Here is a 144179-nt window from a genome sequence, read left to right as displayed (position 1 = left end):
GGTCGATTGATGATGTCACATAAGCCCCGCCCCCTCAGGACTTAAAAGGTCAAGTTTTACTGGGAAATTTTCCAAAATTCGCCCTTTCAAATAATCACCCCAAATTTGTAGCAGGTAACTGAAGACAAGTTGGAGTTGCTTGGCGTCACTTTATGGGAGTTTTCTGCAGAAGGCGGGGCTGTGGCGGCGCGGCGAAGTCAGGCGTACCGCTTAGGCCTTACGTTTGCCTCCCATTTCATCATTTCTAAAGATATCGCCACGAAACTTCTTGGGAGTGATCCTAGTCCTGCCCCCCAAAAAATATGATGTGAAAATCCGGTGGGCGTGGCCTATTTTCTGAAATAGCGCCCCCTAGGACCATTAAAACTGTCAGCCCCAAGCCATGCTTTGACTGAGGATTACGAAATTTGGTACACTAATGTGGTGTCTCAGGACCTACAAAAAAGTCTCTTGGAGCCAAGCACCAAGTCGCACAGGAAGTCGGCCATTTTGGTCCAAGTACTCGATTTAGTGGTTTTCGCACACGTTGTTTGGAGAGTGTTGCACCATCGCCCTTTTCACCAATCACCTTCAAACTTCTGCTATAGACTCTTAAGACAAAGGGGAAAAAATTCAACCTACGGATTTTAAATAAGTATAAAGGTGTGGGCGTGGCTAAGCCTCAAACTTTGACTTGTCGCCACGCCACTCTTTTTTTCACAGCTCCCTATTGGACTCCTTTTAACCAATCACCAGCAATCACTGGCAAATAGCAGCAGACAAGTTGAGGTCACTTGGTTTATAGTACTGGCAGATTTCGAATAAAGGCGGGGCTTTGGGAGCATGGCGAAATTCACCATCAAGCCATGGAAATACGTTTGTCTCTCATTTCTTCAATCATTGTGACATCACCACACAATTTCTGATGAGTGATCTTACTCTGACCCCTAATAGAATTGGACAGCTGAAGTTTGTGGGCGTGGCCTATTTTCTGAAATAGCGCCCCCTAGGACCATTAAAACTATCAGCCCCAAGCCATGCTTTGACTGAGGATCACGAAATTTGGCACACTAATGTAGTGTCTCAGGACCTACAAAAAAGTCTCTTGGAGCCAAGTACAATGTCGCACAGGAGGTCGGCCATTTTGGTCCAAGTACTCGATTTAGTGGTTTTCGCACACGTTATTAGGAGAATGATGTCTCGTCGTCCTTTCCACCGATCACCTTCAAACTCCTGCTATATACTCTTAAGACATAGAGGAAAAAATTCAACCGTCGGATTTTAAATAAGTATAAAGGTGTGGGCGTGGCTAAGCCTCAAACTTTGACCAGTCGCCATTACGTTACTTGACTTAATAACTCCCATGTGCATGATCAGATCAATTTCAAACTTTGTCTGTGTGATCACTGACCACATCTGAAGACAGTGACAATGTGGACAGCTGACATCACCTAAGCCCCGCCCCCTGACTACAGGAAGTCTACTGTTTTATGGTGAAATGCCCATATTTGTCCCCTCTAATTTAGTCAACATGACACTAAGGTCATGCACTGTCTTCATGATGTTGTAATGACCATTCCGATCTGATAGCTTTTCAGAAAGGGAGGGGCTTTGATGCCATGGCGATTTCTGGCGTGACGCTGTGACCTTACGTTTGCCTGTAACTTCCACAAACAGCCTCCGATTTGCCCGAGACTGAACATCACATCACCAGTGTGGTAAAGATAGAGTGTATCCTAGTGGTGAGACGTGTAATGGTGGGCTAAGAGGGGATGCTGAGTCAGGGTGAGGTGTGGACGAGAAGGCCGTTCACGGTTTCTGGTGTCGGGGTGGTTGACTTTCTGTTCTGCCAGACGTGCCCTGGTGCCCCCGGCTGCCGGCCAGGATGGAGAAGCGTGGAGCTGGGTTTGGAGAGCGTCGGGGATGGAGTGGAGGGGGTGCGGAAGGAGGGCGAGCAGCTTCGCTGCGAGGGCCGAACGACGCTGCTTGCAGCTTTAATTACGCTTTCTTTCTTTCTTTCTTTCTTTTTTCTTCCGCGTCTTTGAATGGCCTTTAGGGGGTCTTAGCATATCCAAAAAGTCACCAAATTCTGGCCCAATATAGAAAGTTCGTGAAATTTACGTATTTCACTGGCGATGTTAAAGTTCGTAAAAAAGTGGCTGAACAGCGCCCCCTAGAAAGTGAAAAATACCCCTCTCCATAAAGCTTAGTTTATCGTACAGTTATGAAATTTGGTACACTTGTAGTACTCAACAGTCCGCACAGAAAAGTCTCTTGCAGCCATGGTCAATATCAAACAGGAAGTCAGCCATTTTGGGTTGAAATGGCAATTTTTAGCCATTTTGGCCATTTCTAGGGTCTATATTTGGTTGAACAGTTTGGTCATTTTTCGCACCATCGTCTCAAAAATAGTCTGAGATCGAACAGAAGCGATGGACGATTCAAATGAGACAATAAAATTGACTTTTCGTAAATACGGAAGGGGCGGGGCCAGGCCTCAAATTTCGAGCACTCGCCAAAAAAATTCACATTGCTATAATGTCATAAATGAAAGAATTACAGTTAAAGAAAAGTTCTATGGACAATCGTCATCACCCTCCGAAGACAAATGAATGGTCGATTGATGATGTCACGTAAGCCCCGCCCCCTCAGGACTTAAAAGGTCAAGTTTTACTGGGAAATTTTCCAAAATTCGCCCTTTCAAATAATCACCCCAAATTTGTAGCACGTAACTGAAGACAAGTTGGGGTTGCTTGGCATCACTTTATGGGAGTTTTATGCAGAAGGCGGGGCTGTGGCGGCGCGGCGAACTCAGGCGTACCGACGTGGCCTTACGTTTGCCTCCCATTTAGTCATTTCTAGAGATATCGCCAGGAAACTTCTTGTGAGTGATCCTAGTCCGGCTCCCAAAATAATCTGATGTGAAAATCCGGTGGGCGTGGCCTATTTTATGAAATAGCGCCCCCTAGGACCATTAAAACTGTCAGCCCCAAGCCATGCTTCGACTGAGAATTACGAAATTTGGTACACTAATGTGGTGTCTCAGGACCTACAAAAAAGTCTCTTGGAGCCAAGCACCAAGTCGCACAGGAAGTCGGCCATTTTGGTCCAAGTACTCGATTTAGTGGTTTTCGCACACGTTGTTTGGAGAGTGTTGCTCCATCTCCCTTTTCACCAATCGCCTTCAAACTTCTGCTATATACTCTTAAGACATAAAGGAAAAAATTCAGCCGTCGGATTTTAAATAAGTATAAAGGTGTGGGCGTGGCTAAGCCTCAAACTTTGACCTGTTGCCACGCCACTCTTTTTTTCACAGCTCCCTATTGGACTCATTTTACCCAATCACCATCAATCACTGGCAAATAGCAGCAGACAAGTTGAGGTTACTTTGTCTATAGTACTGGCAGGTTTCGAATAAAGGCGGGGCTTTGGGAGCATGGCGAAATTCGCCATCACGCCATGGATATTCGTTTGTCTCTCACTTCTACTATCATTGTGACATCGCCACAAAATTTCTGATGAGTGATCCTAGTCTGACCCCCAATAGAAATGGACAGCTGAAGTTTGTGGGCGTGGCCTATTTTCTGAAATAGCGCCCCCTAGGACCATTAAAACTGTCAGCCCCAAGCCATGCTTTGACTGAGGATCACGAAATTTGGTACACTAATGTGGTGTCTCAGGACCTACAAAAAAGTCTCTTGGAGCCAAGCGCAATTTCGCACAGGAGGTCAGCCATTTTGGTCCAAGTACTCTATTTAGTGGTTATCACACACTTTATTAGGAGAATGATGGCCCGTCGCCCTTTTCACCAATCGCCTTCAAACTTCTGCTATATACTCTTAAGAGAAAGGGGGAAAAATTCAACCGTCGGATTTTAAATAAGTATAAAGGTGTGGGCGTGGCTAAGCCTCAAACTTTGACCTTTCGCCATTACAGTACTTGACTTTACAACTCCCATGTGCATGATCAGATCTATATCAAACTGTGTCTGTGTGATCATTGACCACATCTCAAGACAATGACAATGTGGACAGCTGACATAACCTAAGCCCCGCCCCGTGACAACAGGAAGTCTATATTTTTATGGTGAAATGCCCATATTTGTCCCCTCTAATTTAGTCAACATGACACTAAGGTCATGCACTGTCTTCATGATGTTGTAATGACCATTCAGATCTGATAGCTTTTCAGAAAGGGAGGGGCTTTGATGCCATGGCGATTTCTAGCGTGATGCTGTGACCTTACGTTTGACTGTAACTTCCACAAACAGCCTCCGATTTGCCCGAGACTGAACATCACATCACCAGTGTGGTAAAGATAGAGTATCTCCTAGTGGTGAGACGTGTAATGGTGGGCTCAGAGGGGATGCTGGGTCCGGGTGAGGTGTGGACGAGGAGGCCGTTTACGGTTTCTGGTGTCAGGGTGGTTTACTTCCTGTTCTGCCAGACGTGCCCTGGTGCCCCCGGCTGCCGGCCAGGACGGAGAAGCGCGGAGCTGGGTTTGGAGAGCGTCAGGGATGGAGCGGAGGGGGTGCGGAAGGAGGACGAGCAGCTTCGCTGCGAGGGCCGAACGACGCTGCTTGCAGCTTTAATTCACTTTTATTATTACAAACACTGGACCACATCTCTCTCACCGTCTGCCGCAGTACATCTGAATGTTCTCTTCTGTTTCCACTTCACCCACTACAGCTTTCTTAAAGATTCACTGGAAACCTTTAATCCTACTTTTTGAAGCAATAAGTCAGATTCACAGATATTTGTAATGCACTAAGATAAAACAGACTTGCACATATCTAACAAATGTAAGTATTGGTAGCAGTCTTTTAAAAAGAAACAAGACAGGCAGCGGTTCCCGAACTTATTTAGCCGCGCACCCCCTTCTATGTCCCGACCACGTCGACGCACCCCCCAGCCCCCACATCAGGGCATGGCTATATTTATATATATATATATACCTCTGATGCATGAATTATGAAATCTTCAACCATGATTTTTTACACATCTTTTTTCATTCATCATCAGGTGTGAATGAAACAAATTTCAACAAATATTTTTTGTAACATTTAATAATTTACAAATAATTTATTACATGTCCTTCTCAGTGGACAGCGTACATTCTGAACATGAAATATGTTGGCTTGCCTTACTGAAGTCCAAATGGAGGGGCTCAAATGCAATAAAGTCTTCAACAGCTGTGCTTAATAGCAAAAATAAATAATAATTTTGAGTACCTGTCCACTGTAGTGACCATTATGCATCAAAGCGATATATAAATATATATATATATATATATATATATATATATATATATATATATATATATATACATATATATATCCCTGTCAGGGACTTGCACAAACCAGCCAGAAAAGCACTGCTCATGAGACTGAAAACTCCATTTTATTTTGGAGCAGCTTCAAAGTTAACAGGAACTTTAACCTAATCACAGCACAAGACACTCTATCCAGAAAAACAAAAGACATTTCAGACACACCAGGTTCAACTTAAATAGTGGCTGATCAGACCACTCTACATACAAGAGGGGAACAATTAACATACAATTAACACACACATCCTCACACACACAAACTAACCAATCTAATCAATTCAGGTAACTCAAATAACTAAATCATAATTACAAACTTCCTATCCATAACAGAAAACATCTACTTTAAGGCCTAGTCCACACGTCGCCGGGTTTTTTGAAAACGAATATCCGCCCCTCCAAAAACTTGCATCCACACCACCTCGTTTAAAAAGAAACTCTGTCCACACGTACCCGGATAAATACGTTGTTAAGGACATGCCAGACCTGTAGGCGGCAGTACTTCCCCCGTTCTTAACCTCGTCCTTCGTCTGTGGTCTTCCGCAAGGAGCAGTAATTCCGCTTGCAAAAACAAACAAGCAAAAAGCGCTTGGACAATTGATAAAGCGAGCGCAGCTCTGAGGGCATCCATGCTGTCGGCTAGTGTAAACACAGGTCGCACACGTGATGTCAGCATTTTTTTGTCACGGAAAGTGACGTTGCGGACCTTAAAACTCCGGTTTTGTCTGTCCACACGCAGACACCCAAAACGGAGAAAACATAGATCTTCACTTTGGCCGGAGTTTTTAAAAATATCCGTTTTCGTGTGAAAAAACTCAGTTTTCGTGTGGATGACGGGCCAAAACGTAGAAAAATGTCTACGTTTTGGCAGATCCCCGGCTACGTATGGACAAGGCCTGAATTAAACAGAAGCATAAGCATGAATCTCCCCTCCCTTGGGAGTAGGTAGATTCCAGTAGTGCTGATTAGGCTTCCTGAGGAGATGAGCTGCAGGTGTGAGACTCCATGGGCAACTCCAAGTCACTGGTAACTCAAATAGAAGTACAAAATCAACACATGCATTCATAAACAGAAGACTGTGTGCACATCAACCAGTCATCCTGGACAGAACACACATTACCAGAAGACCATGTCCCTGAGGTGACATACACTGCTGTCACAATCCCTTATATAAATCTATATAGATCTCAGATGTCAAGCTAAACAGTCAGGGGTTAAAACAGACAGGGTTAAAAAAAAAGATCACTCTCGAATTTCATACGTCATCCCAAAATAGAAGCTAATATCTTAATTTGACCTTGAATGAAAAATGTTGTTATAAAACCTCTTAAAAGTTTTTTATCACGGAGGAGGCAGCGCTCATTTCTGCCTTCAGTCTGACGGCGCCGCGCTGGAGTTTGCGCAGCGTGCGTTTGTTGAATTTCTGTGTGTGTGTGTGTGTGTGTGTGTGTGTGTGTGTGTGTGTGTGTGTGTGTGTGTGTGTGTGTGTGTGTGTGTGTGTGTGTGTGTGTGTGTGTGCCGCTCCAGTCACCGCATCTCATTATTGGCGCTATTTAAACCAATGTTGTAAAACGACTTCTGCCCAGCCCAGATGTGCTCACTTGTGCACCCGTGAGCCGTGGTTCCGCTGGAACGCGTCTGACCTCTGACAGACGCACTCTGAACTTCAGATCTTCAGCTCGCTGTTAATAGCCTGACACGTTTAGTCAGTGTGCTAATATAATAATATGATAATGCTAAAATGCTCAGATGGGAATCATGTCTTGATTTATTTAGTTACATCCACAATGTTCTGTGTGTGAGGTTTACAATGTCAGAACACCTGCATGAGACAGGTGTTAATTACAATCTGCCAGAATGACTCACCACCTTCAGATTTCTCCAACACCGTTAAAAATGATCAAATACGGAACATATCTTGCTATTAACAGCGTGTGCAGGCCAGAGTGCTGAAGCTCAGAGCGCATTATTATTATGAAGCTATGGCACATGCAGAGGACACACACACACACACACACACACACACACACACACACACACAAGCAAATTATACTTGTTTTCAATTACATTTATTGGGCCCACTTACGTTTTCTTAGGCCCACCCACAAATGAGTTTCTGGCTACGCTAATGGTGACATATGACAGACTTCTCTGAGCTTCGCAGCCATTACACTTTTCACCTCGCGCACCCCCTAGCGGCAGCTCGCGCACCCCTGCACCACACTTAGGGAATCCCTGGATTAAGGTATTAAAAAGATAAACGCACAGCTGCGAACCACTTTGGCAAAAGATCTGATCTAGAAATCATGATCTGATTAATTCAACAGCACCACATTATCTGTAAAAAACAGAGACCCGATAGCCTTGGAATCCAGAATAAATAAATACATTATTCAGTCTGGCAACTCTCCACTGACAGCTCCTATTGCAGGGTGGGTTCTGCCGTTGTCTTTCAAACAATCTCCACATTCTACTGGACAACAAACAACGTGACTTACTCACCACAACGGATATCAGCAAACGAGGCAGTCTGCTGTTGAAGAAGGTGAAAATACGTCCTTTTTTAAAAATAAAGGACTTAAATACACCTACGGTATTTGCTCCTGATTCTAATAAAGCCCGAGACCAAATTGTCCAAAATTGACGTAAAAGCCTTTTCAAATAAGCTGTCGCCATCCTGTTTCACTCTGTCGCATCATCCCGCCCACCAGACAAATAGAGGGCCCTAATCGAACCCAAAGCCAATAGAGCGCTGTGATTGAACCACCATTGTGGACCAGTCATAGCACTCTTCCAGTTTAAAACCCCAATAGAGCGCTGTGATTAGCCCACCATTGTGGACCAGTCATAGCACTCTTCCAGTTTAAAACCCCAATAGAGAGCTGTGGTTGGCCAGCCAGTATGCTGCTAGGGGCTGTGGAGGTTCCAGTGGAATGTTCCCAGACCAAACTTTGCAAAGCAAGAATTTGGTCTAGTTCATCAGGCTGGAGACCCGATCCTCAGGCCACCAACACAGATCACCTCAACACCTTGGCTGCACCTAGAAATCCTGTCCATAAAAGTTTTCAACAGAATCGGAGACAAAGGGCAGCCTCGGCTTAGTCCAACTCTCATCAGAAATGAACCCGACTTACTGCCGACAATGCAGACCAAGCTCTGATACCATTTGTACATGGACCTAACAGCTCATATCAAAGGGCTTGGTACCCCATAACATGGGCAGCACTAGGCGTTAGCTAGGGGTTCCTAAAGCAACGGCGAGACTGGTCCTAGCAACAGCTTAGCAACACCAACTCTTGAACGCCACCCCACCCCCAAGGGATGTGGTCAAACGCCTTCTCCAAATTCACAAAACACATGTAGATTGGTTGGGCGAACTCCCACGCACCCTCCCCCTGGACTCATCAAACAAAAACAAAAAAAAGGACCGTCAGTAACTCCCTAACTCAACAACTGGTAGAAAATGACAGAGTGCACAGCTGGTGTTGCCAGAAGAAGAGAGCCCCAGAGGAGCAGTCCCCTTGGTCAGCCAGTCGCCTCTGGTAGAACAGAGAATGTAAATATGCGGACATTTATTCACAGCTGCACACAGGAGCAAGTAACAAATAGTTGTCTGAATACCGCGTACGATTATTTAAAGAATAATTAAATCTTTTGGACGTATTTTGTACATTCATACTGTGGGTTGTATCCAGTTGTTTTTTAACACATCAAAAACTTTATTTTGATCTTGTTTTTGTTTCGACCATCACTGTAGCCTTCCTCAGACTTTTGCCGCTGCAGTGAAATACTTTTCCTGTGTTAACAAAAAAGAACCGTAAAGCAGTTAAATAAAGATCTTGTTCTGATTCCATTTCCCTAGATTTGGAGATCACTATGAATGGAACAAGGTTACGTCCTGCATCCACAACATTCTCAGCGGACAGCGCTGGATCGAGCACTACGGGGAGATCACCATCCAAACCTCCAGCAGTGATGTTTGTCAGTGCAAGGTTACTTTTATTAAGGTGAGGTGGACAAAAGGACAACAAAAATAATAGTCATAGTATTATCGTTATCATAGTTATAACAACTCATGAAGTGAATTTAATACCGGTGGTTTATATACCCACGCTGAAAAGCCACCATTTATTATAGCAGCCTTAAACCTGTAACACACTTGATTAATATTATTAGAAATAATAGCATTTATGTCAATTTGACATTTGAGCCCATTCACTATAATGGCAGAGACTGTAATCATGTTCGAAAGTTGTTGTTTTGGGGGGAGTTAATACCATTAAATACAGTTATTTCTAAAATGTTGGTTTAAAGTTGAGATTTTTTTTCCCAATGGCGTTAAAACACAACGCATATAACACTGAACCCGATGAAAATCATTTTAGTGTTTTACAACCTGAACCTTTGTAACATATATTTATTTCTGAATTATTGTGGAACTTTACAAAACTTCACAAATATCCACAGAGTCATCCTTAGTCATACATAAACCAAAACAACATATTTCAATTTAAATGTTTGCTAAATTCACCTCTCAGATAAATGTGTGTATGTAAGTGTAGAAAAAATGTAAATGAATCTTAAAAGTAATGGTACAATTTAGATTTACAATTTAGGCCATTTATCAAAAAAAATGTCAGGATGATCAAACAAAAAGTTTTAACATGTTTGACTCATCACAAATTTACCTTCAACTTTCAACTTAGCTGGATCTGTGTCCACTACACGCTGACTTAGAGAGCACATGAAGAAGTCTCCATATTTTAAGTAACCAATCACCTAGCTGTAAAATAATTTAGCTGTCATGACTCGTGTCAGACATCGGGCAAAAAATATTAGTGCATTCTTGATGCTTCATGCTTGATGCTTGACTTTTTTCAGTCTGTGTTTAGAACATATTACTGCAAAGCTTTAGGGGTATTTAGACTGAATAATTCATGGTGTACATGCTCTCTAGAAGCCTATATAAGCTCCTTGCAGCTTTTACTTTTGACCTAATTATTTATGTTTGATATATGGCAGTGCAGACCGAGAGGGTGAGGTTACTGTCTGGGTGTGTGCCATTTGAAAGGCATCCTAAAGCTGTGCTGGAAGTCATGTGTCATTGTGACTCCCCATTTCACACACACACACACACACACACACACACACACACACACACACACACACACACACACCTTTCCTTCTGGATTCAGGATCGTGTAAACAACAGTAGCGTCTGCTGACTAGGTATGCTTCCTCCTCTAACTTCATTCTGTCTTATTCAGGCCAAATGTTGGAACTCAAATCTGAACGAAGTGGAGGGAACAATTACGGATAGTAAAGGGAAGGTCGTCCACAGACTCTTTGGAAAGTGGCACGAAGCTCTTTTCTGCGGCGATCCATCATCGGCGACATGCATCTGGAGAGCAAGTAAAAGTCTTTAAAGCAGAATCAGCTTTTTGGTGGATTCTCTGTTTATGTGTCTGATCCATTGTATGTTGCTTGTGTTTAGATTCAATGCCAGTAAACTATGAGCAGTACTATGGCTTTACCAAGTTTGCAATTGAGCTAAACGAGCTGGATCCCTCTCTGAAGGTACTGCTGCCCCCTACAGATACCAGACTGCGAGTTGATCAAAGGTAAAATTAAAATTTATGTTCCCATCAGAGTGTTCATGCACCAAAAGTTCCTGATTGTTTACATGTTCTGCATGTTTAAAATGCACTCCCTAAATAGGTGTAAAGTTTCATGCTAGCCACAAGATATTTAAATGTGATATATGTATAAATATATCATCTGTTATCATGACCTGGCTCAGGGTTTCTCAAAGAACCCTACCACTGTCTTGCCTCCTCACCACCCTTACGACCTGGAGATAAAACTCCTGCCCGGTTCTGTTCCACCTCGGGGCCGCTTGTACTCCCTGTCCCCAGCAGAGACTCAGGCCATTTATGCCTATATCACCGACGCCCTTCAACATGGGTTCATCCGCCCTTCCACCTCGCCAGGAGCCGCGGGTTTCTTCTTTGTGAAAAAGAAGGAGGGGGGTCTTCGTCCATGCCTATTGTTTTTTTTTATAAAACACTAGGCAATTTTTCCAGGATAAGTAAGACTCCCGGTGTGTAGAGTACCATGCTCTCTCCAAATTTCCAGAGTTCTGTTTTAATGTATGCATTTCAGACTTTAACCAGGGAGCCAACTTCCTGTGCTTAATTACCTTCTTTTTTTAAAGGGGTAATATTGTCTAATGCCACCTGAAAAGAAGTAACACTATGAACTAGACCATCAATTTATGAAGGGCTAGAAATGAAAATATTGCCCTCTGCTAAGTTCATCCGAGACACTGAAGACAGTAACGATGGAACAGTTGATTTAAAAGATGCAACAGTGTTGTCAGATAGAGATCGACTATAGCAAAATTTACTTTCATGTCTTGAAAACTCAGTCAGAATAAATATATTAAACTCAAAAGTTATCAAAGAGTGGTCCAGGAGGACTGGATTGTGGGGAAATACTGTCATTTCCTCACACTCTATGCCACATGTCAGCACAAGGTCTATTGTATGATGGCGGGAGTGGGTGGAATTGTGTGTTCTTTGAGTAAAACCAATCGAGTCTAAGATATTATTAAAGGCTACACTGAAGCTATCACTTTCAATGTCAACATGCAATGACCTTATCAGTATTTAGCACCAAATCAGATAAAAAAATCAGAGATGTGATCTAAAAACTGAGGGCCTGGTGGACAATACAAAACTACAAACGAGTGGTTTAAGAGATTTTTTGCAATCTGAATTAGGAAAACTAAGAATTAGATGTTCAAAAGAGCTGTAAAATTGGTAAGGGATTAATTAATAGACATAACACAACTGCTCTCCAGGACCACAGTCTGTACTATGACTCACTTTGTCTTTAAACCATGAAGCACTAGATAACTTGATTAGACAGCTACAATCATCCAACTGCTGTCTGGATCCTATTCCAACAATTTTTTTTCCAAAAACCATTTTCCACTGTGTTAAATCTGGTGTGTAGGCAATTATAAATGTGTATCTTCTATCAGGAATTCTTCCTAGTGCACTTCTTCTTAGCAACAGTTGTCATCATACTCCTGTTAAAAAAGAGCGGCCTTGATCCAACTACATGTTCCAATTATTGCCCGATTTCAAATTTACTGTTAATTAGTAAACTACATACTCGAAAAAGCAGTTTTCACTCAGATCAACCTTTCATCAAACAACATTTTTGATACTTACCAGTCTGGTTTTTGCTGCAACCACAGCACAGAGACAGGTTTATTATAAGGTTGTTAAAGACCTGCGACACACATGTACTCCAGAAAAGTAACTGTCATTCTGGACCTTCTTGACTTGCTAATGCCTTAAATACCAGTCAGACCACTCCGGTCTGCAGGTCATGGCAACCTGGTTATATCACATACATATTCTAAGCTGCTTTTAGTGTATATGCACCAAAAATCTGGAATACTCTGCCTTTAGACCTGAGGGAAGCAGCTAAACTAAATGTTTTTAAGAAAAAGTAAAAAAACTCATTTATTTGACCAAACCTGTGGTTAGGTTGTCTTGTTATTTTTATTTTTATATCCTTCACTCTTTTATTGTTCTATTGTTTAATTTTTGTAGCATTTTTAAATAAGGGCTTGTAATTATGTTTTTACTGCTTTTATTACTTTCACCTCAGTCTCTGTTTTATGTGTGTGTGTGGATGTGTGTAAATCAGTGTATGTGTACGTTTGTGTGTATGGTTTATAACTGTTTTAGGTGTGTATTTTAACTATGTATATACTTTGTTGATGAGTGTATACATATTCTTTCATTGATTATTTTATGTGTTATCTACTACAGAGCACATTGTGTTGCTATGCAGGAAATATGCTCTATAAATAAAGTAATTTATCTCAGACTGGCTTCTTCACCATGACAATGAGTTCACTGTACCCAGATGGCCTCCACAGTCACCAGATCTCAGTCCAATAGAGCACCTTTGGGATGCGGTAGAAGGGGAGATTCACATCATGGATGTGAAGATGTAAAATCTGCAGCAACTGCTGATGCTATCATGTCAATATGGACCAAAATCTCTGAGGAATGTTTCCAGTTGAGTCTACTCCACGAAGGATTAAGTTCTGAGGGTAAAAGGGGATCCAACCTGGTACTAGCAAGGTGTACTTATAAAGTTGTGAGAGAGTTTAATTTATTTATATATATATATATATATATATATATATATATATATATATATATATATATACATATAAATATATATATATATATATAGATAGATGTGTATATATTATATATATATATATATATATATATATGATGTAAAATCTGCATTTACATTTAATATTTCATTCTTTCCAATCATATTTTCTTGACAGTGGAAAACACTCCATGTCACAATCTGCTCCGACCCCTCTGACTCTTGGTCCCCTAATTAGTGGTTTATTGGACTCACCTGCCCCTTGTTATCCTGCCCGTGTGTTTCTGATGATCCTTGTGTATTTGTACCCCCTGTTTTGCACTTGTCCTTTGTCGGATCGTTGTTGTGTTTTTCACCCTGTTACGTTGCTCCTGCTGTGTCATTGACTGAATGTCGAGTACCTGCCGCCGATCCTGGTTTCCTCGTTCGGTTCCTCTACAGAACATCAACTCTCCAGCTATGTCCAGATCTCCGTTGGATCTACATCTTGTGGTCCAGCCCGTCCAGGAGGCTCCGGTCAGCGTGTCAGAGGCTCCACCTCCTGGGTCTACGCCTGCAGGGTCTACACCTGCAGGGTCTATGCCAGCAGGGTCCAAGCCTGCAGGGCCTATGCCTGCAGGGTCTACTCCTGCAGGTTCTACCCCTGCAGGGTCTGCACCTGCAGGTTCTCCAATGTCTTCGTCTCCAGAGTTCCCGTCTCCAGAGTTACCTTCTCCAGAGATCCCATTCTCTTGAGTTCCCTCGTCCTCTCATCTGCTTCCCAAGTCTTCGTCCCCTCTGCCTCCTGAGTCCCCTGGTCCCGGCTCCTGGTTCCCCACCGCCACCCTCCCAGATTCCCCTGAGCCCTGGTCCCCTGGTTTTTCGTTTGGTGTGCGTCTTGTGGGCGTCTGGTATCCGCCCCTTGGGGGGGGGGGGGGGGGGGTATGGGGGGGGGGGGGGGGGGTACTGTCAGGATCTGCTTCGACCCCTCTGACTCTTGGTCCCGTCCACCCCTAATTAGTGGTTTATTGGACTCACCTGCCCCTTGTTATCCTGCCCGTGTGTTTCTGATTATCCTTGTGTATTTGTACCCCCTGTTTTGCACTTGTGCTTCGTCAGATCATTGTTGTGTTTTTCACCATTTTACGTTGCTCCTGCTGTGTCATCCTACGTGCCATGATTCATTAAATCCGTTTTATTTTACCTGAGCTGCATTTCTGCCTCCTGGTCCAGCTCCAACACACATGGGTCCACCACCACCGACACCGCATCGTGACACTCCATGGAAATGAACAAAAATAACAACATAAGTAGCTTTGCTTAAAATGTAGAGCATGAATGCTTTCATGTTCACAGAATAATTTTAGCTCAAGCTTCAATATCTTAAAATAAAACACAGCTGCTCTGAGGCATCAGAGACTGGAAAAGTTGTCACGATTTATCAAAGTACAAACGATGCTGATCTATTTCGCCCACTGTATAATGAGGTGTCTGCTTCCATATCAGACCTCAGTTATGAGTCACAACCAAAATACATGAGTGAAGACTACATTTGAACCTTTAATATTAATGTTTGACCGTGTGCGTGTGCGTGTGTGTGTGTGTGTGTGTGTGTGTGTGTGTGTGTGTGTGTGTGTCAGGCTTCTTGAGGAGGGGGACTTGGAGGCTGCAGATGAACAGAAACAGAGGATTGAAGAGCTGCAGAGAGACAGACGGAGAATCCTGGAGGAGAACAACACATCACATCAGCCCAAATTCTTTAGGTGGCCTAAATCTGTTAGAGAATTTATTTTGCCAGAATTCCTTTCTTTACTTTTACAGGTGAAGTTAGGTCAACCTGCTCATCTGAATTTAACTTAAATGTTTCAAATAAAAATAGTCTTATGTCCATTAAAGTCATAAAGTTGATGGTGTATTTTAGAGTTTGAAACAAGTCATGAGGTTGATGAACTTTATTGCAAGACTAGAGTTTATAAAAAATTAGCCTGGTATTTTAAATTACAGCAGCATCTATAATTTAAAAACAGATGTATTTAAATTCAAACTACCTAAATCTGTATTTCCACGTTTAGGATAGACGTGCAGCAAGCCAGACAACGATAAAATACACTGCCTGGCCAAGATAAGCTGCCATCTGAATTTAACTAAATGAATTGGCATGAGCCTCCTATTGAACAATCAGTGCATGGGTGATTATCTTTCAGGTGCCAGCAAGTTACTTTACCCCAACTGGTGGACTCGTCCTGTTTTATTCTACACAGAGAACTAGTCTGGATACTCACAGACACAGAAGCACGTGAGGGGTGGGACTAGCCACCTCAAAAATAACCAATCACAAAAAAGGCGGAAATGTCAACTTTAGCTGTTGTCAAAAATTGCATCTGGCAAAAGCGTAAATGTCTTTCTATAGAAGAAAGGCTTTTAGCGCTTCTACTTGTTGTGGTTTTAAAGACATGTTCAAGTTTAGAGCCTTAGCGAAGTCCGCTTCAGACGCCACCTTCATTGTTTATGAGAAACTGAGCGTCACAGTGTGTGATGTCAGCTCAGTGCTGATTGGCTCAGTTAGATATCCCAAGGGGTGGTCTGATGAATCCAGATGGACCCTGTTCCACAGTGATGGTGCATCAGGGTAAGAAGAGAGGCAGATGAAGTGATGCACCCATCATGCCTAGTGCCTACTGTACACTCCTGTGGGGGCAGTGTTATGATCTGGGGTTGATGCAGTTGGTCAGCAGTTCAGCAACAGGATGTGCTCCAAGAATGAGGTCAGCTGACTACCTGAATATTCTGAATGAGCAGGTTCTTCTATCTGCCCTGATGGCACGGACATATTTCAAGATGACAATGCCAGGATTCACGGGGCTCAAATAGTGACAGGGTGGTTCAGGGAGCATGAGATCATTTTCACACATGAGTTGACCACCAAGGTCTTGGTGATCTTGCTAGTGCAACACCGGATGGAGACAAATCTTGTGACATTGCAGAAGCTTATCTGCTTACCAGGCCGTGTATAATAATTCACAGTGACGAAACCCTCAACTGCCCTGAAGATGTCCCACAATACAAATACAACAAATAGTCAAACAACCATAAAAAATACATTCATCCTCATAACTTGAGTTTGTGTTTAAAATTAGCTGGGCAAATTCATTATACAGTATTTGTAATTGCAACGATTATAGAATAACAATGAACTAATTATTGAATGCACTTCAGATAGTTTATTATTTATTTGTAACAAATCAGAGTGTATTTGTGGTTTTGTTCCTATAGGATGTCAAAGGAAGGCGATTGGGTGAGCAACCACACGTACTGGGAGCTGAGGAAGGACCCCGGCTTTGCTCACGTGGATTTCCCTACGCTGTGGTAACTGCAGAACTGCAGTTCACACATATGTCAATACACACAGCCTCAACTGTGATCCAGGCTGGTTCTGGTGATGCCTGTAGCTCACGTCATCCACATTCATTCATCCACTTTAATCAAAGTTATATTGCCTTAAGAACAAGTGCTTATCCGTGTTGGGTAAACATGTTAATTCTAGCATGTTTTAGGAACGGTCTGATTTTTCCACATGTCCACTCATGTAATGTTATGTTTACTCTGGACAGGAGAATAGCTCGATTGATAAATAATTTTTAGCGGAAATCTACATTAGCTTGAAACAACTGTTGTCTTAACGTGGACCTTCTCTACCTCGGAGATAACCTGGCCTTCATTTGCCTGTGGCTGATTGTATACCTATTCTGCATTGTCTGATGCCTTACTATCACACTTCCATTGTGTAATTCCACAGCATTGCCTTAAAATCACTTCTGTAAGAAACTGATCAGACAATCTTGAGAACATCATTGTGCATAGATTATGTTGATTAAAGGGTTTTTCCACCCACAGCTGTAAGTCTCTGCTGAAAGGTACAAGGCAGCCCCAAAGACACTTGCTTCCATAAACACAGATGCACACGTTAGCGAACTGGCTTAAAACACACACAATGACAGCTGCCTTGCACCTTCCAGCGGAGGCCTACAACTGTGCTTTGTCATTAAGGAGTCCCAACGCTAAAAAGGCACCTGTGATTCCTTTATGTTACTAATTAGTTTCACTTGCAGTCAGATTATTTAGCTCACCAAGCAGAACTGGGATCACTACTGAGTGATTTTAAGGACGTTTTTACTCACAGTGCTACTTGGATCCACTCACTTACTGTGTTTTATGCTAAGCTAAAGCGAAAGGAGTACAACTGTGACAGGAGAATACTGGGCTGGTTAACAATGTTTTTTTTTCACCAATCTTAACTCTGGGAAACATATCAACAGACAAAATTTCTATTTTGGGTGGATTATCCCTTTAAAAATATTTCAGCTTTTTTGCTTTGACTGTATAAACACTTGTGCAACAACAGCTGTAGCAATTTCTTATTCCAGTACCTTTTTCACTTTATTCAAATGTGTCCAAGACTATGCTTAAAGAAAATAAAATATTGTGATGTTCTTTGGTCCTGTTGAGTCATTTGTGAGTCATTTCAGCAACATCTCAGATATTTCATCGTGTTCTACCTGTCCCTTTTCCACAATGTCATAGGTTCAGCTGTGAACATTAACCTTCACACTAAACATACACATGATATGTTCACGTGACTGTGTCACAAAAACTTGTTTCTGCAAACACAGTGAAACATCAGCTGTGATAGCTGTCTGCTTCACTGTTGCCTTTGTGGGCAATATTTCCAGGACAGCTGTGTAAAGTGAAGCCTTTACTAGAAGGTTAAAAGAAAGGGACAAATAATACCTTTTTTTATCCAGTTTATGTAAAAAAAAATAGACAAAACTGAAATGCTAATGTGATGCACTTTGTGAAAAATATTTTAACCTATAGGCACGTTAAATCTGCAGATGGATAACTAGAAACTTCCTTGAAATATTATCAGTCTTCTGGCATCGTATGCTGAACATCCCTTACTTTGGACTCTGATCCTGCGATGGCCATGATGACCTTTGTGAAGGCAGCCTTACTTTAGTGTGAGGAGTATTAGAACCATCCAGCATATGGACAGGGTTGTTATAAAGAAACATTTTAATAATAATGATCTTCACTTGTGTAGTGCCTTTCAGCGTCACAGAACTCCAAAGCACTTTACACTACATTGACCCTTACTGACAAAAGGGGCAATGGTGGCAGAGGAGTTAGTGTCCACCCCGTAACTGGAGGGTTGCAGGTTTGTGTCCTGCTCAGTCTGTTGCAGACAGTGGTTGTGTCCTTGGGCAAGACACTTCACCCTCCTTGTCTGCTGGTGGTGATCGGAGTGACCTGTGGCATCTATAGCAGCCTCGCCTCTTTCAGTGAGCGTCGGGGCAACTGTGGCTAAAGTGTAGCTCTTCACCATCAGTATGTGTGTGTGTGTGTGTGTGCGTGTGTGTGTGTGTGTGTGTGTGTGTGTGTGTGTGTGTGTATGTGTGTCTCCAGGCAGCCTTCTAGCCCCCCGAACTGTGATGTCGTAAAATAGTTATGTGCCTTCACTCTGCTGATATGGTTAGACGATTCATGTTGTGGATATAACCTGTCTTGACATAAACAGATGTTGGGAGTAAGCATGTATGTTATCCTTTATCCTCTGTGGAGTTGGTCAAGAAGCTATAAACATATAAATAAGACATATTGTCCACCTAATGCTGGAGATGACCATTTGATCCTGGGCAGAAGAAAAGGGAGGGGTAACCACATGTCTCCCTCTGCTGACCAGCTGGAGATGACCATCAAGACTGGGAGAAGAAAATGTGACATCATGACATCCAAGATTAATGGTCTCATCGGGGCCAATGGAGAAGTAACAAGAAGAAGAGGAACACGTGACCAGGAAGTCTGAAGTCTGAAGTAGCAAGCAAGGAACTGACTGTGAGGGAGGGGACAGAGTGAATAAAAGAAAGATATTGGGTCTGTTCAAGAGATGAGCTTGATGGGATGAGTGAGAGTCAGTCAGTCATGGACTGAGCTTTTTGGAGAAAGGCTTTTGAGAGTTTTTAGGAGAGAGGGCCTTTGATGGGAAGAGTTTGTGAGGTACAGAGATGGAAAGAAGGAAGCTTTTGCTTTGAGCTTTTTGTCTGTGATAATCTGACCTAATGTCATTTTTGGAGAGCTTATTCAGCTCAACTTTGCTATAACTCGGTGTATTGGCAAAGAGTTGTTTTACTTTTTAACCCACCTTGTCGGGGTTTCGTTTGGATTATTATTATTTTTTATTCTGTGTGAAATAAAACCTAGTTCCTCGGATTCGTGGAACGAAAAAAGGATTTACGAGTGGGGTCTCCTCCTGTCGATAACCGAGCAAAGGTGAGATGCTGGTAGTAAATGCCATACCGAGGTATTGCTATAAGTTGTTTCCTCCATCCTGGGCTACAGGTAAAGTCAGTTGTCTCCTCAGTATAAAAGGAACAGCTGGAAAGGGTCTTACCCTGAAGTGTACATAAGCTTCATGGACTGGGGGTGTGTGTAGGTGTGTTTGCGCCTCCTCTTTGTCTGCTTAAACAAATTTTGGTCAGAATTAGAAGCTCTGGGTTTGTGGTACTTTCAGATCAACTCCTACAGAGTAAGAGTGTTTGTTGGCAGCTGGCATTGTCACACTCACTACATCGATTACAAGTCAAACACTGAGATATTAGTAACATCTAGCAGAGTGGAGCTAGCCTGCAAAATTGGCTTGTAACAGATGTGTAGGAGACGGAGGGAGCTCCAAGTCCCAGAGATCCAGGCGCTGCCCCAGAACACAGGAACCCCAAGGAGACTACAACCAGAAAGGCCCCCGCCCCCCTCGAGAGGCACAGAGGATCGCCCCGGGGGGCCACAACCAGCAGCCGGCAGAGTCCCGGGAGACATCAGCGGCAAGCCCACAGGCCCGCCTGCAGCCTCCCACCCCCTAGCCGGCTGAGCCCAGGATCCAGCGACCCAGGACCCAGCAGAGCCCAGGGACCCAGACCCCTCCAGGCTGCCATCGGGATCGGTCAGGCAGACGCCAAAAAATCTTAAACTCCCTGACCCGGGAGCCACGACCCAGGCAGACCAAGGCACCGCACTCCACACCAGGTGTGGCAGGGGGAGGGGGTGACGAAGATCTATATCATCAAAAGAAGTCCCAGGAGAGGGGAGGAGTCAAAGGCCCCACCTGACATATACAGTCATACACAAACACAGTCATACACTCCCTCCCTCATGCTCACACATACACATATAACCAAAGACTTACAAAAATGCACGCCGGACACCCACTCATGCTCCCCATACACACCCTATTCACTCTGGTCCCGGTACTGCTGCACGTGGGGTACAACCATTACCAGTTCCCAGAGTTCGACCCTTTCTGCTGGGGTGTTGATGAGCAGACTCCCTCGCCCAACGCTGAGCACAGCAACCCACCACCCCAGACCCCAACCAGACAGCCAGATCTCCCTCCTAGCCTCCAGCCCCAGGAAGCCTAGCAACAACAGAGGTGTGCCCTAGTCTCCCTCCGCCTGCTCCAATATGGTGTTAGTGTGCGGACAGTGCGGGCATCGTCTGGCCTGGCAGAATTTCTAAAAAAGAGATTTGGCTTTGAAGTAGAACAATGCTCTTTCTGTACTAACGAAGATGAAACCCTTGAACATCTGTTTTTTTATGTCCTATTACTCAATGCTTCTGTGGGACTTAAAAAACTGGATTTCCTTAAAAATTAACAATATGCCCTCATTTCAACTAAATGACATTCTTATACTGGGATTATCCTGCATTGTTTGTCACAGACATTATCAACATATTAATTCTGTTGGGTAAATATTATATTCATTGTGCTAAATGGAGGAGTGCTAAGCCATCTTTCTCAGGCTTCTTAAATGAATTTAAGATGTTTTCTCATCACTTACAAAGATGAAGAACAGAAGTGCCAAAAAAGTCTCTCAAGATATCGCCCGTCTCTTACTTTTCTAAATTCTAAGTACTCATAATTCCACAGCTCCACAAATGTCAACCTTTAAATATTTGCCTCACTCCATTTCAGTTACCTGCTCCCCGACTGCTGTATTGTTACTTATGTATTGTTGTTGATTGCCTTTGTACACATGTTCATGATGCTACTATCCTCTCTGAGGCTTTGTACATTTCTATTACTCAAATAAAAATAAAAATAAAAAATGACGCTTCGGGGGACCCATGAGCCAGAGCTGTAGAAAGAGAGAAGAATGGAATGCGGGAGTCACTTTTTACATTATTAGTTTTATTTGGGATTTTTTGTACAATACTTGTCTGGTTGCTGTATCATCACGAACATGCATCAGAAATGGAAGCACAAATGGAGAGACCAATAATAAAGAAAATGTGATTGAGAAGACAAGTAATTATTTAATATTTTTCAGTTAATAACACTGACTGCAACGAACTGCTGAAGCATGAGACAAACAGGATTACAAACGTAAGAAGATATGTTGTTATGTTTTGTGGACTCAAGTAATAAGAGAGAGGATTATAAGATACCTTTCGTCAAACTTTTTGACAGGTCTATTGTTCTTTGACCTTTTAGACCTTTCAGTCCTATTGTTCATTTTGACCCTTGACCTTGCCCCCCTTTCCTATCATTAATCAAATGGACAGGTGTATTGTTCAATCTTTGCCCCCCCCCCTTCCGTATCATTAATCAAATGGACATGTGTATTGTTGATCGTCCAGATGGCCTAGACCCCCCACGCCGCATCATCAATGGCGTATTGTTGAGCGTCCAGATGTCCATGATCCCCCACGTCATAGGCTAATGTGTGTAATGGTGCATGAAGTTTCTTATTGTGTTACCCAGCGGTTCCCACAGCCCCCCTCCCTTCTGAGTGTAATCCTATTGTGTATTACTCTTTAAAAGCTCAGATCTGTCCGAATGGTGAAAAGCCGAGCTCTAAGAAAAAATGATGAACCACGAGGAGATGCATGAAGCACCAAGCCACGAGGAAGAGAAATGTCTTACCTCTCAGATATGTTCATCACCTAAATTCAACACACAGAAAGTTTTGACATCTAAATTGTACTGCAAATGCAGAGAAGCAAGAAAAAGAAGGCCAGCCTCACCAGTGAACAGAACCACATCAGTCTGACGCTGCAGCCCTTATAATGCATTTACCAGCCCTTACTGGCACACTATATCAGTCTAACCTCGTGGGACTTTTTATATCTAACATGACATGGCTCACTGACAGTGGATGAGTGCGGCCTAACTGCTGTGAATGACAGCCCCACACGCTGGTCAAGTACTTATGAAATGGTTGTACGTCTCCTCAAAGTTAAAGAATCTGTTTGTGAAGTAGCAAACAAGATGGGATGGTCTGCTTGCTCTCGAGTGAGTGGCAGAAGCTGAAGTCAATGCAAGAACTTTTGCAGCCTTTTGCTGAACACACACAAACTCTTCAGAGTGACACATTGTCTATGTCATTAATACTCTCTTTGATTTACTCAGCCATCTGGCAGATGTTCACGTTGGATTTCGTATGTTCAGTCTTAAACTTTGTGTTTAAATGTGTTATTTACATGCAGCTCACTGACACTTTTTGACCAGAACTAAAACTATTGTGTAAAACTTTCTGTCCAGCAGCACCTCAAATAATGGATGAATCATCAGAGGCTGTAAACACACACACACACACACAAACTCTTCAGAGTGACACATTGTCTATGTCATTAATACTCTCTTTGATTTACTCAGCCATCTGGCAGATGTTCACGTTGGATTTCGTATGTTCAGTCTTAAACTTTGTGTTTAAATGTGTAAATATTTACATGCAGCTCACTGACACTTTTTGACCAGAACTAAAACTATTGTGTAAAACTCTCTGTCCAGCAGCACATCAAATTAATGGCTGTAAGCACACACACACACACACACACACACACACACACACACACACACACACACACACACACACACACACACACCTTTCAGAAAATGTCTGACTCTCTGTGTTACCAACTCTAAACATCCATTCAGACATTTCTCTCACTTCACAAAAGCAATGGTTTACCATCCTAAACCATTTATGGTTCTGTTGTAAACCACCCTGCATACTCAAGCCTATAAGAACAAAAGTTGATCCTTACCTCAGCGTGACGCTTTTAAGATCTGTTGAGCTTTCTTAAAGTTCATTCTAAACAATTTTGCACGGCCAGCGACTTCTGACAAAGCAATTGACTTCCTTTTTTTTTTTGCAGGTGGCGGGAAAGTTTTAAAACAAAGATCTGGTTCATTCTAACCAAGTCGGCATGGAAACAATTCACAAAAGCAAATGACTTGCTATTGTTTCAAAGAGCTATTTAGGTGAACAGCATCTTTGGTTCGTCATCATCAGCAGTGAAAGCTTAACCATCGCCTCCTGCCTTTAGTGTCACATTTTGTTTTCACTGTCACACACACACACACACGCACACACACACACACACACACACACACACACACACACACACACACACATTGCTTCCTGCCTCAGAGAAAAGATTTGATCCTTTTTGTAGGACCTACAACAGCTGAAATAAATAAAAAGCTGTTTATGAGGTTTGTTTTTTGGGAGGGGTGGATTAGTAAAGTCTCAGAGCAGACGTACCTCTGGTCAAACCTTTAATGTCATACCTCTCAGAATAGTTAAACTAAGGCACATGCATGTCGTAAACGGATTTACACACGAGCGAAGAAGAAGAAGAAGAACCGATGGATACGTGTTTTGAATATAGCCTTCCTCTGCTAAAAACAACGTTCGAATTGAGACATGATGAGATTGGCTTGACAATGCAACAGATTTTTCATAAGCAATTTCAGGAAGAAATGTCCGGTACAAAACCGGTCCGGTATTATTTTTTTGGATCTGCACGCACGCACGCACGCACGCACGCACGCACACACACACACACACACACACACACACACACACACACACACACACAACTCTAAACACCCATTCAGACATTTGTCTACCTATACAACAAAGCAAATGACTATGTATTGTTTATAAAAAAAAATTTTCGACCAATCGCAACCGTTTTCTATTCAAGATTTTTTTAAACAGCTTTATAAAATGTAAAACCGCATTTTCGGAGTCGTGATTTGAGGTGTAACAAGCTAAGATGACGGGTAAGTTTTTAACTTAAGACGCAAATCTTTTTTTCTCTTTCTGGTTTAACATCTTTATTTTCAGACGCTATTGTCATATCGGACGGCGAGTGGGAAGAAATTCCTATTGAGGAATTAACTTGTAAAACTCCGGTCCCTCTCGATGATTTGTCTAAAATTAATCGTGCGGTCGAGAATCTGAGTGAGTGGATTTTATAAATATATACGTAACGTTCTTTTCTTCAGCTGAGAAATATCTCATTTTACAGAAAAGGAGGGGGTTCAACCTTACCCCGGAAGTGATAACTTTTACCCAACCACGCCTCCATCCACCAGCCGAACCGTCTTACATTCGTATCAGCCCAGCCATACCGTCAGATCACACGCGAATGCGAACGTGAAAGCTGTTCGTTACAGGACCATCACGCCACAGACGATCCTCGAAGCTGGTAAGTGATTACAAAATAGCGATTAATAAGTCAGAGATGTGTCGTTCATATTTATCGTTTTTATTCTCCAGAGCAAAGGCCGACGGCCTACGCACCCCCAATATCTCAGCCCCCACCACCTCCAACCCCTTCTCATGCGCAGACGGATGGTAACGATAAAAAAACAACTGATTAATAAGTCAAAGATGACTCGTTCACATTTACCGTTGTTTTTTATCCTTTCAGAACAACATCCGACAGCCGCTTCAATATCTCCGCCCACACCTCCTCCTCCTCCTCCTCCTCCTCCTCCCCCTTCTCCTGCACAGGGTAAGAGATATATAAAAAGGTGGTTATTTACTTCAAAGATGATTCGTTCATATTTTTCATTATTTTTATTCTTTCAGAACAATCCGACAACGACTCTGAAACCGCTGAACGTGGTCCTGAGCAGCCAGCCGGTAAGCTGTTTCACAAAAAGCTCCGCAGAGTATATTAAATTTTGAAGTAAAAAAGATGATGTTTTTTATCCTTTCAGAACAACCCACGACCGACGAAGAGAACGCACCACCTCCTGCACCTGTACAGAGTAAGTTAAATTTATATATATAATTTATTAAAAGCTCGTTCATTTTATTTATTTTTATTTATTTTTTCATCAGAAAAACGGTTGAAGAAGAAGAAAAACATCCGTCTTTCACCGATTCAACGGCTAAACAGAATGAAGATGGCGTACTTGCTTCTGCAAGTCAACTCAGGCCTGGTCGAAGTGGTCCAACAAGTGCTGGCTCTGTAAAAGGACGACGCAGATTTTTTTCTTCATTTTTAGTAGGTTTTTAATGTCTTTTGTATCATGAGTGAAAATTGGTTTGATGACCTTTCAGATTTGTTTGAAGTAGATGATGAATTAAACGTAGATTTGTTAGATCGAATTTTAGATAATGAAACCCCCCCCTTCATCCATCCTGCGAAAATCTGTTAACTGACTGGTTTGATTTAAGCGGACTGAGTGAAGTAGATGAATTAGCTTCAGATAGTGAGATCTTAGACGATATTTTAGCTTCCCAAGCCGTTTCAAACGAGGTCGATCAAATTCTAGCAAATTCAGATCCGCCTTCATCAGAAGCTGTAGATGAAATTTTGAGGCAAATAGAACACCAGCAGCGCGTAAACGAGATCGATCAAATACTGGCAAATTCAGATGACCCATCTCCACAAGCTGTAGATGAAATTTTGAGACAAATAGAACACCGGCAGATCGGAGGGAGCGTAAACGCAGCTTTTAACCAGCGTGAAATTAGAGAGAGAGTGTCTTTTCAAGCAATCAACGACCCAGCCGAGTTTTATATTAATCTGATGGAAATATTAAACAGGTTTGCTGAAAGAGGAAGCCAGATCGCGCGTCCCAACGATAGAGTCCAGTTTGAAATTAATACTTTGCACACGACGCACCACGTTAATTTTAATTATGACGGATCAAATATGTTAAATCAGCTTCAGTATTTACTGGATCTGTTAGTCCAATCAAATGAAGCATTAGAGGCCGACAACAAATTTAATTTCAGAATGCAGGTAATAAATAACCCTTCCGGCGGCGGGAAACGAAAAATCGAAACCATTCTGGATCACGAATTAGTCAATAAAAAACGAAACCATCTCATTTGCCCTCCAGAGGCCAATCAGCCGTTGTGTTTTGCGCTAAGCATAGCCGGACTGTTAAATCCCTCAGCGAGAGATACAGAATTATTGAATGTGGCTAAAAATATTCATCAACAGGCAGGGCTTCAGGAGCAATCAACCGTTTCATTTAGCGACGTGATTCGATTTGAAAATATTGTTCAAAGAAAAATAATGATTTTTTACAGATCCGACAGAATCATTTCTAAATTTGAAACAGATTTTAGCGATCGATCAAATCCGTTGTTCATTTTGCTACTGAATCAACATTATTACGGCATAAAAAATATTAAAGGTTTCTTAGGAGCCAAATATTTTTTTCATGGTGCTTTTCCGCTTATAATAACATGAACGGGCATCATTGTAAATGGTTCTGTCGCGTGTGTAATACCGATTTATGCAAACGGACAGAAACGTCTCTCATCACATGTTCTGATTGTAATCGAATATGCCAAAATGTAATATGTTTTCAAACTCACAAAACACCTGTTTTAAGGCCTCAAGCAAACAGGTTAGTTTCTCCTTGCGAAATGTTTAAAAAATGCACCATTTGTAAACAAACTTATTACATCGCCATGGGTGGAAATGGTTCACAGCACGTTTGCTCAGCGACCAAATGCATCGTTTGCAAACAGTCGGTGGTCACGGATGATCATCGCTGTTTTATTCAGCTTGAAAAAAAAGATGACGGTTTAACGGAAAAGGTTATTTATTACGACACTGAAACGTTTACGGATCAGAACGGTGTGCATACACCTTTTTTAATCTGTGCAAAATCCGATTCAGGCGACGTTTGGGAGAAATTTGGTTTAGATTGTATTAAAGATTTTATTATGCAGATGCGTCGTCCTAAATTCAGCAATTATACATTTGTTGCACACAATGCGCGCGGATTTGATGCTTATATAATTTTGAGAGATATGTGTCAATTAAAAATTGTTCCCAAAAATATACTCATGCAAGGCTGTAAAATCCTGAGTTTTCACGATCCAGATTTCGGGTTGAGATTCATAGACTCCTTAAGTTTCCTCATGATGAAATTAGCCAACCTTCCAGCTGCTTTGGGCTTTACAGATAAAACTGAAGGTTATTTTCCTCACAGATTTTCATCGCTTGAACATCTGAATTATAAAGGACCTTATCCAGATGTCAGCCATTATGGGTTTGAACAAATGTCTCCGGAGCATAAAAAAATATTTTTAGAATGGTACACCGATGTGTCTAAACAGCAGCTGTTTGATTTCAGAAAGGAGGCCGTGTTTTATTGTAGAAACGATGTGGAAATTCTGCGTAAAGCATGCGGTATTTTCAGAGAGGAGTTTTTTAATGAAACAGGTATCGACCCGCTGAAATCTGTCACGATCGCTTCAGCTTGCATGCGCGTGTTTAGATCAAAATTCCTAAAACCAGACACATTGGCCATTCCTTGTCCGCTCGGCTATCGACCGCAACAAAAACCATTTTCAAGTTCAAGCATCGTGTGGTTGGAATGGGTTTCACGCAGTCAAAATGTAGACATTCAACACGCTTTAACGCCTTTGGGGGAGTATAAAGTGGGAGATTTTTATCTCGACGGATATGCTGTGATTTCAGGCGTCGAACAAGGGTTTGAGTATATGGGTTGTTTTTTCCACGGCTGTCCAAAATGTTTCTTACAGTCATCCATATGTCCTCTGAGAAAAATCACTTTTGGTGAAATTTATGACAAAACCGTCGAAAAGCTTCAGTCGTTGGAAACTGTGCATCGATTAAAAATGAATGTCATTTGGGAACATGATTGGCAGGAGATGGTAAAAACTGATCCGGACGTGAAACAGTTTGTCTCAAGATTTGACCCCCCGCCAGCTCCTCTTTTACCTCGTGAAGCCCTGTATGGAGGCAGAACTTGTCCGGTTCGGCTGAGGCATTCGGCTCAGAGCGGTGAAAAAATCCACTATGTGGATTTTACGAGCCTGTACCCTTATGTAAACGCCACACAGACTTATCCCATAGGCCATCCCAAAATTCATGTTAAAAATTTCAGAGATCCAAGTCACTATTTTGGCTTGATTAAAGCTGTCGTTTTGCCACCCAGAAAACTGTTTTTCCCTGTTCTGCCTTTTAAAACATCCAAAGGTAAACTTGTTTTTACACTATGTCGCACATGCGCTGAAATGAATAATCAATCTGATTCTTGTTCACACAGCGCGTCTCAACGTGCTTTGACGGGCGTTTGGGTGAGTGTAGAGTTCAATTACGCTTTGGAGTCAGGTTACCGTCTGGTGAAAATGATTGAAGTCTGGGATTTTGAGAAAAGCAGTAAAGATGTGTTCGCAGGTTACATTAACACGTTTTTGAAGCAGAAACAACAAGCGTCTGGTTTTCCTGAAGGATTGATTGACGATGAGTCGAAAAGAAAATACATTCAGGACTACGAACTTCATCAGGGAATACAATTAGATGTGTCTAAGATTCAGCACAATCCTGCTAAGCGTGCCATTTCAAAATTATGTCTCAATTCACTCTGGGGAAAGTTTGGCCAAAGAGATGATCTTGTACAAACCACATTTGTTCAAAAACCTGATGAATTTTTTGACATTCTGTTTTCAGGGAAATACAAAGTTAAATTCTTCAGCTTTGTCACTTCAGGAGCCGTTCTGGTGCAGCACAGTTTGACAGAAAAATGCCTAACGACTCCTGGCAGAAGCAACAACATATTTATAGCCGCTTTCACCACAACTTATGCCAGATTGAAATTATTAAATGCGTTGAACAAACTGGGAAATCGCGTCATTTATTACGATACAGATTCTATAATTTATTCTGTCAAAGAGAATGAGTGTGTTTTACCAACAGGACCGCTGCTGGGGGATTTAACCGATGAACTGCACGGCAATTCCATCACGGAATTTACTTCATCCGGTCCAAAAACGTATGCTTACAAAACCCGGGACCGCCAGCAGGTGGTGCTAAAGGCTAAGGGTATCACACAGTCATTCATTTCATCTGATCACATCAATTTTGACAGCTTAGTGCTGCTGGTTGAGGGGTACGTGGCTGGAGAAAGGGGAAGATTTTTGCAAACTCGGCAGGAGATTGTCAAGAGGGATAAAAAAGGTCTCACTCTCTCGAATGTTTCATTTGTGAAAAGGTTTCGTGTGATTTTTGATAAGCGGAGGTTATTTGCTGACGGCAGTACAGAACCATTTGGGTATTAAAAATGGAAACTGATTTTGACGCTAGACTAAAATCTCCATTCAGTGCACAAATTGCTGGTCCGTCAGGCTGTGGAAAAACCTTTTTTGTAAAAAGTATTTTGGAAAATTGTATGCAATGTTTAACTGAAATGCCAAAAAACATTGTGTGGTTTTTTACATCTTATCAACCTATGTATGATGATCTTTGTAATAAAAGTATTAGATTCGTTCAAGGTCTCCCGCTTTCATTCGAGGATGATGATTTATTTCCATCGGGTCAAAACCACTTGGTGATCTTGGATGACATGATGTCTCAAACGTCCAGCCATCCTGGAGTGCTAAAATTATTTACCCAGCTCAGACATCACAGAAATATGAGCGTCATTTTAATCACTCAAAATGTTTTTCATCAAGGAAAACATAGTCGTTCCATCAGCTTAAACACCAATTATTTGATTTTGTTTAAAAACCCTCGAGACAAATTGCAAATCAATGTTTTAGCAAATCAAATATATCCTACCCAGAAAAGATATTTCATGGAGAGTTTTCAAGACGCTACGTCAGAACCGTACGGTTATTTAATTGTGGATTTAAAAGCGGAAACGCCAGAATCTTTACGTCTCCGTACGGGTTTACTTCCGGATCAGCTCACTGCGGTGTATTTGTCTAAAACAGAGCCATGTCAGCCCGGATAAAACGCAACGCCAAGATTCTACGTGCTTTGTCACGTATGAAGCCTCGCCAACGTCGGGAGTTTTTAAAAGGGTGCTCCGAGGACGTTCTGAAGGCTTTGTGCGAGATAGCTTTAAACGTGATCAAAGGAAATATACGTCTGTCGCCGCGTCATTTTCAAAAGTTGTCTAAAAGCAAAGAATTGCTCAGACAGTTGACTCATAACAAAACTAGCCTTTTAAAAAAAAGAAGCTTTTAGTCGGCCAGAAAGGCGGATTTCTACCCATACTCTTAGCAGCCGCTGCGCCTCTGATCGGCGAACTGATAGGTGGCTTAATAAGGAAATAAACGATGGCTTCTCAAAAAATGTTTATGGTGACCCCCCAACAATTACGTCAGCTTGTTAAACCTACGATACGGGACGTGGCTGAAGAGAATCTTGACTCTGAAATGAAATTAATTATGCAGGAGACGGGATTAACGCCGTATGAGAAAATTAAAAAATACAATGCGCTGCTACAGCGTTATTTAAAGTTGTTGAGAAGCGGATTACACGAAAGCGCACCTCCCACTGAACCGCCCACGGTGACGGCTGAGCCTACGTCAGCTGTAGAAACAGCAGCTGACACACTCATTAATGAAACGCTACAGAATCTTCCTGTACGCGGAAGAAAAAACGCCGAGTACCTACTGAAAATGACACGATTAAACTGGACTCTGACGGGGGAATTTAAATATAAAGGCGATGTGCAGAAAGGATCGCACATCCTTGACTCTATTAAAAGCATCAGCAACCCGTTAAAAAAACATCCACAATCAGAACCGACGGGTTGGACTCCTTTCCTAAAAACTCTAGTAGAAAAAAATGTGCCCTTATCTATCGTGTCCAATCCGCTAGCGAAACGTCAGATTACGCAACTCAGGAACGGAGGGGTTGTGCTTCCGGATTCTGAAGACGGTGTTTTGAAGAAAAAAAAGAAAAAACCGAGGAGAAATAGCATTTTATCACCAAGCTGGAGCGATGTCCCCACTTTGAAGAAATGGATCAGCTTTACACCTTAACTCTCTTGTTTGTTCAATAAAACTTTATTCAAAACAAATTTCACAGTCCGTGACATTCTTTAAACATTTCAAGAGTACAATTCACCTGTGTGAAGTATACATCATGACGTTTGATGCAATTTGAAAATTTTTTAACAAAATGATAAACCATAGCATCATTTTTATCTACATTTTTATGATATTTAGACAGAATTTGTTTCAGAGAAAGTCCACAAGCCTTATGACACAGGAAAAAAACACAATGCTGGCCACAACGGTCGGATGCAAAACTCTGTAGCTGACAATCCTGATATTGTATTCGTGAACAACGTTCTGTTAGAAAATTCAGGATGTTTTCAGGGTAATATTTAAATTCAGGCGATAGACCGTAAGAGTCAAAAAATGTCCCGAGGCCATTTTGTTCCACAGCTAGCGCCAACCAGTGTTCACCGGGTAAATGGACAGGATGAGTGTTTACCACAAAGTAGGCCGGTAGTCGAATGTTTTTTGGGACGGTAGACAGCTGATCAGACGCGTACACGCCACCAAAATAATCTCCCAGCAGGCTCGATAATATGCCGTCCAATTCGTGATTATCCATTAATAATAATCCACCAATACCTCTCTCTTTGAGTTTATCTCCAGAATGGAGTCGTAACACGCATACACAATGAGTGTAGCCGTGGCTCTCAGAGGTTCTCCAAAGCGCATCTCCATCCTCAGGTTGCCGGTGGAAACGGTTGAAAGCGCCTCCGAGTCATCCGCTGTGTTCAGATTAAAGGCAAAGAGTGTATACCCCTGTTGATATTCCAACCTATTAATCGATAGAGGCAAATCTTTCAATTGTCTTGAAGTGGCTGTAAACAGATTATAAAATTCTCTGACCGATGTTCCCTGGTAAAAAGTAGGTTGGAAGGCTTTTGATGGAATCTGTTTTCCGTCTCTGGACAACGCCAGATATTCCACATTCATGTGGCGAAAATTAAAAGGTGAAAGATCTCGACGTCCTGTGTAAGCTTCATGATCCACTAATCCTAAGACGATATATTTAGGAATGGCGCCGAGAAAGAGGTTCTCCAGATTACATATCCTCGAATTTTGTGGAATGGAATAAGTTTTGACGGTCACGCGTGAGAGCGGGTACATGGCGTTTGCTTTTAGTAAAGCAGACTCGTGACCCAAACGTACGGCGGGTGAAATATTAACTTTCTTCACAAAAAGCGATGCACCCAGCAGTTTCAGCTTGTAGGTGGAATCACGCGCCCCCATAAGGCAAAAAGCATCACATGCGCGTGTCAGTTTAATTCTGAGATCGACAGAATTTAAAAGAAGTCTTTCACAGAAAAATATATCAGAATGCAGGGGTCCTATCAGATCCACTTCTCTGGAGTTTTCTGTAAAAGTCGCTCGTTGATTAAGGCCTAAATTGCGTCCGTTAATTACAACGGTGGAATCGTGCGCGCCTGCGGTGTCTTTGAAGAACAATCCTGCGCTGAATTGAGAATTCAAACTCGCTTCAGAAAAGTTCAGCAGGGTTTCGATGATCGCTCTGTAGGGGTGCGTGGCGCTGGACTGTGAAATCAGACGATCGTCGAGAACCACGTCACATTGTGAGAAAATCGTGTTTATCGGGTAATTAATCAGACCGGTGGCAGCACCATCATCTAGCGGGCTGCCGTCATCGTTTGTAATTTTCACCCGCAAAAATAGAAGAGTGTCGTTTAAATCCAAATATTTTTCTCCATCTCCGGGGACAAAAAATTCTACAGGCCCGCCGTCCGTCAGGGCCGCTATGGGTAAAATTTCGCTGTAGATCTTATCTTCGATAGACAACTGCGTCATGGGTACGGTGAAGAGATCCAGTTCACTCAGCGTACATTCTGACGATTTGCTGTGGAGCAGTGACATGATTAAAAAATATCAGAGCCCGTCTGGCGAGACTTCTTCCTCTTTTGCTTGCGTTTTGTAACTGGAGCTTTGATGCACCGGTCGCTTCGTGATGTAGATGTCTTTAAACGCCTGCCGGGGGGTCTTTTGCGAACACGCCTCGACAGAACCATGAGGCCTGACCCCTCTTGGGCATTAGGGTCATTGATTTTACCGACGGCTCTCGTCAACACATCTGACACGATTCCTGTAGCGGCCTTTTTGAGATGCGGTTTAGCCAGAGCAAATCCTTTTTTAACAAAAGGTGATATGAATCGAAACATTCTTGAAAATATCGATCCAAAGCCACGTCCGTACATATAAGGAACACCGCTAAAACCTGGTAAACCATGACCGGCCTGAGTGACGTAATAATTGATAAAACGGTTGGGATCGTTTCTCTGCAGGTGATAAATCATGTCTGCAAGACGTACGAGCGTAACTGACTCTCTCACCCTGTTTCACGAGCGTTATATTATTGTATTTCTCTGATGTGCGGGCCTGAAATGAAGCCTCACCGTTGTTTTTCCGTATAAGAAGTGAATCGGCTCATTCTGATCAGATTTTATTTCGATATGAATGCTTTCTATATGATTCGTAGAAACGCTGATGTAATCCACAGGATTAAACACATGAGTGACCGTGTGACCGAAGGTCCCTTCAACTTTCACCGTACGTAATAAAGGCGCAAAGACGTCCCCGACCAACTGCTCGGTCACGACATCCGTGTAGCAGTAAAACTGATATAGACCGCCTGTTAAATCGGGTGGGTGAGGCGCCGATTTGATCGGTTCATCGAGGCCTGAAGTACCTTCAGGCGTCAACCACTCACCCGCGTTGAAACCTAACAGATAGGCCAGAGGCGCTAAAAATCTAAATTCTATTTCATCACCGATCTGATATTTGAGAATGGGGTCGGGGAATCTGTGAATGAGATAGAAATCAGGATCAATCTTTCTCATAGCAGTCTCACATTCCATTCTAAGTGTTTGGATAGCTTTATAATATCCGGGAGTAATCGGAGCTCTGTTGATTTTCTTAGGTTCTATTTCGTCTAGTCTTAGCCCTTAAGCGAGCTGCTATTGGAAGGATGATCTCCGCATCAGCCAATCATGAAGAGCTTAAATGTACGCCCACCAATAGTGGGCCCCCTCGTGGTATATAACCGCAGTGACCCCACTGCTCGCCTCCTTTTTCTCTTCATGCCAAGCTGAGAGCTTCTTAAAGAGCAAATTTATCCAGAAAGAGCAAGATTATCCGCGAAGACTTACCAGCCATGTCCAGCGGCGCCAGACCCTGCCCGACCTGCCAGTCGGGCTCCATTTCCAGCGGAGACCTGCACGCTAAGTGTGAGGTCTGTCTCGGGGCTCACCACGCTGGCCTGGCCTTGACCCCGCAGGCCTCGTGCCCGTTCTGTGCCGCTCTGCCCGTGGCAGAGAAGATTCGCCGGGTCGAGTACTTCACTCCCGCCGCCGACGAAGAATTTCCGGTGGCTGACTCGTACCCGCTGGACAAGGCGTTGGATTTCTTCGACGCCGGTCAGGAGCCGGCTGGCTTCAACCGGCTGGATGACGTCACCGACAGCGAGAACTACGACGAGGCGGCATCCCTCCTAGACATAACGGAGGTCGATGAGCTCCGCCCAGCGGGTCCTTCTGCCCCAGTGGCTTCTCGCTCCTCCCTGCCAGCAGTAAGAGCACTGCTCCAGGAGCTGCCCGCCATCATTTCTGTGGCAGCAGCCCACAAGGGGCTAGCTGTGCCAGAACCAGCCCCGCCTGAAGCGGATGATTTGGCGGGAATCTTCGGGGCAACTCAGACACGCTGTCTAGACCCTATTTGGCCTCGCTTCCCTGCTGCTATGAGCTGCTGGTCTGCCGCCTTCTCCGAGCCTGCCAAGCTCAAGGCACCAGTCTCCACCTTTGCGCCCATCACCAAGGTCGAGGGGTTTTCCGACCAAGGCTGGCCGTCCGTTCCTCCGCTAGAGCCGGACTTGGCCTCGCTGTTTGGCGCCAAGAACCACCTCGCTGGCCCGCGAGCTGTTCCCGCTTCAAAACATGACCAGCTGCTGACGCGGCTCACCGACCGCGCACATCAGTGTGCCTTTCAGACCGGCGCTGCAGGGAATAACATCGCCCTCCTTGCCTTCGGCGTCTCGAGGATGATGGAGGAGCTGGAAGCCCCCGAGGAGTCGAAGGCCGTCATTACTAAGACTGCTGATGCTATCCTCAATTTGTGTGCTGCTGTGCTCACCGGTTCTGCTCGCATCGCTGCCTGGCAGACCCTCATCCAGCGAGCGATCTGGCTCAAGGCCCTGCCCTCCATTCCGGAGCATCTGCAAAGGGAGATGCTGGACGGCCCCATCACCACCGATGTTCTGTTTGGTCCCCATCTTAGGGGCGTCATTGAGAGGGCTCAGAAGACGGCCGAACTATCGGCTACGGTACGAGACCTGGTTCACCCTCGGTCAGCCTCGCACTCCGGCCGTTCTGCCAGAGGATGGGACGAACGGCGCGGAAGCTTCAAACGCCCAGCTGCACCGTCCGCTCCACGGAGCCGGCCTCCCGCTTCGGCTCCACATCAGCGGGACCAGCGAGATGGCGGGCAACGGTTCCGGCGGGGCCAGCAGACGCCGTCTTGGCAGTCCCAGGTGCACGAGCCTCGCCGAAAGCAGCCACGGAAGTGACTCTTTGGGGGGAATGTGTGTGTACATGATTGTAATGTTGATGTTGGTTTTGAAATAAAACCCAAAACATGTCACTCAAAGAGCACAATCCTACAGTCCTCCGCAGAATCTCCTGCCGAGTTCTCACACATGTTCCCCACACCAAGCACTGCTGCACGCACACATGTTCCTGCAGGCAGTCATAATATACGGCCAACCGTAAGGGTGCGCTCCATTGGCGCTCCGGCCCCAGCATCCGGCCGGGCCCAACTCTCACCACATCGTCGGGTGGGGCGAGATGTCAGGTCGCTGTCTCGACCACGCGCGGCGGCACAGTGCGCGGCTTCGTCCGCTGGCACTTTGTCGCCCCCGTGCACAGGCTGGGCTCCCACTCGTCCTTCACTTTCGGACTCCACGCTCCGCGGTGCGGACCAGCCTGTTCCAGCTGTTTCGCACCCGCCCTTTCGAGCGCAGCCCTCCATGGGTCGCCCCCAGTTCTCTGGTACGGGCGACGGCGGTAAGGGCGCATGCACAACCCTCAGTCAGTGCTCACGTGACCGCGCACACGCGTCCTCTGTCGGAACGCGCGCACGAGTGGCGCCGCCTTTGTATCATGAGCAAATGGATTTCGGACACCATTCATTGCGGTCACACACTTCATTTTCAGGTCACTCCACCTCCCTTCAACGGGATCGTGGAGATGACGTTCACATCGCAAGTACAGTCTCAGGCTCTAGAGCTGGAGTTGCGGGAACTTCTGTCCAAGGACGCTATTTCACGAGTCCCTCGCGGACAAGAGCTCTCGGGCTTCTACTCCCGCTACTTCATAGTACCGAAGAAGTCGGGAGGAATGAGACCGATTCTCGACCTGTCCCTGTTCAACTGCTCCATAGCAGTAATGCATTTCCGCATGTTAACGATGAGACAAGTCCTGGAATATGTGCGCCCCGGGGATTGGTTCACGTCAATCGACCTGAAAGACGCATACTTCCACATACCAGTAATTCCGAATCACCGGAAGTTTCTGCGTTTTTTGTTCAAGGGAGTTCAATATCAGTTCAATCGCCTCCCTTTCGGCTACTCGCTAGCCCCGCGCACCTTCTCCAAATGTCTGGAGACCGCGCTGCAGCCACTGCGCACGGAGGGAATGAGGGTTTTATTTTACTTGGACGATCTTCTCCTGTGCGCTCGGTCCAAGGACGAGGCGTCACAGCATACCAGGAGGTTGACAGAGCATCTGTCGACCCTGGGGTTTTCTATAAACTGGGAAAAGAGCTCCGTTCTTCCATCCCAGTCGATTGTGTATCTCGGGGTGGAGTTGGACGCCTCCCTGATGAGAGCACGTTTGTCGCCTGCAAGAGCGGCAGATCTCTCCACGGTGATCTCCCGTGTACAACCCCGCAAGATCGTGAGAGCCCTGTTAGTCATGAAACTCCTGGGCATGATGTCCGCAGCCCACGCTGTGGTACCGCTAGGCTTGCTGCACACGAGGCGCTTGCAACGTTGGTTCACCCGCCTCCGGGTGCACCCGATACGTCAGAAGAGACGTATGTTGAGGATTCCCCCTTCAGTGGGCGGGGACCTCGCTCACTGGGGGAACCCCTGCATCCTCTCACGCGGGGTTCCCATCGGACGTCCTGCGTCACACGTATCTGTGTTTACGGATGCGTCACTGTCGGGGTGGGGGGGCACGTGCTTGTCCCATACGGTGGCGGATCGTTGGCCCTCCCACACGCACGAGCACATAAATGTGTTGGAGCTTATGACAGTGAGGAATGTGATCAGACACTTTGCTGCCCTTCTCGAGGGCCGTCATGTCGAAGTTCACACAGACAACCAGGTGGCGGCAGCCTACATAAATCGCCAAGGGGGAGTTTGATCCCTCCCTCTGTTGCGTGTCGCCACAGATTTACTGTGTTGGACACATGTCCACCTGCTGTCCATCAGGGCCATCTACATTCCGGGGGTCCTGAATGTAGCGGCAGACATCCTGTCGAGAGGGGGACCCCGCGACTCCGACTGGCGTCTGCATCCCGCACTGATATCACAGATCTGGATCAGGTTCGGGGAACCGTCTGTGGATCTGTTTGCGGCTCGCGAAAACGCTCAGTGTCGCCTGTGGTTTTCCCTGAGTCCCCGGGACGGACCTCCGCTCGGGGCGGACGCCTTCTCACACCAGCCCTGGCCTCGAGCGCTCCTTTATGCATTTCCACCAGTCCCTCTGATTCCCCGTCTCTTAGACCGAATTCGGTCGGAACGGCTCTCGGTGATTCTGGTGGCTCCCAGGCGCTTGTCCGTGTCATGGTTTCCGGACCTGCAAGCGCTAGTGTCCGGCTCCCCGTGGAGGCTCCCGTGGAGGGCGGACGCCCTTCTCCAGGCGGATGGGATAATCAAACATCCTCCGGAAATAGGCCAACGGCTGTGGGTCTGGCCGCTGAGCGGTCACGCTTAGAGGCTTCTGGGCTGCCGCATGATGTGGTCGCCACGATTCAGAGTGCGCGGGCGCCCTCTACCATTGCGTCTTACGCTGCTAAATGGGCAGCTTTCCAGAAATGGTGCACAGAGCGGAATGTTCAAGCGCTCTCCTGCCAGCTGGCGGATGTCCTGTCGTTTTTGCAGATACTGATGGACAGGGGCCTCGCCTTCAGCACTATTAAAACATATGCTGCAGCCATCTCATCCTGTCATCAAGGGTTTGGAGATAGATCTGTTTTCAATCATCCCCTCACAAAACGTTTTCTAAAAGGTGTCAGGAGGAACAGACCTGTGTCCCGCCCGCTTTTTCCCCAGTGGGATCTAACGGTGGTTCTGCACGGCTTATCCAAAGCCCCATTTGAACCCTTGGACCAGGTCTCACTCAAGTTCCTGTCACTTAAAACTGCATTGCTGCTAGCGCTAGCATCAGTTAAGAGAGTGAGTGACCTGACCGCCCTTTCAGTGGCTCCCGCATGCCTCAGGATCCGGGAAGATGGCGGGTCTGCTGTTTTATGCCCCAATCCAGCCTTTGTGCCCAAAAGCATTAATGCTTCCTTCAAGTCCAGGTCAATTTCATTGGCTGGACTTTTTCCTCCTCCCCATAATTCTGAGGAGGAGGCGGCTTCTCACCTTCTCTGCCCGGTGCGCGCGCTTGTACGGTATGTGTCACGCACTTCAGGGATTCGTCGTTCACAAAACCTGTTTGTGCACTACAGGGAGTCTTCCCTTGGTCAGGCGCTGACGGCCCAGCGTCTTTCACACTGGCTGTGTGACGCCATTTCCCTCGCTTACACGTCATCGGGGCAGGTTTCCCCTGAGGCACTCAGGGCTCACTCAGCCAGGGGGATTTCCTCTTCGATGGCGCTCCACAGTGGTGTGTCGATGGAAGACATTTGTCAGGCTGCTTCATGGGCTTCACCCTGTTCCTTTACTCGTTATTATTTACGGGATGTGTCTTCAGGTTCCATCACTCGTTCAGTGCTTGGACCCCAGCAGGCTGAATGAATGCTTATGACGCCTCATTGGCCTTGCTGAGATGGATTTCATCCTCTCGTGGATGATGTTTTTTTAGTGGGGGCCCTTCTTTTATCGTGGCTGCCTCAGTCTTTAAGCCTGGTCTGAGGCTGAACCTCCCTCACTAAAGGAGATTGATTGGGTGTGTCCATTGGTTGTGTTAACCAGTGTGGCGTAAACCCATCCAGCTGCGCTTTATTCCAATAGCAGCTCGCTTAAGGGCTAAGACTAGACGAAATAGAACGTTGGTTACGTATTGTAACCCCAGATTCTATGAGTCTAGTCGCAGCCCTTAAGCCACTTGGCCCCACTGGTTATGATGGAATAAGAGCCATTGGAGGCGAGCAGTGGGGTCACTGCGGTTATATACCACGAGGGGGCCCACTATTGGTGGGCGTACATTTAAGCTCTTCATTATTGGCTGATGCGGAGATCATCCTTCCAATAGCAGCTCGCTTAAGGGCTGCGACTAGACTCATAGAATCTGGGGTTACAATACGTAACCAACGTTCTTTCACTCGTCGCCATTCAACAAACGCACGATCGTTCGGTAAATTAAACCACGAGTGCACGTAAGTGATTTCAGACAGTCCCACTTGCCACCTGCCATTGAGATTGATGTGACGGGCTAGATCGGTTCTGTAACTGGCAATCGTGTTATTTTTAAACACTTCGTTACTGGCGTTAGAGGGCAATGTGATATAAAAACCCTCCTCTTGTCTCAGATCCATTTTTTTTATTGTATCTGTTTTTTAAACGTCGTGCAGGTCTGAGGCTTTAATCCAACTGGATAATTTTTGAGGCCAGCCAAGCCATTTAACAAAAACTTGCTTCTGGCCTCTGTAAGTTCTGCGCTTTAAAATTTTTTCAACGTGGAAGGATCGTTCGGTCGATAAGTTTACTTTCTGCAATTCGGGTTCATAAAATGACCCTTCAATTTTTTCCCCATCAAAATCTTTGAGTTTATAAAACGGCGGTGCTCGATGAAGACACTGGTCCACTGTGAACAGCTCGTGCGTGAAACTCTGCTCATATTTTTTATCAAAAACACCTCTGAGTTTGGAAATTCTCACAACGTCACCCCTGTTAAACTTCATTTTCTTTGCAGGCTTCGGTGCGGTGGTCCCGTAAAGGTTGCGAAACACTTGCCATTGATTTTCCGTGTTAACTTCAAAGGGGGCCATTTTGATAGAAGTGTGGTAGCTATGATTATAACCTTTCACCAAATCTTGAATCACATCTATGTAGCGATGGGTGTTTTTGGCTGTGAAATATCTCCACATTCTACCTTTTAGAGTCCTGTTAAATCTCTCCACAACGCTGGCCTTTACACTGCTGGCTGTGGCAAAATGCACAATTTCGTGTTTCTTCATGAGGGCTTCAAATTTCTTATTAAAAGATTCTTTACCGGAATCCGTTTGCAATTTTTTAGGGACACCGATGTCTTTCAAAACTGAAGCAAAAGCTTCTGTAACATCTTTCCCCGATTTGTTTTTCAGGGCTCGTACATAGGCTTTCTTTGAAAATACATCTATGACGGTTAATAGGTAATTAAAGCCGTCGTTTGATTTTGACAAGGCCTCCATGTCGCATAAGTCAGCTTGAAACTGTTTTAGCGGCCCTGAGACAAAAACCTTATTTCTCGGAAAATGAACTCTTGCAGGTTTGTGAAGTGTATAGGCGTCTTGTTCTGAGAGAAAATCGCGAGCCTTATCCGATGAAACTTTCTCCCCAATATCTTGTTGTAAACCGGTTCTAAACCTTTCCACACCACCGTAACTACCCTGATGTTCTGGTGTAAAATAAACCTTTTTCATTACCTCCTCCATCTCTGATGAATGGTTGGCAAAAATGATGCATATTTGTTTTCATTAGTTCTTTTTATTTCATAAATTGTACACACAATCTAATCAGAACTAAAATCACACAATCTAATCATACTGTAAAAAACAGCAGTCATCAAATATAATCACACAGTCTAATCATACTGTAAAAAACAGCCGTCAAATATAATCTAAACACTAGTCAGAACTAAAAACAGTCGTCAAATATAATGAATAAAATCACACAGTCTAATCATACTGTCGTCAAATATAATCTAAACACTAGTCAGAACTAAAAACTAATCATACTGTCGTCAAATATAATAATAAAGTTGTAGAAGAGACCCTCCGCAGCTCGCTCACTCCATCACCACCCCGGACAGCGCGTCCAGGTCAGCTTTGGACAGGCGATCGTACACCGGAAAAATGTCTTTGTGAATGGGCATCACAGCCCTGAATCCGTGCAGCTGCGTCACAGCCATGGTGAACAGAATCTCAGTGTCCAGAGGCTGGAAGCCGTGCAGACTGAGAAAACTTTGAAGAGCCGGAATCAGTTTAGGTGTTAAAACCCTGCGAATAATGTCCGTAAAGTGAAAATCGTAAAATAATTCATTTTCAGCTACGTAAAGACATTCGTGTTGCCGTTGACTGGGGTGATCGATCTTGCATCCGTGGCAGATGGTTGGTAAGTGAGCTTTGATCGCCATGTTGACCAAGTGAAGAAGACCCATTTTCACACGGTCTACTTTGTCTTCTGAAAACACCCAGTCAGGCAGACGGTGAGGCTCCTCATCGGTGCTCTGGATGTCGAGGGGTTGCACATCCTCCTCCTCCTCATGACCTGGCGGCGGCTCAGGGTTTGATGTCACCAAAGGTGGATCAGCCCCGTCGACCCAGGGCCTGAATGGTACGTTCTCCGGAACCTCCATGATGGTGGGGAGTCGTGGTAGGTTATCCTCTGGAAAACACGATGGTGCCGATGCGGGCCTCGGACTGCCGTTGTATCTCGGCGGTGGTGGTGATGGTAGCGATCTGGACCTCGGACTGGTGTTGTATCTCGGTGGTGATGAATCCGTTAGTACCCAGCTCGGTGGTGGGCTCCAAAGGTCTTTAAGGGTCGTCTGATTGTAGAACCCCGTCATGCTGATGCCTAGATTGTCTGGATGAAATGGTTTCTAACTGTAAGCTCTTTATAACTAGTGCTGGGTGGGGGGTGTGGTATGATGATGCAACCTCCTCCTAAGGCAGGTCTTAGAACTCCAGCTTTTTTCGCACTGTCAGAATGTCGTTCCAACAGCGGCTGGTACGAAAAAGTGAAGTAATACGATCCTCCACTTCATTTATTTTTTCACACCAGGCTTCGAAAGGTACAACCTGTAGAAGGCGGTAAATTCCGCATACAGAATGCACATTCTCCAGCACAAAAAAGAGCTCAAATCCTCTCACACGGACCGAGGCCTTGAACATCCACTCTCCATCAGCATCCTCTTCCCCCTCCCATGAAGCGCTGAATGCTGTCACAGCGTTCTGGATTTCATCCAACGTTGGAAGAGCTTGCGGCCCGCTGCGATTGACAGGCGGACGAGGTCTCTCTTCATCATCTCTGTGCACCTTGCGTGGAACAGCCAGCCTGAGCACAGCCCAATCGTTGTAGGAGAGAACCGCTGGTGAGTTTGATAAATAGGATTTAAGAGGTTCGCCCTCAGCCACATCTTGGATTAAACACAGTTCCTTAGTGTCGTAGCTGAACCGGTACCCAAAACTACCGGAATAGCCGTAAGGTTCCAACTGCCATATTTGCTCCAAGATCTCTTTACCGCCGAAAGGAGGAACCTGCACTCTGCAGATGTAAAATGTAGATTTGCGGGGAGCACCAATTCCAGCCGGCATCTGATGTATAGCGATGGATTTTTCACAAAGCATGGTTTTTGACAGCGGCGTATCCACGCTCTCTTCTTTCACTTTTTGAGTTGAAGTTGAAGCGTCGGATGTAGTAGGCACCTCTTCCTCGTGGCTTGGTGCTTCATGCATCTCCTCGTGGTTCATCATTTTTTCTTAGAGCTCGGCTTTTCACCATTCGGACAGATCTGAGCTTTTAAAGAATTATACACAATAGGATTACACTCAGAAGGGAGGGGGGGCTGTGGGAACCGCTGGGTAACACAATAAGAAACTTCATGCGCCATTACACACATTAGCCTATGACGTGGGGGATCATGGACATCTGGACGCTCAACAATACGCCATTGATGATGCGGCGTGGGGGGTCTAGGCCATCTGGACGATCAACAATACACATGTCCATTTGATTAATGATACGGAAGGGGGGGCAAAGATTGAACAATACACCTGTCCATTTGATTAATGATAGGAAAGGGGGGCAAGGTCAAGGGTCAAAATGAACAATAGGACTGAAAGGTCTAAAAGGTCAAAGAACAATAGACCTGTCAAAAAGTTTGACGAAAGGTATCTTATAATCCTCTCTAATAAGAATAGAATTAAGATAATTCAAGAATAGTAGTCCAACAATAACTTTTAAAAATGAGACATTTTCCATAAAACTGCTCATTTCCACTTGCTTTATAATTTTAGCATTTGCAATTTTGTTATTAAGGAATGACAAGAAATAAGAATTAACAATAACACAATTATCAATAAATAAATGTCAAAGGGTAACTAAAACAAAGATCTTATGTAACCATTAAAGGTTAAACTGTGTTGTTTGTCCATCTTCATGTTTTCATAGTGGCTGAGCGGAGAGCTGACCAGAAACAACGGTGGTGGCAAAACCCAGTTGGGTCTGTGATGGAGTGATGCATGCCTGGAGTGATTGCCATTGCATCCACAGTAATGTCATGATTTAAATTACATGTTATTTAATAAGCCATAAGATGCAGGATTCCCTAAAAAATATAAAATCAACCTTATGGATCTGTTGGATTATTTTAATCAGAAAATTGGAACTTTTTATTGCAGAGATTTGATAACAGCTTCGTTATCACTCACTTCACTAGACTAACTTTAACACTAAATGTATGGTGTAACTAAGGTGAATGAGATGGAGAATGGTGTGATGTGGAATGTTGCTCAGAACCAGCAAATCCGAAGAAGCGATTAGTTCTGATGGGAAATGAAGGTGATGTCTTCATTCTAAGCTTTGATTAGGAGATTCATAAACACATTCGACGCCAATTCGCCAGCCTACATACCCTTGTGGAAGTCCCCGTTAGATCAGGAATGTCGAGGTCCAGCTGGACCCTCTCTGGAACCGAAGCCGGTAGGAACAGCAGCGGTTGCCGACCAGACCAGTCTTTGAGATACTTCCGGGTCACGATGGTTTTGTTGGCATCCAGGGGCGTCAGACTGGGGGGGGAAAGGGTATCGTTTACCCAGGGCCCACTGCAGGGAGGGGCCCTGAGACAGCTTTGAATAAAAATGTTTTATTGTTGTTGTTTTTTTCCCCCCAACTTACTTAATGTCTTAATAAACTTCCCTTTACCTGGATAAAGAGGTTAAGAAACAGAATTTCGCCTTAAAAATAATAACTGAATAATCTCTGAGGCATCTATCACCCCTTAAAATGTGCAAAGTGGTTTAGTCCACACCAGCGGCCAGGGGCTGCACTGCTGCATGTACAGCTAGACATCGCAGATGCCGACAGCCAGAGCTGGAGGCAGGAGAGTCAGTCATGTCTTTTCCCAAGAAAGGGAAATCTGGCTTCCAGAAAAGAAAAGAAAAGAAAAGAAAAGAAGGAGAAGGAGGAAAAGTTAATTGAACAGAAGCAAGTAGAAGGACGGTGAGCAGCAGCAGCAGAACACAGTTTTAGCTGATATTAGCTAGCTCTCAGAAGCTGCATTCATGTTAGGTGTTCAGTGTTAAACGCCTTTAGTTTCACCCTCAAGATCAAATGTAAATTAATTAGTGTTATCAGTGAAAACACTAATTAATATATATATATATATTAATCAGAATTATTATCGCGGGCGGCCGCCGCCAATTATTTCGCGGACCTCGCAGTAAAAACAGTTCATTCTGTGTGGATATTTCAGCTCCTTCCCAGTCATGGACCAGGACAAACTTGGTATCGATGGATTCGTGGTAATCTCAGGAATGTGAAGCTGCCACTGTTTTTCGTATAGCATGATGACACTGGTGTAAGGTTATGAAGTTCATGGTTTTCAACTCCATACAGCTGGCCCCTGGGCACAATAACACCGTGTAGAAAAACCAAGGTCGGGTTGTTCCTCAGACTGTTTACATTCCAGGAGAAGAGTCCGAAGGAGAAGAAGAAGCTTTACCTAATCAAAGTACTTTATTTGTGATTAAAATTATTAAGCAAAACAGATGTTGATCAACAATAATCAAGTGACTGATCTGTGAAATAAATATGTCATGAATTATGTTTAATGAAACCAGGACTACGGTGCAGACATACTGATCCTCATCTCCATAGAAATGCATGACACATTGTTCCAACCAATCAGAGCTTTCGGCTGCCGCAGGAGAATCTGGTGTTGACTTCAAGTGTCCAATCTACTTTACTGAAACTTATCAACAATTCAGAGATATAAAACAAGGCAACGCCATTTTAAGTCAGTTCCATCTTGACTTCAGTTCTGTTCACCATCATCCTAAAGACAAGCGCAGCCTGGCCGGATGCGTTTTCTTTAAACTAAGAACTGTGAAACGGGAGATTTTCGTCGTTTAACAACCAGACGACGTCCTTTCAAAATAAGAGTACCTGCTGACGCCGCTGAACGGTACCGGGGTCAACCCTCCAGACGGGCTTTGAAACGTTGTGATCGCTGCACCGACAGCTCCACCGTACATCCGAGGTTTCCAGACCTGGCAATTCCTGATCTACTTGGGAGACCCCACTGGGTACGTACACGGCAAAATAGCGGCTCATGTCATCACTTTATAAGCCTCGTGATACCTAGTCATAACAAAGACGACCAGATTCGATTACGTCATCCTAGAGAATCTGAACCAGACACACGCACTCACACACACGCACCAACACAACATCCGAATTCATTCTCATCCATCACAGAGTAGTCCTGGTAGATTGTTTAGAATTTATAATTCAGAAATTAAAGATTCTCAAACGATACCATCTCTCTCTCTTTTATTGTCTCAAAGTCATTACAGAGTGTTTAATTAAACTCCCTGATGATAAAAACAGCCTATTCTTCTGTTTATAAAAAGTGAACTACTAACACTGTATTAAAATACAACTTTGGTTAGTTACATCACTTTGATTCCGTTACATATGGCGAGCCTAGCTTGATATCTGCACAGTTTGTTGCATTTTGTGCCGACTTTGAGACATTTTGGGATTATCTGTGTCTGTGTGTTAGAGAATAAGAAAAAGGCGAGCGCTTCCTCAGTCAGCTCTTAGAAAGGGGGGTGCACATTCATCACCCTCCAACGGGAGGCGCTGTTTCATCAAAACACCTTAAGTGCTGACGTGTGCTGGTGGCCATTTTGAGGCCTACATCTAAGGGTAAACATTTCTCCTGTTTTATTGCATTGGAACCGTCTGTTTATTGTTTGTCGTGGTGTTTGTGACACTGTGTGCGTCCATTTGTGTAATCGGAGACAGAAGACTCCGTCGGAAATTTATTTCCGTTCGATGAGCGCAGGATTCGCGCTGTTCTTAGTCGGAATTCTCGTTAGCACCTGCCGTTGCTTGACTGCTCGGTAAACGCTGTCAGCCGAGAACACCCGCAGAGCGGTACTGAATCCAGATTGCGTACACTATTAAGACCCTTTCAATCACGGAGCGAGAGGCACGTTGGTTGATCGAGGCAATTTTGAGACCCTGATCGCTACAGGGCGTTCGCTAGCATTAGCCGACGAGCTAACTAGCCACTCTCGGTGTGAAGGCTCGGGAACGCGTCCCGCGGAGCTTTCTAGCCGTTCCGACGCAGCGGAACTGCGTCCTTTAATCCGCTAAACCTTCCGGTACGGAGTACTTTAAGGTAACCTTAGCGGCGGTTCTGAAACACGCTCCAGTGTTCAGAATCGTGTGATTGCTACGGGGATCCAGGCCGGGTGTCGGACGACGCATGCGCGGCGGTCCGCCATCTTAGGTGCCCGACACGTAGCTCGACCTGCCATCTTGGGCAGGTCAAATGACAATGATATTTTTTGGCATTATTGAACAATTTTGCCCAAAATATTCATTCACCAGCCAAGCTTCCCTGTAACTAATTCTTTAAAAAATCTACAGGTAAGGTTTTTTTTTTTTTTTTCTAAGTAAACATCTAATTAGAAGGGTAAATTAGTAAATAAAACAGGAAAAGACTATTTACTATTTTGGAAAATGGACTCAGAGGTAGCGATGCAATTTCAAGCCCAACTTCAGGCGGCGATTCAAAACACTTTCCTTCCCATGATGACTAACATGATGAACATGATTTGCGCTCTTCAGAAAGACGGCGAGGACGTCAAACAATTCATGCGTGATTCTCAGGCGACACGGGCTGCAGGTCCGGGTTTGCCTGAGAAGCCACAAAATGAGACTGAAATGCTGCAGGTTGATGTTTTCACAGGTTCTGATTCACAGGAAAACAACAACACCTCTAAGGAAAGCGACGACACCTCACCGGTCGTTCCATCCGTGGCGATGTTAGGCGATGAACCCGCGGATGCCGACCGCAGTACCACTACTGCCACCGCCGTCACTGAGAAAATTTTGCTTGCACCTCTGGTCGTGAGAAAGGGATCTAATAGGCCCGCAGTGGAGGTCACTGTTAATCAGAGACATCGCTGTGTCGCATTATTAGACACAGGAGCGGACATCTCGCTCATCAGCGGAGCTCTTTACAGCAGCATGTGCGAACAAAGGGGGGAGGACAGCTCACCCCCCACACTCATTTCGGGCCCAAAAGATTTTGACGAGTTCTATGGCGCTCCCTCACCCGCGGCTGCGACGACTGAGGTCAACATCTCGATAGGAGGCATGTCCTTTAAACACCTCGTGTACATCACCGAGGGGATGCCGATTCCCATGCTCTTAGGGTTGGACTGTCTCCAACGCCTTGACGCTAGAATCAGCGGTGCGTCCGGACAACTGTTTGCACGTGTGCGGAAGCCAAAGCCGTACAAACCGTGGCCTGACACAGGCGGACGCCCTTCGGTGGCATATCTTTCGCGGGGGGACGCGATTTCGACCTCACCACCACTCTCGAAGCCACCGGGTAGACCCCCGGAACTTCTGTTACAGATTGAGAAGGTCATAGACCAAGCAGATGCTCTCACCAACGATGTCGAGCGAGACCAGCTAAGACAACTTTTGCTAAAGTACCAGGATTTTCTTTCACTTGACTCATTGGACTGTGGTCTGACCACTATCCATGAAGTCCGGATTCCTACCAGGCCAGATGCACCGCCGTCCTTTGTGCGGCAATACAAGATTCCCCTGGCGTCCATAGAACCGGTCCAGGAAATCATTGACAGCCTCTTGGCTAACGGGGTCATTCGACCCTGCAACAGCACCTACTCGGCTCCGTTGTGGCCGGTACTGAAGCCTAATGGTAAGTGGCGACTTACCATTGACTACCGGCAACTCAACAAACAGGTCCCCTTGTCTAGGTGGCCTATGGCACGCCTGGAGCAGGAGCTTCCGAGAGTGAAAGATGCTAAGTACTTTTCCACCCTTGACATTGCGTCTGGATTCTGGACGATTCCCGTCCACGAATCGGACCAACACAAACTTGCTTTCTCCTTTGCCAACCGGCAGTACACCTTCACCCGGTGTCCTTTTGGTTATTCCAACTCGCCGGCTGAGTTCAACATCTTCTTGAACAAGGCCTGCCCCGATGCTCGAGAGCGTGGGACGCTCATCTATGTCGACGACATTCTTGTTCGTCGACGTACATTGGATGACCACCTGGCCGAGCTGGACCATGTTATGGGTCAGCTCGCGGCGGCGGGTGCTAAGATCTCTCTCGCCAAGGGACAGTGGTGCAGGTCGCAAGTTCAGTACGTTGGCCTCCTTGTGGGACCACAGGGAGTGCAGCCTCAGCTTGGCAGGATTCAGGGTGTTGCCACCATCACACCTCCGACGAACGTCTCCGAACTTCGCAGCTTCTTGGGGGTCTGCAACTACTCGCGTCAGTTCGTGGAACATTACGCTGAGTTGGCACGACCTCTGACTGATCTGTTGAAGAAGGATGTGGCGTTCGAGTGGGCGGAGCGGCACCAGCAGGCCATGGATGACCTGAAGGCCGCCATGTGCTCGGCTCCGTGCTTGGCGCTCCCCGACTGTGACAAGGAGTTCCATCTTGAGGTTGGTTTCTCAGCTCACTGTTTGAGTGCTGGTCTCTACCAGATTCATGACTGCGACAGGCGTGTCGTGGCCTATGCTAGTAAGCTCTTGACTGGACCTGAGTTGAAATACTCGGACTGTGAAAAGGCTTTGCTTTCCACCATGTGGGCAGTTAAGTACTTTGCGAACTACATTGGCGGACAGAAAATCATCATTGAGACACAGCACCAGCCGGTGACCTTCCTTAACAGTCAGCGCATCAGGGATGGTGTGGTGACCAATTCACGAATCGCTTCGTGGCTGCTGGCTCTTCAAAGTTTCGACATCGAGGTGCGCTACGCCCAGAACCGACGTAGCCCTCTTGGCATGGGTTTGGCTGCGTGCCAACATTGCTCGGACGACGCCATCGCGTCAGTCCCGCCAGCCAGGCCCCCTCGGGCTCTTCTAAACCGCAACCACCACTACTACGACCAGTCGTACTGTGCGGGTTTACCGACCGTATACGTGGATGGCAGTGCTTTTCGGCACGGTTCCGCGCCTTGTGCGGGCGTGGGTGTCGTCTGGGTAGACGGTGACCGCAGGGAGTCCCGTTGTTACTCTCTGGGTGGAAAGACTTCACAGTATGCTGAAGTAGCGGGGATCGTGATAGCGCTACGTAGCGCTAGGGACCATGGCTTCCGTGAACTGGTGGTTTGCACTGACTCGGACTACGCGCGTCTCAGTTTCTTGTGTCACCTACCAACATGGAAGAGTAACGGGTTCCAGACCGCTAGCCGGAAGCCCGTCAAAAATCAGGCCCTCTTCAGGGCGTGTGACATTCTGGTGTCTGCACTCGACATGCACATTTACTGGCGTAAAGTCAAAGGTCACTCTCGCGCACCCGGTCCTGAAAAGGAGTTGAACGACCTTGCAGACTCTTTGGCCAAACAGGGCGCGACCGATGGTCCCCTGTGGGTTTTCGAACCCGGGTGGCTTGATGGACATGTGTGGTCTTTCCCTGATGAAAACCAGGTGTGTGTTGTTACTCGAGCTCGGGCTGCTAAAACGTCCAACTCGGGACAACCCAAAGGTGCGGTGGCCGTTCAACCTGCCTACTCGGATACCGATCTTGTCAGTCTTCAATCCCGGGACCCTGCTATCAGCAGGATGATCAAGTACATTTCTGATCCTAAAACCCAACTACCGACTTCCGTCGAGCTTGATTCCGTTCCAGAGCTTCGCTCTCTCTTTCGTGTGCGGTCCACGCTGAGGGTCGTCGAAGGGCTGCTGATGCACGCCGCCAAGCCTCCTTCGCCGCCTGTCCTTGTTACTCCAAAACCGCTGAGGAGGGACATGATCTTGCAGGCTCATGACTCTCCATCCGCCGGTCACAAAGGCGTCAAGGCCACGTTCGGTGCCCTGTGCCAGGTTGCTTATTGGCCGGGGATGCGTCGTGATATCTCGGACCACGTCGAGCGTTGCTTGGTTTGTTGTCAGTTTCAGCCGTCCAACCCTACGCACAGAGCACCCCTACAGGGAAAGGGTGAGACCACTCCGTGGTCGGACTTGCAATTCGATTGGGTGGGGCCTCTGACCAAATCCACCAGGGGGAGTAAGTACATACTGACTGTCACCTGCGCATTCACCAAATGGGTTGAATGTTTGCCGGCTCCGGATGACACGGCTAAGACTACAGCGGTCCTCTTGCTGAATCACGTTTTTGCCCGCTTCGGTCTGCCCGCGAAGGTCGACTCGGACAGGGGTACCCATTTCACCGCTGACGTGATGAAACATCTTTGGGAACTGTTGGGTGTCAAGGCTAAGTTCCACATTAGCCACCGGCCCCAGGCCTCTGGACAGGTCGAAAGGGTGAACCGCACGGTTATCAGCATGTTAAAAAAGTACGTAAAAGCTAACCACCGAGATTGGGATGTGAAACTTCCATTGGTCCTCATGGCCATACGCGCTACCCCTCACGAGTCTACAGGTGTCTCCCCGTTTGAAATGATGACGGGTAGGCGGATGACCCTTCCGCTTCACCTGCTGTATCAACGACGGGTTCCGTCCGACACAGCCCCGGCGTGTACAAGCGACCAGTACTTGCAGGACCTGAGAGATCACCTGCTTGCAGCATTCTCGTTCGCACAGGCGTCTCTGGAAAAGTCGGCTGAAGGCAGAAAAACTTATTACGATAAGAAAGCCTCACATTCCGAACTCGATGTAGGTGACCAGGCGTGGTACTACATTTTCGCTCCCAAAACGGGTAACAACAATGCAACCTCGGGGAAGCTGGCTAAGAAACTTCTGCCCAGATGGTCGGGTCCATACCTGATTACAGATAAGATCTCACCGGTCGTGTATCAGATCAAGATCGCCGACAAAAACAAGGCGCCCGTCCACAAATGGGTACACAGGGACCATATCAAACTGCACAAGGGTCCCACAGATTTGGCCGACACCAACAACAACAATCCACCGACTTCAAAAGGGGGGTGATAAACGCGTCCCGTTGGTTCCACAGATTTCTATCTCTGATTACACAAATTTGTTTGTTTGTGAGTGTACATGGTTGTCTTTCCTGTTATACGTCACGGGCAGACTTAAGGTGTGTTGAGACGGACGTGCTGTGGGCTCCTGGAGTCAGGTAAAAGGCCAGGTAACAGTGAGTGGGTTAGGCCACATAGTACTGTTGTCCAAAATTTTGTTTTTTTTAATCTTTACTAATCACCATTCCTTAGAGGTACATTAACATGAACATGATTACTAACCACTGATTTACATTTTTGTGCTGATTTACATTTCCGTTTTTTTATAGTACCTTTGACCAGTTGATTTTAACAGTGAAAATTATGTTTGTGATTATCAATTCTTTGATTTATCCTACTGGGCTGTAACCAATTTTGCCCCTGTCCTGACACGAGTATTTACAGTGAGGATTCACTGGTACCAGTTAGGGTTTCTTTCATTTTTCTGCTTCTCGCATCATCCCTTTTTGCATCTTACACAGTCAGGGCTGCATCCATTTCTTCACTTAATGGGTAATTACACTTAAAACTAACACATAGTACAAAAGGCACTCATAGAGTTAGGTTTTTATTATTTTTATTTCTTTGATGACATGAAATGCACTTTTGTCGTGTCTACATTGAAGTGCCTACACTGTGCTCTCTCTCCTCTGTTGAGCTTGTGAGGATCCTGCGTCCTGGGGGTGGATCCGTGACTCGTCATCTGCATCGACTACTCCTGAGGGTGCTCCGGCTCGTTGGCCTTGGACGACTGTGGTTCCGGCGTGGCTGCTGGGACACCTCATTCGTTGGGTTTACTGTCACCCGCTCTTCCCTTTTTGTGGATTACGATAAGTACTCTTACATAATTCAATTTTTATTTGGAATATTGCCCTGCCTGCGGATACAACAATCGATTTTTAATTGGAATACTGTTCGTGGATACGTCCAAGATTTGCTCCTGCTTTGCTTTATTGCCCGTGAGGATATGACGTTGCTGTTGCTTCGTTTATGACTTCCATGGGGAATAATTAATAACCTACTGACTTGTGTTCTTCCTGAGGAGTGTGCGAGACTGTTCTCCGGCGTGGGGTTCGTGCCTCACCGCAGACGGCTGTTCCCTTGGGATCGCATCCGGTTCTGTTGTCGAGATTCTTCATAACTTGGGTTTGTTCAACGACCAAGTGGTCTCTTGAAGGACCACATTGACCTTGAAAAGGGGGGATATGTAAGGTTATGAAGTTCATGGTTTTCAACTCCATACAGCTGGCCCCTGGGCACAATAACACCGTGTAGAAAAACCAAGGTCGGGTTGTTCCTCAGACTGTTTACATTCCAGGAGAAGAGTCCGAAGGAGAAGAAGAAGCTTTACCTAATCAAAGTACTTTATTTGTGATTAAAATTATTAAGCAAAACAGATGTTGATCAACAATAATCAAGTGACTGATCTGTGAAATAAATATGTCATGAATTATGTTTAATGAAACCAGGACTACGGTGCAGACATACTGATCCTCATCTCCATAGAAATGCATGACACATTGTTCCAACCAATCAGAGCTTTCGGCTGCCGCAGGAGAATCTGGTGTTGACTTCAAGTGTCCAATCTACTTTACTGAAACTTATCAACAATTCAGAGATATAAAACAAGGCAACGCCATTTTAAGTCAGTTCCATCTTGACTTCAGTTCTGTTCACCATCATCCTAAAGACAAGCGCAGCCTGGCCGGATGCGTTTTCTTTAAACTAAGAACTGTGAAACGGGAGATTTTCGTCGTTTAACAACCAGACGACGTCCTTTCAAAATAAGAGCACCTGCTGACGCCGCTGAACGGTACCGGGGTCAACCCTCCAGACGGGCTTTGAAACGTTGTGATCGCTGCACCGACAGCTCCACCGTACATCCGAGGTTTCCAGACCTGGCAATTCCTGATCTACTTGGGAGACCCCACTGGGTACGTACACGGCAAAATAGCGGCTCATGTCATCACTTTATAAGCCTCGTGATACCTAGTCATAACAAAGACGACCAGATTCGATTACGTCATCCTAGAGAATCTGAACCAGACACACGCACTCACACACACGCACCAACACAACATCCGAATTCATTCTCATCCATCACAGAGTAGTCCTGGTAGATTGTTTAGAATTTATAATTCAGAAATTAAAGATTCTCAAACGATACCATCTCTCTCTCTTTTATTGTCTCAAAGTCATTACAGAGTGTTTAATTAAACTCCCTGATGATAAAAACAGCCTATTCTTCTGTTTATAAAAAGTGAACTACTAACACTGTATTAAAATACAACTTTGGTTAGTTACATCACTTTGATTCCGTTACACTGGTGTTAGAGGATTGTTATTGACTTGGTTAGATATTTTAAGCCTATTTTAATTTTTTTTATATTTGATCTTGAAAACGGACAATCTTATAATTTGGCTGATAATGCAGGGATTATAAAATTTAGAGTACATTACATTCACAGAGAGAACCTGGTTTATTTCATGTCATATGTATTTAATATATCAATATGTCATGACAGACATGACTGAAGAGACAGACATGACTGAAGAGCAGATGAAGATATCATGCCAGGCACTGATGAGAAAATATTACAAGGATCTCACAGCTGAATTTGAGAATGAGATGCTACACCTGAGAACATCATATGGTGCCACATTTCCACACATTCGGTCTCCTCTTGAGCTGCTCAATGCCATCTACAGGATGCAATTACAGAGCATTTTTGGAGAAGTTTGTATTGGACTGAGGATATTTTGCACTCTACCTGTGACTGTTGCTGGGGGTGAACGGGCTTTTAACAAACTGAAACTGGTGAAAAATGATTTGAGATCAACAATGTCCCAGGATAGACTGAACAGCCTAGCTCTTCTTTCTATTGAAAGCCAATTAGCCAAAGGATTGGACTTTAAAGATCTCATAAGTGATTTTGCTAACATGAAGACCCGTCAGTGGGCATTTACTGGAAAATAAATTCCAGGATTTTTGTTTGAACACATTGTTGGCAAATAAAAATAATTATATGTGAAGTCTGGGCATTTCACTTTTATTATGCTGGCATTTGTATTTGCTCAATATAGAGGTTAAACTAAGATCATATTTATTATCTTGTCTTATAGCATGACAAAAAAATGTGTAAGAGAGATAGTAAATAATTGAGCATGGGGGCCCAACTAGAAGACTTGTACCTAGGGCCCAGAATTCGGTGCTACGCCCCTGTTGGCATCTAGCGAGACCCAAACCTGGGTCGTGATGGTTCAGCTTTTATTCTGAAAGGAACCGTTGCAGCAGTTGGAACAACAACAGATTTTATCCAGCTTGTCGTTGGTTCTTTCGGCTGAAGAGGAAAGTTACGGATTTGCCACTCCGACAACTTCTCTAGAACGCTTTGAACTGGCGTTAAAGATGGCGTGGGCATAGTTTTATACTTTGGATGTTTTGGTTTATGGTCGAATAAAAAGATGACAGATTTACCAAACACCACCAAAACCACGCCTCCGTCAGATCTGGCAGATTCTGATTGGATCAGTGAAAGTAATGTGTCATGTCTTTTAACGCTACGTGAGATCAGTCCTAGTGGAAACGTTTAAAGTCATATTACTTATTATATTCTATAGAATTATAATAAAGTAATTAATATTTTGATTTCACAGATCAGTCACATCTTATTATTGACTAACACTTTGTTTGATTAGCTTTATTAAAATAGAGTTCTTTGATTTATTAAAAGGAGAGAGTTATTTTCTTCATTCTTCTCTTGAGCTGGAAAGAAGCAGTTTTATAACGAATGCATGAGACCTTGAGGCAATATCTCATGCAGACTAGTTCTGTGTCAGAGGAGAGGGGGAAAATGACTTTTGGTGGAAAACAGTCATTTCATTCCGTTACAGTAAGCACACACTCTCTTTCCATCTCTGTCAGATTTTTAACCTTCACTGAGCATGTCACACACCTCTCCTAACACACCTGGTTAATGGTTAGCTTAACGGGCTGCATTTGTCTTTGCAGGGTTCTAACATCAGGCAGAGGGATACTCATGTCCTGAAGAAACCTGTAGCCTGTTGAACCCACTGAAAAACAGAGCTGTACGGCCTTTTTGATTGTCTGTTTACTCCATTTAATGCCTCTTGTGTTTTTCATGCCTTTTAGATTTTCTGTTTCCTCCCTTAGGTTTTCCAGCTGGGTTCCCTGGTTGCGTAGCCTGTTCCTTTCTCCTCCTGGCCCTGACGCCGGCTCCTCATGGCTTCCTGGGATGTCCCTCTCTCCTGATACCATCTCATGTCCCCCCTCACTTTCCATCATCTCATTTGCCTCACTGCTGCTGCTGCTTTCCTCATTCTCTGAAATTATAATGGCACTGTTAGAATAAAGAATCATATTAAAATAAAATAAATAAAAATGTCTAATATTTAAAAAGATTTGTACCACAGTTTACTTGAGTACAATATGTGTGGTCGCTGGTCAGTGGATCAACATGCAGTGGTTCTGCTGTACTTCTCACTGCGGGGTCCTTCCTCCTCCTTGGTTCAGGGTGATGAACAAACACAGCATCAGCCCTGAGTCTCACCTTGCCTTGCCTAAGCTTAGTAAACTGTCCCTCCTCAAAATGTGCCTGTAGAGTGGTGTATTAGTTTATTTCCTGCCACATTTAACAGTTTAATTGCAGCCTTGTGCAGCTGAGAGCAGAACATGTAGAGCCTTGATAGAAAACATTATAGGGTGCACATTAAACTCACTGCACACAGCTTTTTGTTATTGTGATCACTGGTCATGGTGAGGTTGCTCCTGCTGACTTGAGCCAACCATTTTCTTCTCTCTGCGTCTTTGGGGAAGCCATTATTCCGATTCCTCCCTCAGACCAATTGCTATATGCAGCGCAGCCAACCATGTAAGATATTCAACCTATAAAGGTATTATTAAAATACTATTTTTGTACATATAGAAATATTGATCTGAACCAACAATATAGAGATGTAAAATTACATTTAAAATTTTATCCAACCCTTAAATTTGTTATTTCAAATTTTAACCCACGGACACATTTAATTTTAATAGTTATTCAAAAGAGTTTCATTAGGTCTTGAATATATTGCTCAAAATTTATGATTCAGCTTATTTGTGCATATGTAATGACTAAACATAAAGTTGGTAAAATGCTTTATTAAAATGCTATTATACATGTTGTACAAGTTTGTATTCTTTTTTTCACAAATAACACTTTTTTATCTACTATGTTTGACCATACAGTTTTATTAAAGTTTTCTTTTTCATTAGTTGCTGTTAGTCAGGCTATAGAAGCCAGATAAACTGGGTTATAGATGCATGTACTGGTTTCTTGTAGGACTTGAAGTTATTAAGTATGCTTATATTAGAGCAGTGTGTTGCATTACTACATCAAATTTATTTCTATATTATAGTAATGTATGTGGTCTAAATGTGTTCTACAGTGTGTTAGGACTGTCGTGTTCCTGTAATGTAGAACAGTCACGGGTGTCTGTCTTCCTACAAATGCTCGGAAATAAATAAATAGGCTACTTTGTGAAGGAGTTACGACATAATATATAATATAATATTATTCAATAATTACCAAAAATAGCCAGGGAAAATGTGACAATATTCAGTTTTTGTGATTTGTCCCACCATACGCCGTTCAAACCGACTCACGGCGCTCCCAAATTCCACTACCTCCGCTCCGCCCCTGCTCGCTTCCGAACTCAATTTTTACTGGTACCCGCTCTACAACGGCTCCGCTCCGGTGCGGAGACCTGAGGTGGGCAAACAAGCATGCGCGGGATTTTCGAGATCTTGCGATACAGTCCGAGCAATAAACACGGAAGTTAGATCCAAACACCCGTTGTGTGGGAGAAGCATCGGCATGAACTGTTTAACCTGCCCATCATTTGTGTTGAGAGATCAGCAGTGTTTGGATCAACAAAGTGTGACTACTTTGATAGTGGAAACTGTATTTATGGCTTACTTTTGTGCATTTAAACTTCAGCCGCCATTGATAGTTGTTAAAAGTTGTTAAATCTGTGCATATGAAACAAAAAACGCCTTTTGTTTATCGATTTATTGTGAAAAACGGAAGTTGTGCTTGCCATAAATACAGTTTCTACTATCAAAGTAGTCACACTTTGTTGATCCAAACACTGCTGATCTCTCAACACAAATGAAGGGCAGATTAAACAGTTCATGCCGATGCTTCTCCCACACAACGGGTGTTTGGAACTAACTTCCGTGTTTATTGCTCGGACTGTATCGCAAGATCTCGAAAATCCCGCACATGCTTGTTTGCCCACCTCAGGTCTCCGCACCTGGGGGGGTCGACCAAGATGGCGCTCTGAGTGGACGTGCGTCGCTGAGCTCCGCAAACCGAACTGTTTTCCATATAGTTAGAGAGTGAACAAACTGAACTTTCGCCTTTAGTTATCTGTCGCGTCTGTTTGGCTGCACTATGGCTACGTCTGCTGGTAAGATGAAACCCCAGGAGAAGGGGAAGAGTGATGTAAAGAAGGTGCTGATCAGCACGTGCTCTACTAACAAGGCTGCTATGCTAGCTCCCGCTGAGCTGCCGGAGACCAACAACATGCTAATTGACAATATGCATGACTATCTCGAGTCAGATGCGGATCCACCGAAGGTCTCGTTACTGGAAGATAGTTTTCCGCCTCTCCCTGTCACCCCGGTCAACTCGCCTGCGCCTAAATGGAGACGAGTGGAAGACTCGACAACGGATGCAATCCTCTCCCAGCTTTTCTCCCTCACACAGCTGATAAACAACAGGTCAGATGCATTGGAAAAGTTGGTGAGTGACAACTCCGCAGTGATTGCAGAAGTGAAGCTGGCAGTCACAGAAAACACCAAGCAAATTGCGGATGTTAAAGAATCCTTTAATACTCTTTGTGTTGAAGTAAAAGAACTAAAAGGGAGAGTTGACCGCTGCGAAATTTTATTTAAAGATTGCAAAGTTAATTCTGATAAGACAGAGCAGCGTGTCTCTCAGCTCGAGGCTTACTCCCGACGCTGGAATCTCAAGCTCCATGGCTTAGAAGAGAAGGATCAGCAGGATCTACGACGAGAGATTATTCACATATGCCAGGGTCTGCTCCCTGAGGCCAAAACCAAGCTTCCGGATGCCATCGATGTCGTTCACCGCCTTGGCCCTAGGAAGCCCGGTGCTAATCAACCAAGAGGAGTCGTCATACGTTTTATCTCCAGGTACTACCGTGATGCTGTGTGGCGCTCTGCCAAAAACTCCACTTTCCTGAAGAGCAAGAGCTTGAAACTGGCGGAGGACTTGTCAGAAGAGGACAGAGAGAAAAGGAGGAAGCTGTGGCCCCTTGTTGACCAGGCGCGGAAAGATGGCAAGCTGGCTTTCTATGTAGGTGGTCGCGCCTTTGTGGGCGGAAAGGAAATTCTTCCTCCCTGAGACGCTGAATAGACTTTCCTAGCTAAGCGACATTTTTGTAATGTTTACAGCCTGTTTGAATTTGGTAGCACATGTTCACAATTTTTTATAAGGTTTGCTGTTCTCAGACTCAGGTTGGTGCTTTGTTGAGACCTTTATCTATTTTCGCATACGTGCTAGTTTTTCTGGTCTTGTTATTGTACTTTGTTTATTTTCCTTATGTCTTTGTCTATTATCTCTTTAAACACAAGAGGTTTGAGAAACCATCTAAAACGAAAGGCTATATTCTTATACTGCAAACAACTTAATACTGACTTTTGTTTTGTACAGGAAACACATTCAATTGAACAGGACACCAACTTCTGGAAATCACAGTGGGGGGGCGACATGTGGCTGTCTCATGGGTCGGAGCGTTCAGCCGGTGTTTGTATTTTGAAAAACCGCTTTAGTGGAAAAGTTTTAAATTCTGAACGTGACAAAACCGGTCGTTACATATTGCTAGTCCTAGAGGTTGCCGGTGTAAGTTATATTACAGTTAATGCTTATGGCTTCAATTCGCAAGCAGAGAACATGGTTTTTTTTGATAATTTGAAAGAACGTCTCCTTTACTGGTTATCTAAATACCCGAAAGCTTCTATAGTTTTAGGCGGGGATTTTAATACTGTGTTAAGTAATCGCCTGGATAGGCTGCCTTCAAGGAATGAAGGCTCCCCTAATATTTATGTGAAGACATTCTTACAAAGCTTTGATTTAACTGATACATGGAGAGATACTCACCCGCTACAGAGATCATATACATGGAGCAACAAAACTTTATCAAAGCAGTCTCGCATTGATCTCTGGCTTATATCCAAGGATTTGAAAAATGTGATTACAAATATTTTACCAGCACCCCTATCTGATCATAAGACTATTCAAATTATCATTCCTTCTCTTTCTCTTGGTCCTCCTAAAACCTCTTATTGGAAATTAAACAGTACAGTCCTTAAACACAAGGAAGTGACCTCTAAGATTGAGCGTTTCATTCGACTATATTGGGACAAAGCTCAAAATGAAAATCTCTTTAGCATTAACTGGGAGTTATTGAAGTACGAAATTGCAAAATTCCTTAGAAAATATAGTAGTGATTTAGCTAAAAAAAAGGAGATTAGAGGAAAACGACACTATACTTAAAATTGCATTCCTAACTTCTAAGTCATTAGATGCACTCACTGAGTCAGAACAGTTGGAGCTTACCAATCAGCAGCTCAAGTTAGATGAGATATATAAACGCAAAGCGCAAGGTGCCTTTGTTAGATCTCGCCGCAAGTGGCTCGAAGAGGGCGAGCAGAACTCTGCATATTTCTTTAGCCTAGAAAAGCAGCAATCTAGAATTAACTCCATTCAGCAATTAAAAATTGATGGAACAATCATTGATGACCCAAAAAAAATTTCTCAGTATTGCGCCAAGTTTTATAGTGATCTTTACAGCTCAAGATATTGCTCTCAGGAAGCTTCTACCTTTTTTAATTCTGTCCCTAATATTAATCAGATTTCTGAAGCTGACTCCGATTTTTGTGATGCCTCTATTTCACTGAAGGAAATTACTAATGCTATTAACCAGCTAAAAATAAACAAATCACCTGGAACGGATGGCTTTACTGCAGAATTTTACAATCAATTTTCTCAGAGCCTAGCTCCATTTTTAAAGGAAGTTTTTGCTGAGAGTGTTTTCAAAGGCTCCTTACCTCCTACATTAACTCAAGGATTAATTGCTCTCATTCCTAAACCAAAGAAAGACTGCCTCCTACTGGACAACTGGCGACCTATTTCTTTACTGAACAATGACTATAAGATCTTTGCGATGGTACTTGCTAAGAGGCTGAAATCAGTGCTTGACTCTATTATTGATGAAAGTCAGTCGGGGTTTATGCGTAATAGACATATTTCAAATAATGTTAGATTGATATTAGATTTATTAGATTATTCTGAGTTAGTTCATGACGATAGCTTCGTCCTTTTCTTGGACTTCTATAAGGCTTTTGACTCCCTGGAGCATGATTTTATAATGGAAGCCCTAAAAAAGTTTGGTTTTGGTCAGTTCTTTTGTAAATCTGTCCAAACTTTGTACAATAATGGAAATAGTTCTATCAAATTAAGCAATGGCACATCCCCAAGGTTTGATTTAAAGCGGGGAGTACGGCAAGGGTGCCCCCTCTCTGTTTATCTGTTTCTTCTTGCTGCCCAACTTCTTAATCTGCACATTAAACACAGTAACATTAAAGGCATTAGTATCGCTAATAATCATATTTTAATTAGTCAGTTGGCAGATGACACAGCTCTGTTTCTGGCAGATGCCTCACAGGTTTCAGTTGCACTTAACTTTATTAGTAGTTTTTCCAAAGCTTCTGGCCTCATCCTTAATCTGAACAAATGTGAACTGCTTCCAGTTCATAATTGCTCTGCTCCTGTAATCTGTAATATTCCTGTAAAACTCTCAGTCACTTATCTCGGCTTTCATATCACTAAAGATAGAGAAGCCAGAGGGAAGTTAAACTTTCTTCCCCTCATTGAAAAAACTCAGAAGGTTTTCAACCGATGGACGCAAAGAGATCTTTCTCTAAAAGGCAGAGTTCTGATCACCAAAGCGGAAGGCATTTCTCGTTTAACTTATGCTGCTCAATCGTTACACGTGGATAACTCCTTCTGTAAATCTGTAGACAAGATGTTATTTAATTTTCTCTGGAAAGGAAAAACTCATTACATCCGTAAGTCTGTAGTTTTAAATTCATACAACAAAGGGGGCTTACATTTTATAGACTTTAGCTCCCTCAATAATACATTTAAAATAAATTGGATCAAGCAATATCTCAAAAACCCTACTTCCATATGGAATTTCATTCCTCATCATGTCTTTTCACAATTAGGTGGCCTAAAATTTATTCTGCTCTGTAATTACAAAATACAGAAAATTCCAATTAAACTCTCCAACTTTCACCAACAGGTTTTTTTAGCATGGGCAATGCTTTACAAGCACAACTTCTCTCCACAGAGATGTTATAGCTGGAACAACTATAATATTGTCTATAAGAACAAGTCTCTTTTTTATGAAAAATGGTTCAACAAAGGTATTATACTAGTCAGTCAGCTCTGTAATGAGAATGGACTGCTATATAGTTATTCAGAATTTCTTTCCAAATATAAAATTCCAATAAGCCCAAAGAAATTTTCTATAGTATTTGATGCTGTGCCCTCAGGTCTTCGTATGTTATTTAAGACGGCTTGTGTCTGTCCTCCGTTATCAGCATCACCTTTGGATCTAACTCTGCTTCCACTAGGCAAAGTCTGTTTTTCTACCTATAAAACATCGAACTCCAAAATTAGATCTTTATTTCAGGCTGACTTGGTCTCTATTTCACCTGCAACTGTCTATTGGGACAAGTTTGGACATAACGTAGACTGGGGAAAAGTCTGGTCCCTGCCACAGAAGTTTCTTTTGACCAACAAAATTAAAGAAATCTCTTTTAAAATTCTACACAGGTTTTACCCCACGAAGGTATGTTTGAGTAGGTTCAAGAAGGATATTGATGTAAAGTGTTCATTTTGCAACGTACACCCTGAAACTACTTCACATTTATTCTGGTCGTGTGAGTTTACTTACAAGTTTTGGAAAGATGTCAATTCATTCTTAACTCACAACATTCTTCCTGATTTCTCCCTGTTCTATAAAAATGTCATTTTTGGTTGTTTTGGAGGCAGTGGTAAAGATAACGATGCACTCTTTCTGATAAACTTGATTCTATTTGTTGCTAAGTTCCATATCCATAAATCTAAACTCTGTAATAAAAAGCCATTTTTTCCTGTGCTAAGAGCAGAACTGGAACAGTATATATCCACCATTTCTTGTGTACAGAACAAAAAAGCAGTTAAAACTCTGAATACTTGTACGCTGTTTAATGTATTTGTTTAATTACTCTTGTGTTTACTTCATTTCTGTTTATTTATTTTGTGTATTTGCCTTTTACTCTCTTGTGTATGTATTACATCTTTTTTTATATTATTATTTACCATATTTGTATGTCTGACTGTTTGATTGAAGGATTTAAATTTAAAAAAAAAAAAAAAAAAAAAAAGGTCTCCGCACCTTCGGAAGCGAGCGGCTGTGGAAGGCGGGGGCGGACCGGAGCGGAGCGGAGGTAGTGGAATTTCCATATTCGAATTTGTGGGTGAGACGTCAGCTCCGTTAACCACGTGACCGCGAGCTCTGCCCATGAGCCGTCCGGAAGCCAGTGGGCGGGGCCTCAACTAGTCGCTTGTTCAAAACAAAAGAAGAAAATGAGAATTAGCTTGTTAGTATTGTCCGTTAACAAAAAAAAGTTTCAGCTTCTGTGCGTATTTGGCGGTACAGTAGACTCACGTCCAGGTACGTGTTTGCTTTTGGTTTCTTTGAACTGCTTTAAGCTGCATTAGTGAGCAGAAAGCAGAAGTGTGAGCTGGAGCTGCTGGTGTTCAGCCTCAGGAGAGAGTGGCTGGTTTGTAAGTAAGCTGCTTGTTTTCATGTGTATCTTCTAACCGGTTTACTTTCTCCCAGATTTGGGAAATGTTCGCCGTAGCTACTAAAAACTTTGTGGCGGAGGTGGATAAGGGAGGTTTTCTGATCCCAGCATCCAGCTTGAACGACGCTGTTGGACTTTTAACGGTGGTAGTGAAACGTAAACGCTTCTGGTTCTGGCAGAAACCCAAATATCATCCTACTGATTTTGTCCTCGGGGACTTACTGAAAGGAGACGCACCTGTAAAGCCAGGTAGGTGCACTCCTGATCCTAATCACGTGGTCTCCTCTCCTTTAATATGTTTAAAATGTAAAGAATCCAGATAAGATCACAGAAGAACTATCTGACTAACTTTTTACTCAGTTGTGGTGGAAAGTGACTTCATCAAATACAGTGGGACGTATGGCGACAACATCCAGGGGACTGTGGACGCCAGCTTTGCAAAGGTCACCATCAGTGTGGAGGGGAAAGACTCCTCCAAACTCCAGTCGTCTTTTGGGAGTTTGAAGAAAGAGGAAGTGGAAGTGCAAAAGTTACTGCTAGACTGCAAAGACAGGTTGGTGTCCCCACCTGAGTCACCTGTGATCGCCCACAGATAGGACACTAAACGTCATCTACTGCAGGAGCGATCTTTGTTCAACCATAAAGTTTCACACCAACACAAGGCCTAGTTGATTATTAACAACAAAAGGTTGCAGCCAGTCTCTAAATGTGTTTTCTATCATTTTACGGCTTTATGTAAAACTGAATATTCAGCAGAATTCACAGACTGGTAGATTAGACGTATGTTTATTTCAAATTAAGGGTTTTTACGAATATTCTTACCGATGTTTTGGAAATTTTTGCTCCAGTGTCCTGGACATGTCCCACTGGCTGATCCAGCAGACAAAGGAGAAGCACAGACAGGTGTTTGGGATCGTGAAGGAGCGCATTGTGGTCACTCAGCCATGTTCAGTCATAGAGGAGGTACAGCAGGGTGGACAGTGTGGAGGGGGGCTGACCTCCTGCGGCCCCAAGAGCCATAAATTGGTACAGCTGCACAAAACCATCACTTTACATTGATATTCAAAATGTTGTTATTTTAACAACGCAAGAATGTTATTTTCTGCTTTAGGTGTGTTTTTTTGCACCGACTATAAACTGGAACATTTATGGATTCGTTTTTGTTTACCACCTGTTCTACAACTGTTGCTAAAGCTAGCTTCACTTCTGCATGATGTCTGAACCAACCATCACTAAGAAGTGGGAATAGGACATATTTTCATCTAAAAAAATACAATTTATTACTTGCACAAAAAACAATTTACTGCCAACTACAAAACATTTCAGTCTCCTTTATGTTATTTTTTTGGTTTTGTGTCGACATGTTGCTGCACTGTTGTTGTTTTTTAAAGGCTTCACTGAAGGAAAATGGGAATTTGAACAAAGACAGCAACGTTACCATGGAGATTCCTACCCACACTACAATAGCCTATGGCCTTATAGAGTTAGCGATCAAACAGGATGGACACTTTGGTGAGACAGTCCTCTCTCACAATGCTAAATAGGTAGAATAAATGTTGCTAACTTTTTAAGATGTTGTGTTTTCTTTACAGAGCTGTGTCTGATGTCAGACACCAATGGAGGTTTTGAAGTGGACGGCATGGCAAAAGACCTGGTGGGTGTGGCAGGAGCTGCTGTCAAGACTTCAGGGAACCACGTTCTTCAACAACGTAAATGATGCTACCTTTTAGGATATGCTCCCATCTCCTTTAACTTAGCTGTAAAAGTCTGGTCCATTTCTTTTATTCAAGGTGCATTTTTGTAGCCTGGCCTGCCAGACGACTCCTCTGTTTAGGGTCTGGGAACTCTCCTATTCAATAACCCCGCCCCCTGAGAATTCTAACAGAGCCAATCAGCGCTGAGTAGCGTACGTCACACACAACGCCGAGTTAGTCATAAACATGGCGACTGAAGCAGAGGTCGCTGCGGCTCTTTCCTCTGTTCTAAGTGACTTGGACACGTCTTTAAAACAACAAGTAGAAGCGCTCTGTAAGTGTTTTTCTCCCCAGAAGAAGCTACAACGACGTTCTGCTGAGCTGTGGTGGCCTCATGGAGGGGGCCATCGACCAGCACACTGCTGCTAACCACTTAAACATTCTCCCTCTCCTGATAACTTTTTCCTCTCTTTGACGTTGGATGTGCTACTACTAGTTTACCCGTTTAATTATAGATTCACTAGGATGAATACAATAAAGTTTATCTCTCACCAAATACAATATTTACTAAGACATCACAATATAACTATAGACACATTATTGTGTGTGTGTGTGTTTGTGTGTGTGTGCGTGTGCGTGTGTGTGTCTGCTGTCTTCTCGATCCCCAGTGAGTCGTGGAGGATGGCTGCTTATACTGAGCCAGGATCCTCTGGAGGTTCCTTCCTGTTAAAAGGGAGTTTTCCTCTCCACTGTCGCTGCATGCTTGCTTAGTATGAAGATTGCGGTATAGTCACTGACACTAGTCAGTGACTCGATGTAATTTGCTGGGTTCCTTATATAGGAAACATTATTTCTGATTGGCTTAATGAACTGACCTGTATTGGAATGTTTATTATGTGAAGTGCCTTGAGACGACTCTTGTCGTGATTTGGCGCTATATAAATAAACATGAATTGAAAGCCTTTCTTCTACAGGAAGATGTGTGCACCGTCGCCAGACTCCTTTTTTTTCTACAGCTAAACAACTACAACGTTTGCGCAGTACAGTCGGCATGTCCGTCTTTCTTCTGATTGGTTATTTCTGAGCTGGCTAATCCCGCCCCTCATGTGCCTCTGCCTGTGAGAACCAGACTCTTTCTCTGTGCAGAATTAATCAGAGGACGAGTCTGGCAGGCCAAGCTAGCATTTTTGTTCCAATCAGCTATCCCGAGTATTTTAAGCCTTTGTCATTTTTACATTTCTGTGTGAGCTTGAGTTTTCATAATGTGTTAATTTTGTGTCACACTTTTCAAACCCTAGAGCTGGAGGACCTAAGAGGTCATTTCCAGCTGCTTTCAGCTCTCCCACCGTCCACCAGGTCCTCTCTGCTACAGCAGATCTCAGAGCTCATGGAGCAGCCTGGGGCCATCGGTGGGTTTCAGACCGTTGTAAGTGGGACACAGAGGGTCTCGTCATTGAAAAAGTGGAGTCAAACAAGGAGTATAAATACCTTTTTCTATTTTAGCTGGACCAGATGTTTGTGGATAAGAAGCCTGGGCTGGCTGATTTTGACTTGACAGAATCTCATCGTGGGAAAATCCAAAATGTTCTTGACCTGTTGGAGCTTTCTAGTGAAGTGGAGTCGAGTCGGATGAAATCAGCCCTCACAGCGCTGCATCTCATGATCAGTGCTTTGGATGGTGATTTTTTCTCTTTAAATGTTTTGTCTGGGAAGATTTTTAAAGTTTGAAGCAGAAATGCAATGAGTTGTATAATTTCTAACAGATCCAAAAACCCAATTCCCTTTGGATTGTCTTTCAGAGATGACAGAGGATCATCTGGCTGCCCTGAGGAAATGCAGCATCCCCATGGATTTACGGACTCTGGAGCCGCTGGTCAGTGATTTTATTTTTTACCTAATTTAACAGAGCAGCCTGTTGAACGGCTATTTTTAAACGTAAGCACTTAAACTCAGCTGCCTGCCTCTCGTCTTTCATAGGTGCAGTGTGTATCAGGAGGTAGAGAGATGACTCTGAGCAGCTCTGATCTGACAGATCTTTATGAGACAATCGAACATCTGTTTGCATCATTCCACGTGTCCCTGAAGAGAGAAAGCAACGTGGTGCGGGCAGAAATCCATCAACAAAGTAACCTTCCTCTGGTTCTGTGCATCACCATTCGGTGTCTTGCTTCGCTGACCCAAGGTTGTCCGGAAGCCTCCGTATGCACGGGTGCTGATCAGGCACATTTGAGAACAGTCTAAAACTGAATACATACGTTTTGTTCTCGTCATTGTTTAGTCTGAAATACTCCAAATATAATTCTCAGAGGGAACGCCCACTTACAGTGAGGAACGTAAGAATTTGAACGATTTTGCAAGTTCTCCCACAGGGTCTGAAATGTACATTATAGGTGTCAGAAACAGCATTTTAAAAATCAGGTAATCACATTGAAAGAGTTTGTATGTGTTGGATTTTCTGAATTTAAAATCAAAAGCTTTGCTGGCTGAAAATGTAAACTTTTGTCCAAATTTTCCATTCCACATTTTAGAGAGCACTTTATTTCATGCTTCTTAATGTTTAGTTTTTTTTAAATTCTCTACTTTGTGTTAATTTCATGTTTTAAGACCAATATAAATTGGAGAAACATTGAGTTTTGTCTCAAATTAATTTCTGTTCAAAAGTCTAATTGTAAATATAAAGAACCCTGGATTTTCTTAAAAATCTAAAAAGTTTGTGTTCAATTGACTTTAGAATGGATTGCCTTGGAAAGCTGCTTAATAAAGTGCTATTAATAGTTTGAGCATTGATTATTTCTCTGCATTAATAGCAGTAAATACCCCTGAAGGCACAATAAGGAAGAATTTTACAGTAAAATAATCACTAAACAGATGTGTCAATCATGTTGAAAGGAAGGTTACAATGCAACGAATGAAATTCTAATTAGGTGTGTAAACTGCAGGTGTGACGACTGGGCTGATTTCAGATGCACTATCCACTTATCACCACCAGGGAACGCCAAATCACCATTCTTATGCATCAAGCAAACTCGGTATAAAAAACAAAGCAAGCTAATTACATGAAGTTAAAAGCATTAACTCGGTCTTACCTTTGCCAGTTTAAGGTTGTAATAATCTGTGTTATAGTAAAAAAAATTACCTTTTTTACATGCAGGAGTGTTCAAAAGTCTCTGATGCCACATTCCATCATTTTCCAGTTCTTCATAACAAACCTCCACGAGGTGTACTCAGCTGCACTGCAACAGCAACACAGGACGGTGAACTGTGGAGAATATCTGGTTCTGTCCAGAACTGAACTGAGACTCTGCCCTGCCGGTCTTCTGCACGCAAGGGCGTCAGTTTGTTTTCAGAATTGATGGGGACAATAACCATACACTTGAGTGGGGTTTAAAAATTGCTGGGGACAATAAAGTAGGCTAGCACAGGGGTCGGCAATCCGCGGCTCTGGAGCCGCATGCGGCTCTTCCATCCATCTGATGCAACTCTCTGTGTTTGTAAAATAATGAATGGATATTTAAATAAAATGCTTTATATTTTACTGCATTAATTTTACATCTGTATGCCAATTCTAAATGTAAAGATTGTCTGCGTAAACCTGAACAGGTCCAACCCGGTCTGCGGTGGTTGACCGGTCACGCTTGTGCGTAATCATAGGCACTTTATGAGCTGAAGAGGATGTGAGATTCTGGGATCTCCTCAGACGGCTCCTGGATGTGTCGCCACATTGGAGCCAGGAACAAGCGCTATTCAGCCAAAGTTTCATAATCAGGGAACATTTTCTAAGTGACAAGTCTCTCTGAGAGACGGGGTTTGGAAAACACTCGCTTCAGTGGGAGGAATCTTCCCGCATGCGCTCTGCATGGTTCTCTGCGTGGCTCTAGGGTTAATCAAGTTTAATTGTTTCTCTTTGCAACAATCTTCACAGGAAGGCAAAACAGTTAAACGGCAGGTTACATATATTTCCATTTGACTGTTTATTTTGACAGATGAACTCAAGGATGTTGCTTGGTTTGAAAAAATTACCCCGACGCACACGGATGCTCATGGATGAGCTGACATTTTAATCGTTAACGCACACGCGGAGGTAAAATATTCCCATCAGAACATCAGAGCTCTTTATACTGGAACTGTGTTCAGCGCGGCTCGGAGCGCCCACGGTGGACAGTGAGCTGAAGATCTGGGGTTCGCAGTGCAGAACCACGCGCATGCGATGATTTCCTCCCACTGAAGCGTTCTGGAAACCCGGTCTCTCTGAGGGATGTGTCACTTGGAAAATGTTCTTTTTATGAAATTATGAAACTTTGGCTGAACAGCGCTTGTTCCCGTCTAGTTCCGCATGAAGCGTAGAGACATTTGATCACGCACAAAGTTCATGTGGAGCAGAAGCGGTCGGGCCACGGCAGATGAAACGTTCCTAGCCTACATGAAGTGAAACTGTTTAATTGTAACATTAATATGTTACTGGACACGCTGGTCTGGTTGGTTAGACCAGTGTTTGAAGTGGAAAACACACACACACACACACACACTCACTCACTCACTCACTCACTCACACACACACACACACACACACACACACACCAATTAAAATTTAAATAATGCTGATAGCGTGGACTAGTAGACAGGTGATGGTTTACGTATTTAAATGATGATCAGGCTGCTGTAAAATGTAATCTCCATCCACATCCAGACACAATTATCCTCTATTCTTTCTCTAGTTGCTCTGCTCTTGTCTGGGCCGATCAGCTGATGGTGCGCACACGCCTAACTAGCGGCTGATGCACATTTTACGCATTTGGAGAGGTGGACTGGATGCTTTGCTTTTACTGGAAGATGGTCCACTTAACGCACAGGTGTAGACTACATATTAATGACAAATGAATGAAAATTAAATTGTGAGTTTTTACTTCATATTTTAGTAATAAAAATGACGGGGGAACACATTTATGACGTCTTTTAAACGAAATTTTCTAGTGCGACCTGCCTGCTTCACTTAAGTCACTGCTTATTAAGGTCCGTCCAAAATTACCGTGGGAAATGGGTAATAATGGCTCTTTGATGGGAACAGGTTGCCGACCCCTGGATAAGATCTGAGCTGGTAAAACAAAAATCCTCATCAGCAGGCGTTTTTGAAAGTGGGGGGACACAGCTGCCAATCACAAATTTTGCCGGGGACATGTCCCCGGCGTCCCCGGTTAAAATGACGCCTATGTCTGCACGGGCGCTGGGATTCCTATGCTCTTCTTTTTCTTCCTATGAGACTGGTGGGGTGCACCCTAGTGCCCCCTATGGACGAGCCTCCACTGGTAGGCCGATGCTACTGGAAGTTTACAGGCTTCGCTGGTCCACCGCGGTCAAAGAGCCACGAGATTGCTGCTGCAGAAGGGAGAATTACAGAGTATTTGTTTCTCTCCATTCAGCAGCGGCAGCCGTGCAAATGAGAGATCTGCAAATTTGCCACTTCAGCCGAGGGGAGCAGGTGCACAGCTTCTCAAGGCTCCTGACTGGAAAGAGCCACTAGGCACAGTAGGCTGGCTCCTCCCATCTCCCATCAGCCAAGTCGCGCGGCTACCAGATTCGCCCAACTCTTATGCAAGGTTTTAGTTGTCCTAGCTGCCTATTAGAGCTCTTTGAGGGAGACCAAAGAAACACCGGAGCTCTTTGAATTGATGCATGCTTCCCTTTTGAGTCGCTCAACCAAGTTTTTCTGGCTAAAAGGGCCTTAGAACCTCTTTTAGCTTTGGGTTAGTTCAAGTAGTTGGTAGCTACCCCCGCTGGCTCCAAGCTCCGTATAACTTCAGGTTCGTAGCTGCATTGATTCAGTTTATACGTGTCAATCATTTGCTCCCACCTTCACAGCTCCACCTCTTTTCCCATTTTTGGACTATCTGGGCATAACAAGACCTGTGACACGGCCAAGGTGGCAGCGATCGGAACCACCCATTTTACTTTAGAAGAGCCACACAGAAAAGCAATGACTGGGGTTTGTCCATCTTTTTTACAGTCATTGGTTTTTCTTTTAAAAGGCCAAAGAGGGATGCAGTCCTTGTTTACAATCTGCCCCAACTCCATACTTCCTAATTCCAGAGAAAATGATTTGTGATCGCTCTAACATACTGATCATCACTTCATACACCTTTAATATGGAAAACTTTTTTTTGTCTCAACCAAAAACTCATTTAACATTTTTACAAATGAGATAAATATAAAATACAAAGCAGCATCTTATAAGAAAACACTAGTTATTTATTAAACATCTGAAAACACATTTAATCTGAAGTCTTCCAAAAAATACCTTTTATTAAGTAAATATGAACTTCATTCAAAACATTTACGTTTTAGTAATATCACATCAAAAGGGATCGTTTGCTGAGATGAAGTACCCTGTTCAGGAATCACAGGAATTAATTTTCTTTCTTGTTAACACAAACACAGCACCAAATCCACGGGTCTAACTGTCAAACATGTACATGTTGCATATGTCAAAAAGCAGGAATATTTTTTGGTGCTCCTGTGAGCACTGGTAATACATTACAGTATAGCTCCCCTTGTGCAAAAACCATGTTATTCATTATGTTGAAATCAAAAGAAGGGGAGAATTAGATCAGGATTTAGCAATAGGGAGCCTAATGCCAACTGCACACTGGAAACAAAAGCAGCGTGGAACGGCAGCGGAACTGTTTACTGGCGACAATCACAGCACTTAAGTGCACACCGGGAGAATCTCAGCAGCAAAGCGGCTCCTCAGCCATGACCCTCGCTCGACTCACAATATAACAAAAGGCCTCGAGACATCCGCCAAACTCCTCGCAAGATCACATGATCCCTCAAGACTTCAAAGGGTACAGTTTGTTTATGCAATCCACCATTAAACAAAAAGGAAATTATGTTTTAGATTGCTGTTGTTCCTCTCCACTGCCAGGACTAAAGCCATGAAACACACACCGCTGCACTTATGGAACGATGGTGTGAGTAAATAAGCCATTAGGTGACACGTAAGCTTCATATATATGAAATAGCATCGCTGCAATACTTTTACATTGAAATTTTCCAGGGATTTTACACTGAAACCATGTGCGATTTCCTGTCTAGCCCTGCGGCAATTAACAAATCAAAGAAGCGGCTCAAGGAAAAAAACAGAACCTGATCCTATCTTTAGCGGCGTGCCACTTCTGGGACGCGTGCGAAAATTGCTGCGTCACGGCTGCTTTGTTACTCTCCATATACTATAATGGATTCTATTTGAAGCTGTGCCGTTCCGCGCCGCTTTTGCTTCCAGTTTGCACTGGGGTTAGGCTCCTCCCTTTCCAGTCAGCTCATTGGTCCCCGGATGAACAAAAAATAAATAAATGTAAGTCAATGGGGCTAAAAAGAGTTATTTTCCAATCCGTGTAGCCTTACGCCCTGGATTGCACATTTGTTATATTTCCATTTAAATGAAAATTAATCAAGCGTGTTTCGACCACACAAGTCACGTACTTTGAGATTTATCAACTTGCAAAAGTTTGTTACTAACTTAACTACAAATCAGACATCAGCACTTTGCACAGACACGCTACGCTAGGCACCTCTTCCCTAGCGTAGCTGCTACTTACCAAATGGCCATATTTTGGGTTGTTCTTTCCTTCTCAAGGTAGGATTTGAAGTTTGCTGAATTTACAGCCATTTTCCCTCTGCTCTTCTCCGTGTCTGGTTTGATGACGTCCCTTTGGTGATGCGCATTTGTAGTCCTAGACAGATTTTCACATTAAACCTAAAATAAAGTTTCCCCTCGTTCAAAGATAAGCACTTTCTTGGTATCAAAATGCATATTTAAAATTCACGGACATCATATGTGAAATCCATGGTACATAACGCGCGGCATCAGAAAATAACGTTTTTAGCCCCACCAATTTTGCATTCATTATTTCGTTCTTTTGGGGACCCGTGGTCCGGAAGAAGATGTGCATGACTTAGGCTCCCTATAAAGGACTTAAAGCAGTGGACACTTGCACACTGTAAACTTTACACTGAGGTATCGCATTGTATCCTTTAGTTTTATTTATTATTTCTTTTTAGATAGCCCTCATTCTGCAAAAAAAATACAACCTAGCATACAGATGTGAAAGTTAATGCGGCTAAAAATCACCTACAACCAGACACAAGGGTCAGTATTATTCCTCCTAATATAATAAAATAAAAATATTCTTTAAAAATATTTTGGCAATAAATAAGTACACTTCCTGTGTGTTGAGATTTGCATAGTGTGCTTGAAAGAAAAATGGCAATGCAGATTAAGGTGACCGATGCAGCTTTGTCTGTACGAAACAGGGACAACTTAGGGATGCTGTCTGAAACCGTGCCACGGTGTTAAAGCACATCTGTCCCGTAGAGCTTCAGTAGACCCAGCTGACTGGAACCCACTGAGGCTCTACTAATAATTGCTCTACGGTGTCCTGTAGCACGTCAAAAGCTTTGTCCAGATTGTCGTTGACAATAGTCAGGTCAAAGTAGTGGCTGTACGCCCGGCGGATCCTGGCACTCTCATCTACGGTCTTCTTTAAATCAGTCTCCTAGAACAGAGCAGAGCCCACACATCAGCATGACCAATCAACGACCGTAAAGAAGTCACTGGGGGACTTTTCATTTCCTTACCGTGAGTAGTTTGGTAGTAAGGCCAGCGTCAACCACAGCTTTGTGCATATCTCTTAGTGTGTCCAATTCAGGAGCAGCGATAAACACCACAAATGGCATGAACTCAGCAGTCTTTAACACTTTCAGGGCCTGAGGACCAACTATAATGTCGTCATCAAAGCTTCAGGAAAAAAAAATCAGCTCTGCACATTGACGGAGCTCCTTGGACTGACCTGAGGGTTGATGTCTAGGATGCACATACGACCAGCTTCCACCACTTCGTGGATAGAGTTGATCTTGGTGCCATAGAGGTTTCCGTCGTACTCGCCATGCTCCAGGTATCGACTCTCTTTTATGTCCTTTTCCATTTCTTCTCGTGTCACAAAACAGTAGTTTTGTCCATCTTTCTCCTCTTCTCGAGGATGGCGGGACGTAACTACAAGAAGAAAATCACTCAAGACTTAAACTCATCAGAAAAAATGTTTTTTTTCCCACCAAAAAGGTTTCAGTGATAAACCAGAACTGTTTCTATTTTCAACACCAAAAGCTCTCACCTCTACCAACAAAAACAGGTTATCTCAGCTGGGCCAGAGGAAAAGATGTTTTCATCAAGGACAGGTGGACTCAGAGACTTAAAACTGTTCTATAATGGTTTCCCTTTACCCATCTGAATGTGTTCATGTTTGAAAAAAACATTAAGGACATGCTTTAGCACCAGCCCTGGTCTAGCAGTGAAATCCCTTTGGTCGAAAAACCTTACAAGTGTGAAGCATTCCCTCGGTCCAGTCTGAAACACTCACAGGGGACAGTGGTTCCATATCTGAAAGGATTCAGAACAATAAGTCTGTTTTTCAGGCTCCTCCTCCCGACTCCCTGAGCTCCTATCAGAACCAGTGTTTTCCTTTGGAATGGAGGCATTCTGGCTACTTCCTCGTAGATCTGCAGCTCATAACGATCAAACTCTGGTCAAGGCAACACAGGCTGGATTAGAAACATAAAGTCACTGATCCCTAAGTAATCAAAGAGCAGTCACACACACACACACACACACACACACACACACACACACACACACACACACATACACACACACACACACACACACACACACACACACACCTGCATTTTTGGCAGTGAGGTACATCATTTTTTTCTTTTTTTTCTTTCCTGTCAGACGTCCACAGAGTATCCCTGAGACACAGACATGGTGTGAGAACGCTACAAGTTAGTAGGGGTGCAACGGATCATCGTTGATCCGTGATCCGTACGGATCTCTCGCTACGGTTCAGCACACACGCGGTTTGCGGATCAGTCACGTGGAAGGCGGAGGTTTCAATCCAAAGGAGAAACGCGCAGCGGTGGTGATGGCGGAGGAGGAGAGGAGCTTGAAAAACCACCTGCATTGTTTAGGTTGCATGTATGGGAGCATTTAGGCGTCCCTGTAAAATACAGTGATTAACACACGCACACGTCTGAAGTCTGACGGCGCGGCGTGGTGCGTGAAACATGCCTTGGACATAAACATGGTGGGACCTGTAAATATTGTTGAGGACACATCTGTAAAAGAGAACAAAAGAAAAATAGATAGAGCATCAGAAAGGTGAGGAGATGAGTGAAAGCTGGACACGAAGCGAGAGTGTTTTATAGGGCCAACCGTTGTAACATTTAATCAGCAATCGGACCTCTCTGTAACTTCTGCTTTTATAGCAGAAAAAATTGCACTGAGTGTTTTAGAAAATAAACAGAGAAAGCAAAGCTATTTGTTTTTCCTTTTCTTTCTGCTGATCCAAAAAACGATCCGATCCGTGACTGAAAACCGCGGTATGATCCGATCCGTGAGATTTTTGGTCCGTCACACCCATGCACGTTAGTGTTGAGAGGCGGTTGTCCCTGATGAAAGTTAGCCTCAACAATACCGGCTGTTGTTTAGAGAAACAAAGACTATGATAGGATGGAGCTGACCTGTACCAGCAGCGTCCCGGTCTCTTCTCACAAAAGCTTTTCTCTTCTCCTCCAAGAACTGACTGGGAATGAGGCCAGTGGCTCCACCAACGACTTTGCATGCCTTAATGGGAATCAGTTGGGCGAAATGAGAGAAAACAGCAGGACTTGTTAAGTCTGTGGCAGCATCCAATTGACCGAGTGAGCCAGCTGTGAGTGTGTTCACATTTGACCTCCTCAAATCAAATTTAGAAGATATTTGTGCACATTTCTTTAGCAGTCTGAACACTAATTCTTCTTCTTAGAAACCACAAAAAACTAAGAACACAAAAACCACACCAACAACCAGGATTGCTCATACGGATTAATTCTGCCAGAATAAATCCGATCTATTAATTCATTTAAAATGATGAAAAAGAATATTTACTTCTGAGCCCCTTTTATTCAAAAAATAAAGTAAAAAAATTATATATATAAACTAAACAAATGATGGATTTATAAGTGAAAGGTTGTTATGGAAGTTTTATATTTCATTACTTTAGTCCTATTAACAGATCTATTAACTGAATGTCCTGAAAACATTCTCACACACACACACACACACACACACACACACACACACACACACACACACACACACACACACACACACACACTCTTGTCTTCCCATACACACACACTCTCTCACACATGATCCACTTCCATTGCTTTCTTATCTTTTCCTTTAAATAAAGTCTGTGACCAGATGTTCTGGGCATCATGATTTGTTGTTTGTCTGCCTCATTGTTTCTTGTCCCTTTTCTCTTCGACTCCAGGAAATTGTTTATTGATAAACATATTGATAAAATCCATGACATAATTTGGTCCTTCAAGAGCTGGGGTCCCGTCACCTCGCGGCGTCAAGAACAGACGCCGGAGGACTGTCGACAACCTAAATCTCCTCCAGCGCTGAGTTTTGCTGGGGGGGTTCGGTGGGGGTCTTGATGTCGCTAGGAGGAATGCGCATCCACAAACTCAAGCCCTGAAGTGGAGAGATTTGGGGAGACAAGTTTGTTGTTCATTTGTTTTGTCTTTGTGGTACAGAGAGAAAATCCTAGGTGACCAGAGATAAAAACTTGGTGTCGTCCGCCGTGAATAAAATGGTTTTGACGGGTTCTTTTGAATGCTGTCTGTATTTGGCTTGGTTTTCTGCATTTTAGCCGAAATTAGAAATGCAACTCTGGTGTAAGAAATGAAGTAGACCGGTGTGGTAACTATGAGATTAAGTGGTGACGTCCGCCTTGAATAGGATGGTTCTTGACAGATTCTCTGAATGCTGTCTGTATTTGGCCTGGTTTTAAGCGTTTTGCCGGAGAAATAGAAACATGCTCTAGTTATCTGTGTTGTTGTTTGTCTTAGATGTTATCTGCTTTAACTGTTGTTCGAATGACTGAGAGTGTGTCTGGACTTGCTTATTCTTGTAGAAAGAAGGATATTTCAACTCATTTGCACACGTCTCAAGTTGGTGGTCAGACATTTAAACTGGTTGGCTGATAAGTTTAGACACACAGTTGGAGGGCGGATTCGTAAGCCTAAATCTGACCTCATGCCGAAGAAGAGTATCTATATGGGGGAATAAGAACTCACAAAATACCTTTTGAGTGAACATTGTACATTGAAAGAAATGTAAATCCAGGAAATGCGGAAGTGATCTGAAAATTATCAGAGGAATGATGGAAAACATGATTTTGATAACCGCTGACGTGTCACAAATGTATTATGCTTACGAGGAAGCACAGAGCGGTGGAGAGAAAAAGGGCTGAAGATGTGAAACAGAGAGAGAGCACAGCCAGGCTCAAAAAAACCAAACAACAGCTGCTGTACTCTGAGCTAATAAGGTCCTATCAACTGAGGCCTGAAAGTAACTTAAACTAGAACATAAAGATGAAAAAATTAACTCCTTGATGCAAAATGGTCAATACAGTGGACAGGTTCTCAAAATCATAGTTTATGTATTCGTTTTTTTGCTATTAAGCACACCTGTTGAAGACTTTATTGCATTTGAGCCCCTCTATGTGGACTTCAGTAAGTCCAGCCAACATATTTCATGTTCAGAAAACCACTGTGGTGGACAGGTAGTAAAATTATATGAAATTATAGTTGAAATGTGTTTCATTCACACCTGAAGATGAATGAAAAACACTGTTAAATAATCATGGTTGAAGATTTCATAATTCATGCATCAAAGGGTGAAACACTGGCCAAATATTTAATTCCTGGTATTCTGGTGACAAATATAATTTGAACTATAAACTGTGTAACTTTTGGTGGCTGAAAGGAAAAGGGTTTTAGTGGAACCCCTCAATTTGAGAAATCGACTGTCTATCAGTACTTGGTAGTAAAAGAGAGCCCAATAAAGCTAAGTATGTAGGTTTTTAGTCAAACCTCTGGACTGGGAGATTGACCGTGTGGTTAACAGTAATCCCAGACCAACAAAACCAGTGACTATAGTCAAATTGCATTTTATCTCATTTATTTATTTATTTATTTATTTATTTATTTATTATCTTTGTCTCTGACATTTTAAATAAGACAAGGGAGTTTTCAGCAGATGACGATCGCACCCGGGTGACAGACTTGGTATGCAGTGCCTGTTTAAGTCGAAAACTGCATTTTGAACACTAAAAAATATCAGTTGTCATGAACTGAATCTCCTGATGTCTGTCAAATGTAGGAACTTGTTCAGATCTCCGATTAGCGGACACCATGATCAGAACAAGTGGAGAAACTGTATGGAAGTAAAATTAAAATGAGATAGCAGATTAAAGCGGTTGTAGGGAATTTGCATTTAAAAAGTTTCAATTGTTTTAATTCTTCATGTATTCCCAGATTGGGAACTTTGAAATACTTTGACACAGAATTTCATGCTCCTCCGTGTCTGGGTTAAACAGCAAGGTCGTATCAGAAAAATGTACACATCCTAACAGACCTTGGTCTAAAGTAAGACAAATTTCTATCAGCCAACAGGCTGAAGCAGAAATCAGAAAGGCTTCGAGAAATAACTGCTGAAAGAAAATATAAAAACAAAGATAAGTTAATGCTTTAATTTAAAAATGGGGTTTGCACACTTTGAAATTTAGTATGAAGCTGCTGAACAGTTGATTTGTGTTCATCCGTCCTCTTTGGAATGTAAACATCAGCCCATGTTTCGGGACCGGTTGAGATTAGGCTAATGTTGACACAGCTGATCAACAATTTAGAATCTGGAGAAATAAAGTTATGTAGCTTCTGACTGAAACATTTAATATTGGTCAAATTTAAATCAATTAATGAATAGACTTATTGTTGAACACATCAAATAGTAAATTTTTGTCAATGACCAAATATTTGATTTATTGATGGGGCATACAGTATGATCTTGACTACATTTCATAACTCGGACTCCAGAAAACATGATAAAGTCAAAAAAATATTTGTTACACACCTAAATTTATTTTATAAATGGGATTTAGATGATGAATGTTCATTTGGCTTTACTGAGTGGTTCGGCCATTTCTTAGTATCTATATGGAATCTAAATGTGGAAGATTCAGTTGTTTTTTTCCCCATGACTGAGTGAGATTAATTTGGAATTTGATGCCATGGCGAATTCTGGGGTGACGCCGTGACCTTCCGTTTGATTGTAACTTCCACAAACGGCCTCCGATTTGCCCGAGACTGAACACGGCAATGAACAATCATGTCCTTTAGCCAACAAGGCACAAACGGTTGGCGAACGTTATATAATATCACCACAGCGCCCCCTACATACCTTTAAAATTGGAATAACTCCTACAGACGAGGTCGTAACTGCACCAAACTTGCTATGTGTCATCACACAAAGGCACCCAACAATCCTGTGGTAATTGGTTGATAACGCTTTAGCTCCGTCCCCTGACAGATATTAGGCCCTGAATAACAGATGCATGATGCAATTCACACCAAACTGGACACAAATGACTGTTATCAACCTACAAACTTTCTTCATGGAATATTTCGTAAATTATGGGCAGTGCCCCCTAGATACAATAAAACCTTTGTAACTTCTGCAAAAACGCTCCAAACTATATCAAACTTAGTCATCATGTAACTGCTATCAACACATATATGTGCTCACTTGTTAAAATCACTTTAACTCCGCCCACTTACAGCATTTTGTCTCTAGATGTAACGTTTGATTGATGCCAAATTAACTGAAAACCATCTTTGATGAGCAAAGATTACCTCTATGGGATTTAGTTGTAAATGGTCACAGCGCCCCCTAGATGGGTTCAAACTTTATTAACTTCTAAAGACAAGGTCAGAATGGCATTATACTTGGCTTGTGACATCACGTGACTGCACCAAACACATTGATGTGGTTGTTGGTTCAAATCCCTGTAGCTCCGCCCCTTTCAGCTCAATGGCTCTAGATAACACACACAATGTCCGATTGATGCCAAAATAAAACTGTCTTTGTCAACCAAGGCTGACCTCAATGGGATTTTTCTGTAGTTGGTCACAGCGCCCCCTAGATAACTTTAACTTTTGATAACTTTAAAAAACATGGTCAGAAAAGCATTACAGTTGGTCTGTGTCATTACACCACCAGTGTGGTCAAGATAAGAGTATGCCCTAGTGGTGAGACGTGTAATATAATGGTGGGCTCAGAGGGGATGCTGAGTCAGGGTGAGGTACGGACGAGGTGACCGTTAGCGGTTTCTGGTGTCGGGGTGGTCGATGTTTCTTTTCCGCGGACGTGCCCCGGGCTGCCGGCCAGGCCGGAGCGGCGCGGAGCTGCGAGGGCCGAACGACGCTGCTTGCAGCTTTAATTTATTATTCTTAGCCTGCTTTGAATGGCTTTTTGGGGACCTTATCATACCCCGAAACTTGTCAGGCCTGGTGAAAAATTTGATATTTTAAAGGTCCCAAAAAATTGCAAAGAAAATGGCTGAACAGCGCCCCCTACAAAGTGAAAAATACCCCTCTCCATTAAGCTTAGTTTATCGTACAGTTATGAAATTTGGTACACTTGTAGTAGAATAGAATAGAATAGACTTTATTGTAATTGCTCATGGCAATTAAATTACAGATGGTCCACCATCAACAGTGCACAAGACAATGAATGACAATAAATGTGAAAACCATAAAGGACTAGAAACAATTTAAAAACATTTAGCAACAACAAGAAAGTACAACCAGTGATTCGGATCTGCTAAAACAATAATTTAAAATGATTTAAAACAGATTAGTCCACATTACTGATGGGGATGTGGGGGGTTGAATGGTGCCGTTGTGTTGAATGTTCTGATGGCCCAAGGGAAGAAGCTGTTGGAAAGTCTGGTGGTATGTGATTTAACTGACCTGAAGCGGCGCCCTGAGGGCAACAGTTCAAACAGGCAGTGGGCAGGGTGGGTGGGGTCACGGAGGATAGCAGTGGTTCTCTTCAGGCAGCGGGTTCTGGAGATGGCCTCAAGGGATGGCAGGGTGCAGCCAATAATCCTCTGGGCGGTGTTTATTGTCCTCTGAACAGCCTTCCTGTCCTCAGCAGTGGAGCCTGCATACCACACACTCAGGGAGTAGGTGAAGGTGCTCTCCACTGAGCAGTGGTAGAAAGCCAGCAGAAGTTTCTGATCCAGGCCACACCTTCTCAAGACCCAGAGAAAGTGCAGCCGCTGCTGAGCCTTTTTAACCAGAGCTCTGGTGTTGGCAGATCAGGACAGGTCAGCAGAGATGATGGTGCCGAGCAGTGTTGCCAGATGTACGATAATTATCGTATTTGTACCATAATTTTGGGCTCTGTACGATGTACGATCAATAGTTTCAAAAATCCTCAAATGTACGATAATTTCACATTGCATCTAGTAACACCGTCTTTTGCTGTGGCTTTCCCAAGTCAATTACATAATTTTAAACTGTTCTGAAGTCAGATTTCACCTCAGTGCTTACAGGTTTATGCTATTGTGTCTATTACAAAAACTGACTCTGGATCTGTACAATCAATAGCCCAATCACATCGATAGGGCCTTCTCTCGCGAGAAACTGTAAGGTTATATAATGTGGCAGTGGCCTGCCGGTTTTTGCTGTTCGCCTGCGAGCGTGCCGAGTTAAGTCTAATCTAGGAGGACTGAGCGACGAGACAATGGCTTCTAACCAGAGAAGGGACGGATGAAGGTAAAGCAAAGCAACACCGGACACAAGTTTATCGTCCTGCGTGGGAGTTGGAACCTATTTTCAAAGGATGGCTTGCACCTGTTACGGGGAACGAAACCAAGGCTTTCTGTCGTTGCTGCAACATCCAGATGGTATCAGAAATCACCGTTCTTTAGAATCATGCAAAGGGAGCTAAACAAAAAGAAAGGGTAAAATGCATTGCGCCAAACCAGACATCTATTCTTAAATGTCGCCAGCAAACTAATGAAAAAGAGAAGTTTGAAAATGATGTGAAAAATGCTGAAATCAAGCTATGTGGCTTTTTAGCCGAGCACAACATTGCAATGAGAAGCACAGACCACTTAGTACAGGTGATTAAAGGCATTCTGCTGCGACAGACAGTGAATCACATGAGGAGATCGAGATCAGCAATTAGGTGAGTAGGCTGCTTTGTCATTTATTGGGTCAGTTTTTCCACTGCTGTGATGTTTTGTCGCGTGCTTTTAACCTATGTAGAAATGAAATAAATAGGACTGCGCAAATGTGCATATTGTGTCAATGCGTGGAGGTCGGAGTGGTGCCAACACACTCTCCACGTTTATAGGCATTATATTACTGGTTTTAAAGATGTTTATTTAAACAGGGCAATATAAAACACCTTCTTTGTTATATTATATTGGAGTGAGAAGTCGTTTATGGAACGTTACTATCAAATTTATAATGTACGATAATTTGTACTGAAAAACGATAATTTAGGCCTCTCTGTACGATATAGTGGGATTTTGGATCTGGCAACACTGGTGCCGAGGAACCTGGTGGAGGGGACACAGTCCACATGCTCTCCATTTATGAGGAGAGGGGCGTGTGTGTGACTGTGTCTTCTGAAATCCAGAATAAGCTCTTTTGTTTTTTTATATTCAGAGTGAGGTTGTTATCTGAGCACCACCTTGACAGATTATTGACCTCTGCCCGGTATGCTGCCTCATCTCCGTCTGTGATGAGGCCGACCACATTGGTGTCATCTGCAAACTTGAAGATGGCAGTGGATGGGTGGGATGCGGTACAGTCCGATGTGTACAGTGTACAGTAGGGGGCTCAGCACACAGCCCTGAGGAGAGCCAGTACTGAGCAGGATGGAGTACTCAACAATTCGCACAGAAAAGTCTCTTGCAACCACGGTCAATATCAAACAGGAAGTCGGCCATTTTGGGTTGAAATAGCAATTTTTAGCCGTTTTGGCCGTTTTTAGGGTCCGTTTCTGATTGGATTGCTCGATCATTTCTCGCACGATCGTCTCATAAATTACGTAAAATTGCTAAGAAGGGATGGGCGAACAAAATGAGACAAGGATTCTGAGTTTTCGTATATGTTGAAGGGGCGGGGCCAGGCCTCAAAATTTTACTACTCGTCAAAAAAATATAAATTGCTATAACTTCATAACTGAATGGAACAGTTACAAAAATTTCTGTGGTCATTTGTCATCCACCCACAAACTAAACTGAATGGCCGGATGATGACATCACACAAGCCCCGCCCCTTCAGTACCAAAAAGGTCAAGTTTTACTGTGAAAGGTCCCAAATCGCCCCATTTCCCTTAATCACCACAAATTTGTAGCTGGTTAGAGCCCTGCACTGAAGCCCTAGGCCCTCGGGCCAGGCTTCGGGCCAACGACTGTGCAATTACCTCGGACACGGGCCGGGCGCCTTTATTTTTAATCGAATTCATAAAAAAAATTGAAACACAAACGTAGCAGTAGAGCCCTGCGCGGGACTGTTTTCTTCATCCCGCTCCTGCCCGCTCCCGCCGAATTTCTGACAATTACCGCCTGCAACGTGTGTTACACTCCCGCTCGCACCTGCAGCGTGCATGTCTACTCCCGCCCGCAACCGCAAAACTCGGAGAAATTATTACCTCACAATAAAAGAGATGTATTGAGTTTGCGTCCTCTCTGGTCCTGGAGAAAACATGTCACAACCCGCGGCTCTTCCATCCATCTGATGCGGCTCTCTGTGCTTGTAAAAAATGAATGGATATTTAAATAAAATGCTTTATATTTTACTGAATTAATTTTATATCTGTAAGTCAATTCTATGTAAAGATTGTCTGCGTAAACCTGAACAGTTCCGACCCAGTCTCACTGTGAGACCGGGTTGATGGGTCACGCTTGTGCGTAATCATATGCGCTGTCTGAGCTGAAGAGATTCTGGGATTCTCCTCAGACGGCTCATGGATGTGTCGCCACATTGGAGACAGGAAAAAGCACAATTCAGCCAAAGTTTCATAATCAGGGAACATTTTCTAAGTGACAAGTCTCTCTGAGCGACAGGGTTTGGAAAACACTCGCTTCAGTGGGAGGAACCTTCCCGCATGCGCTCTGGTTCTGCGATGCGCTCCAAACAAATCTCCACAACTTCAGCTCGCTGTGCACATATGCGCTGACAGTGAGCTGCGCTGAGCAGCTCAGATGTTCAGATGGGAATCTTTTCTTGGGTGATTTAGCTACATCTGCGATGTGTGTAACGAATAAAATGTCAGTTCGTCTGCATGCCTCGGGGTAATTCTTTCTATTCTTTCTACGTCAAAATAAGCCGTCAAATACGGGAACTATCCGGTCAACACAAGCCCTGCTTTTGACGGTTTTGTTTTCTTGTGAAAATTGTTGGAAAGAGATAAAATTTAACTTGATTACCACCAGAGCCAGTGCGCCGTTATCTCCATGACAGTAAACGAGGGAAAAACAAATTGATCGGATCCTGCACGTCTTTTAACACATTGGTCAGGATTGACGCACTTTGTTTTCATTTAGATGGTTACAAAAAGTCGGGGTCAGGCTCGGGCCGGGCCAGAGAATCCTGAAAACCTTTTCGGGCCAGGTCGAGCTGGGGCTCCACCCCCTCGGGCCGGACATGGGCTCAGATTTTAGGCCCGTGCAGGGCTCTATAGCTGGTAACACAAGACAAGTGGGGGTTGCTTGGTGTCACTTTATGGGAGTTTTCGGCAGAGGGCGGGGCTGTGGCGGAGTGGCGAAGTCAGGCGTACCTCCGTGGCCTTACGTTTGCCTCCCATTTCGTCACTTCTAAAGATATCGTCACGAAACTTCTTGTGAGTGATCCTAGTATGGCCCCACAAAAAATCTGATGTGAACATCCGGTGGGCGTGGCCTATTTTCTGAAATAGAGCCCCCTAGGACCATTAAAACTGTCAGCCGCAAGCCATGCTTTGACTGAGGATTACGAAATTTGGTACACTAATGCCTCAAACTTTGACCTGTCGCCACGCCACTCTTTATTTCACAGCTCCCTACTGGACTCCTTTTACCCAATCACCAGGAATCTCTGCCAAATAGCAGTAGACAACTTGAGGTCACTTGGTCTCGAGTACTGGCTGGTTTCGAAAAAAGGCGGGGCTTTGGGAGCATGGCGAAAATCACCATCACGCCATGGAAATACGTTTGCCTCATTTCTTCACTTATCGTGATATCGCTAAGAAACTTCTGGTGAGTGATCCTAGTCTGACCCCCAATAGAAATAGACAGCTGAAGTTTGTGGGCGTGGCCTATTTTCTTAAATAGCACCCCCTAGGACCATTAAAACTGTCAGCCCCAAGCCATGCTTTGACTGAGGATTACAATAGCACCCCCTAGGACCATTAAAACTGTCAGCCCCAAGCCATGCTTTGACTGAGGATAACGAAGTTTGGTACACTAATGTAGTGTCTCAGGACATACAAAAAAGTCTCTTGGAGCGAAGTGCAAAGTCGCACGGGAGGTCGGCCATTTTGGTCCAAGTACGCGATTTAGTGGTTTTCACACATTGTTTGGAGAGTGATGCTCCGTCGCCCTTTTCACCAATCGCCTTCAAACTTTTGCTATATACTCTTAAGTCATAGGGGAAAAAATTCAACTGTCGGATTTTTCAAAAGTTGAAAGGTGTGGGCATGGCTAAGCCTCAAACTTTGACCTTTCGCCATTACATTACTTGACTTAATAACTCCCATGTGCATGATCAGATCTATATCAAACTTTGTGTGATCACTGACCACATCTCAAGACAATGACAATGTGGACAGCTGACATCACCTAAGCCCCGCCCCCTGACTACAGGAAGCCTATTGTTAACTGCCCATATTTGTCCCCTCTAATTTAGTCAACATGACACTAAGGTCATGCACTGTCTTCATGATGCTGTAATGACCATTCAGATCAGATAGTTTTCCATAAAGGGAGAGGCTTTGATGCCATGGCGAATTCTGGCGTGACACCGTGACCTTACGTTTGACTGTAACTTCCACAAACGGCCTCTGATTTGCCCGAGACTGTAAATGGCAATCAACAATCATGCCCTTTAGCCAACGAGGCACAGTTTGGTGAACGTTGTGTGATATCACCACAGCACCCCCTACATACCGTTAACACTGTAATAACTCGTACAGACGAGGTCGTGACTGTACCAAACTTGCTATGTGTCATCACACAAAGGCACCCAACACAATCCTGTGGTAATTGGTTGATAACGCTTTAGCTCCGCCCCCTGACGGATATAAGGCCCTGAATAACACATGCATGTTGCAATTCACACCAAACTGCACACAGATGACTGTTATCAACCTACAAACTTCTTCATGGAATATTTCCTAAATTTGGGACAGCACCCCCTAGATACAATAAAACCTTTGTAACTTCTGCAAAAAAGCTCCAAAGTATATCAAACGTGGTGGGAGTCATCACACAACTGCAATCAACACATGTAGGTGCTCACTTGTTTAAATCACTTTAACTCCGCCCACTTACATACTTTTGTCTCTAGATGACCCATGCAACGTTTGTTTGATGCTAAATTAACAGAAAACCATCTTTGATGAGCAAAGATTACCTCTATGGGATTTAGTTGTAAATGGTCACAGCGCCCCCTAGATGGGTTCAAACTTTATTAACTTCTAAAGACAAGGTCAGAATGGCATTATACTTGGCTTGTGACATCACGTGACTGCACCAAACACATTGATGTGGTTGTTGGTTCAAATCCCTGTAGCTCCGCCCCTTTCAGCTCACTGGCTCTAGATAACACACACAACGTCTGATTGATGCCAAAATAACAGAAAACCATCTTTGTCAACCAAAGCTGACCTCAATGGGATTTTTCTGTGGTTGGTCACAACGCCCCCTAGATTGATTTAACCTTCGATAACTTCAAAAAACGTGGTCAGATTAGCATTAAAGTTGGTCTTTGTCATCACATCACCAGTGTGGTAAAGATAGAGTATCCCCTAGTGGTGAGATGTGTAATTTAATGGTAAGCTCAGAGGGGATGCTGAGTCAGGGTGAGGTGCGGACGAGGAGACCGTTCGCGGTTTTTGGTGTCGGGGTGGTCGACGTTTCTGTTCTGCCAGACGTGCCCTTGTGCCCCCGGCTGCCGGCCAGGCCGGAGCGGCGCGGAGCTGCGAGGGCCGAACGACGCTGCTTGCAGCTTTACTTAATTGAATTAATTGAACTCCTTCCCAGCTGGTTAATGAATATTTTCTGTAGTTTTGCCCAATCTTTATTCTGCCCCTGCTGTCAGCTCTCAGTCCTCATCTCCTTTTTCAACAAGAGAGCAGCTCTTGCCCTTGGCTATTGTTTTATTTTTATTGTTTATTAGACGAGCTTTATAAGTTGGCACTTGTCCTACATGACCCTTAGATGTGATCAGAAGCATTGATGATCTAAAAAATATTCTTTGATATTCACGTTATTTTGAGAATGACCTGATTACATATGAATCTAGTAGTTTTAAGCCTGTCAGTATTTTATTTTGTTTATTTCTTGTTGTTTTGTGAATATAAATACTTTCGTTGTTCATTATCACACGTAAGCTTGGTTTATGCTTGACGCGTCCGCGAGGTTGGCACGGCTCCGCGCGGCAAAATTGCGTCATTTTAACAACCATGCCCCTCCACCGTGCCTCCACACGGCCCAAACTTTCCGCACCGCGCACCTAGGAAATTTTCTAACCACGCGGACGGTCGGACGCAGAAAAACATGGCGGACTGGCAAGAACTAGTATGGCACAGGTTCATAAATACAGACATCTGTATGATTCAGCTCTCAGAGATCACCGTGATCAACATGTTGTTAATAATTCTTGGAGAGAAATAGCTCGCACTGTCGGAAAAGACGAGGAAGCTGTTAAAAAATGCTGGAATGCCATGTTGTAAACAACAGTCATTTTTACTTCTACTATGGTGTAGTGTTGGATGCATGCCGTAGAGCTCCATGCTGCCCTGTTCAGTTTGGGAGAATATTGGCTCACCGCAGAGACAAGCCGCATGAACCATAAACGCTGCAAGTTGTGAAGCGCGTTCCATCCACGAGCCGCATCACCAAGCAGAAAGTAAATGCGTCAAGCATAAACCAAGCTTAAGGTTATATTCGTCTGCTTGACCTTTAAACCAATTAGGGCTCTTCCTCATGCATTTCCTTGTTTCCCGTAGTATGATCGTTTTAGACTAATTACATTTTTACAAATTACAAATTAGATCGTCTTTCCCTTTCCTGAAACAATTTTCATCTTTTCAAATACACTTAGGGTTGTGTGACCCCAAGATCACCTACAGATGTTTTTCGAAAGTTCACGGTCTATGTGACAAATGAGTTTTATTTTCCTTAAATATTTCTGCTATCCAGTTTAACTTACTGAGTTTAATTTAGCAGTTTTTATCTCCTGTTGACAAATTTTACACATTATTTGAGTGACATTATTGAGTGATATTGTACATTGTTGATGTTCTCTGAAGCAACCTTACCTTACTGAATATATATATGAAGTTGGAATATTATTTTTATAACTAGGACTGGTTTCGTTATTAGTTAACTCCAGTGTTAGAAGCAAGAGATAAAATGAAAAAGTCACTTGGTCTTGGACATATTCCCTGATTTAGCTCTGATGATGTGAATATAGGTAAAGTTTCTGGCATAATGAGAGCACATGCATAGCGTCTATGACATTATTATTTTGTGATATGAGCTTGTGGATGCTGGCAAGCTCACCCTTTTTTTCCCAGATGGGTTGATTCTTTTTGATTTAGTTAGATAACAATCTTCTGCAACAGCTCTTCTACTGCAATTTCTCCTGTTACTTCTATGTGATGTAAATCACTGTGTGTTTATTTTCAATTTTCTTTACACTGATTATGGCCTTTTTGTTTGTTTGTTTTGTTGTGTTTAGTTGTTTTATGCACACTTTGCTGCACAACTATGCCCCCTGCTGATGTAAACTGGTAATTGCAAGTTCCTTGGGATGGGTATTTTTAGCTTTTAGAGGATACAGGTGCTGGCCAGTAAATTAGAATATCATCAAAAGGTTGAAAATATTTCAGTAATTCCATTCAAAACGTGAAACTTGTACATTATATTCATGCAATGCACACAGACCAATGTATTTCCAATGTTCATTACATTTAAATTTGATATTCATAAGTGACAGCTAATGAAAACTCCAAATTTGGTATCTCAAAAAATTAGAATATTCTAAAGGCCAATGAAAAAATGTTTGTTTCTCTAATGTTGGCCAACTGAAAAGAATGAACATGAAAAGAATGTGCATGTATAGCACTCAATACTTAGTCGGGGCTCCTTTTGCCTCAATAACTGCAGTAATGCGGCGTGGCATGGACTCGATCAGTCTGTGGCACTGCTCAGGTGTTATGAGAGCCCAGGTTGCTCTGATAGTCGTCTTCAGCTCCTCTGCATTGTTGGGTCTAGCGTATTGCATCCTCCGCTTCACAATACCCCATAGATTTTCTATGGGGTTAAGGTCAGGCGAGTTTGCTGGCCAATCAAGGACAGGGATACCATGGTCCTTGAACCAGGTGCTGGTGGTTTTGGCACTGTGTGCAGGTGCCAAGTCCTGTTGAAAGGTGAAGTCTGCATCCCCATAAAGTTGGTCAGCAGCAGGAAGCATGAAGTGCTCTAAAACTTCCTGGTAGACGGCTGCATTGACCCTGGACCTCAGGAAACAGAGTGGGCCAACACCGGCAGATGACATGGCACCCCACACCATCACTGACGGTGGAAACTTTACACTGGACCTCATGCAACGTGGATTCTGTGCTTCTCCGCTCTTCCTCCAGACTCTGGGTCCTTGATTTCCAAAGGAAATGCAGAACTTGCTTTCATCAGAAAACATAACTTTGGACCACTCAGCATCAGTCCAGTCCTTTTTGTCCTTGGCCCAGGCGAGACGCTTCTTGCGCTGTTTCTTGTTCAAGAGTGGCTTGACACACGGAATGCGACACCTGAATCCCATGTCTTTCATGAGTCTCCTCGTGGTGGTTCTTGAAGCGCTGACTCCAGCTGCAGTCCACTCTTTGTGGATCTCCCCCACATTTTTGAATGGGTTTGTCGTCACAATTCTCTGCAGGGTGCGGTTATCCCTAGAGCTTGTACACTTTTTTCTACCACATTTTTCCCGTCCCTTCGCCTGTCTGTTAATGTGCTTGGACACAGAGCTCTGCGAACAGCCAGCTTCTTTAGCAATCACCTTTTGTGTCTTGCCCTCCTTGTGCAAGGTGTCAATGATTGTCTTTTGGACAGCTGTTAAGTCAGAAGTCTTCCCCATGATTGTGGTGCCTTCAAAACAAGACTGAGGGACCTTTTAAAGGCCTTTGCAGGTGTTTTGAGTAAATCAGCTGATTAGAGTGGCAGCAGGTGTCTTCTATATTCAGCCTTTTCAGAATATTCTAATTTTTTGAGATACCAAATTTGGAGTTTTCATTAGTTGTCACTTATGAATATCAAATTTAAATGTAATGAACATTGGAAATACATTGGTCTGTGTGCATTGCATGAATATAATGTACAAGTTTCACGTTTTGAATGGAATTACTGAAATATTTTCAACCTTTTGATGATATTCTAATTTACTGGCCAGCACCTGTACATGTTATGTGAGGTCCAACTCTTGCATTGGGTTGGCGCAATGCTTGCCGGTATCAGACCTGTTTTGTGTGTGCTTTGTTTCTGGTTAGTCGTCTCATGCCTCAAGAGGGATGGCTGATAACGATTTCCTCACATTATTACACTGCCTGGATGAAAATACTTTAAATATTGGATGATAAGGATTTTTGCTGAAAACAATTCACAATCAACAGTGATCTCCCAGAATTTTCTTGTGCTTTTTCGCCACAGGTCGTGAAACCAGGAAATTGGGTTCTGACGAAGGTGCTGAAGCAAGACAATTGGGGAAGCCAGAGAAGGTCCATTCAAAGTACTTCTCATCACTCCCACTGCTGTGAAGATTGCTGAGAGTCCATCTTGGATTCATCGACCCCACTGCAGGCTCATCAACGTCAACTGACTGCCTTTAGGGCACAACGAAGTCCGGCTTCAAAGGCGTGTTGGCAACAATAGGTGTTCATGTCTCAACCCCCGGTGAAGATAAGATCAAGATAAAGATTAGATCTGCTTCAAGCTTGCTGGTTTCACCACATTGCTGATGTTGGTGAACGTTCATGACCCTGCATTTGGACCGCCTCTCAGCACCTGATGGAACAACTGAGACAGCAGCAGCATTTGAGGGGGTACTAGAACCGGAGCTGAAATGGCAGATTGGGGCTCCTTCCTCACCGCACACCTACATGACAACGTGACCTGCATCCACCTCAGCTGAAGACCCCCTGGACGCGACTACGACAGGACACAGCGACGAGGAGATGCTGGAAAAGGATAACTGCCTCAATCACCTGCACCCAATCTCCAACATGGTTTCACGGTCAAAGGATCAGAAGGACTTTTCTGGGACAAGATCAGCTCCCTGACAATTGGACAACCACCTCATGGAAGGACCCTGACGTCTTCCTATTGAGAAGTTGAACAGTATGCTCACATCTCGAACTCCATTATTGCACTCCGGATCCGGACTTCAAGGTACTCATCAAGTGAGACTGAAACCATCCTGATCAACTGAAGAGGACTCTGACCTTCCAAACGAATCTCCAACCGAGACTCCCAGCCCACGGACAAGCCCTTGATGAAGAACGATGGATTTGCCTCAGCTCTGCCATAGTTAGAGCTACATAAATTAATATTACATGTTCATTTTCCCTCATTCACAGGAAGAGTCGTCTGCAACTTGAAGCTTTAAGTTAAATTCACAATAAACTCAACTGATGTTTTCTGTGTATCATTCGGTTTTGCTAACCCTTCCCAACCTCTTTACAGGGACTGCTATAAATTGTAGAACTGTTGCATTGCAGTAAATTCACTTAAATATGTATGAAATAGCTTTTCTTAAGTTTATGATGGTGTTGATTTAACTGATTTCCATTATCTCACTTGTATTTCTGTAAAATGCTGTTTGATGCCATCTTGTTTTATTATTTTATTCGTTCTTTGTTACTTATTTGTTCTTTGTGTGTTGCTTACTTTACGTTTGGTTATCCTATTCGGATCAACAGGAGGGATTATGTTATGGAAATTTTATATTTCATTACTTTAGTCTTATTAACAGATCTATTAACTGAATGTCCTGAAAGCATTCACACACACGCACACACACATTCTTGTCCTCCCATACAAGCGTACATTCACTCTCACACATGATCCACTCCCATTCCTTTCTTATCTCCTTTGTATAAATAAAGTCTGTGACCAGATGTTCGGGGCATTTACCCCGCGCACTTGCCACTAAATCATGATTTGGTTGTATGTCTGCCTCATTGTTTCTTGTCCGCTTTCTCTTCTACTCCAGGAAATGGTTTATTGATAAACATATTGATAAAATCCATGACAAAGGTCTTTTTCTTGGGTTGTTTATGTCACCGAAAAATCTTTAGACATACATTTTTAGTTGATATTTGAAATCATTGTTTGACAAAATGAAAATGTAATAACATTAATTTAAATAAAGAAACATCTCACATTTGCATAAGTTTCTACATTATTTACTGTAAGGTCATTTACCTATGCACAACTCTTAGAAACAGCAGAAGTGTGTTTAAAATGCTGCTCCTGATTCTGTGGGTTGTGTGATCACAACACATATTTTAAACTCTCTTACATTTCACACAACACATCCGTCATAATGCTTCTGGGTAATCCATCACCCAGGACACATGATAACCTCAAACATGTAATGAGCTTCTATTTCAGGTCCTCCCAACTCACCTGCCACCAGTTGGGGTCTTCTCTGTTGACAACATGAAGTATGTCTCCTTTGGAAAAGGCCAGTCCTGCCTCTTTACAGGGGGTCAGGTTGTCTGTGGCAGGGTTGTAGCTAAAGTATGGCTTCAAAAACACCTGCAAAGAGAGCTAAATTAACTATACTATGCACACGTAACATTAAAATAGTATACTTGGTTCTGATTTTAAAGGGGCCAGATCATGGATAATTCACTTTTTGGAGCTTTTTAGCGTGCAATATTGCGGTTTCCTCATGAAAAATACCCTCAAACCAAATTTAGGCTGCATTCATGCATTTTCATGTTTCAGCTGCAAATTTTCAGTTTACTGTGAAATTTATGAAAACAGACAATGTAACCTCAGTACATTTCCCAACACCAGGCCCTGCTCTACCCTTGAACTTGGGTCATATCAAAGACTTAAAAAAATGAGACCCAATGACTCCCTGCTTGACACTCAGCTTTACGGGGTTGGATTGGGGGTTAAACCACCAAATAGTTCCCAAGCTTAGTCACAGCTGCAGCTCACCCCTCCCCATGGGGACGGGTCAGATGTGGAGATGAGTTTCACCAGTGTGTGATGATGACTAACTTTAATCTGGTTTGGGTTTTGAAACCTGCCTCCCATGACCAGCACAGCTTAGGTGACAGCTGACTTGGTGGTGCAGCAGGAGCGCCCTGGGCTGGGATCGCTGGGATGCAGCTCTGTGCAGGTTCATGTCCTGATCACAGCAGTAAATTAGTTTTCTTATTTTTTTTGCTATACTTGCCAGTATGATGTTTTCAATCATTTAATGGTAAACCATTTAAAATATAAGGATGAATAAGTATTTTTTTCCACTTTATTTATTTAGCCAGTGTGAGTCCATGGTCCATGTGAAGTGAGCAAAATAAATAAACTAAAATGCTGCTTGGAAATGTCCAATTCAAAGAAGTTTAGAGACACAAAATATTTTGCAGATAATAATCAATAAAAGTAAAATACAAAATTATGAAATCTGCTTCAGCTGGCTAAATAATTTTTGTTAACAAGACTGTGAGTCAAACCCAAGCCTAGGGTTGTCCCGGTGTGAAAATGTAACCTCACGGTTATTGTGACCAAAACTATAAAGTTTTTTGGTATTATCACAGTATCTTTTTTAAACGCGTTACATTTTTAGACAACTAAATAAACCCTCTATATCAAGATAAATATTGTCCTCAGTTAGTCTTTTCAAAATTTGCCTAAAATAAGTTATTTTATAATTATGTTATTTGTTTACATTTTCCTCTATTGTTTAAAATATCAAAATTTGCCCATAACCTTTAACTTTTTTTAATCTGTTTGATATCATCATTTAAACTATGAGATCAGATGGTATACCTTAACATACCCCAAAACTCACAATATTTTGCAAACATGTCAGGCCTGGTGAAAAATTTGATATTTTAAAGGTCCCAAAAAAATCGCAAAGAAAATGGCTGAACAGCGCCCCCTAGAAAGTGAAAAAAAAACCTCTCCATAAAGCTTAGTTTATCGTACAGTTATGAAATTTGGTACACTTGTAGTACTCCACAGTCCGCACAGAAAAGTCTCTTGCAAGCATGGTCAATATCAAACAGGAAGTCGGCCATTTTGGGTTGAAATGGTGATTTTTAGCCGTTTTTGCCGTTTTTAGGGTCCGTTTCTGATTGGATTGCTAAATCATTTTTCGCAGGATCGTCTCAAAAATTGTGTAAAATTGCTCAGAAGGGATGGGTGAACAAAATGAGACAAGGATTCTGAGTTTTCGTATATGTTGAAGGGGCGGGGCCAGGCCTCGAAGTTTGACTACTCGCCAAAAAATTTTAAATTGCTATAACTTCATATCTGTATGGAATAGAGTTACCAAACTTTCTGTGGTCATTTGTCATCCACCCACAAAGTAAAATGAATGGTCGGATGATGACTTCACAGAAGCCCCGCCCCCTCAGGACCAAAAAGGTCAAGTTTTACTGTGAAAGGTCCCAAATGGCCCCATTTCACTCAATCACCACAAATTTGTAGCTGTTAACTCAAGACAAGTGGGGGTTGCTTGGCAAAACTTTATGGGAGTTTTCGGCAGAGGGCGGGGCTGTGGCGGGGCGGCGAAGTCAGGCGTACCGCCGTGGCCTTACGTTTGCCTCCCATTTCGCCATTTCTAAAGATATCGTCACAAAACTTCTTGTGAGTGATCCTAGTCCGGCCCCCCAAAAGATCTGATGTGAACAACCGGTGGGCGTGGCCTATTTTCTGAAATAGCGCCCCCTAGGACCATTAAAACTGTCAGCCCCAAGCCATGCTTTGACTGAGGATTACGAAATTTGGTACACTAATGTGGTGTCTCAGGACCTACAAAAAAGTCTCTTGGAGCTAAGTGCAAAGTCGCACAGGAAGTCGGCCATTTTGGTCCAAGTGCGCGATTTAGTGGTTTTCACACACGTTGTTTGGAGAGTGATGCTCCGTCGCCCTTTTCACCAATCGCCTTCAGACGTCTGCTATATGCTCTTAAGACATAGAGGAAAAAATTCAACCGTCTGATTTTAAATAAGTATAAAGGTGTGGGCGTGGCTAAGCCTCAAACTTTGACCTTTCGCCACACTACTCTTTTTTCACAGCTCCCTATTGGACTCCTTTTACCCAATCACCAGGAATCTCTGGTAAATAGCAGCAGACAAGTTGAGGTCACTTGGTCTCCAGCACTGGAAGGTTTTGAAAAAAGGCGGGGCTTTGGGAGCATGGCGAAATTCGCCATCACGCCATGGAAATACGTTTGCCTCTCATTTCTTCATTTATCGTGATATCACCTCGAAATTTGTTGTGAGTGATCCTAGTCTGACCCCCAATAGAAATGGTCAGCTTAAGTTTGTGGGCGTGGCCTATATTCTGAATTAGCGCCCCCTAGGACCATTAAAACTGTCAGCCCCAAGCCATGCTTTGACTGAGGATTACGAAATTTGGTACTCTAATGTGGTGTCTCAGGACCTACAAAAAAGTCTCTTGGAGCCAAGTGCAAAGTCGCACAGGATGTCGGCCATTTTGGTCCAAGTGCACGATTTAGTTGTTTTCGCACACGTTGTTTGGAGAGTGATGCTCCGTTGCCCTTTTCACCAATCGCCTTCAGACGTCTGCTATATACTCTTAAGACATAGAGGAAAAAATTCAACCGTCGGATTTTAAATAAGTATAAAGGTGTGGGCGTGGCTAAGCCTCAAACTTTGACCTTTCGCCACACCATCTTTTTTTCACAGCTCCCTGTTGGACTCCTTTTACCCAATCACCAGGAATCTCTGGTAAATAGCAGCAGACAAGTTGAGGTCACTTGGTCTCCAGTACTGGAAGGTTTTGAAAAAAGGCGGGGCTTTGGGAGCATGGCGAAATTCGCCATCACGCCATGGAAATACGTTTGCCTCTCATTTCTTCATTTATCGTGATATCACCTCGAAATTTGTTGTGAGTGATCCTAGTCTGACCCCCAATAGAAATGGTCAGCTTAAGTTTGTGGGCGTGGCCTATTTTCTGAATTAGCGCCCCCTAGGACCATTAAAACTGTCAGCCCCAAGCCATGCTTTGACTGAGGATTACGAAATTTGGTACTCTAATGTGGTGTCTCAGGACCTACAAAAAATTCTCTTGGAGCCAAGTGCAAAGTCGCACAGGAAGTCGGCCATTTTGGTCCAAGTGCACAATTTAGTGGTTTTCGCACACGTTGTTTGGAGAGTGATGCTCCGTTGCCCTTTTCACCAATCGCCTTCAGACGTCTGCTATATACTCTTAAGACATAGAGGAAAAAATTCAACCGTCGGATTTTAAATAAGTATAAAGGTGTGGGCGTGGCTAAGCCTCAAACTTTGACCTTTCGCCACACCATCTTTTTTTCACAGCTCCCTATTGGACTCCTTTTACCCAATCACCAGGAATCTCTGGTAAATAGCAGCAGACAAGTTGAGGTCACTTGGTCTCCAGTACTGGAAGGTTTTGAAAAAAGGCGGGGCTTTGGGAGCATGGCGAAATTCGCCATCACGCCATGGAAATACGTTTGCCTCTCATTTCTTCATTTATCGTGATATCACCTCGAAATTTGTTGTGAGTGATCCTAGTCTGACCCCCAATAGAAATGGTCAGCTTAAGTTTGTGGGCGTGGCCTATTTTCTGAATTAGCGCCCCCTAGGACCATTAAAACTGTCAGCCCCAAGCCATGCTTTGACTGAGGATTACGAAATTTGGTACTCTAATGTGGTGTCTCAGGACCTACAAAAAAGTCTCTTGGAGCCAAGTGCAAAGTCGCACAGGAAGTCGGCCATTTTGGTCCAAGTGCGCGATTTAGTGGTTTTCGCACACGTTGTTTGGAGAGTGATGCTCCGTCGCCCTTTTCACCGATCGCCTTCAGACGTCTGCTATATACTCTTAAGACATAGAGGAAAAAATTCAACCGTCGGATTTTAAATAAGTATAAAGGTGTGGGCGTGGCTAAGCCTCAAACTTTGACCTTTCGCCATTACATTCCTTGACTTAATAACTCCCATGTGCATGATCAGATCTATATCAAACTTTGTCTGTGTGATCACTGACCACATCTCAAGACAACGTCATTGTGGACAGGTGACATCACCTAAGCCCCGCCCCTGACAACAGGAAGTCTATTGTTTTATGGTGAAATGCCCATAGTTGTCCCCTCGAATTTAGTCAACATGACACTAAGGTCATGCACTGTCTTCATGATATTGCAATGACCATTCAGATCTGATAGCTTTCCAGATAGGGAGGGGCTTTAATGCCATGGCGAATTCTGGCATGACGCCGTGACTTTACGTTTGATCGTAACTTCCACAAACAGCCTCCCATCTGCACGAGACTGAACATGGCAATCAACAATCATGCCCTTTAGCCAATGAGACACAAACGGTTGGTGAAATTTGTATAATGTCACCACAGCGTCCCCTATACACCATTAAAACTGTAATAACTCCTACAGACAAGGTCGTAACTGCACCAAACTTGGTGGGCTCAGAGGGGATGCTGAGTCAGGGTGAGGTGCGGATGAGGTGACCGTTAGCGGTTTCTGGTGTCGGGGTGGTCAACGTTTCTGTTCCGCGGACGTGCCCTGGTGCCCTGGGCTGCCGGCCAGGCCAGAGCGGCGCGGAGCTGCGAGGGCCGAACGACGCTGCTTGCAGCTTTAATTTTCTTTTGTTCTTCATCATACACAGTGATGAGGGTTTGTTGCTACCTTTGCTGACATGTTTCGACGTTCACTGCCACCTTCATCAGAGCAACTTTCATTTCTAACTTAAATGATGATGTTGAGGAACAGTGAGTTAAAAAGATCGAATGAACTTTTGATGTTTCTGGTGTTTCAGCAAGTTGCTGTTGTGCTTTCAGCATTACTGATTCTTAAATCATTATATTATACATTTATTCAGTAGAATGTCTTTCTATTCTAAAGCTGCATTTATTTTTACCTACATGTAAATGTACATTCCTGAAAAACATCTGCTCAGTAAATGCTGACATTTCATTTTAGCCTATTTTGTATATTTATTACTTCGTCAGTTTATTGGTAGTTTATTAAGCTTGTTAAAATGTTTGATTTTAACACCGAGCAGTGCAAAAAGAATTAAGATTCAACAGTTGGTTGTATTCAGTGTTTTAAAACTGATTTAGGCTCAGAAATGTTGTGTATCCACTGTTGTTAGTGTCATTTTAGCATTCAGATAAGGTGCCAAACATCAAGATATCGGCCATGAAATCGGCCCAAAAAATCAACAGCACTTATTGGCCATTGGCTGACCATGCCCTCCTCATATCGGCAATAGAAAAACTATCAGTCAAACTCTACAATCAAGCCTAGCAACAAACGATGTTAAGCTGTCAAAAAGGATCCTCCAAAACCACATGTCAGGGTTTCACCATTGCAGCTATTGCATAACTAGTTAAATTATCTTATAACAAAAGAAATATTTCAACAGGTTTAATGCCAAATAATGAGTCATTTGTCCTTAGTTATTGAGATGCTCTACCACAAGGCCTGAACAAGGTGGACCAGATCCAAAAGTAATAATATGAAGAGCTCTTGAGATCAAAACGAGCACGCAATGATCTTTACTCCCATAATAAGAGAAAACCAGCCAGTGCAAACCCCAACAGATGGATTACTGTGTGACACAACCTTTCACACCCTGGTGTCAGCTGCTGTTGAGTGCCTGTTACAGTGAGGATGAGAACAGAGCCAGGTGTGTCCTAGTTAGTGTGTGGAGTGTTATTAATAGGTCATCGAGGACCCGGTTTTCAAAAGTCAGGCTTCTGTAACCTAGAGAATGACAGGTTCAGTACATTGAAGTTATATTATCCTGCGAGTAGGAATTCTACACACTCATCATCTGATTGCAAAGGTTAGCAGCATCAAGGGCTATGCCATTTGTGTATATTTGTATGCATGTTTTACATTTGAATTAGAGATTTTTTTTCCTCTAAAAATAGCATCAAAAAGACTGTTGAGGTTTGTGCTAACAAACTTGGTCGGTAACAAGATGGCGCCTGTGCTTGGCTTACCCACAGTCACCGGCCACTTTTTCAAACTTTTCTCCACTAACCTCCTCTTTTTCACCTTGCTCCTGTCTGCGATCCTATTCAGTAGTGTCCCTGCTACCATCTCCTATGATCGCCAGGCTCTTTTGTCCTTCCGTTCGTGCACGATCGCCCAAGATGCACAGAGGACGTACCATCCTGTTTGTTTACTTGAGTGGCGCACTGGCCCGGAGCCAAACGACGATCCCAACCAGGGCGCCTCCAGCGATGTTTATCCGGTCCCAGGAAAACGTCGGAGGAAAATAGGTAAACGAGCAGGAATCTAGGTGAGAATAAGACTTCTCTTAAAGCGTGGTTTATCTAGTAAACATCAGCACGATCTTCTGGCTTCTTGTCCTTTGTTTGGCGACCTGAGCGCCACTTCCGCATTCCCGCCAGGCTGCGTTGAGACGCGGTTTTTCCGTCCAAGTTTTTTAAGGTCGGTTTATCCTCATTCCTCAGTGGTTTCTCCTCCTGTTCCCTCCATAAGTGGTTTTTATAAACACCGTGGATCTAACACTGCTAATTTACGTCCACTTACTCCAACTGTTTCTGTAGTTTCTGATTCCTCCACCTCACTCAGCATGGCTCTATTAAATACCTGCTATGTTAACAATAAGTCCTTCCTGCTCAATGGTCTAATTCTCTCTAAAAACCTGGATTTTCTGTTTCTGACTGAAGTTTGGCAGCAAACATCTGATTATCCTGCTCTGATTGAACTCTGCCCGAGTGGTTATTCTTTTCTTAGCTAGCCCCGGGGTTCTAGTCGTGGTGGAGGTCTAGCTGTTGTTTTCAGACCATCATCCATGTAGCTCTACAACCTCTGGTCACTTTGCTTCCATTGAACTGCAGCTGATTAAAGTCGGGCGTAAGGACCCGTTCTGCTGTGCTGTGGTTTATCGTCCACCTGGTCCAAACGGTTCTTTCCTTCAGGAGTTTAGTGACTTTCTATCCTCCACTGTGAAGCTGTCCAGACTGGTGATTGTTGGTAACTTTAACATCCACATTGATGATCCCTCTGATCACTGCCATGAATTTCTCCAGCCTTATGGACTCCTTCAGCTTTACCCAGCATGTTTCTGGCCCCACACACACCAGGGGGCACACTCTAGACCTTGTTTTTACCCCAAGTCTAAATGCTGGCAGTTTTTGTCCTGAGGACGTTTATATTTCAGATCACCATTGCATTTTCTTTAACTTATCAGTTTCTGCGTCCCCACCTCCTGCTCGCCGTATGGTTAGTTCTCGTTTTCTTAATGAGAGCACAGCTAGAAATTTTTCTGATGCTTTTGATCCACCCTGTTCTTCTGATAACGACCCAGATTTCTTAACTTCTCAGTTTAATGAGCACCGCCTCTCCATTCTGGACAACATCTGTCCTGTCAGAACCAGATCAGTTCCTGCAGTGAACCCTACTCCCTGGTTTAATGACAGCCTTCGCAGCCTGAAGCACCAATGCAGAAAAATTGAGCGCTTGTGGAAGAAAACCCATCTCCACGTCCATCTGCTGCACCTAAAGGATCTTCTGACATCCTTTAGCTCTGCAGTCAGAGATGAGGGTTTCCTATTTTTCCAACCTGGTGTCCCAGAGCAAAGGGAGTCCCAAGGTGCTGTTTACCACCATCAGCAGCATCGTCTCTCCTGCCTCTCCTACAGCCTCCATCTACTCTGTTGCAGACTGTGAGAACTTTCTGTCTTTCTTTGTGGACAAAGTCAATAAGGTTAGATCTAGCATCTCTCCTTCAGCCTTATCGCTGCCTCTCCCGACTTCAATCAGGCCCATCATCCTAGATAGCTTTACTCCTGTTTCTTTGCCCGAGTTAACCAAACTAGTTAACTCTATGAAGACCTCTGGATGCCCCCTCGACATCTTACCCTCATCTTTGTTTAAAAGTGCTTTTTAGTCCATCGGTCCCAGCGTGCTCTCTATAATTAATGCTTCTCTGGTTTCTGGTCAGGTCCCTGTTTACTTTAAGAACGCTGTAATCCACCCGCTTCTTAAAAAACCAAGTCTTGACACCTCTCTTCATAGCAGCTTCAGACCCATCTCTAAACTTCCATTCATCTCCAAGATCTTGGAAAAGGTTGTGGCTAAACAACTCACAGCTGCTCTTAATGAACAAAACATCTATGATAGCTTCCAGTCAGGTTTTCGTAGAGCTCATTCTACTGAAACAGCTCTTCTTAGGGTCTCTAATGACCTTCTGACCCACAGTGATGCAGGGGACTGTTCTGTTCTGGTCCTGCTGGACCTGACTGCAGTCTTTGACACTGTTGACCATCACCTGCTACTGGAGAGGCTGAGAGACTGGGTAGGCCTATCCGGAACTGCTCTGGAGTGGTTCTCCTTGTATCTTTCTGAGCGTTCCTTTTCTGTGGCCATCTCAAAGTTTAGGTCCTCCACCACCTCTCTCACCCATGGTGTCCCACAAGGTTATGTGCCGGGGCCTCTGCTCTTCCTCCTCCATCTGCTTCCTCTTCATCACATCCTGAGCTCCTTCAAATGAATCTCCTACCATCTTTATGCAGATGACATCCAACTGTACAGCTCCTTTAAGCACCATGAGATGTCTAAGCTGCAACTGTTACACACCTGCTTAAGACTATCAAAACTTGGATGGCTGGGAGCTTTCTACAGCTGAATGAAGGTAAGACTGAGATCCTCTTGGTTAGCTTGCTTCTCACACCAAACCTTCCGTCAGGAATTTTGGTGTGACCTTTGACCCAGCTCTCACACTGGATTCTCATGTCATTTATCTTGTTCCCTCTTCCTTCTTCCATCTCAGGAACATTGCTGAGTCCCATTCTGTCCCGCTCTGAACTTGAGACTGTTCTCCACACCTTCATCTCCTCACGCTTAGACTACTGCAACTCTCTTTTCACGTGTCTGAGCAGAACCTCCCTGAACCGTCTACAGGTGGTTCAGAATTTAATTCAATTCAATTCAAATTCAAAAACACTTTATTAATCCCAGAGGGAAATTGATTACTGTAGTAGCTCAGAATAATAATAATAATAATAATAAAGTCATCAAAGAGTTATTGTATATTACAATGGCTGTTGGCAGGAAGGATCTCCAGTAGCGGTCAGTGTTGCAGCGAAACTGAAGAAGACTGACTGAAACACTCTTCCGTTGTCGGACAGTCTTGTGAAGAGAATGCTCAGGGTTGTCCATCATTTTCTTGATTATCTGGAGAATCCTTCTTTACATTATCTCCTCCAGTGTTTCCACACTCATCCCCAGAACAGAACCAGCCTTTTTTATTAGGCTGTTGAGCCTTTTCAGGCCCTGCTTCTGATGCTACTACCCCAACAGACGACGGATGATGAGATTACACTCTCAACAACAGACTTGTAGAAGATCTACAGCATCTTGCTACAGACATTGAAGGACCTAAACGTCCTCAAGAAGTGCAGTCTGCTGTGTCCCTTCTTGTAAACGGCTTCGCTGTTCTTTCTCCAGTCCAGTCTGTTGTCCAGGTGAACTCCAAGGTATTTGTATTCCTCAACCACCTCCACTTCTCCCATGATGGAAACAGTGTTTGACTCCACCCTGTTTCTTCAGAAGTCTAAAATCATCTCCTTTGTTTTGTTCACCTTCACGGTCAGATGATTGTTTCCACACCATGCCACAAAGCGCTCCACCAGCTCTCTATACTCAGCTTCCTGTCCATCTCTGATACACCCGACAACTGCAGAGTCATCTGAGTATTTTTGTAGATGACAGGTCTCTGATTTGTACTGGAAGTCTGAGGTGTACAGGGTGAAAAGGAATGGTGACAGTACAGTCCCCTGTGGTGCTCCAATGGTACTGATCACCTGGTTTGATGTGCAGTTCTTCAGCCTCACAAACTGTGGTCTGTTTGTCAGGTAGTCTTTAATCCAGGCGATAGTTGAGGCCCCCACTTGTGTCTTCTGGAGTTTCTGGCAAAGTACATCAGGCTGGATTGCGTTAAATGCACTGGAGAAATCAAAGAACATGACCCTCACAGTGCTGCCTGCTTTGTCCAGATGACAGAGGATTGGTTGAAGCAGCTGGATGATGGCATCTTCAACTCCAACTCCATGGCGATAAGCAAACTGCAGCAGGTCCTGATATGTTCTAGTTTGCTTATTCAGGTGGACCAACAGGAGTCTCTCCAGGACCTTCATCATGTGGGATGTCAGGGCAACCGGTCTGTAGTCGTCAGTGACTGATGGGCGAGTTTTCTTTGGAACTGGAACAAGGCAGGATGTCTTCCACAGGACTGGAACCTTCTCCTGGGCCAGGCTGAGGTTGAAGAGGTGCTGCAGAATCCCACAGAGCTGCTCTGCACAGGCCTTCAGTACCCTGGGGCTGACACCATCTGGACCTGCAGCCTTGTTCCTGTTCAGTCTCTCCAGCTGCCTCTTCACCTGACTTCTAGAGACAGATCAGTGGGAGGGGGAGGTAAATGGGGCAGCAGCATCTCCTGACTTGGTTGAAGACAGATTTCTAGAACCAGAAGAGTCCATGACTGTGTTAGAGGACAAAAGAGCTGGCGTGTCACAGGAAAATGTTGGATCAGAGGAGGATGGGATGTCTGATTGGCTGGGGACAGGCAAGGATAATGCTGGGTTTGTTCCTGAACTGAACCTATTGAAGAACTTGTGCAGTTCATTGGCTGTGTCCAGGCTGCCATCTGTGCAATCCTTCCTCTGCTTGAAGCCTGTGATCTTCTTCATCCCTGACCAGACATCTCTGATATTGTTCCTCTGTAGTTTGTTCTCCAGCTTATTCCTGTATGCCTCCTTGCTGTCTCTTATCTTGACCTTCAGTTGCTTCTGTATACTCCTCAATAATTCCCTGTCTCCCTTCTTGAAGGCTCCTTTTTCTCATTTAGCAAATTCTTCAGTTCACTGGTGATCCAGGGTTTATTAGCGAAGTGGGTATGATGTTGTCCACACAGAAGTTTATATAGTCAGTGACACATCCAGTCATGGCATTGATGTCCTCTTCATATCCTTGGCAGAGAGTCATCCAATCTGTGGTCTCAAAACAACTCTGCAGGGCTTCTTCAGCGTCCTGTGACCATTTTCTCACAGTTCTTCTCGTCAAAGGTTGCCTCTGAGCAAGTGGTTTGTATTCTGAGCAGAGAAAAACAAGATTGTGATCTGATTGTCCCAGAGGAGGTCTTGTTTTGGACAAGTGTGCATTCTTTACATTTGCATAACACAAATCCAATGTCTTGTTTCCTCTGGTGGAGCAGCTGACAAACTGTTGAAATGTTGGAAGTGTAGCAAGAGTGCGAGGCATGATTAAAATCACCAGATATAGCCACAAATGCATTGGGGTGCTGGGTTTGTAGCTTAGCGACAACGAAACTGATGGCATCACATGCACTTTCAGCAATGGCTGAAGGTGGAATATAAATGGTTGCCAAGACAACACTGGTGAACTCTTTTGGCAAATAATATGGCCTGTGCTCTTCTTCTGACCAAGTCCTCCAAACACACCCACATCACCACACTTTTCTTCCAGCTTCACTGGCTGCCAGTCAACTTCAGGGTTCATTTCAAGATCCTGGTTCTGGTCTATAGGGCCTTACATGGACAAGCACCATCTTACATTGGTAATCTTCTTAGTCCTTACACCCCCTGAGGTCCAGTGATCAAAGCCTACTGGTTGTGCAGCGCACCAGGCTAAAGACCAAAGGTGATGGATCATTTGCTGCTGTGGCCCCTTGACTCTGGAACTCTCTCCCCCTGAGCCTGAGATCAGTGGACTCACTTAAAAAGCAGCTGAAAACTCACCTGTTCAAGCTGGCTTTTGTATGACCGTCTTCACCATGCTCTCTTTATTCTGCTCTCCTCACCTATTCCACCTTCCTCAGGATCCACTAATTTCCCTCTTTCCTATTCACTCTCTCTCTTTCTTAACATTTTCTTAATCACAATTGTCTATTTTGTGCTCATTTTAAATATATTTTAACCATTTTCTAAATTATTTTTTATATTTTTACATTTTTTGTTTTTGTGAAGCGCCTCGTGATTTTTATCTTGAGAGGCGCTATAGAAATGATACTTTTTTCTTCTTCTTCTAAAGTGTAAAACTGCTGGGTTTATGAAAGTCATACATATTTATTTATTGTTGTTTCACAGGTAGATTCCAATGAAACCACCCATCCCATCACCTGTGGGGGTGCTGGTGAGTCTTTGTAGCTTGGGAGGACCTTTAGTGTGACGCTCCCGCTGCAGTCCCTTAACAGCTCCTGGAGTTCACGGGGGTTGCTCCCAACTTCATGACCGTTGACCTCAAGGATGATGTCCCCTGTGTGCAGCATGCCCTGCTTGTCGATGGGTCTACCGTGCAGGATCCGCGCGATCACCATCTCCCCCTGAACCACACGGAACGTCACTCCCTGAAAGAGAGTATGAGTTGGTCGGCACTCCACATCCGCAGATAACAAATTAACAAAAAGCAAACTAATTCAGTTATATTGTGATTTGTAATGTGTCGTTATGAAAAAGCTCGAGTTGCTGCTTCCTTCCAGATGGCAAAAGTAGCAAAAGGTAAAAGAGGTTACTGCCAAAAGAGGCATTTCCTCTGGAGACCTGTAGGCCGGACAAACTCACCAGAGGCTCCCCGGCTCTCTTCTGGATGCCAATCATCCGGACAGCATCAGCTGGCATGAGTGAACTTGTCAAAATGGAGTTGCAGCTTTCAGCAGTGTGGGATGGCTTGTAGGCCTTTGCAGCCACTTCGTCATGAGCCTCTATTAAAGACTGGAAGAGAGCGAGAGATAGAAGTCAAGCTGCAGAGCCTGCCTTGTTAAGATCAGCTGATCTAACCCCCCACCTATGCACCCTCGTACCCTGCACACACACACACACACACACACACACACACACACACACACACACACACACACACACACACACACACACACACACACACACACACACACACACACACACACACACACACACACACACACACACACACACACACAGAGGGAATGAGGGAATATAAAGCTCTGATATTCACTTTCAGAAAATTGAATAAAAGCTCATCCCTATACTGATCTTTAGTCTAAAGCCGGGCGTACACTGTGCAAATTTTTCACATTTTTGAGACGATTTTCCAGTCGTGCGAGAATCCACGAGATCGGGGCGAGTTTTGCGCCGAGCGTCGTGTAGTGTACAGGGGGTTACGAGAGGCGATTAACACCACGTGACCAGCTGCCGATCAGCAATCGTGAGGTCGCACGGACTTCTGGCGTGTTTAATATTTTGTTCGTCCCTCGTGAGGGTATCGCACTGTTGAAGCGGCGCTGCGAGCGGCTGCGACCCAAAAAGTATCAGAACCGCTCACGGCACATGCTCAATCATGCATCAACACCGCTCGCCCGCTATTTCCCTAATAACACACGTTGTTCGTTTTTATTTCTACACGTTTTTTTTTACTCACAAATATTGTCAAGAAAGCGTGTTTGTCGTGTTCATGTCAAATTAAACTGATCACAAAACACAGATTTACTTTCTTTATGTCGTTTTCCTCATCCAACCCCCATAAATCCCTGTGTGTCCTCCTGCAGCACTCCCGAAGGACAACAGGCAAGACAAGACAAAAAAGTCTGACGTGTTGAGTAAAAACTACTATTTTTAGCATATTTTTTAGGGCCGACATGTTGCTACCAGACGTACAGTGTGAGCGCATGACTCGTGAGATCTGCCCTGCGAGGAAGTCGTACAGTTTGAGCTGAAGCTGAGAGCTACGAGTGAAAAAGTCGCACAGTGTATGCCCGGCTTAACCCCACTGCCCACCCCGTCTATTTAACATTATAACATCATCAGAAAGGGATTACAGGCTTAAATACCTGAAAATGAGGCTCCTGGAGGATTCTGGCCAGCTCAGCCGCAGCAAGATTTTTTCCTGGCAGCATGTTGAGAGAATCTAAGATCTCTGCGACCAGTTGAACATTATCATCTCGCACAGCTTCTAGCTTAATGTCCTCAAGACATTCATGAGCCTAAATCCACATAAGAACAATGACAGAAGAGTGTAAAGGGATGGGCCAAGTGGAAAAACTATATTTCTAAGCTTTTGGAGCATGCATAAACAGGGACACTCATTTTAAAATAATGATTACTTATTAGGGAACCAGATATCGAACTATTATTAATATTGGCCGATTTCGGCATTAAAATGTAACATAGGAAAGTATCTGTATCCTCAATCAATCAATCAATCAAAGCTTTATTTATAAAGCGCCTTCCGCAACCCTGTCAGGAAGCCCAAGGCGCTGAACATGGTACAGTAGAAGTACAAATATAGTGAATAAATCAAAAATAAAAGCAATTCAGAAATAAAAGCAATTCAAATTACAAAAAAAAAGGTGAAACATTCTAGTACAGGACAGATGGGTAAAACAAGGCATAGAGTGAACCAATGAAAACTGTGAAAGAAATTCAACGTAAAAGAGGGCCGAATCAAACATGTTCAGGAAACGCCAAGCGGAGAAGGTGTGTTTTTAGGCGACTCTTAAAGACTGGCAGAGATGGGGACAGCCTAACTGAGGGTGGCAACTGGTTCCAGAGAGACGGCGCTAGGACTGAGAAAGCCCGGTCCCCGCGAGTACGACACCTCGAACGAGAGACAGCGAGCAGGCCTTGTTCAGAGGAGCGCAGAGCGCGTGATGGAGAATGTTTGTTCAGGAGTGTGGCTAGATAGGGGGGAGCACCACCCTGGAAGAAATTGTAAACAAAGACGAGGATTTTGAATTGTGCACAATAGCAAACAGGAAGTCCTAAAATGTTTTAGTTTTCATGAGGGGGACATAGTATGTATCAGTCGTGGTTTACAGTGGGGCAAAAAAGTATTTAGTCGGCCACCGATTGTGCAAGTTTTCCCACTTAAAATGATGACAGAGGTCAGTAATTTTCATCATAGGTACACTTCAACTGTGAGAGACAGAATGTGAAAAAAAAATCCATGAATTCACATGGCAGGATTTTTAAAGAATTTATTTGTAAATCAGGGTGGAAAATTTTCAACTTGAGTAAAGAACACTTTAACTACACCGACTTGAAACTAAATAAGTAAAATTCACATCCCACTCTGGATCAATAAAACTCTATATTTAGGCCCGAGCAGCGAAGGGCTATTGTAATTGCTCTGTTTATTATTAGGCCAGAGCAGCGAAGCTATAATTTCATAAATGAAAGAATTACAGTTACAAAATTTTCTATGGCCATTCCTCATCGATCCCCAAAGAAAAATGAATGGTCGATTGATGATTTCACACAAGTCCCGCCCCCTCAGGACAAAAAAGATCAAGTTTAACTGTGAAATTCTCCAAAATTTGCCATTTCATATAATCACCACAAACTTGTAGCAGGTAAATGAAGACAAGTTGGGGTTGCTTGGCAACACTTTATGGGAACGTTCAAAAATCAGCGGGGATGTGATGGCGTGGCTAAGTCAGGCATAACGTCATGGCCATTTGTTTGCCTCCCATTTTGTCAATTCTGTTATCGCCATGAAATTTCTAGTGAGTGATCCTAGTACAATCCTCAATAAAACTTGACATCAAAAGTTGGTAGACGTGGCTAATGTTTAGAAATAGCGCTCCCTAGCACCCTTAAAGTGCCAGCCCTAAGCCAATGCTTTGACTAAGGATTGTGAAATTTTGTACACTTATGTAGTGTCTCAGGACCTACAAAAAAACTCTCCTGAAGCCATGCTCCATATCGCACAGGAAGTCGGCCATTTTGGTCCAAGTACACCATTTTGTGTTTTTTTTTTTTCACACTTTAAAGGTACGCCAATCCCCAAGTGCCCTTTTCCCCATCGCCTTTAAACTTCTGCTGAATAATCTTAAGACATAGAGGGGAAAACTGAACCTACGGATTTTCCAAAAGTCTAACGGTGTGGGCGTGGCTAGGCCTCAAACATTGACTTGTCACCACACATGCTTTACTCTCAAAGCTCACAAATTGACTCCTTTAACTTAATCAACATGAATCTCTGGCAGATAGCAGTAGACATGTTGGGGTCACTTGGTGTCCAGTACTGGCAGGTTTCTAAAAAGGGCGAGGCTATGGGGGGCATGGCCAATTTTGACATCACGCCATGGAATTACATTTGCCTCTCATTTCCTCAATTCTGATGTTATCAGTACAACAATTCAGGTGATTGATACAAATCCAAACCTCAATAGATATTAACCAAAAAATCTGGTGGGCATGGCTTAGTTTTGCACTAGCGCCCCCTAGGTCCATTAAAAATGTCAGACCCAAGCCATGCTTTGACAGAGGATTATGAAATTTTGTAAACTTATGTAATGTCTTAGGACCTACAAAAAACTGTCTTGGAGCCATTCTCCCTAACCCACAGGAAGTTGGCCATTTTGGTCCAAGTACGCCATTTTGTCATTTTTGCACATGTTAAAGGTCAACTCCACAGCGCCCTTTGACCTATCGCCTATATATTTCTGCTAAAAACTCTTAAGATATAGCGGGAGAAACTGAACCTACGGATTTTCCAAAAGTTTAACAGTGTGGGCGTGGCTAACCCCTTCTTTCCACCGGAGCCGTCAGCAGCACGTTACTGCAGCAGCACGTCTTGCTCGCGTAAGCTGCTGCTTGGCCCTTCCCACTAGACGCGAAGCAGCAGGGGAGCAGCTGTCACCGACAGAGCACGAAGTCACACGAGTGACTTTGTCAGTAAACACAACAACAAGCAGGAGAAAACTGCAAAATGGCTCCAAAAGGTTTGTGTTTTATGTTCTGTCCGTTTTATAATCGCCAATACGGACCTGAAAAACAAAGGAGACCGCTAGCTAGGTGATAACTTCTCACGGGGCCACAAAGTTAGTAACTTTTTAAAGTAAAGCAACCAGAAGGCAGTACGTTTCTTTATTCTGAAAATCTCGGGAGCTTCGCTCCGTTTCCGCGTCCAATTTCCTGTCTTTCCTTCCCCAAAAATGTCGAACTTGACCCGTTTCAGAGGCATCGCACGTAGAAAATAGAACCGGCGTGTAAGGGCCGCGACATGCTGCTCCTGAGACGCGGCCGACTCGCGCTGCTGACGGCTCCGGTGGGAAAAAGTTCTGTTGACCACAGCGGTTCCTATCAGCAGCTATGACGTGCTGCTGCAGTAACGTGCTGCTGACGGCTCCGGTGGAAAGAAGGGATTAGGCTGAAAACATTGACCTGTCACCACACCATTATTTACTTTCAGAGCTCCCTATTGGACTCCTAATCAACAGCAATCTCTGCCAATTAGCAATACAAGAGTTGGGGTCGCTTGGGGTTTAGTACTGGCAGGTTTCAAAAAGGGCGGGGCTCTGGGAGCATGGCGAAATTTGCCATCACGCCATGGAAATAGGTTTGCCTCTCATTTCGACAGTTATGATATTGCCACGAAACTTCTGGTGAGTCATCCTAGTCTGAACCCCAATAGAAATTGACATCATAAGTTGATGGGTGTGGCATATTTTCTGAAATAGCGCCCTCTAGGACCAGTTTCACATTCGCTTTGGTCTGCTCATTTTTCTTTTTTTGCAGTATTAGACGTTTTTACACTAGGTTAACTACAGCATTTCACACTGTGGTTAATAGTCAAACCAGTTAATCCTTGCAACCCTAATGCTAATAGCATTTAATTTCTACTGGTATGGCTACTGGGATGACAATAATCCAATCTAAAATATATTCAATGATAAAACTGTTTGTAAATTATATACTACAATGGACTGCCACAGAATGCAGTGGTATGAAGCAGGTACCTTCTATGGCTCTGCCCCATATCTCCTCTGGCTGCAGACATCTAAAAATAAATGGGATGGTGTGGATTTTTATTCCACTTGTAGAATTTAGTCATTCTTAGTTTCATGACCAAAGTGTTTGTTTTTTTCGGAATCCCACTTGATCGTGAGCGTGCTACCCACTAGCGTTAGCATTAGCCAATCTGCCCTTATTGTCACTTTTGATCCTAAACTTTGGACCGTTTCTCCCTTTCACAATGGTTTGTGTCTTTGCTCATCATCTTTTTTCTTATTTAACTAACTCTTTTTCAAAAGAGTTGTGTCTTTGCTGTTTTTCTTTAATTTTCCACCCTATATTACCACATTGTGGGCCAGACTGTGGTGTGGTGCGCACATTTAACAAAGCCTCAAATCAGTAAAATATGATTCAAGGAATTAAACTAATTGAACCGTTTGAGGATTTGTTTCAAGCCTAAAAAGCAGCAGAGCCCATGAATGTATTTGCTCTTTTAAATGTAAAATAAGGCTCCTTATGGAATACAAATACATTTTGTAATTTTTTTTGCCATATTGTGCAACTAAAATGAAGAAGTGTAACAGATTTTAGAGAAATGAAAGATGAGGTCAGAGTAAACTGGTTCTGATTTAGTGACCTAGGAATACACAGGAGTAATATATGTATGTGTGTGTGCTTCACCTGGGCGAGGGAGCGGACAATGGGGCTCTCCATGATGCCTCTGAGGAAGATGAGGTCAATATCTTTAGCTCCTGTGCTTGAAGGCAGGTCTTTAAGGTTGTCCAGCACCTGCTGCATGGCTGTAAAAGAAGTAACACATCTCAGGCCTTTCTCAGAGATTGGTTATTTTCTGCATTATAAAAAATTTTAGTTTACAACCAAACAAACATCTTGAGAAATGTTACAAGTGGACAATGACTGAAATAAAGAGCATGTTCTTGAACCAAAAAACGTGCAGGTTCATCAGTTCTATATTAGCTATAATATGCAGTGGCTCACTTCATCGGCTACTGCCCCCCAGGCCCAACCCAACCCCAGACAAACAGAAGAAAATGGACGGATGGGTAAGAAATGGAATAAATAATTTATTCTTAAATAGGTTCAGGGAAGTTAATTAAATCACACAAAATCAATTCCTAGTTCTGTTACTAAACTGATGAGACACAGCAAATGATATTTCATAGATTTGGATATTCCTAGAGGCTTGGTAACAGTTTTTAGCCTGGGGTCTTAAGACACGCAAAAAAACTGATCCATCCAACGCCAAATAACCGCGCTTTACAACACTGCATGTAACCTCGCACCATCTGCGAATGATATAGAATATAATAGCAACACCACAGGGAGTCCCACTGTTGTGGGCTCTAACTTTTAACACACAGAGATATAAAACAATTATTGAGGAGAAAAACAGAAAAATATTTTATTTTTACTTTGTTATAACACAACACAAAATCTGTTGCGTTTTAGCAGTTGCGTTGTTTTGTATTGCTTCACAACAGTACACAAAAACTTCACAGTGGCCAAAAGCATTTTTGGTTTGCTTCCCGACAACACAAAGCATGCTTCACATCACAGTTTGTTAATTTAGCAGCACTAAAATCATTTAGGTTTGGTATGACTGGAAAAGAAAATAAGTATTTTTTGTAACACAAAACAGGATTAAACAGAACTCCCTCGGCTATTTGGCTCACTCGCGAGAAGATGGTCTCTACGTCTTTCCCTTTGCTTTGCATGGCCTTCTCCATCTCCCCTCTATTGATCACAGGCAAGAACGCCATTTGTTTTCTGGGTCTTTTCGCTCTTAAGGTTCAACAGAATTCAGTTCCGACATTAGCGGCTGTGTCAAAAGAGGAAAAGCTAAGGCTGGTCCCACTTTCTCCTTATGTAATTCGACAGCTGTAAAGCAGAAGGTGTGTTCCAAGAATAGGGGGATCACAATCCTCAGCCTCCCTCCCTCCAGGGTACTGGAGTAGACCTTTGGGTCCAGTCGATAGTTGAATTCCGGAATGAGGAGGAGCAATGTGGTTTTCGTCCTGGCCGTGTAACTGTGGACAAGCTCTTTACACTTCTTGCTAGAGTGATGAGGGTTGGGATTTTGCCCAACCAATCCACATGTGTTTTGTGGATTTGGAAATGGTCTATGACCGTGTCCCCAGGGGCAGCCTATGAGGGGCGCTCCAGAAGTATGGAGTGGATGGTCTTTGTTAAGGACTATTCAGTCCCTATACAAGAGGAGCCTGAGTTTTATCCGTATAGCCGGACCTGTTCCCGGTGAGGGTTGGACTCTGCCAGGGCTGCCCTTTGTCACTAGTCCTGTTTATAATCTTTATGGAAAGGATTTCCAGACGCAGCCGCAGTGTGGAGGGTGTCGAGTTTGGTGGCAGGAGAATCTCGTCTCTGCTTTTTGTGGATGATGTGGTCCTCCTAGCTTCAGCAAGTTCGGACTTTAAGCTCTTGCTGTGGAGGTTTGTGAAGTGGCTGGGATGAAGATCAGAACCTCCAAATCTGAGGCCATGGTTCTCGAGTGAACACGACTGAGGGAAAGAGGGAGTGGGAGATCGGCAGGTGGATTGGGGCACACCACCTAGACATTTGGGGGAGGAGAGGTTTGCTTGAGGTCAAAGATTTGAGTTGCAATGGCCCGCAGCTGTGTTGCTGAGCACCTGACCTGACAGAAAACAACACTCATTTATCAAGTTTAGTAAAATCATTGAGAAATGCTTATTCAGGTGGAATTCAGGTGGAGAGCAATTAACTTGGGAGCAATTGAAAAAAGTCACTTAAATTTTGGTAAAATTCCTAATAAAAAGTATCCAATCTATTGAAAAGTGATTAAAACATAATGTGTCTCATTAGTCTAGCTCAGTAACATAATTGAGAAAAGGTTTTGGGTATTAAAATCAATTAAAGGCACAGTCTGCAACATTTAAATGTAGAATAACTTTAAAAATGTTTGATTTTGACCATCTGACCCAATTTTATCAAAAAAAGTAAATAATCTTTAATATTTCAATTTTCTCCTAAGTCCCTCCCCTGCCCTGTAGAGCTCAGCCAATATTTCTGCAAGCCTAACGCGTTGACCAATAGCGCTGCGTTTCCACCAGGGGGCAGCTGTCAATCATCGAGCACGAGCAGGTCTCAGCGCACAACAGTGTCAAGCGCCTCACTCAGCTTACTGCAGAAACATGGAGCAACAAAACCCCAAATTACCAATTCCTCGACTGCCTTCCACATCTCAAAAAACATTTAAAAAGTTTAAAAGCCCTTCTTCAAAAGTGGCTGTAAGAAGTTTGAGACAGTCGAGTAGAATTTACATTGGAGATTGTTTTACACACGATGGAGAGATTTTCGTGATCTACACGGCCTGAAAACGGATGAAGAGTTGGCAAAGTATCTTTTAGACAGGTAAGTTATTTATTGTTTTTCGGATAAATTTACTTATAATCTTTCTTTCACTGAAAGAAGTAATAGAGCAAACAAGCTTTGTATGCTTGGTGTCCTATTGGCTAATGTAGCATTAGCTTGAATGCTAAGTCGACATGAATCGATGCTAGTCAAACTATTTATGCTATATTTGGAAGAAGTTTGAGTAACGAAAGGGGATTTTAGTTTTTTGTTTATATGGGAGCTAATGATTAGTGTGGCGTTTAACTATAGGCCACATCAGTATATTGTTTTAAGCTCTTGTTTATAACTTCCCCGTTAACGGGGTTCAGTTAGCATCTTGAAAGCTGAATTAGGTGTTTACACTTGCCTGAGCTGCGTGTTTGATTAAAATGAGTAATCAGCAGCTCATGTAGCACTTGTAGAAGTCTGAGGAGATGATTCAGCAGTTAGAATTAGGTGTGATTGATCAGGAACGTATCCAAAACCTTACGTTTCCATTAGCACCGAAAGACATATTGTGCTAACCTGGGTGGGCCATGTGTACAGATTACCGTCTGAGTTTGTGGTCTTACCTACGTGAAAACTCCATATTAAAAGGAATGATAATCAGCTCGTGCAAAAATCTGTGAAGGCTGGGGAGACTTGTTTAGCTTGTGATCACTAATTTTTGGGCTTTGTTTTTTACAGTCATCAGTCCAAATATGAAGCATCAACATCTACACCATTGAAGCGCCAACTGTGTATTTCTCCAACACCAGTGCCAGCTCTGTCTAGCATTCATGGAGAATCATCTGAAAGGTAAATAGCTGCGTAAAAACCTACCAGGAATATTATAATTTTGCCTCTGTTTTAAGTTAGTGGTGGATTATTTTGAAAAAATTCTAGAAATGGGATAATGAATGACTATAAAAAATGTATAGAAATAAATAGTAAAACTACATTTTATATAGTGCCTCTCAAGATAAAACTCTTGAGGCACTTCACAACAACAAAATTAAACATATTTTTAAAAAATATATTTTTATTTAAAAGTTTATGAGAAAAAAATAACACAATTGTGTTTTTAAAATGTAAAGAAAGAGACAGGAAAATATTTGTAAAGAAGGAATTCAGTGGATACAGAGAAATGCGTAATAAGTAGAGTGACAAAAATAAGGAGAGGGTGATGATGGCGGCCAATAGACGAGGTCTATTACCTTCAAAATGACAAAATATGTATTGATTCTAATCATATTCTTGTGCTTGTATTTTATTTTCATAGGGATGATAATTTGGAGGAGGTGATGGAACAAGGTGAAACTAAAAAAGAAGGATCTTCACAAATGTAAGTACAAGGTTGTATCTGTATTTGGCTGTCACATTTGTCAGGAAAAGTAAACAATAATTACTTTTTTAGGTTATCTTGTGTGGGAATTGAAGCAAACATTGACGAGGAAGAGTTCAACAATATTCAAAACTCTGTGTAAGTATTCAGATGTTAATAAAATGTGTCTAATTTTCCATACTAAAAACTTTATATTGTGTATATTCAGGATAGTCATCAGATGACACATGGTCACCAAACAGAGAACCAGAAGATGATTCGTCTTCAGAGGAGGACGAAACCATCGAGATGGACAGCGGTACTGATGACAGCGGTGATGAGGACTACACACCTTATATACACATAAGGTAATTCTTTTTGTTTAACATTCTATAAAACTGCAATAGCGCATAGTTAATAAAAAGCTTTTGTTCACAGGACTGGAGCAGCATTACAAAAAACATTACAACTTGAGACTCTGCAAGAAATTAACAGAGGATACAGTTCATGACTGTAATATGCCAGAAGCAACTGACCGACGTTTGACAAGCAAGAAAGGTCTTCCTCGACGCTACAAGCTAAGGCCTGAGGATCCAAGGCATTACGGTTTGCTGTCCGGAGTTCCTGCACCATCAACAGAGGAACTTCTACAACACCTACGGACTTGCGGTGATGGTAAAATAAAACATTATGTGCCTTACATCTTCCACACAATAGTCCATTGCTAATTGAGTTTATTTTTTATTTACAGGTAAAACTTTGCCACAGACATAGGTGTTGGGGGAGGCAAGAGAAAACCCAAAACCTTCTTTATTTTTGTTTCCCGTGTTTTTTTTTGTTTTGTTTTTTGTTTTTTGAAAATAAAGATTTATTTTGGGGAAAAAAGGACTAATAATTTAAAAATTTATGTAAAATGTTGGAGGTAGACATAATTTTTTGTTGTTGTGCAGGAGTTTTAAAATGTATGGTATTTTTACAAATGCAACACAGAGTTGTGCTTTAGAACACTTTATTAGAGCATCAAACAAAAATATATAAAAACAAACTTATGTAAAATATCAAATATATACATGTATTTACAATCGTCTTGGAATAAAACCAGTGTAGTTACCATTGGGGTCAGGGAATTTTGCAGAATAAACTCCTCCATGTGTGGTACAGTTGAAATACATGTCTGGGGAGGCTGTTGGCAGCATTTCTTTTCCAAATCAGTTGGCATATCTCTGCAGTGGGAGCATACACACCATGAAGGTTGATTGGGTGTTGGAGGTGTTGTGGCAGGTGGACCAGAGAGGGCAAGTACATCAAAGAGAACACCAGGGTCTCTGTCCAGCACCATGGTAAGGACGTCAATAGCCTGCTGAGGGTTCAGGTTCTGTATGTGTTGCTACAAAAGTGGAAAGAGATGCTACAGCAACAGATTTTAGGATCATTTAGTGTAATTTTGTTATGCTTACACGTTCAAAGTCTATTCGCTCGGAACAAAGATTCCGAACTCGAGAGAGATCTTCATCTCCAAGGTCCACAGCTGAATGTCTCACACTTCTTCGGCCTCTGGATGCACCACGGCCTCTAGACACACCACGGCCTCTAGATGCACCACGGCTTTGAGATGATGGTGGGCATCTCCTTTTTGCACCACGTCTTGAGGATGCAATGGGAGGTTCAAACTCTTCCTCAGAGGATTCCTCAATCACTGAACTCTAATTTGTATTAGAATAAAAAAATTATACTAATATAAAAAGTACTCTTACATATTAATCAATTTTGACACAGATCAGGTTTACATCTAGTCAAAATTTGGGCTAAACCAACAATAAACAGAAACCCTATGAAAACAACCATGATTATAGGAGGACTACACAGAATGCAGTGTTTATTCATGATTTCCACATAAATTATTTATATGCTTTGATATATTCATCCCATCTTGAATGGCAAAGCAATTAAAAATAAGCTAGTTACTTGTAATAAAATGCTAACAATTTGATAGGATTAATTTTATTTACAACTGTTGCCAACTGTTACTGGTATTTTAAAATATAAATATATTTATAGATATTCTTTATAAAATGCCTTTTGTAAACAGTAAGTGTTTAATGTGCTGGTTAAATACAACTTTCTTACCTCAGATAACTCCATTGCTAACACTAGCTCAGCTCTATTACAAGAAGCAATGCTCTGGTGTTGCTTTTCCTGCGCGTGCACATTGGGAGGTGTGGCTTTCGGCTCTTTCAGGAAGGGCGGGGGAGTGAGCAACAGCCGTTCGAATTTAAAAATCTCCTCCTCCTCACCCTGACTGCGTCATCCTGCGGACTGTGCCTTTAACCTATGAGCTATTGAAAGAAATAATTTAATTGATAAAAATCCTAATAAAAAAGTTCAGATTTGTTGTGTCTCATTGGTCTACAATAGTGACATCATTGAGAAATGGTGTATTAAAATCAATCAACTTTGGAGCTACTGAAAAAAAAAATCACTTCATTTTTTGATAAAAATCCTAAAAAAAAAAGATCAGATTTTGTGAAATGTGAAAAATTGCGGTCTCTTTAGTCTAGCTTTGTAAGACCATTTAGAAATGGTTTTTGAGTTTTTAGAGCAATTAACATAGGAAATAATATCATTTTTGATTTTAAAAATTATTGAAAAAAATCAGATTTAATGAAATTTGTTATTTCATTTTTGTCTTGCGCATTTAGTTTAGCAACACTGTTGATAATTGATTTTGAGTTATTTAATCATTTAATCTAGGTGCTTTTGATTTTTTTTAGTAGTAGTTTTCAAACCAGAATCAGAATAGGTTTATTGCCATAGTCAGTGAACAAACAATTCACAAACTAGGAACTTGCTTCGGTGCTAATGTGCTACATGAATACTAAGATTAAAAATAGAATGAATAGAATAAAATATAATTAAAAAAAACTAGAATAAAACTTTCAGCTATAAAAAAATGGCAGGTAATGGTAACATGGCCGATAACGTGACGTTGTGTTGAGTACAGAAGACCAGCATGGTTGTGTTTATAATCTGTTCACAAGTCTAACGGCAGATGGAAAGAAGCTGTTCTTATGGCAGGAGGTTCTGGTCCGGATGGACCATAACCTCCTGCCTGAGGGAAGCGGCTCAAAAAGTCTGTGACCCGGGTGTGAAGGGTCAGCTGCTATCCGACCTGTACACCCCCGAGTTCTGGAGACGTACAGGTCCTGGAGAGGTGGAAGGCTGCAGCCAATCACCTTCTCAGCAGAGCGCACAATGCACTGCAGTCTATGTTTGTCTCTCACTGTGGCTCCAGCGTACCACACAGCGATGGAGGAGGTGAGGATGGACTCAGTGATGGCCGTGTTAAACTGCACCATCATCTGGGCCGGCAGCTTGGCCTTTTTCAACAGCTGCAGAAAGTGCATCCTCTGCTGGGCCTTTTTGAGCAGGGAGCTGATGGATGGCTCCCACCTAAGGTCCTGTGTGATGGTGGTTCCGAGGAAGCGGAAGGAGTCCACAGTGGTGACGGGGTGTCCGTCAGGACGAGGGGGAGAGATGGGGCTGTGACTTTCCTGAAGTCCACAATCATCTCCACTGTCTTCTGAGCATTGAGCTCCACGTTGTTGCTGCTGCACCAGTACACCAGCCGTTCCACCTCCCTCCTGTAGGCAGACTCATCACCGTCAGAGATGAGCCCAACGAGGGTGATGTCGTCCGCAAACTTGGAACAGTTTAACGGAGTCATGGCTCGAGGTGCAGCAGTTTGTGTACAGGGAGAAGAGCAGAGGAGAAAGTACACAGCCCTGTGGAGATCCTGTGCTAATTGTCTTAAGCCGGGCGTACACTGTGCGACTTTTTCACACCCAGCGTTCAGCTACAGCTCAAACTGTACGACTTCCTCGCAGAGCAGATCTCACGAGTCATGTGCTCACACTGTAAGACCCAGTTAATCAATCAATCAATCAATCAATCAATCAATCAAAGCTTTATTTATTTAGTTCTAGCATGCGACCTGACTGCTCACACTGTACGTTTGGTAGCAACACGTCGGCCCTAAAAATATGCTAAAAATAGCAGTTTTTACTCAACACGTCAGACTTTTTGGTCTTGTTTCACCTGTTGTCCTTTGGGAGTGCTGCAGGAGGACACACAGGGATTTATGGGGGTTGGATGAGGAAAACGAAATAAAGAAAGTAAATCTGTGTTTGTGATCAGTTTAATTTGACATGAACACGACAAACACTTGACAATCTTTGTGAGTAAAAAAACGTGTAGAAACAAAAATGAACAACGTGTGTTATTAGGGAAATAGCGAGCGAGCGGTGTTGATGCATGATTGCGCATGCGCCGTGAGCGGTTCTGATACTTTTTGGGTCGCAGCTGCTCGCAGCGCCGCTTCAACAGTGCGATACCCTCACGAGGGATGAGCAAAATATCAAACACGCCAGAAGTCCGTCCGACCTCACGACTGCTGATCGGTTGCTGTTCACGTGGTGTTAATCGCCTCTCGTAACCCCCTGTACACTACACGACGCTCGGCGCAAAACTCGCCCCGATGTCGTGGATTCTCGCACGACTGGAAAATCGGCTCAAAAAAGTGAAAAAGTCACACAGTGTACGCCCGGCTTTAGTGGTGGAAACATTCTTCCCCAGCCGCACGCACTGCCTACGGTCTGTCAGAAAGTCAGTGATCCACCTGCAGGTGGAGGTGGGTACGTTGAGCATGGAGAGCTTGTCCTGGAGCAGAGCAGGGAGGATGGTCTTGAACGCAGAGCTGAAGTCCACAAACAGGATCCTAGCGTAGGTTCCCGGGGAGTCCAGGTGCTGCAGGATGAAGTGGAGGGCCAGGTTGATGGCGTCGTCTACAGACCTATTAGCTCTGTATGCGAACTGCAGAGGGTCCAGGAGGGGGGAGGTGAAGGACATGAGATGAGGGAGGACCAGGTGCTCAAAAGACTTCATGACTACAGACGTCAGCGCCACAAGCCTGTAATCATTCAGTCCAGTGATACAGGGTTTCTTAGGGACAGGGACAATGGTGACAGGGACAGGGACAGATGTTAAAGATGTCCGTGAATTCATCTTTATCATCGTGAAATGACAGCAAATTAGTTGATGGTCCCTAAGCAAACCACCAATCTAATGAGCGAGTCCTCAGAACGCAGCTAACCACCAGCTGCGGCGCTTGCACACGGCAGGCAGACCCATCGCTGACCGTGGAGTGAATGTCTGTCGAATATCCAACGACAAACTAACTTCACTGCAGTTCTACGGACAGCAAAAATTCCAAGATAGCAGTATATTTATCCCACTGGATGAGTGTCTGTGGTTGCAAAGGTTCTGCAGTCTCACGAGTCGCGGTACGATCTTCTTTCTTATGCTACCTTTACAGACATGAAAGCTCTACAGGTGTGTTGTAGAAAAATAATTACTCTGCTTCTGACCATCATGTGCCGTGCCATCCCTGTCGCTGAAAACAGCAACACACTGAGTGAACGATTAAAAATATGAGTCACCAGACAACTTTTAAATGTATTCTTAATATTAAAGTATCTTTCCGGAGTTTTCCCCTTTCAGAAATTATGTATTTTTCAGAAATCCGTAAAAGTGATTATCTCGTCATGTACTGTGATATTATGTAAGCAATACGCCCCCTGCCACGCAGAGCTCTGTGCAATAGGAAATTGAGCGCCGACCAGAACTAACCAATAGCGTTAGACTACCGCTCGCCTGCTTCAAATTTAAGGAAAACCTCAGCTGATGCAGAGTTGATGAACTTTTCACGGACAAGTAAGTTTATAAACATATGAAAACACAACATGACATGAGAATAAGAGTTGAAAACAACGTGTTTAACTGTCGGCTACAGAAGCACATTTAAAACTAAAAACTGTGATGACACCATCTTAAAAAAACGGACCCAGAGATAATTTGCGTGATATGCTTGTCAGCCACTAGATGGTGCCATCAGATAAGAGAAATACTCCGGAAAGAGACTTTAACATGTTTCTTATTAAATTAAATGTTAAATTACCATTTATTTTTACATATCATCTTGATATTAACCTGCTTCTTATTAATGTACTTCCTAAACAAGTGATGTTTTATGGCACATAAACTAAAGATATGACATAAATACAGAAAGAAAGAAGCACATTAACAATTAAAAAAACCTTAATGACAACTCTTGTGTGTTCTCCTTTTTTCTAAATGTATTTCTAAAGTATCGGATAGGGACTCAGTATCAGCAGATTCTTAAAATCAAATGACTCTGAATCAGATCAAGAGCAAAGAAACGTGATCTGAACATCCCTAATTAGTACAGTTTAAAACAACAATCAAGCAAATTTCAGTTTCAGTAAAACTGACATCGTCCAACATTCTACTTTGTAAACTGAACATGTGAAAAATGTCACATGGTTTTAAGATGACAGATTAGAGAAAATGTAGCTATTTTTGTGTCATTCTGTTTAAATTATAAATATTTATTCTTCTCTTAGAACAGGGATTCCCTAAGTGTGGTGCACAAACCCCTAGAGGTGCGCGAGCTGCCGCTAGGGGGTGCGCGAGGTGAAAAGTGTTATGGCCTCAGATTAGTGTGTTTTTCCCCTCACAATAAAGATGTGTAAATAAACATTTCCTTTGTGAAATTTTAAATAATTAAAATTACAAGCAAAATTGAAATTTCAATTCAAAATGCACTTAATCTTAAACTATTCTTAACGCACCTCGCTATCAACAGCACGCTGAAAAGCTGTGGGAGCCAGTTTGTCATATGTCACAGACACAGTCCAGTGGAACCACGGCCAACAGGTGCAGAAGAGTGCATGCAAGAGTGACTGATTTTAAAAATTTGGTTGAAACAGCACCTAACGAGATGCAGTGACAAAAGCATCCTCCACTCAGCCTTTCACTAAGCTGCGCCGCGGTGACTCAGACAGAGCACTCAGAACTCCTCTGAGCCGTCTGAAATTTTAAGCAGGTGCTGGATGCAGAGAAGCAATGGCTAGCCTACCCTGTAAGGCTGGGCGATATGGCCTAAAGCCAATATCACGATATATTGAGGATTTCACCTTGATAACGATAAATGGACTAGAGGTATGCTCAGAATCTAAAGTTGTCCACTAGATGGGGCTGTGACACGTATTACGTTGAGTCACATTTTTACGTGACTCAAGGTGGTACAGCTTCTTAAAGGGACATGAACGTTGCCAACCTACACACATCTGTTCATGTTTTTATCATCAAATTTATTGACATGGGAAAAATTATCTCGATAAGTCAGAAATTTCGATGACGATAAATGTTCGATTTTTTGTCCAGCCCTACTACTCTGTGATATAGCTAGGGTTGGGCATCGAGCATCGACTGGAACCGGTTCCAACTGTTAGTTTTTCCAGGAATCGTTCAAAGTTTTTCATTTTGATTCCTAGAATCCGCGGCTGACCTCCGTGAAAAATAAACATGATCTGCAAATTGTGATCAACGCTTTTCATATCTGATCACACCAGCTGTTAGTGTGCAGCACCAAGTCCCCCCTCCCCCCACCCAGCGGCCAAATATAAACAAATGCGTCTGCCGAACTTTTAGTCTGTAAACTTTATTCCAGCAGCGTAGAGGAAACTTGTTAAAATACGTCAACACGGTGGATTTAATAGAAACTTTAAAGAACAAACTCTGGACAGTGTGAGGCGAGTTTGTCTCACTGCAGAAATAAAACCACACACAGAGCGTCAGCAGTCAGACACAGCCGCTCATTGTTTGACAAACTTTTAGTGATTAATCTTTTGTTTTCTATAAGTTTTGACACTAAGCTCTGGACAAGAGTCACATATGTACCCACAGCACACCCACTATGATTAAAAACACTAAAACATGTGTCCTGTATCAGAGCTGCATGTGTGAAGTTTACAGAGAATAGTCGACTCAGAACTCAAGGAGTTATGGTTGATTGAACATGCTGACACTTCAATGCCTCTGTTGAGGGGGAGGGGGCAGCTCGACCGATCCAAGATGGTGGCGCCACCGCTGGTCAGCACCCATAGGCAGTAGCGGTCAAGAGGGGTCTATCCATGTCTATGGAGCTGAGCTATATATATAGAGATAGATATATATAGAGATGGAGAAGAAGAAGAAGAAGAAGAAGAAAATATCATTTCTATAGCGCCTCTCAAGATAAAAATCACGAGGCGCTTAAGCATAATTCTGCGCACACGAAGACGCATAAGAGACCTGGATGATGAAGCTCAATGGTTAAAGGAATCACTGAAGCGGTGTGAAGCGCTCCGTCGCGCGTCTAGGCGGTACCGTAGGAGGCGAGCTGCCGTGGTTCGCCGCATGCTACAGCAGCGAGCTATCTAGGTGCGCACGGCGTCCCCCGGCCCCCCCTCCTCCCCCTCCCCCTTGTCCGGAACTTTACCTCACCAGTCTGAATCAGCCACCCTGTCCGTAACAAGTCCGGACCTGTTACTAGGGGCTTCGTCCGGTTAAAATTCCGGAACACGTTATCCGGATGTTTGTATTCAGACACAAAGGTCTTACGGACAGAGTCCGGAACATTTCCGTTTTTCATGGCCTGTCTGAAGGGGGCTATAGAGAGATAGAGAGAGAGATAGAGAGATAGAGAGATAGAATTGTAAGTATTGTAAAACTTGTGTGAAAAGAGGAATTTTTGTACTAAAGGAGACAGATGTGAATGTTCTCTAGCAGCAGTGGGCTACTGGGAGGTCACTTGAATATCCATAGTTTGAGTTCTAAAAGTGATGAGATAAAACATGTACGTAGGGACTCTTAACTTGGACTTTCTATGTTTATCAGAAAATTGGTTAAATAAAAACTCCCCATCTGCAGCCCTACATATTCCTGGCTATAATGTTTTTAGGAAAGATAGAAAGACTGGTAAAGGTGGGGGGTTACTGTTTTATATCAAAGATCATATATCATGTAAATAGGTTCATTGCTCAGTTAATGAGCTTGAGCATATCTGCCTTAATATTAGCTTGTCACCACAAATGTCCTTTTTTATCATTGGAGTGTATAGACCACCGTCCGCTAAAGCAATTTTCTTTCACAAATTAGAAACTGTTCTAAAGGAATGTAGCTCAGGGAAGGAAATATTGGTAATGGGGGACTCCTTAGCCATCGCGCTTAGTACAACATCTTGCCACTGGACTAGGGTTGTCACGATACTAAAATTTCAAACTTGATTCGATACTGGGGAAAAAAACTCAATACTCGATTTCGATACTATTTAAAAACACCAATTTATTGAACAAGTTTATTCAAAAAATAACATTCCTCAATTTATATTGCAAAAATTAAATGTTAAGAATTAAGTGTATAAAGTGCTTAAACCTTTCAAGTATCAGCATTTTTTTAAACGTGCATACAAAAACTGGCGAAAGTTAACACTTTAAATCATTAATTGTCTCACTATATATAAGCTATTTGCAGAGTGATGTTTTGCTGCTTAAACTCTGTTTAAGGTGCATTTTTGTCATAAGCTGTAATGCCAAATGTTTTGTTCTGTACTTTTGAACAACTCTGTTGGTCAATAAAGGGAGAAAACGAATTTCTCCACAGTAGTACAAAGGTAATCTTAATAAAAACAGATTGGCGCACGGCAGTGACGTCATTAAAAGCGCCAGTTAAGTAGCCGCAGCTAGTCTGTTTACGCCTAGAAATCCCAGACTCGCTCCAAACTAACAGGGGAATCACGTTAATGATTCCCAACAAAACCTTTCGACGTGAAGATGTTTTGGTGCAGATAATGTCTTATTTCGAGGCTGCACCATGGGTGCCCGTCCGCACCCGTTATATGGATATACACTAGGGATGCACCGATGGATCGGCATTTGATCGTAATCGGCCGATAGCGCCCCTGTCGGTTTTGATCGGAATTTTCAAAATAGATCAAAGCAGACCGATAAGCCGTAGGGTTGTCACGGTAACCAGTGTAGCGGTAAACCCCGGTAAAAACAAAAAAAAAGTTTACAATAATAACCGTCTTGTTTTTTAAAAAACTATATTATCTTGGTGGGTTTACCGTGGCTGCGGTGTAGGCGCGGTGACCCTTACCAGCCACCGTATCATCGGCTGAAGTTGCCGGCGGCACATGCACGCTTTGTTGTTTACAACCAAACCTTTTTTGAAGCTAAAGCTGAAATAATGGTCAAAGGAGGAGGCGGCAGCGCTCAGGAGGACATTTATTATCCCTCAAAGAAGACAAAGTCGGAATTACGGGCATATTTTAGATATTTGAAGAATGCCGAGGGAGTTTATAGAAGACGGCTATCCTGTTTGCAGCACGTGCAGAAAAAGTGTCTGTGAAAGGCAGCAACGCTTCAAATCTCATGACACATCTGCGTGACCATCACCCACAACTCTGCAGTCAACGCAAGGCAAGTTAGCGTTAGCGTTTTAGCTAAAATGAGTGATCCGAGGATTTGGGTTGAGGGAGAACGCAACGAGTCGCTATATAAAGCAGCCGCAGCGCCGCTACCTGCATATAAACCGCGTCGCGGACACCGCCATGTTGAAATGACGTTATGCATTACGGGGCTCCCAGGGGCAGATAAGAGTTGGTCTCTCTCCGAGAATAATTATGAATTTAACAATGATTACCGCCTGATGACATTTTCCCACATCTGCAAAGCTCACTGGAAGGACACAAACCGAGGACAATACTTTCCTGATATACGGTTTATTATTCATGTAAGGGTTAAAAAAAAGTATCTGATTAGAAGGCTACTTTGAGTACTGAGTATCATCTGATCTAATATTTTTAAAATGATGACATCAAACAGACATGAAATAAGAAGTTATGGGCAAATATTGGTATTTTAAAGACTAAAGGGAAAAAAATGTAAACAAATAAACAACATAATTACAAAATAACACATTTTAGGCAAAAATTAGACCCAAACTGAGGACAATATTTCCTGACATACAGGGTTTATTTAATTGTGTGAAAATGTAGCACGTTTAAAAAAATATACCGAAATAATACCGAAAACCGTGGTAATTTTGGTCACAATAACCGTGAGGTTAAATTTTCACACTGTGACAACCCTAATACAGACCATTTTAGATTAATAATAATAATAATAATAATAATAATACATTTTATTTAAAAGCGCCTTTCAGGACACCCAAGGTCACTTTACAGAAAACACGTGATAAAATACAATAAAACAATAATAAAACCCAAACAAGAAAAAACAAAGCGAGAAACAGTTCAATAAAATCAGAGGTTGTAGGCAGATTTAAACATGTGTGTTTTGAGTTTTGTTTTGAAATGGGTAAAACTGTCGATGTTCCTGATGTCTGGGGGAAGTGAGTTCCAGAGTCGAGGAGCAGAGCGGCTGAAAGCTCTGCTCCCCATGGTAGCGAGACGGGCAGAAGGAACCGCAAGATGGATGGAAGAAGAAGATCTGAGTGAACGGGATGGGGTGTGAATACTTATAAGGTCTGAGATATATGGAGGAGAGAGGTTGTGGATTGCTTTGAAGGTATGGAGGAGAATTTTGAAGATGGACCTGAATTTAACTGGGAGCCAGTGAAGCTGCTGGAGAACCGGGGTGATGTGGTGAAAGGAAGGGGTTCTGGTGATAATACGGGCTGCTGAATTCTGGACCATTTGCAGTTTATGAAGGAGTTTGTTGGGGAGACCATAAAGAAGTGAATTGCAATAGTCGATACGGGAGGTGACGAGGCTGTGGACGAGAATGGCGGCAGTGTGAGGGGTCAGTGAGGGACGGAGACGGTTTATGGAACGTAGATGGAAGTATGCTGACCGAATTATGTTATTAATGTGAGCTTGAAAAGAAAGTGAGCTGTCAAGAATGGCACCCAGACTCTTGACGTGAGGGGAGGGGGAGACTATGGCGCTGTCAATTGTTAAAGAAAAGCTGTCAGATGTTGAGAGGGTGGAGTTAGTGCCAACTAGAAGAAGTTCAGTTTTATTGCCGTTGAGTTTGAGGAAATTAGAGGTGAACCATGATTTGATTTCAGAGAGGCAGAGTGTAAGGGAGGATGGTGGGAGAGTTGAGTTGGGCTTACTGGAAATGTAGAGCTGGGTGTCATCCGCAAAGCAGTGAAACTGGATATTGAATTTGCGAAAGATTTTGCCAATAGGGAGGAGGTATACTATGAAGAGGAGGGGCCCCAGGACAGAGCCCTGGGGCACACCTGACTTGACTGGGGAGGGTTCTGAGGTAAAGGATTTTAACTGGATGAACTGAGTGTGGCCAGTAAGGTAAGATTGAAACCAGCGGAGGGGGGTGTGAGTGATGCCTAAGGAAGAGAGTCTATTGAGGAGGATGGAATGAGAAATGGTGTCAAAGGCTGCACTCAGATCGAGGAGAATGAGAATAGAGATTAAACCAGAATCAGCAGCAACGAGTAGGTCGTTAGTGATCTTGATGAGAGCTGTTTCTGTGCTGTGGTGGGGACGGAAGCCAGACTGAAACTGTTCATAAAGGTTATTGCGGGTGAGATGGGAATGGAGCTGAGATGCAACAGTTTTCTCTAGGACTTTGGAAATGAAGGGAAGATGGGAAATGGGACGGAGGTTATTGAAATCATTGGGATCTAAACCAGGTTTTTTTAGAATAGGGCTGACTGAAGCGCATTTGAATAGGGAGGGGACCGTACCAGAGGATAGTGAGGAATGAATAATGGCTGTTATAAAAGGGAGCAGAGAAGAAAGGCAGGATTTAACTAAAACTGTTGGAATAGGGTCCAGTTGACAGGTTGAAGGTTTGGATTTGGTGATGTAATCTAATATTTCTGAGGGATGGGGAAGTTCAAATGAGGAGAACTGAATGGAGGGTTCAAATAAATCAGGAGAGGGAGGGGAGGAATGAGGTAAAGAGAGATGGATTCTATTGACCTTATCATTAAAAAACTGAAGGAGAGAGTTACAGGTTTCTGAAGAGTAAAGATGGATGGGTAAGGAGTCGGGAGGCTGAAAAATGCTGTTAATGATGGAAAATAATGCCTTAAGTGTTGCTGGAGTTGGATGAGATGAGACCGGAGTAATACTGAGATTTGGCATGGGAGACGGAGTCCTTGTAGAGAGAAATCAAAGCAGAATATAAGTCTTTATGGATGGTGAGACCGGTTGGTAGCTTTCAAGGAGCGTAGGGCAGGGGTGAACCATGGAGCAGACAGAGTAAAATATACAGAGCGGGATTTGATGGGAGCAAATTAATTAAGGATAGAAACCAGACCGTTATTGTACTGAATGACAAGATCATCGGGAGTAGAGGACAAATTAGGGGTCAGGGTGGCAAAACTGGAGGACAGGGAGGCTAGATCAATGTCCTTAATATTACGAAAAGAAATGATACGTGGTGACTTGATGATGGAGAGACAGAGGGGAACAGAAAAGGAGATGAGGAAGTGGTCTGTGAAAGGGAGCGGGTCAGCTGTACAGTTGGAGGGGGTCAGACCGGAGCGGCAGATTAAATCCAGGGTGTGACCTTTAATGTGAGTGGGAAAATTGGCATATTGATGAAAACTGAGGCTGTCCAAAGATGAGGAGAAGTCTTTGCTGACGGGGAGGGCCATATTGTCCATATGAATATTAAAATCACCAAGTAAAATTACATTTGGGGAAAGGGCGAACAGATGGGATAAAAGAGCAGAGAGTTCATTTAAAAACTCAGGGCTGAACTTGGGGGGACGATAAACAGTGACAATTATTGTGGGGGTCGGGCCGGAGAGTTGACAGGCGAGGCATTCGAGAGTGGTGAGAGGAGGAAGGTTTACGGGAAGGACCTTCCAAGTCTCGCGATAGAGTATCGCTAGAGTATCGCGAGACCACCGCCGCGGCCCGACCCACGTCGAAGATTAGGTTACATTTCCTTTTTTCCCAGATTATGTAGTTTGTACCACTCATTATGATGTTGTAGAAAATTTCTGGCCAATCAACGTGATCGGTATCGGTGATCAGCATTCTTTGATATCGGTATCGGTGATCGGCAGCAAAAAACCTGATCGGTGCATCCCTAATATACACTGACGGCGACTCGCCGATGGATCTACGGTAAATACCCCGGGAAATCCAAGTAGCACCAAAGTTGTCAGCGAGTAAACAAATGTACTGCATGCTAGAAATTAAGTCCGGGTTGCAATAAACGGGAGTTTTCCTTTAAGCACATAAGCGTGAATATACAACTACGTGCCGAACTTGGTATGCTAATTAAGTTGGGCTGTGAAGCGCCTCCCAAATTCGCTGTTTATGTTTTTGTTTATTTATTTGGCAGACAAAACTTGGATCGGAGACAACCAGGGTCCGAAATTAACACTCGCCAAATGCGAGTAAATTGCTCCATTTGGCGAGTAAATTTTTGAGCTCTACCTGCCACCTGGCGAGTAAATATTTGCACCAAATTAGTTATGTTTATCAGTCATCTTCCATGGATTTCTGATACTCCTCCCGCCTGCATGCAACGTACACAAACGTATGCGAAACGTGAGCGCCGCATCCAACGTCATTTCCACCTATCCCATTCAATCAGTTTATCAAGTTAGCAGTTAGCTTCGTGTTAAAACTAGCGGTGAAATGTGGCGGTTTTTAACTGGAGTCAGCCAGCCTTCCAAAAGAAAACTCATCGAACTGTAAGAAAGACCACCAGGACCAGTGGCAACCAGAAGATTTTGTGAAAAGTGGCGAACTGGAGGTGACGGAGTCGTGAGACAGGCTATATTATGATGGCCACGTAGCGTTGCTGCCTTTCACAGACAACTGTCCCTCGGCATTCTTCAAACATCCAATAAATGCCCATACTTCCGACTTTGTCTTCTTTGAGGGATAATAAATGTCCCGAGTGCCGTCTCCTCTGGCCATTATTTCAGCTTTAGCTTAAAGAAAGTTTTGGTCATAAACAACAAAGTGCGCATGTGCCGCCGGCAACTTCCAGATGATACGGTGGCTGGTAAGGGTCACCGCGCCTACACCGCAGCCACGGTAATCCACCGAGATAATTTTTTTTTTTTTAAACAAGACGGTTATTATTATTGTCTACTTTTTTACCGGGGTTTACTGCTACACCGGTTACCGTGACAACCCTAGCCCTGACACACTTTCAGATATTCTCATGGTGCAGCTGTGTTCTCCAGAGATCAAGGACTATGACCTAAATGAGGCTGTAATGCTTTGGCACAAAGACGGTGTCAGAAGCAGGAGGCCAGACTTCATGGACAGAGAAAACAAGGAGTCTGACTAGATTTCAATGAAAGAGTTCATAAAAACATCTCTAAAAATAAATAAATAGTAAAAATGACAAAAGAGTTGTTCTCCTTATTAATTGATGTTTTAATTATTTTGTCACTCTGTTTGGAATCAACATAATATAGAATAACATGCTTTAGGTAGATCTAAATCATTTAGAATTTTGGCCGGTAAAAAATATGCTTGGCCGGTAGACCGGTGAGTAAAAAATTTAATTTCGGACCATGGAGACAACTCGCGTGGGAAATTGCAATGTAGCCATGCGGCGTCTTCTTCTTCTTTGTCTGGGAGGCGGAGGTTGCTTTACAGCATCTGGCTGTCGTGCGTGTCGGTGTACTTGAAGAAGGCTGTGTATTATAGTCCATAATATTGATACCACAGAGATGAAATATCTAATTTAGATACCACTTTTAGTTTCGATTTATATCTAGGTAACGACTTTTTTGACAACACTACACTGGACAACAGTTGAAAATTTGCCTGCAGTAGCTTAGCAGGCCCAATATCACCAAAATGTCCTATTAAAGGCATATTCCACCTCAAAATTGAATTTCTGTTTGTTACATATTTCCCAGAGTAAAATAAGTGGGAAAAAGCCATTTGTAACCAGCTCAGTCATTCTGCTGCTCCAGCTGTACTCTTTCCGCTTTAGCTTAGCATAAAACACACAAAGTGAATGGATCCAACTAGTATTGTGAGTAAAAGCATCCTTAAAATTACTCAGTAGTGATCCCAGTTCTGCTTGGTGAACTAAATAATCAGACTGATTGCCAGTGAAAATTAGTAACAAAGGAACCACAGGCACCATTTTAGACTTGGGACAACTTTGTGACAAAGCACAGCTGTAGGCCTCCGCTGGAAGGTGCAAAGCAGCACCAAAGACACATGAACATGATGTGTGTGTGCGTGTGCGTGTGCGTGTGCGTGTGCGTGTGTGTGTGTGTGTGTGTGTGTGTATTTTATGCCGGTTTGCCAACAACACCTATTTTAACAAAACATTACCATTAATTTGCCGCAATGCTGTGGCGGCATCAGGTAGCCTTAGGTTGTTTAGAAGTGGTCAGACCATGGCGGTTATACGGCAAGATCATGTCCTTTTTATAAAGATTAGGAGATTATGGCATAAAGGGGGTAAGGGGGCGGTCTCTGCGCTGTCCTCCGCACTCTCTGGTGATCGGAGCTCCAGCTCTAATAGGTAGAGAAGCCCCAGGAGCGCTGCAGCGTTCCTGTTTGCCATCAAAAAGCAAAACTTATGGCCCGTGTTTGCTTTCATTTTCAATGTAGTCGCTGGCCGGAGCTCGGCAGTAACTCCCCACGTCCTACTGACACCTCCCTCTATTGCGCTAAGGGGCAGTTAACATTTATAAGTCAGACAATTACAGAAATATTACTACCAAGCGAAGCATAATGGATGCCATAAAATGCGCTCTACGCCATGCCAGCATGGCACATTTATAAGGTGCCAGCAGGGCTAATGTGTGCATCTGTGTTTACTGAAGCAGGTGTCTTTGGGGCTGCCAGCAGAGGCTTACAGCTGTGCTTTGTCATAAAGTAGTCCCAAGTCTGAAATGGTGCCTGAGGATCCTTTAATTTACCAATTATTTTCAGTTGCAGTCAGTCTGATTATTCAGGGCAGCAAGCAGAACTAGGATGGCAACTGTGTGATTTTAAGGACTTTTTTTACTCATGCTTGTTGGATCCATTCACTTAGTGTTTTATGCCAAGCTAAAGCGAACGGAGTACAGCTGGATCAGGAGAACGCCTGGGCTTCCCCACTTAGGCCCTGTCCACACATAGCCGGGGATCTGCCAAAACGTAGATATTTTTCTACGTTTTGGCCTGTCATCCACACGAAAACTGAGTTTTTTCACACAAAAACGGATCTTTTTAAAAACTCCGGCCAATGTGAAGATCTGCGTTTTCTCCGTTTTGGGTGTCTGCGTGTGGACAGACAAAACCGGAGTTTTAAGGTCCGCAACGTCACTTTCCGCAACAAAAAAATGCTGACATCACGTGTGCGACCTGCGTTTACACTAGCCAACAGCATGGATTCCCTCAGAGCTGCGCTCGCTTTATCAATTGTCCAAGCGCTTTTTGCTTGTTTGTTTTTGCAAGTGGAATTACTGCTCCTTGCGGAAGACCACAGACGAAGGACGAGGTTAAGAACGGGGGAAGTACTGCCGCCTACAGGTCTGGCATGTCCTTAACAACGTATTTATCCGGGTACGTGTGGACAGAGTTTTTTAAAACGAGGTGGTGTGGATGCAAGTTTTTGGAGGGGCGGATATTCGTTTTTTAAAAAACCTGACTACATGTGGACTAGGCCTTATCCAACTCTGGGAAATATGTCAGACAAATTTTCATTTTTAGGCGAGATATCCCTTTAAATATTTAACAGTTAAAAGCAAAATACATAACACTATTGAAGTCATTGTCCTTTATAGCTTACCTGAGCCAGACTTTTCATTTGCCGCAGTCATGTTTACTATTCTTCAGCTCAGGATGGTGAAACTCTCTAAACCTGGTCAAAAGCAACCCAACTGGCCGTTTTACAGAAGCCAGAGCAACTGGAGAGCTGGAGAACGCAGAAAACCCACTCAGGTGAGCAGAATGTTTACTGAGATCACCAACGCCATGAAAACAAATTCACATGCTCTACGTGTCGGTTCACAGACAAATACAGAATATATGAAACAAAACATAAGCGTGCATGTGTGTGTAGCTGGGACTCTGGTTAAAGGTCGTACCAGCCACACACACACAACTAAGACTCACTGTACAAACACACTCTCCAAACAGGAAAAAAAACACATCTACTGTAGCAAGAACAGCCAACACATGATAGTTTGTGTAGAATCATTACATATAAACTGTGTGAACATACTAAATGCTAGTCACCACAGGAGTCAACCAAAACATCTAAATTATAGGCACGAATTATGAGAACTTACCTACTAACTGTGATTAAATCATCAGTGCAGCGCTGAGTCCCATCTTTTCTACTCTTCATGAACACAAGATGAGGAGATCCAGTTAGTTTTGTTTTAAATGTCCTCAGTAACTCAGAAGCTGGTCATGTTCATGTTTCCTTTCCTACAGAGCTGAAGCAACATCTCATGTATTTAGTGTTGTGTTAGGGTGACTGTCTTGTTTCAAGTATGCCAACAGAAACGTAAGGCAGATGTTCTTTTAGGGTTAGTGAAATGCTGTGAGCACTCAGCTCCTGTCATGTTGGCAGTTTTGTCATTTTCCTTTTTAATGACTAAAACATTCTTTCCCTTCACATGTGATCAAATGAGCATGTGTGGAGGGTCATTTTCTGTGTGCTAAAGTCTTCAGTCAGACCCTCTTGGTTTCATTTTTTTTTACTTCCAATTCAGCAACATTTCTTCAGTATTTTTAAAGATTTTCTAAATGTCTTTGGGTTTTGGAAGCGTTTTTCACCACTTTTACTCCATTTTCTGGTATTTTTTGAAAATGTTTGTCTTCATACCTCTAATATATGAATGTTTCTAGGCATCAACAGGTCCTAAACAAAAGAAAACCTGTTTTAAATAAGAAATTTTGGCCCTTTGTTTACATGTGTTTGTTAGTTTTTCTCTTTAGTAATTTCTTAGACATGTCCGGGTGATAAGACATTTCCTTTACGACTAACCTACTCTCTTATATTTGAAAGCACAAACTGATGTTGGGGCCAGCTAGCATCACTGGACAGAATCCATATAAAGTTACCCAGAGTTGTAGGGCTGCCACGACTAGTCGACGCGTCACGACGATGTTGACAAAAAAAAAGGTCGACGATTTAATAGTCAACGCGTCGTTTTTTGTATGAGCATTTTTAAAATCTCGCCTGCAAAGACTGGAACATGTAAAGCTTCAAACTTGCCACCATGCCTCTAGAAGAGAGGCACAAATATAATGACTTGGATAGAAGAGGCTTTAGCTAAGTGTGAAATCATGCCTGTTAAAATAAAAGCAGTAGTTCATAACAGTGGGTCAAATATGGTGGTAGCAATGAGACTGCTTGAAGAGAAACATGGATGGGCCTCTATCCGGTGTGCTGGATGCACACTCCAGCTCAAGTTTCTGTGCATCCCTGCCACTTCAACGCCATCTGAGCGGATCTTCTCTGCAGCTGGGGACATCTGCTCTCAGAAGAGAGCAAGCCTTTCTCCTGAACATGTGGAAATGCTAACTTTCCTGAGTGTAAACCGGGACCTTGTGTGATTATTTAGCAGCTGGATACATTTCATGTGAGCTCAAGTCTTTTTTGTATTTTAGTTTTTAGTTGCTTACGTCTGATCTGTTTGACATTGTTGCAACAAAATTCACTGAATGCTATTATCTTTATTATTAGATGGCACATAACTGATCACACATACAGCATCCTGGTACAACAAGCTATACTTTTATGAATGACACGATTAGTCGCAACTAACCGTTACCAAACTGGCGACTAGTCGACTAATAAAATAGTCGTTTGTGGCAGCCCTAGTTCTAATAAAAAGCTGAAATGATAAAAACGTCTGAACACCCACTGAGTGAGACGCATTATTTCGGTCGGGCTCGGGAAAGTTAGTTATAACGAGCTCAAAGCTAGTTTACATGTACGGGCTCGATGTTTTAGTATATAGTTGTGTGGAAAATTAAAGAAATCAGACTAAATGTCAACATGGTCTCAGAATGAATCAAACCTGCTGTCATGACGAGCTCGCGACACACGCACAGCGCACGTGTAGACAACATAACTAGCCGTTAATGGCAAATTTACTGTGAAAACATTCGTTTTAATGTAAGTGAACACGAACCAGAAATGATTTGAAGTCTACGACTCGAACTGTGTGATGTCAGGTCTTCTTCGGCATTATTTAACCACAGCGCGTCCTAAATCAGTCCTAGCACACATGCCTGCATGTTAGCTATGCTAAAAATGTACCGCTAGCTACTTGTGCTATGCCGAGCGTTGTAGGACCTGTTTCAGCCGAGCGATCTCAAACTTTCGCTCGCACTTCAAATCAGATCATCAGCTTAAACTAAAGAGCCAGTGGAGCTAGCGTGATCCCAGCAGCGGGGCTAAAACAGCGGGATAAAATTAGCTAACTGGTGAAGCTAGTTTGCTCGTGGCTAACATTAGTGAAAGCCGAGACTCAAGAGAAGCTCCTCGATGAGACCGTTACATTTTTATTAATGATTCGCTACCTGGCGTCTTGTAATCAGCATCCAGTCACGCTTCCATTTTCCCTGATCTCAGTCCATCATAATCCGCGAATATCCAGCAGCAGTCACTTGTACATGCATGTCCAGTCGCGTCTCCGTCTGTCCACACAGAGGTGGAAGCAGCGCACATGTCACTCAGCTCCGGGTTAAATCTAGCTCACACACACCAAATGTCGTTCAGGATTATTATCGGGCTGGTTTATAACTTTGTTTCCAAGAACTAAAGGCTGAGATATTATTTTTATTAATCTAAATGCAGATTATGTAGCGTGTGTGTATTTTAAAACCACAGGCAGTATCGATTGGCGACGCTGTCATTTAACACACACACACACACACACACACACACACACACACACACACACACACACACACACACACACACACACACACACACACACACACACTAGGATGGGTAATACTTCCACAAAAGAAACTACACTGGTATGGCAGCCTAGCCTAGTGAACTAGATCACAATCTTGCCTTGCAAAAATTAAATGATAATAAATTGCAATAATAATAACAAGAAGTATAATAATAATAATAATAATAATTATTATTATTATTATTATTTAGTCTGGCTTGCCAGGCTAAACATACGTTGCTCTGAAGGTGCTATTGACAGATCTACATTTGCTGCTACCCATGTGCACTAAAGTTCACTCACGTGTTTTTGTTTCCAAAGCTGGCCTTTGAACTGTGCTGATAACAAGCCAGATGGTCCCTTACCCTTTTCAGAACACAGCATTAATGACATCTAGAAAGAGTGTTACCGATATTTTGTAGATGCAGTGATGAGAAGCACAGTTTACAGTGGTCACTTTCAATCTCTATAGTGACGTGTTTTGTCTGTTTATAAGACTACACATACTTTACATATCTTATTTAATTTAATGTATATATGCACCATTGTAATAGTCCAAATAACTAATTAAAAACAAAGAACCTATTCATCTCTAATATAGTGAGCTTGTATTGAACTGCATTATTCGTTTTGCATTTTACAGATCATAACATAACATTTAACCTGCTAATCTAATTGAAATCAATTTGCAAATTAAACAATTTTGTTGTATTCAAACAAAATTCTGAGTGAGCACTGATTTAGAATTGTTTCATGTCCTTAAATGTGTGATGGTGTACAATTTCCAGCAGAGGACGCTTGTACGCTGCCTGGCCATAAAAAAATTGCCACCTGGATTTACTAAACAATCACTGCATAGGCGATTATCTTTTACCTGGCAACAAGTTATTTAACTCCAACTGGGTGCAAATAGTTGCTTCTGGTTTCTTAAACAACCATGTGGAGACACATCTCATGGTTATGGAAAGTGTCTGTTTGAGAAGGGCCAAATAATTGGGATGCATCAGGCAGCCAAAACATCTAAGGAGATTGCAGAAACTTAGCCTGGCTAGCCATGTCAATGTCTGTGTAGAACAGACAGTGGGAGAGTCTGGCAGGTCATACTAGAAACTATTAAAAATGAGTTAAGAACTGTCCGACGCATTATTAAAAACTGGAAGGATAGTGAAGAAGAAGAAAAGATCTCTTAATGTAGCAACTCTCATGGGAAAAATCACAAGGCCATTCACAAGAACAAAAATTTACAAAATGAAAAAGGCTAAAAAATTATTCAAAATCCTCATAAAATAAAATAAATTTTAAAAATGCAGAGCAAGAAGAGAGGCAAATGAAGTGATGCATGCAAAAAGCTAAAAAAAACAACAACTAATGTTTGGGTACATTTTCCAAAAGTAATCATGCCTATTACCTACACGCATGTGGGGGGCAGTGCTATGATCTGGGGTGGCTGCAGTTGGTCAGGTCTAGGTTCAGCAACAGGATGTGCTCCAAGAATGAGGTCAGATGACTACCTGAATATACTGAATGACCAGGTTATTCCATCAATGGATTACTTTTTCCCTGATAGCTTTGGTTGGGGATCAAAAACTGGTTCTTGCTGAAAACTGGTTGGCATTTTTTCAATTCCTAGAACTTGTTTGGCACTTTTGCAAACGATTCCCCTTTTCAATTCCAGTCAGCACAAATGACCATCATCATCACGCACATTGCGTATAGCTTACAGAAGCAGGAAACATGACGTCTAAGCAGCACAAACACTCAAAAGTTTGGTTATACTTCACAAGAAAGGATGCCAACAGGGTAACTTGCGTTATTTGCAGATATTTCATCAAGGGAAGAAAAAGGCTTTTAGGCACAAAATACACGATAACTTAGAGTTAATGATGTGTTTTGACCCGCTCAGGACCAGTGTGGTTTATTGCGGTAAAGCCAGCCTCCACTCACCGATTCACAAAATCGAGTGAGCCCTCACTCGATTTTGCTTGGCACACGTGTTCACAGCTTTACGGTAAAAGGTGGGCCACTGTTTTTCAAAATAAAAGCCTGTATTTTCTGACTGATTAGTTTAAAAATGTTTAAAAATAGAAATCAATAGTTACCAAATTATAGTTATATCACCATTTTACCATATATTGAAAAAATATATTACAAATGGTGGAAATGCCTAAAAACAAGATTTGACAGTCCTTTTTAAATATGTTTATCAGTCCATAGTGATTTAATACTAAATTACAATTTGACAACTTCTCATTATTCCTGTGACAATTAATTCAACAGTTTATTTTGATACTAACTAGAGGTGTTCTAGTTCTCATCTGTCCACACCAGATGCTGGTATAGCAGGACAGTTTCTTTTAAACATTTTTTCAAATTAGAGGACTGAATGATTTATAACCAATTTCAAAGAGGTTTAATTTTGAAATTCCACATCAGATTTGGATGAATCAATTTTTATAAGAACTAGAGGTGTTCTAGTGCTCATCTGTCCACACCAGATGCTGGCGTAACAGGGGGATTTTAAAAAAAAAATTCAAAGTAGAGGAATGAATGATTTATAACCATTTTAATATGGATGTTATTTTAAAATTCCACATCAGATGTTGATTACACTTCCTGTGATGGAACTAATGGTGGTCGACTCTTCACTCTTTCACACCAGAAGATAACAGAGATTATTTAGGTATTCTGGAGTTTTGCTTGTAATATGTATAGGTTTTTGGCGCATCATTTATAAATAAAAATAAACTGTTGATTGAAGTTTTACAGGAATGACGAGAGGTTGTCGAATTGTAATATAGTATTATATCCCTATAGAGCTCCGGACCCCACGTGACTCTCAGTTAGTAGACGCCATATTGGCAGGTAAAAGAAGCTAAACAAACACGGATCTTAACCATGAATGTGAACGGGATCAGCTTGGATTTTACTTCGTCGGTGTTTACTTCACTCTTTAAAACCGAAGAAATCGTTTTATATAGTCAGAAATTAAATAGACTAAACATCTCCGACCCTTACCGTGTCCCTGGGATACTTTGTAAAAACACCAGAAGCTGTCGGAGCGGACTTCTTACCGGACCTGGCCGGGGAACGCCTTGGGATTTACCCGGAGGAGCTGGCTCAGGCGGCTGGGGAGAGGGAAGTCTGGGACTCTCGACGCTATTGCCCCCGCAACCCGACTCCGGATACGCGGATGAAAATGGATGGATGGACAAATAACAGATTTACACGTAAGTAGTTTAAATAGAGTGCTGTGCTGTTTGAATGTATAAACTGAACGCCAAGAGAAATCACTAGTTAGATTTTTTTTTTCCGTGAATAAAATAAATATGCCAGGCAGGAGCGTCTCAGGATCTGTCTGAGATCTGTCTCGGTGAGACAGATAATAGCAATCCAAAGTGCTTTTTATGTGTGATCTGACAATTGATCAACCATTGCTTAAAAATTAAATACAGCTTAGCCGGTTAATTGCTGCGATCATAAAACACGTAAACGGCAGCACGCAGAACTCACGAGGCAACGTTTTACGTGATGTTTACTTGTTGCTATGAGTAATAAGACAGAAAAAGCCACGCCAAAATAAGTTTAGGAAGCCCGCTAAGAATCGTAATAAAAGCATTTACAATAAATACCATACACTGTTGAGGAAACGTTGGTTTAAGTACCTGATATGAAGCGGTCGCTGCATAAGCGAAAACCTTTACTCTCGGGATCCCACAGCTTCATTTTAGCCCGGTCACTAGCGCGTTTTATTACAATGATCCAACGTTTGCGGCGCTCCGGATCTTGGGGAATCCTGTAGATGGCTCATTCCTTATGTCGTCCGCGTCTGTTCTGCATCCTGGGGCACAACAGGAATCTACCATTTTTCCCGTTTGATTGAGTTTTCTGACAATAACAAATATGCCAATATGCCAATATGGCGCCGTTTCGATTTGAACTGTTGCATGCCGGGAGAAGTGACGTCAACTCCCCGAGCTCTATGGAGTTATAGAAATTTTTTTTAAAGGATTGTCAAAACTTGTTTTTTAGGCATTTCCACCATTTGTAATATATATTGTTAAATATCTGTTAAAATGGCGATATAACTGTAATTTGGTAACTTTTGAATTCCATTTTTGTAAGTTTTATTAATAGTCAGAAAATACATTTCTGAGATGGGCTTTTACTTAGAAAAACAGTGACCTGACCTTTTACCGTAATGCTGTGAATGTGTGCATCTAGCAAAATCAAGTGAGGGCTCACTTTACCGTGAATCGGTGAGTGGAGGCTGGCTTTATTGCAATGAACCACACTAGTCCTGAGCGGGTCAAAACACGCCATCAAGTCTTAGTTATCAGATAATTTTTGCCCAGATGCCTTTTCCATATTCTAAGATGACAATTCCAGGATTCACTGGGCTGAAATAGTGAAAGAGTGGCTCAGGAAGCATGAGACACCATTTTCACACATAGATTGGCCACCACAGAGTCCAGACCCCTGTTGAGAATCTTGTGAGATGTACTGGAGAAGAATTTGTGCAGCGGTCAGACCCTACCGTCATCAATGCAAGATCTTGGTGAACAATTGATGCAACACTGGATTTCCTTACCCCCCATTGTGTAAACCAAACTTCTTGTGCGTAATTTAAACAATCCCAGAATCCCATTGCACAGAATGAATCAGGTCATTCAGTTTGGAAGTGGAGTACTTTGGCCTTTTTGGCTTGCTGTACAGCACACTTTGGTGGATAGCTCTTCCCTAAAGTGGAAATTCTGCTGTCTTGCATGAAGTTTTCTAAACCATGCCCACATAATAAAAGCTGTGACCTTGATTGACGGCTTTGAGTTCAGCTCATGGATGAACTTCAACATCATTATCATTTTTGATCAGCTTTAGTTTTAATCAAAACAATACAATTCAGTAGCATTGTGAATGTATTAATTACAAATTACTGAACACCTGCTTTAAAATGTATTTTGTAATATTTTCCATGACTGCTTAATCCTGTTACTGCATTGTAAATACTTGGAATACTTCCCCGTTAAAAACAGCATTTAAGTCTAAATGTCACAATGTGCGCTACTCCTGCAGGAAAACAGAGGGCATTTAACTCTAAACATTATTTACTTACTGGAAAAAATAAATAAAAAACAATTCTATTATTTTTGTTATTTTATTTATCTAAGTGTCAATAGATTATATTTCTGTTTTTGTAATAAAGTGAAACTTTTCTGCAGGAGCTGCCATGTTTTATGTAGTTCTTTCACAAAATGTAATTCAAAGCTGATTCTGATTTAGACCTTTTTTCACCATCTTTCATTATTCTAGAAGAGAAACAGACCTGCTGCACACAGCTGGGCAAAAACGTGCAGTTTGGTTATATTTCATTCCATGTAAGGCACTCACATGCCTCTGTAATAAGATAACCTCAATGCTTGAGAATCAACAGTTAAGTCCAATAGTGTGATAATGGCAACAAGATTTATTATTAGTTCACATTTAATGTATTTCTGATTTATTATTATTATTTTTGTAAACAGAAAAAACTTTTTTTTGCAAAACAGCACTATTACTCGGATAGGAGAGATGAGGAGGAGTAATAAAAGTGGTGTGTGGGTGAAATAATAAACAGTTTGCTGTGTCGCTAAAACAAAGGAGTTCATTACAAAAAACACAAAAGAGCCTTTACAAAAAGGAGATAAGGTTAACATAAAGCGCCAAGCCAAAAGGGCTGGGAGGAGAAAACTACCTACTTGAAATATTCAATACTGTATATAAACAAAACACTAAACTAACAAGAGACGTCCGGTTAAGCAGTGACGCTCTGGGGAAATCCAAAAGAGGAGTCGAAGGCCAGTCCAAAGTTGAAGTCACCGAAAGTCTATCCTAAATCCAAATCCGAAATCCAAATGAGCGAGTATACCACAATCTAACGAGCAAACCGAGTGTTCCCAAAAGAGCGAACGAGGAGAAGATAGTGATGGGTCCAGCAACACCGACACACCGACGCATGTGTCAAGCTCATGGAGCGAAACCTGTGTCGACGCGTGTGTTGCTTTAAGAAAAAGTCACGTGACTGACACTGCTGCTGTGTCGGTCATTGCCATGGCGCCAAACTGTGTTTATAAGGTATCGACTCTGAATCTGTCAACGGGATGAGTCGCCGTGAAAAGAAGAAAATGACAATTTCAAAGGTAAAACAAGACATCCCTCTCTCCATCAAGAAAATGGAGCCAGAGAGAAAAAGAAAAGTTTCTACTGTGTGGGATCATTTTGATCTTTTAACTGCAAATAAGGTACGTGTTTGTCTTTCCTTGTTTCTGCGCATCTGTCAGAGTTGAAAACAGCAATGTGACTGACTCTCAGTGTAAATTATTTATTTAATTTTATTTAGGTTAAATGTCACATCTGCTCAGCGGAGTTGTCTTATGCAAATAAGAGCACTTCCTCAATGCTCAGACATTACAGAGTCAAGCATGAAAACGAAGAGGAAGCAACTACACCAAGAACGAACACAGGTAGACCTATATAGACACAGGGCATGCTTTCTCACAACTGTTTTACTAATATATGTTTTATTATTTTGAAATCTACAATCTAGGAAGATTGCTCTGATCAAGCAGTCCTGAATTTTATTATAAA

The 144179-nt window shown here is 43.1% G+C and overlaps 3 protein-coding genes across 15 annotated transcripts in view; 2 read left to right on the top strand and 1 right to left on the bottom strand.

The window, feature by feature from the left end:
- Positions 1-17986, top strand: part of osbpl3b (oxysterol binding protein-like 3b) — a 192589-nt gene extending 174603 nt beyond the window's left edge. For all 6 annotated transcript variants that reach the window (XM_070551285.1, XM_070551284.1, XM_070551283.1 and 3 more), the window contains 5 exons: positions 9167-9311; positions 10572-10716; positions 10799-10925; positions 15129-15251; positions 16762-17986. In XM_070551285.1, the coding sequence (XP_070407386.1) occupies positions 9167-9311; positions 10572-10716; positions 10799-10925; positions 15129-15251; positions 16762-16858 (637 nt within the window). In that variant the 3' untranslated portion in view covers positions 16859-17986. The remainder of the gene's footprint in view (positions 1-9166; positions 9312-10571; positions 10717-10798; positions 10926-15128; positions 15252-16761) is intronic.
- A 45931-nt stretch (positions 17987-63917) lies between these two features.
- LOC107374068 (gasdermin-E) lies at positions 63918-68677 on the top strand. Of its 2 annotated transcripts, XM_015942221.3 has the most exons (10): positions 63918-64076; positions 64245-64458; positions 64570-64762; positions 65058-65235; positions 65601-65721; positions 65802-65918; positions 67202-67329; positions 67407-67581; positions 67703-67776; positions 67881-68677. In XM_015942221.3, the coding sequence occupies exons 2-10, from the start codon at positions 64254-64256 to the stop codon at positions 68142-68144; spliced, it is 1455 nt and encodes a 484-aa protein (XP_015797707.3). In that variant the 5' UTR covers positions 63918-64076; positions 64245-64253; the 3' UTR covers positions 68145-68677. The 2 variants fall into 2 exon arrangements, with proteins under 2 accessions (XP_015797707.3, XP_015797708.3); XM_015942222.3 differs by having other exon boundaries at positions 63924-64458.
- Positions 68678-72009: 3332 nt separating this feature from the next.
- LOC107374067 (protein PALS2) lies at positions 72010-137547 on the bottom strand. 7 transcript variants are annotated; one of them, XM_054735046.2, is made up of 15 exons: positions 137176-137547; positions 134928-134980; positions 134426-134551; positions 124704-124827; positions 112748-112866; positions 108160-108312; positions 106916-107065; positions 106474-106701; positions 93746-93877; positions 76476-76578; positions 75633-75704; positions 75314-75475; positions 74747-74949; positions 74535-74663; positions 72010-74452 (listed from the first exon to the last, which is right to left on the bottom strand). In XM_054735046.2, exons 5-15 carry the CDS (start codon positions 112862-112864, stop codon positions 74276-74278), a joined length of 1626 nt encoding a protein of 541 aa, XP_054591021.2. In that variant the 5' UTR covers positions 112865-112866; positions 124704-124827; positions 134426-134551; positions 134928-134980; positions 137176-137547; the 3' UTR covers positions 72010-74275. The 7 variants fall into 7 exon arrangements, with proteins under 7 accessions (XP_054591021.2, XP_054591017.2, XP_054591018.2 ...); XM_054735042.2 differs by lacking the exon at positions 124704-124827; XM_054735043.2 differs by lacking the exon at positions 124704-124827 and having other exon boundaries at positions 134928-134975.
- Between the last annotated feature and the right edge of the window lie 6632 nt (positions 137548-144179).

This window comes from Nothobranchius furzeri, chromosome 5, assembly GCF_043380555.1.
Source record: "Nothobranchius furzeri strain GRZ-AD chromosome 5, NfurGRZ-RIMD1, whole genome shotgun sequence".
NCBI classification, from domain to species: domain Eukaryota; kingdom Metazoa; phylum Chordata; class Actinopteri; order Cyprinodontiformes; family Nothobranchiidae; genus Nothobranchius; species Nothobranchius furzeri.
The sequence above is the reverse complement of the archived record's forward strand: the minus strand, read 5'-3'. Positions and strand labels throughout refer to the sequence as shown.

What these genes read in the sequence shown, in the direction of transcription:
- LOC107374068 (XM_015942221.3), top strand. Translation starts at nt 64,254, where the DNA reads ATGTTCGCCGTAGCTACTAAAAACTTTGTGGCGGAGGTGGATAAGGGA. An exon ending in CAAACAGGATGGACACTTTG is followed by an intron (nt 65,722 to 65,801) that starts GTGAGACAGTCC and finishes TTTTCTTTACAG; the next exon opens with AGCTGTGTCTGATGTCAGAC. An exon ending in GAACCACGTTCTTCAACAAC is followed by an intron (nt 65,919 to 67,201) that starts GTAAATGATGCT and finishes TTCAAACCCTAG; the next exon opens with AGCTGGAGGACCTAAGAGGT.
- LOC107374067 (XM_054735042.2), bottom strand. Translation starts at nt 134,456, where the DNA reads ATGACTGCGGCAAATGAAAAGTCTGGCTCAG. An exon ending in AAGACCCCAACTGGTGGCAG is followed by an intron (nt 76,579 to 93,745) that starts GTGAGTTGGGAG and finishes ATTCCCATTAAG; the next exon opens with GCATGCAAAGTCGTTGGTGG. An exon ending in CCTCACTGCCAAAAATGCAG is followed by an intron (nt 75,476 to 75,632) that starts GTGTGTGTGTGT and finishes TGCCTTGACCAG; the next exon opens with AGTTTGATCGTTATGAGCTG.